This window comes from Gracilinanus agilis, chromosome 3, assembly GCF_016433145.1.
Source record: "Gracilinanus agilis isolate LMUSP501 chromosome 3, AgileGrace, whole genome shotgun sequence".
Lineage (NCBI taxonomy): Eukaryota > Metazoa > Chordata > Mammalia > Didelphimorphia > Didelphidae > Gracilinanus > Gracilinanus agilis.
Window position 1 is genome coordinate 188,946,490 of NC_058132.1, and position 144,179 is coordinate 189,090,668.

General features: G+C 35.9%; 4 protein-coding genes across 8 annotated transcripts in view; 3 read left to right on the forward strand and 1 right to left on the reverse strand.

Annotated features, from left to right (window-relative positions):
• Positions 1-11,615, forward strand: part of CUL5 (cullin 5) — a 104,645-nt gene extending 93,030 nt beyond the window's left edge. The window contains exons 15-20 of the mRNA XM_044669015.1: positions 2,242-2,365; positions 2,796-2,971; positions 3,090-3,251; positions 6,072-6,190; positions 9,200-9,323; positions 9,875-11,615. Of these exons, the coding sequence (XP_044524950.1) occupies positions 2,242-2,365; positions 2,796-2,971; positions 3,090-3,251; positions 6,072-6,190; positions 9,200-9,323; positions 9,875-10,069 (900 nt within the window). The 3' untranslated portion in view covers positions 10,070-11,615. The remainder of the gene's footprint in view (positions 1-2,241; positions 2,366-2,795; positions 2,972-3,089; positions 3,252-6,071; positions 6,191-9,199; positions 9,324-9,874) is intronic.
• A 17,830-nt stretch (positions 11,616-29,445) lies between these two features.
• Positions 29,446-64,474, forward strand: ACAT1 (acetyl-CoA acetyltransferase 1). 2 transcript variants are annotated; one of them, XM_044669118.1, is made up of 13 exons: positions 29,446-29,634; positions 37,726-37,773; positions 38,888-39,005; positions 42,125-42,220; positions 44,437-44,537; positions 48,942-49,085; positions 51,517-51,667; positions 52,786-52,881; positions 57,435-57,548; positions 58,081-58,145; positions 59,054-59,211; positions 62,384-62,391; positions 63,885-64,474. In XM_044669118.1, the coding sequence occupies exons 1-13, from the start codon at positions 29,563-29,565 to the stop codon at positions 64,016-64,018; spliced, it is 1,305 nt and encodes a 434-aa protein (XP_044525053.1). In that variant the 5' UTR covers positions 29,446-29,562; the 3' UTR covers positions 64,019-64,474. The 2 variants fall into 2 exon arrangements, with proteins under 2 accessions (XP_044525053.1, XP_044525052.1); XM_044669117.1 differs by lacking the exon at positions 62,384-62,391 and having other exon boundaries at positions 63,898-64,474.
• Positions 64,475-66,983: 2,509 nt separating this feature from the next.
• LOC123241474 (protein NPAT) lies at positions 66,984-111,569 on the reverse strand. Of its 2 annotated transcripts, none has more exons than XM_044669119.1 (18): positions 111,533-111,569; positions 105,222-105,340; positions 99,735-99,795; positions 95,517-95,589; positions 93,766-93,806; positions 92,131-92,352; positions 91,347-91,431; positions 84,760-84,847; positions 83,868-83,959; positions 83,700-83,787; positions 82,533-82,629; positions 81,437-81,562; positions 77,775-79,478; positions 77,386-77,501; positions 77,193-77,301; positions 69,705-69,761; positions 68,498-69,639; positions 66,984-67,396 (listed from the first exon to the last, which is right to left on the reverse strand). In XM_044669119.1, exons 1-18 carry the CDS (start codon positions 111,567-111,569, stop codon positions 67,319-67,321), a joined length of 4,335 nt encoding a protein of 1,444 aa, XP_044525054.1. In that variant the 3' UTR covers positions 66,984-67,318. The 2 variants fall into 2 exon arrangements, with proteins under 2 accessions (XP_044525054.1, XP_044525055.1); XM_044669120.1 differs by having other exon boundaries at positions 68,498-69,614; positions 69,701-69,761.
• Positions 111,570-115,502: 3,933 nt separating this feature from the next.
• Positions 115,503-144,179, forward strand: part of ATM (ATM serine/threonine kinase) — a 136,569-nt gene continuing 107,892 nt past the window's right edge. For all 3 annotated transcript variants that reach the window (XM_044669121.1, XM_044669122.1, XM_044669123.1), the window contains exons 1-14: positions 115,503-115,574; positions 115,661-115,773; positions 117,577-117,722; positions 118,807-118,971; positions 122,904-123,069; positions 129,737-129,975; positions 132,898-133,061; positions 133,584-133,753; positions 136,050-136,421; positions 136,988-137,182; positions 140,116-140,211; positions 140,423-140,648; positions 142,671-142,796; positions 144,014-144,139. In XM_044669121.1, coding sequence (XP_044525056.1) covers positions 115,503-115,574; positions 115,661-115,773; positions 117,577-117,722; positions 118,807-118,971; positions 122,904-123,069; positions 129,737-129,975; positions 132,898-133,061; positions 133,584-133,753; positions 136,050-136,421; positions 136,988-137,182; positions 140,116-140,211; positions 140,423-140,648; positions 142,671-142,796; positions 144,014-144,139 — 2,376 coding nt within the window. The remainder of the gene's footprint in view (positions 115,575-115,660; positions 115,774-117,576; positions 117,723-118,806; positions 118,972-122,903; positions 123,070-129,736; positions 129,976-132,897; positions 133,062-133,583; positions 133,754-136,049; positions 136,422-136,987; positions 137,183-140,115; positions 140,212-140,422; positions 140,649-142,670; positions 142,797-144,013; positions 144,140-144,179) is intronic.

The following is a 144,179-nucleotide window of genomic DNA, read 5'->3' on the forward strand; positions in this document are numbered from 1 at the left end:
GCTTAATAAATGCTTGTTGATTGATTGAGTCATTGATTAACTTCATACAGGCCAACAACAGGATCCCTTTCACCTTTGTGGGGTTTTTTGTTTCAAAGAAGAGTGAATGCTTAGAGCTGGGAATGTCCTTAGAAGTTATTAAGTACATCTCCCTTAGTTTACAGATCAGGAAATCAAGACTTAGAGAGGTCCAAGGCCATACATGCAATAAAAATGGTACTGCTGAAATTTGAATTTAGATTTCTGACTCCCAATTCCCAGTCTTCTACAATTTAATGCCTTATATTAAGAAAGTAAAAAATAAAGATCTTTGTGAATTGATATATAATAAAGTAAGCACCTTATTACAACAACATAAATGGAAAAATCACTAAAAAGAAGTTGAGTACTGAATAATTTTTTTAAATAATGAAGTTTCCAGAAAACAAAATGAAATATAATTGCCCCCAATCAAGAGACTACTAGGAGAGAATTGTTTTATGTATTGTTAGATGTAGTCACTGTACTGGTTATTTTTGCGTGATTGACTTTCTTTGTCACAAGGGAACATTCATTCATTTCTCAGAATTGCATTTTTGAGAACCTTCTAGTCCTCTTGGATAGAGAGTTTGAAATGACTGTTTATTGTTTTCTCCCATTTGAATGTTAGCTCTCTAAGAAAAGAACTATCTTGCTTTTCTCATTGTGTCACCAGTGTTTGTACATAGTAAGCACTTAAACTTTTTTTTCTTTTATTCATTCATTCATGAAAATAATATGAGGACAAAAATTAAAACATAAGTCTTTTAAAAATTGCATCAGCTTCTTAAAAATCATTATGATATAATTTGACCCATGTTTTAATATATTCATCTCTATTTCAATTCCACATACTATAAATTTAGTCTTTACTTATTCTCTAGGAATAAAATTTAGCATGTTTTGGTGTCCTAGCAAACTAGATAGAATTTTATTTTACGTAAGGCAGTTTTATAATTATAAAACTGCTTAATTATAATGATGTAAAAGTGAGAGTGAGCTTTGCTCTATCCTGGCAAAGGCAAACAGATTGTGTTATTCCCCCTTCAATTTCTCATGCCTTCTTTCTTTTTTCCTTTTTTTCTTGAATTTATTTTTTAAATTTGTAAAACCTTTATCTTCTGTCTTATTATTGTTACAGATAAAATTAATATAGATGGATATATTTAAAGATATTAGGGTTTTATTAACGGCCATATTGATAATTAAAAAGAACCACGTGCCTGCTAAGATCTAATTCAAATGTCCTGCCCATGCTTACCCTCTGGCTGCTTCCTAGGAAGGAGGAAGTACCAATCAAGTTCTCCCTATTTAAGCTTCTGTTACATTGGTTCACATCACCATGTAAGATAGGAAGCCTCTTGAATCATGGGAAATGTAGAGGTTTTTTTTGTTTTTTGTTTTTTGTTTTTAAACCCTTAACTTCTGTGTATTGGCTCCTTGGTAGAAGAGTGGTAAGGGTGGGCAATGGCCCAGGGTCACACAGCTGGGAAGTGTCTGAGGCTGGATTTGAACCTAGGACCTCCTGTCTCTAGGCCTGACTCTTAAGCTGCCCCTTGGGAAATGTAGTTTTCAAGTCCCCTAAATGTCCACAGGAAGTTTATATCATGGATCTCAATATTAAGACCCCCAAATTTCCAATATCACGTTATCATTCTAAGACAGAAGAGTGGCAAGGGCTAGGTGGTCAGCATTAAGTGACTTGCCCAGAGTGACAGCTAGGAAGTACACATGCCTTCTTGAAGCTTATCCATATAACCTTAGCTACTGAGGGGCATGTCTAGAGTTGGAAGGGTAAATTTTCTTGTAATTTTGACAAGTCTCAAGAAGTCAAACCTGCAAACATTTATTAAATACCTACCATGAGCCAGGAATTAAGCTAAGACTTGGATATATAAAGAAAGATCTTAAGTGCTATCTTCACTGTTTTTTTGTTTAAACAACAAAGTTTTAACAGTTTTTCAATTGCTATGTTCTAATGTTACTTTTCTTATAAGCATTGCATCTTCATAAAGCTTCAATTGTGGTATGTTAAAAATGGGCAAAAACGTATGGTTGCACTTAGGAGCATCCTAAATGTTGTGCAGAATATTGATATATTTATTTAAGACTTTAGTTATTGTGTTAACTAAAATTTTCAAATTTATGCCTCTTCCATAGAGCATTCAGCTTTAGCTGTAGTTTTAATTTATATTTTTAAAAATCTCTTTTCCGTTTCTGTAGGAAGTGGGCATGCCAGCAGATTATGTAAACAAGCTTGCTAGGATGTTCCAGGACATTAAAGTGTCAGAAGATTTGAACCAAGCTTTTAAGGAAATGCATAAGAATAATAAATTGGCTTTACCAGGTACTATTTTGTTATCTCCAGGGTTTTTTTTTTTAGTAGATACTAGTGACTTATAATGACTTAAAAATAAAGATTCAATTCAATTCAGCACACACTAATTAAACCCTAACTTTGGATAGCTTACTTTATATAACAGTTCATAGGACTTAATTATAATAAAAAATAAAAGGATAAATTAAAGGAATTATACATTATTTCAGATATATATCTCTCACTTTTTGAGGTTGTTATCATGGAAAACAATTCCTGTATACTTCAACACACGTATCTTTAAATCAGAAACAGAATATTGGACTTAGTGTTTACTCAATCTTACATTTTCTTGGTTGTAAAGTCCCTTGTTTTTATCAACAAAATACATCTAATTTTTATGACCATTACCATTTGGCTTTTACATATCATTTCATATTTTAAAATATCTTGCCTATAGCTGACTCAGTGAATATTAAAATTCTGAATGCTGGTGCCTGGTCCAGAAGCTCTGAAAAAGTATTTGTTTCCCTTCCCACTGAGCTAGAGGATTTGATCCCTGAAGTAGAAGAATTCTACAAAAAAAATCATAGTGGCAGAAAATTACATTGGCACCATCTCATGTCAAATGGGATTGTAAGTATATTTTTATCTGGATATTATTATGTAATATTTCTCTTCTGATACCAGTTTACTGACATATATATATAGTCATTACCAAGTAATTTTCGGCATTATTGTTTAATGTTTACAGATAACATTTAAGAATGAAGTTGGGCAGTATGACTTAGAAGTAACAACATTTCAGCTGGCTGTACTGTTTGCTTGGAACCAAAGACCAAGGGAAAAGATCAGCTTTGAAAATCTTAAGCTAGCAACTGAACTTCCAGATGCTGAACTTAGAAGAACTTTATGGGTATAGATTTTTCTTTATAACTTCTGAATTTATTTTTAAATTTTCTTTTTAGTTCAATAATATTTTTTCCCAATTAAATGTAAAAACAAGTTTTAATATTCATTTTCTAACATTTTGAGTTCCAAATTCTCTCCCTCCCTCCTTTTCATGCCCCTCCCTAAGATGCTGAGATGGTAAGCAGTTTGATAGAGGATATACTGATGTTACCATGCACAATATTTGTACAATATTCATAATGTTGTAGAAGAAAATGAATATAAAAAATGAGGAAAATCATATGCCTCAATCTGCATTTAGACTCTCATCAGTCTTTCTCTAGTGTTGGATAGCATTTTTCATCATGGGTCCTCTTGAGTTGTCTTGCTGATAATAGCTAGGTTATTTACAGTTGATCATCAGACATTATTGCTATTACCATATACAAAGCAAAGCTCACTTTGCTTTGCATGAGCTCATATAAGTGTTTCCAGATTTTTTTTGAAGTCATTCTGTTCACCATAATATTCCATTATAATTATTTGCCACAACTTGTTTCTCCATTCCCCATTTGATGGTCATTCCTCCAGTTCTTTGCCACCACAAAACCTCCCTCCTGCCCCTTTTGTTAAATATTCTTTGGGATATAGACCTATTCATAATACTGCTTTTTAGAAAAAAGCAATAATTAGTCTTTTGGTAATTCTTTAATAGATTTTTTAGAATGTCAAAAATGCTCATACTTTGACAAATGATAGTAGGTGATCTAATTACAACACAAGTCCTCAGAGAAATAAATCTGATGTGTTAGCTATATTAGCACTTCAGTGTCCCCTTATGATACCAAAAGAATTACGTTTTAATCTAGCAAATAAGGATATGCAGGTTCATAGCCCTTTGGGAGTCATTCCAAATTGCTCTCCAAAAATGGTTGGATCATTTGATTTAACTCCACCAACAGTGCATTAATGTCTCAATTTTCCCATGGTCCCCTCCAACATTTATTATTTTTCCTTTTTATCATATTAGGCAATCTGATAAGTATGAACTGGTACCTCAGAGTTGTTTTAATTTGAATTTCTCTTATCAAGAGGGACTTTGAGCATTTTCCCATATAACTATAGATAGCTTTTGATTTCTTCATCTGGAAACTGCATGTTCACATCCTTTGATAATTTATCAATGAAGGATTGACTTGTAGTAAAAAAGTGAGGCCTTTGGTCAGAGATTCTTGCTATAAATTTTTCCTCCTTTTTTCTGTTTTTATTCTAATCTTGGTTGCATTGGTTTTCTTTTGTATAAAACTTTTAATTTAATGTAATCAGTTATCCATTTTATATCTCATAATTCTATCTCATTTGGCCCTAAATTCTTCCCTTATCTGTTGATCAGACAGTTAAACTATTCGTGCTCCCCTAATTTTCTTATGGTATTCCCCTTTATTCCTAAATAACATAGCTTTTTTTACCTTATCTTGATATATGCTGACATGTTGATCTATACCTAGTTTTAGCCCTACTGTTTTCCAGTTTCCCCAGCAGTTTTTGTCAAATAGTGAGTTATTATCCCAAAAGCTTGGATCTTTGAGTTTATCAAACACTAGATTACTATGGTCATTTATTACTGTATATTGGGTGTTAGGCTAGATTCTTGACAAAGTAATTTCACTAGTATAGGATGTTCAATATTCCTCTTGGCTTCTAGCAATGAAACTGACACATTTTTCAATGTACAATCAAGGGTTTTCACATTTTTCTTTCTATTATTGTAATCCCAGCATTGCTTAATAGACAGTGTCAGCTTGAATTCAGGAAGACCTGAATTTAAATCTTTTTTTTTTTTAAACCCTTATCTTCTGTCTTGGAGCCAAGACTGTGTATTGGCTCCAAGGCAGAAGAGTAGTAAGGGCTAGGCAATGGGGGTCAAGTGACTTGCCCAGGGTCACACGGCTGGGAAGTGTCTAAGGCCAAATTTGAACCTAGGACCTCCCGTCTCTAGGCCTGACTCTCAATCCACTGAGCTACCCAGCTGCCCGGCTGGATTCATATGTTATATCTTTTACTAGCTATGTGACCATGGAAAAATCACTTGACACCTCTTTTTTCTACAGACAATATTCTATAGGATTTATATATTAAGCCAGAAACTCCATTCTGCATTGGTGAAAAGTTTCTGTACTGAGTGTGGGCACAAAAGGGCACACTGAAGTCACAGGTCCTTTGTTTTATCCATGTTTCATTTTGTATAAATCATATCACCTCTGTAATACACATAGAATATTTTCTAGATTCAGTGCTTCATAAATCATATTACCTCTGTAATACACATAGAATATTTTCTAGATTCAGTAAAATCAGTTCAGTACTAGAGCTGCAAACATTTTTCTCTTATTCCTTTTTTGAAGAACCACAATCTCTTACTGTTGTACATACCAGTAGACAAATTGAAGCCACAGATAAGTGTCTGGATTTGAAATAACTAAGAGAGAACTTATAAGTGTTCTGTGGTTAAGTGGAGGTAGAGAAGATAGAAGGATAAAAAAATTAGATGTTCCCAGGGAACATGCCCTCTCCATGCCTAGGGAAGATTCCCTCTCTCAGCTGGAATTACTTTCTCCAGCAATCATAAATAATCTTTATCCTCATTTCTACTTCATCTCCTATTATCATGTGTTTTCATGTTATGCACATAAGGTGGTAGACAGGTGACTTGTAAGCCCTACTGTTGAAAGATATACTCACCCTACAGAGATCAGATTTATTGAAGTAAGCAGCAAATAAATGATTGGATATTTATTTTTTAGCTACTTTTTACTAATGTGTTTTTTTTCTTTCTTCTGCATAGTCTCTTGTAGCTTTTCCAAAGCTCAAACGACAAGTTTTATTGTATGAACCACAAGTCGTCTCACCCAAAGACTTTACAGAAGGGACCCTCTTCTCAGTGAACCAGGAATTCAGTTTAATGTAAGACTTATGATTATTGGTCTAAAAGTAAAATCTTTCCTAGGATTGTTAGTGCTTTGTTTTCAGGATAAACTTAGAGGAATGTAAAACTCAGAACCTAACCATTTCATGATCTGGGGCCTACATCCCACTAGGAATATATCACATGACTAAGAACTTAGACTCTGACATTATATAATCCTACTATTTAGCTTTTGTTCCAAAAAAATGTCAGAAGTGGTGAAAGAAATAATCCTGGTGTTTGAGAATCTGTCAGAATCTAATATACTATGATAAAAGACTATATAGTACAAGCTGTTACTATTGTAATGTTTTACTTGTATTAATATGGTCTCTGGTCTGGAGGTCAGTAAGAGGTTTATAATTTACCTATTTTAAATTTATATAAATTTTACATTACATTCAAATGCTACTTGAAGCCATTATTATTTTTTCATTTCTATACTTTTAATCACTTTACTTGTCAATATAAATTATGTTAAATCATGTTACCAGTTACAAATATGGCTTTCTTGTTTTAGTAGATGGGGTTTTTGTTTGACATGTAGAAAAATTGCCTTCTATTAACTGCCCTCAGCTCCAAGCTTAGATCTCCAACTACAATACTTGACAGCTCTTCTTGGATGTGCCATAGGCATCCATTATATCCCCAAATCAAATTTATTGTCTTTCTGCTTTAACTTACCCTTCTCTCTTAAATCTTCATTTCTGTTAAGGATGCTAGCATTCTTTCAGTCTTCCAAGTTGGCAACTTAGGAGTCATCTTTGACCTTTCATTCTCATCCAACCATTACCCCATACCCAATTCCTTCTCTCTTGTTACACCAATGGCCTCCGAATTGATCTCCATATACCGTTTCCTCTATTCTGTAGCTTCCAAATTAATATTCCTAAAATGTAGGTTTCCTGTCAGAAAACTTTTGTGGCTACTAGTTACCTCTAAGATAAAACACAAATTCCATTTGGTATTTAAAGCTCTTTGTAATCAGACTTCAGCCTTTTTTCTGGGGGCATTGTACATAAATTTTAGGCACTTTATATTCTAGCCAAATTCTATAATTCACTGTTCCCCGTACGAGACAACCTCTCTCCTGACTCCAGACCTTGTATGGTCTATCCATCTGGAATGCTTTTCTCTTCCCTAATGCTATTTCTCATCAAAGAGAAGAGTACTGCATTTTTTAAGAGACATTCATTGATTTCTTCAGCGATTTGCCTGAACTCTAGTCATATTTTTCCTGTCTTTATTTTCACTGTAAACATATGGTATTCTGCCATAGCCAAGCTCTTTTCTGCCCCTGCCCAGGATACCTGCAGGGCAGGATTGTTTCATTTTTGTCCTTCTGGCCAGTTCCCTTGCATGCTGCTTGCCTCATAAATGCTTATTGATTGATGTAACTCTTTATAGGAAAATAGAACATTGCTAAGAGAATTTCTCTGCCCATACTTGTCTGTTTTTTGTTTTTTCCCTAGCAGAGTAGTTTAAAGTACAACTAGCAATTTGCATCTTTTTTAGGAAAGTAATATGGTATATTTTTGTTTCTAGACTTCTCCTCTTCCTGGTTTGCAACTTCTAGTTTTATAGAATGGCTAGGGAACCATAAGATTGTTTGACTTTTCCTTGATCAAACATCCAATAAGATCATAGATCTAGAACAAAAAGAGACCCCAAAGATCATATTAACCACCTCTTCATTTTATAGATGAGGAAACAAAAGACCCAGAAAGTTTGTATGATTTGCTCATTGCTAATAGGGTCACAGTTCTAGAACAAAAAGGATTTTCTTACCTGAACTCCGTTATTTTTAGTTCCTTGACTTACCCAAGGCCACCATGGTAGTAAGTAGAAAAGACTCAGGATTTCAGTGCAATTCTTATGACTCTTATTTCTGCTTATTTTTCATTGCCTGGGCTGATACTCTCTGTGTACACAAGGCAGGACTTCAGCTCCTCTTCCTGACTGGAAAGCCAGCTCTCTCTTCACTACATCATTTTTTCCTTTCACTTCTCATGGATATATTCAATGTCCAGATCAGGGGTCGGCAACGTATGGCTCTCAAGCCATAACTGGCTCTTTTGAGGGCCAGATGTGGCTCTTTCTGCAGGAGCTATAAAGTCAATTTTTTTTCAGGTGCTGTTACAGGAGTGTGCACTGTGAGCACCATACGGCTCTCACGAAATTACATTTTAAAAAATGTGGCGTTTATGGCTCTCACGGCTAAAAAGATTGCCGACCCCTGGTCCAGACCAATACCCAGTCTTTTATGATCTCACATATAATGATTAAAAGAGAAAATTCGCTAGTGACTAAAATTGATGGGCTTTGTTTTGGTTTTTTAGGGGAAGGAGGGAATGGAAGTAGTGTCATCATTACACATTTGCTCTGAGTATAACCTAGAGAATTTTTTTCTTATGTATTTACCTTTGCACTTGACATTTATTTAGTGACTCATTTTAACACAATATCTCAGGAAGACCATCTGGGAAATTCCAAGGAGCAGGAGAAAAGAGGGGTTTAGGATGAGAACACCTGAATTAAGTCCCAGCTGTGCTTACTATTTTTTATAACTTTGGACAAGTCACTTTGTACCTCATTTCCCCACCTATAAAGTGGGAGGAGGATTGGACTAAATGACTTGAGGTCCTTTCTGATTCCAAATCTTTGGCACTATCTACTCTGAACCTAAGAAAATTTGTAATATATGGCAAGAGATAAGATTTAGGTTCAAAATCCACTTAATAAAGAAATCCTTAGACAAGTTGTTGTGCCTGTTTGAACTTCAAGACTAGATCTCAGAGGTTCCTTCTGTTATATTATCACATTATGTAACATTATACTATTATATTAACAAATTCTATATTGCTACTTAATTTTTTAAATAGTTGAGTATTCCAGTCCCATTATGGAATTTTCTTCTGTTTCATATAGTTGTCATTGTTTATCTTTTTGAGACTTTCTCTTGTAAAATATCTACTTTTTTATTACTGTCTTTCATATGACCTTTACAGAAAAAATGCAAAAGTTCAGAAAAGGGGTAAGATTAACTTGATTGGGCGGTTGCAACTCACCACTGAAAGAATGAGAGAAGAGGAGAATGAAGGAATAGTTCAGCTAAGAATATTAAGAACCCAGGTATGTAATGTGAACAGAAATAACTAAATTTTGAAGTAACTTCAAAAGTATGATAGTCATCTTTGTCCACTTCTTGATTTTATAAAATAACTTTTGGTACATTATTTTCCTCAAAGCCTTAAGCTCCTTGCTGGTGAAAGTAAAGACCCAGAGCTAGAGAGCTGACAATGGGGAGTGTTGCCATAGTTAATGTTTTTCCCTTTCTACTAAAAATTCTAATAAATTGAGAAAGTCATGATGAATTCTTACTTCTTTGATTCCCAATTTAAAATCTATTTCTTATGGCCCTACATTGGTGACTTGTGATTGTGTGGATGACTTCAAGCTGTGTTCACTTCTAAGCTATGTAGTTAGAAAAAAGTTCTCCTGCATAAGCATCAGACTTTTTTAACTTATATCCCATAGGGATATATCTCATCCTAGATGATGAAATTTATAAAAACAAAAACTATTTGTTAATCAATTTTGTTTTACTTGAGAAGTTTCTGCTTTGCTTTTACTTATGTCAAAATACATTCTAATACTTAACTAAGCTATCATTCTGTTTTTAGGAGGCTATCATCCAAATAATGAAAATGAGAAAGAAAATTAGTAATGCTCAACTACAGACTGAACTAGTAGAAATATTGAAAAATATGTTCTTACCACAAAAGAAAATGATAAAAGAGCAAATCGAATGGCTTATAGAGCACAAATATATCAGAAGAGATGAGTCAGATATCAACACTTTCATATACATGGCATAACTTTGAAGACTATGGAAGATATGGAAAATCCAGATGGAGGTGTGCTTGGGCAGACAGTTGCAACAGTGTGTGCTGGAACTCATTTGGACTTTTATTACATAAATATCAAAATTCCTGCCTTACCTTACAAAAGGACTATGTTTTGCCAATTCATCAATTAGCATGATGGCACTCCCTTCATGTTGCACACTTTTAACAGCATGCTGTTTTGTGGGGAAACTTGCATTCATCAAGAGCCCATTGTGAGCTTTTAAAAATTGATTTCATTTATACCCACCAGGAAGATTACAGGTTCTTAGGAGTGGAAAGTGGGGGAGGTACTGGGGAAGGATTTTCTTTCTTTTTTTTCTTTTCTTCCTTTTACTTCCTTTTTTATTTAAAAGATAAACAGTACTTACTTGCACAAGGAATGGTCTTCAAATATTCATGCACTGAAGAACTGCTGGCTGTTTTGTTTTTTAAATGCAAGTAGGCCTAGAAATAGCACTTTCAGTTATTTGTGATCAACAGAGTAATGTACTGTCTACCTTTGGTGAACTGTTTTGTGTAATATTGGGGGAGACATACATCACAGTTGAAAAGATAACTCTTTGTTACAATATTCACTTGTTGGCTCAAACAGTGCTTCAGTATGTAGTAACTGGATCTTAACGATACACAGGTGATGTAAATGATTTCCATCTTTTAAATCTTGGCTTCCTTTAAGAGGGAGATCATCTCTTCCTTGTTTACTGTAATGTGGCATGGATATTTTTATATATTTGGCCAAGTAGTTTAACAAATAAATGAAATAGTTGCTTCATTTGTTTTAAAAAATATTGTTACACAGTTACTTTTCAAGGCCTGCAGTAGTAAAATGAACATATGTTAAATGTGTTTGGTGGTACATTTAAGATTTGTGATCCAAATATCTGCTACATATAATTAATATTTATGTTTCAGATATCTGATAAGTGCATTAAGAACAATACAAAAACTCCTACTTGGAATGTGGCACATTTACATGATTGATTTTTTTCTCATTTTTGTACTACTAACATTAAAAACAATACAAAAACTCCTACTTGGATGGGACACATATACATGATTGATTTTCTCATTTTTATACTACTAACATTTTGTGTTTTTACAGCCCAAAATACATTTCGGGGAAGGAAAGAATATGAGGAAGCTACTTTTTTAAGAGACCTATAAATCACCTGGAATTGGGAGATATGAGAAGTATCATCATAAGATGACCTATAAATGAATAAGCATAATTGATACAATCTTAGTATGAGCAGCAAACTTGCCAAATATATATAGGCTTACATGTGAACAATTAACATTTTTAAGATGTTCCAATGGCAACAATTACCTTGTTTTTTTCTGTCAGTCAATCCAAAGTAGTAACTTCATGGTTGCTGGTAACCTGGTTCCCAGAATAATAAAGTTCTTTGGACTTGGGGACATAAGTAATAATTTTAAAAAAAAAGAAAAGGGAAAAAAATTATTCCCCATTGGGAAAGAAAAGCTCAAGTTGGATTTTTATTCATTGAGGTGCAAGTTTCAATTTTTCTTGCAAATAATTATTTTATATACTGTGTGATGTAAAATATCAGAATTTTTCAGAAACAATATGATTTTGATGAAGAAAGTAGGAAATGAAATGCTGCGGCACTGAAAGGAGTATAGGATTCTGTAATTAGCAGCATGTATTCAAGAGCATTTTGTAGACTTAAATTCCCAACCCCCAAAATGTTATTGGAGGTTGCTACTATTAAGGAGAGAAAGCAAATAAAAAACTTAGATTAAGTTTTTGCTGGTTATATTCTTATGCTTGTTCTGAAGCTCATAGGAAATTGGAATTTTTTTGTTTAGAAAGTTAAAATGTTGCAGTTCACTTTTTAAGGTAGCTTGGAAGTGTCAAAAATGTTAGTTCATAAATGTTCAGAATTGAACTAAAATTAACGCATGTTATTTTCTAGTTATATAAAGGCTAACAATGGATGAAATTTGGAAAAATAAAATTTGTAATAATAATGGTGACTTTATGTGTAACAAAGCTTTTAATATTGGCACATTTACTTGTAATACAAGAATGCCAGAATAGGAAATAATTGGGTAAAATTGACATGCTACTTTGAAAGTTTAAGGTCTTTCTGCCATAATTGTCTTGAGCACTTTTTTTAGATTCCTAATCTTTCTGTCATTTAACTTAAGAATGAGAGCCATGATGTGTTGACCTGTGAGGCAAGCAAAATACAAAAGTGGGTAGCTCTAAGCCCATAGCAGACTTTTCTATTAAATTTTGTAAAATTTTGTTTCATAGCTAATTATGTCCTAATTATATTTTGCGCATCCAGACAGGAACAAATACTGTAGCATTGTAGTTATCTTCCATTTTCTGGTATATATACAAAATTAATAACCAATAAGTTATCGAACTACTTTTCAGTGTTTGTGGAAACCATTAGTTAACAAGGTGCCTATAACATTGTTCGGTTTTATTTAACTATGTTTTGACTACAAATTTGCTATGTTAAAAAAATGAAAAACTACACCAGCAGCTTGCTAAAGATACAGAATCACGTTTAGCATCCTTCATCAGGTCAGTTTCACCTATATGCACTTAAAAGCTAGTGTTATCCGGGCTAGGGGAGATACCTGAAGTAAAGTGTTATTTGTGAGAAGTTTTCACATAAAATGAAAGATGTTCTTCACTTGCAATATGGCAACAATGCACTTTTAAAAGCTTAATTTTAGCTTTGAATATTTATCTCCAAAGACCTAGCTTACACAGGTGCTGCATCTGGAAAGTAGAGACAACTGTTACCACATACACTGCCATAGTGAATGGATGTGAGACAAAATTGACCAAATAAAAACATGACAGATTGTAAATCACATTTCTAATAAGTTTCAATGAAAAACTATTACAGTTTTTTTCTGTTCCAATGATTTAATGAAGATCTTCATATAAATTCTCAAGTCTTCCATATTTTTCATTACACAGGTGGTCTCCCTCATTTTTGTTGACCCATATATCTCTTGCTTGTTTTGAGCATGAGTAAAATGTTCCAAAATGAACAACTGTTAGCTTTCTTGTTTTCACTTTAATATGTAAAATTTAGTATGATATGATAAAATTTAGAAACATGATCTGAATAGTCAGAAAACCTTTTACATTAGGGTGTTATTTTTCCTGTAAAGTGCAAATTCTAACAATTCAGTTTGGGCGAGAGATTTGCTAGTTTTACAGAAAGATTTACTATCTTAAACTGTGTTTTTCTATTTTCATGTAAATGACTGGGATGCTATCTTGTAAATTCTTCCAACATCTTGGTGAAATAAATAGTACATGAAAGCTTTCCTGTCATATACATTATATGTAGTCCGGAGTATTGAAAAAACTTGAGTTACTAGGTTGTAATCTATCTATGTATGGTATTTACAATATTGAATGTGTGCCACTACATACTGAGATAATAATGCTGTACAATTTTGAATGGTAGCAGTTTCCGTATGGCAGTTGGCTGAAATATTTTGATGTACTGCTTAATTTTTGAATTTTATTTTTTAAGTTGTATAATTTATTTTCTTGCGAAATAAAAAAAATGTAATACAAAAGACTTCCTCTTATCCAAGAAATTTTGGTGTCCTACTATGAAAGTTTTTAAACTTGAATAAAATCTCTTAAGCTAGGTTTGTTGTGTTATATATTAAATGGAACAAAAAATCCCCACAACCATCCTGTAAGAAGGAGAAATGTTGTGGCAATCAATTTATTCATGTTACATATTTTGTTTTAAAATGAGGTCCTGAAGTTAGAAAATAGAGTCTTAATACCGTTTCTCCACCATTCTTTAAAGTGACAGCAAATGGAACAGAGCAGAGTCTGCAATATGCCAGGGAGCTTGGCTTCAGTTTCAGAAAAAAATTATAGGGAAGATCATTAAAGAGATAGTTGGCAAATATCCAGAAAGCAAAAGTTCATTTATCTAGCATAGCTTCGAGAATAGGTCAAACCAGACTAACTTTGTTTCTTTTTTTGACAATATCACCAAACAAATAGATGAAAAAAATTGCTGTTAATATAGTTTGCTGAGATTTTTCCAAAGCTTAATATCAAATCTCATACTGCTCTTGTGGAGAAAATGGGGAGATCTGATTTAGAGTTTGGTACAGTCAGATGGATGCAGAATTATTTGAATGGACAAAGTCAAGAAGATATCAATAATTCAAGTGTTTTTGTGGTAGGAGGTCTTTCTGTGGAGTATCCTAGGTCTCTACACTTAGCCTAAGGCTGCTAAGATTTTAGTCAGTGATTTGAATAAAGGCATAAATGATATGCTTATCAAGTTTTCAAATGACAAACTAGGAGCAATGGCTAACACACTGAATGATAGTAAAGAACCAGAAGGACCCTGACAGGCTAAGGCAGTGATGGCAAACCTACAGCACAGGTGCCAAAGATGGCACACAGAGTGTTCTCTGTGGACATGAGCCTCTCCCCTCTCCCTTCTGCCCCCCCCCCATATTACTAGAAAGGCTTCTCCCCTCCCCCGATGCCTGAGGACATTTTTTCACATGCCCCACCCCTCTACCCCACAGCCCAATGGGAGTGCACAGGGGTTAGGGTGGGTGGCTCACAGGCTGCAAAGCTGGAGGGGAGCAGAGCACTCAGGCCACTCACAGAGGACATTCATCACTTCACCTGCCCCTCCACCCAGCAGCCCAATGGGACCACTTTCTCCCTCCCCCATGTGGGGTAAGGGGGGACGGGGTGTACCCAGCATGTGGGGAGGGGAGAAGGCCCAGCACTTCATCTCTAAAAGGTTCGCCATCACTGGGCTAGAGTATTGGGCTGAAAGAAGACAAAATTCAATAGGGATACATGTCAGATGTTATATTTTATTACAAAAAGTCAACTGCACGAATATCAGGTGGAGGACTGGTAGACAGCAATTGTTCTAAAGAAGGATCTTGCGGATTTGTTGGAATACAAGATCAAAAGGAATAAAGCTGTGTGATGTGGTCACCGCAAAAGCTAATGTGATTTTTGACTTCTTCGTTGTTGTTCAGTAATGTCCAGCGCTTGTTGGGCTTTTCTGGGCAAAGATCCTGTAGGGGTTTGCTGTTTTCTCCTCCTGTGGATTAAGGCAAACAGAGATGAAGGGACTTGCCCAAAGTCACAGGGCTAGTAAGTGTTGGAGGCCAGAGGAAGCTTCCTGATTGCAGAGCCAGGGCTCTATCCACTGAGCCACCTTGCTACTTCATTGGGCTTCTCCATTAGAGGGAGCATAATTTCCAGGGATAGGAAAGTGTCTCATTGTTCTACGCACTTGTCAGACCTCATCTGAAGTACTGCATTCAGTTTTGGTTGCTGTAATTTAAAAAGAATATTGGTAAGATGTTGAGGGGCCAGAGAAGCAATCAGTGTGATAAAAAAAAGGACTTTTGCCACATGAGGATCAGTTGAAGGAAAATGAGCAAATGTTCATTTTGGAAAAATGAGAATTCAGGGAGTATGAAATAGCTGTCTTCAAGAATTTGAAGCGTTGTCATGTGGAGGAGGATTAAGACTTATTCTTTTTGTTCTCAGAGGGCAGAACCCATGAGTAATGGATGGAAATTATAAAGAGGCAAATTTAAGTTCAATATCAGGGAAAATAGTAATAACTAAAACTGTAAAAGTGAAATTGTTTGCCCCGAGAAGTAGTGGGTTCTCTCTCCTTGGAAATCTTCAAGAAGGGGCCATATCACTACTTCTCCTCTCCAACCTTTAAATTCTTTGATTCTGTGAAATTAGGGGTCTATTGGTAGTGGCAAAAATGACTAATACATATAAATAAATTCATTTCCTACTGTTAACAAATGTCTTTTTTATTTTGTATATGACCCTACCAAGTCGTATATGCATACTAGGGCACTCCCAAAAGGTCATTAAATTCTTTATTTTATTTTTTAACCTTTACCTTCATCTTAGAATCAGTACTGTGTATTGCTTCCAAGTAAAAAAGTGTTAGGGCTAGGAGATTGGGGGTAAATGACTTGCCAGGATCACACAAATAAGAGGTATCAGACCAGATTTGAATCAAGGAACTTCCATCTCTGGGCCTGGCTCTCTATCTACTGAGCCATTTAGCTACCCCTATAATTAAATTCTTACTTTACAAGTAGAACTCAATAATAATACTGATAAGAAAGGACAGATTCTGCTCCAGGGAACACTAGATTACATCACCTCTTAAAAAGTTGCCATGGGAACTCTACTAAACCTTGGGGGAATTCTGATACCCATCTCTCCAAGTAGATAAACAATGAAGCAATAACAGTATTTTGGCAATAAGTACTGATTAAACTTGCAGATAAGAATTGACCAATTTTTTTTCCCTCTTAATACAATGGTATATCAGAGAATTTTGGCACTTTGTCAGTGGAGAAATTCATGAAAGAATTTGGTCATTTGAGGAAGTATTTAAAACCTCTATCAGTGCAAAAAGAATAGAGAAATTATGACCTAATCCTGATTATGTTCTCAGTGTATACATGGTACAGTCTGGAATGTCTTATAGAGGAATAGCTATATAGAGAGAGGAAAGTTTTTTTAACAGTTTGTAAGATAAGGACTAGGAAAAGGTTATCAATTAAATTTGGGTTTTGAAAGTCTTTGGAAGTAGGAAGACTTGACTACATCACCAAAGGAAAAGTTTAACCTTCATTAAGTATTTGATTGGTAAAGCATTGAACTATAAAAGTTAAAGTGTTGTATATCAGAGTAAACAATTTTTTCCCTGTGATTTGAGTACAGCTTCATCTATGGGAGATGTGTATACTGGTTGAGATATACATGTTGAGAAATTCTGAATCAGCTATGAATAATTCATGGTCTGGAAAACCACCTGGAAAGGGGCAGCTCAAAGACTGGCCAAATGGTTAAGGGCCACTTTATTATTTTTTTAAACCCTTAACTTCTGTGTATTGGCTCCTAGGTGGAAGAGTGGTAAGGGTGGGCAATGGGGGTCAAGTGACTTGCCCAGGGTCACACAGTTGGGAAGTGTCTGAGGCTGAACTTGAACCTAGGACCTCCAGTCTCTAGGCCTGACTCTCAATCCACTGAGTTACCCAGCTGCCCCTTAAGGGCCACTTTAGCACCAACCCACTCTCTTAAATTCAGTTGATCTTTGGAGCAATTCTAAAAAAATCTGGAATTCTCTAGGGTTCTTAGAATCAAAAACCAAAACAAGTTTGCCTGCCAGAGAATTTTAAGAAGACAGTTTTATGAGAAATATAAATTGACCTGTCATAAAATGTCCTTTGTCATCTTGATCTGTAGAGGTCAAAGTTAAGACACTTTTTTTTTTTTGGATTATATTGGGTTATGTTTGAGTAATGCAATGATTTTTCTCTTACTGTAGTATGTGAGAATCCATAAAATGTATCTTAAAGCACCTTGAAAAAAGTGTGATTATAGTTTGGGGATGTCTTTTTGGTTTAAATTTATTGTGTTATTCAGCCCTGCTTGTGATCTTGACAGTATGGCAAATTCTCATGCAGATGGGCAATTTCTTCCTATCTCATATTCTTGGGGAGTTCCTCGGGACCAGTGAGAGAGCTGAGAGATTTGTCCATGGTTACACAGCTACTATGAGTCAAAGGCGAGACGTAAAGCCAGCTTTTCTTGACTTGGAGAATATCTCTCTTGAGATTTGAGTTAACACATTTTTGGGCTGTGGCATCTCATTTTTCTTGTTTTAGCATTGTATTGGGGTCATTGGTATGAATGATGAAAAACAACACAAGGATGAAAGATAGCACAATGTAAGAAAATGGCATAAAGTCATCATGGATTGCTAGATGGTACCATTGGCTCGTCTTAGACTAGATCTCATTTTGCTCTTTGCTCTGGCTTTAGGATCTAGACTTTGTCATTTGTGTTCAGTGATTTGATGGTATTTCCACTTGGAATGATTAGAACTTAGCTTTCCTTTTTTGACTTAAATTTACACTGTTTCAACTAAATTAGCCTGTTAGGTCCTGAATTTAGCATACCACTTCTCCCCCCATGTCTTTTCACAGCCTCCTCCTACACATGATACATATTCCTTCTGGATTTCTCCTCCTTAGTATCCGTGGCTCCTCTCTGGGCCCTCTGACCTGTGCACTGTGACAAACCACAATTCCAGAGGGCTTATGATGAAACATTCCACCCACCTCCAGATAGATGATAGACTTTGTTCAGACTGAGACATTTTTTGTACATGGCCTGTGAGGGAATTTGTTTTTCTTGATTATACATATTTGCCACAGAGGCTTTGTTTTTCTTGCTTTCTCAATGAGGAAGAGGAGGGGGGAAACGATGGGAGGGGGAGGAGGTCAATCTTTATTTAAAAATAAAATTTAATTATATTTCTTAAATCGCTACCTTCCTTTAAGGGAAGTTCATTTACCACCTCCCTGGGAAGTCTCTCTTAATTTCCTTCCCCACTTCTACCATGGTTAGTGTTTACTCTCTTCTCAGATTATTTTCAATTTATTCTTTTGTATTCCCCTGAAGAATGTCTTGGAGGGCAGAAATTGACTTTCATTTGTTTGTAGCCTTACTCATATGCTTGTAAAGCTTATCAATGCTTGTAAAATTGAATAGGAAAAATTGACCACTTGTTATGTGAGATTCTGTGTAAGCAAAATTAACAGGACTTTGGTAACTGGTTGGATATGAGATGGAGGAGAAAGAAACATCAGGGACACTGATAAGGTAAAGCAAATTTGGGGGAAAAGAGAAATGGTTTTGCATAAGTTAAATTTGAGGGGATGGTAAGCTCCTCACAGAGGGATTCCTTAGGCAACTGGAGGTTTGGATCTAGAACCCAAAGGAGAAATTAGAACTAGAGATAAAGATTCTAATGTCATCTGCATGGATGTAGGAGTTGCAGCTAGGCAGGTGAATGATATTGCCAATGGACAGACATAGAGCAGAGGAGCAGGCCAAAGACAGAAACTAGTGGAGAAGTCCCATATTAACTATTTGATCCAAGGAGCTGGTGAAAAAGAAAAGTGAATATTGATATGAGGTGGAAAGCAGGACACTGATAAGTGAAAGCCAAGGGGGGAGTGAACATCATGTAGGAAGGAATAGTCTATTGCACAGAGGACTAGAAGAATAAATACTTAGGGAGGAAAAGGTTATTTGAATCTGTGAAGTTAATTTGAGAATTTCAGTAAAAGGGCCAGTGAAGAAGGAGGGAGTGAAAGAATGGGCCATGAGGGAATGGAGGCATCAAATATAAATAGCCTTTAGATGAAGTTTGGCGGTGAAAAGGGAGAAGCTTCAGGTGATGATTTGTTTTGGAATTATTGAGGCTGTAAGATATTTGCAGGTAGTTGACAAGAAGCCAATGAAGAAGGTTGAATTGAAAATGTGTGGGAGTGGGGTGGGGGGAGTCAAAATGGCAGAGTAAGAGGAAAGACTGCCTAGCTGCCCCACCAAGCTTTCACAAAAATCTAGAAAATACAGCACACCAAATTCTGACTGGAAATCCAAGGAAAAGGCGCCATGAGACATTTTCCCAGCCCAAATTGGCTTAGGGAGGCAGATTGACAGGCAAGCCCTGGGGACTGTCACCAGTTACATGTTTTATTTGGAGCATTCTAATGCCCAAGAATTAGGGAAAAGCTGACATTTCTCATTGAGAAAGCAAGAAAAACAAACATTGTAGCATCTACAAGAGATCCCATGGGTCTGAATTAGGGTGCCAGAACTGGTGCAATCTGGCAGCTCTGTCTTCCACCGCTCTGTTCTGGGGTCATAAAACCAAGGTGGACTGAGGAGGGGACCTGTATCTAGGCATGGTAAGAATTGTCACAGAGGTTGTGGTGTACTGATCCCTACCTAGAAGTTTAGAAGCAAACTAGTTCTGTGGCTCTGGTTCCAGGAGCAGAACAGGAATTCAGTTTTAGCCTCAAACCCAAGCTGAAGCCCATAAGTAAAATAACCAAGTTATCCTAATTGCCTATAGAGGCTCCTAGTGGGCTAGTAGTGATTAAGGTAAATAGCAGGCAACAGAACTAAACCTGGGTCAGGAACTTGCAGAATTCAGACCAGTAAGACTGAACAAATGTTACCCCAGTCCATATCACTTTGGGAGCGTTACAAGTTTTCAAGTCCCCAAAAAAATGTGCAATGCCTAACCTTAACAGAAAATCCAAAATCTAGAAGTAGGTCATAAGAATGAGTAAACAAAATAGAATTCAACCAAAAAGAGCTATTCTGGTGATGGGGAAGAAGAAAATGACTCTCGTAGAAAATATTTACAAACAAAGCCTCAAAAACAGGTTGGACACAAGTTCAACCAAAATTCCTAGAAAAGATAAATCAATTGTTAAAGTGATAAATGATTTAAAACAGCAAGTGAGAACAATAGAGGAAAAATGGGAAAATAAATGGGCTATGTAAGAAAGACTTGAATAAACAAGTAAGTTTGAAACAAGAGGTACAAAACCTTGCCCAAGCAACAGATTCCCTGAAAATAAGAATGTACCAAGAAATATTTAAACAAAATCAAGAGACTGGGAGGAAAAAAGTAAGCTATATTAAGGGGAAAAAAAACTCACCTAGAAAATAGATCTATAATAAAAAATAATAGAATAATTGGACTGAGTCTTGACCAAAAAAAGACTAGACAAAATATTTCAAGAAGTCATAAAAGTAGCTGTGTTGACCCTGGGCAAGTCACTTAACCCCCATTGCCTACCCCTGTAACAAATAAAATTAATATAGAAAGATAGATAGATACATAGATACATAGATACATAGATATAGATATATAGATATTAGGGTTTAAAAAATTTTTTAAAAAGAAGTCATAAAACTTTCTAGATCTCTTAGAACCAGAGGGCTAAATGGAAATAGAATCCATTGGCTACTTCATTTTTTAAAAAATCACCTCTAAATGAAAACTCCCAAGAATATTGCCAATATCCAAAACTTCCCAATTCAAGGGGGGAAAATATTTCAGGAAGCCAGAAAGGAAGAATTCAAGCAACAAAGAGGTAGAGTCAAGATCACATATAGTATATAGTAGCCACTACTATAAAGGAGCAGAAAGTTTGGAATATATTCCAGAAGGCAAAAAAACTAGGTTTAAAACTAAGAATAATTTAACCATTGCATGTATACTGGGGAGTAGGGCTAGAGGAGGGGGTGGTGGAAGGTGGAAATGAACCCTTAATAAAAATAAAGATTTCTAAACATTTCTGATGAAAAGACCAGAACTGAATACAAAATTGGACATACAAACAAATGTCAGGAGAAGTACAGCAATTTGAGAGTATTTATGAGGGATTAAACAAGATTAAACTCTTTGCATCCTTATATTGGAAAGATGATACATGTATTCCCTTAGGTATCTAACATTATCATGCATAATAAAAGAAGTCTAATTTGAGGGCCTTGAGAGTTTTGTTATGTTTTAATGATTATTTAAAAAAGGATGGAAAGGTGGGAACACACTGGGAGAGGGAGAAGAGACAGGAAGAATGGAGGAAATTATCTCACATAAATTAGGTACATAAGTAGAAGTCAGGAGGAGGGAATGAGGAAAAGTGTAATATACTTGAACCTCATTTACAACACTTGGGTACAGAAATACATTTTATTTAATCAGGAAATGAGGGAAACTAGGGGTTTGGGGAAATAAGAGAAAGGGTAGAATAAGGGATGGATTAGTTAGAAACAAAACAAATTCTTAGAATTCATGGTAGAGCATCAAGGTGGTTCAGGGGATGGTACACTGGGTTTAGAATCAGGAAGACTAATTTTCCTGAATTCTAATCCAGCCACAGACACTTACTAGCTATGTGACCCTCAGCAAGCCACATAACCCTGTCTGCCTTAATTTCTTGGGGCAGATAGGTAGCTCATTGGATGGAGAAACAGGCCTTGAGACAGGAGGTTCTGGGTTCAAATATGGCCTCAGACACTTCCTAGCTGGATGACCCTGGACAAATCATTTAACCCCATTTACCTAGCCCTAACTACTCTTCTGCATTGGAACTATACTTAGGATTGATTCCAAAATAAAAGGTAAAGGTTAAGAAAAAGTTTTATGGGAAACATATGAGAGAATAGGATGGAAGGAGATGCACGATTAACAATCAGAACTCTGAATATGAATGGAATAAACTCACCCACAAAAGAGAAAAGAATAGCCAAGTGGATTAAAAAATCACAATCCAGCAATGTGGCTTAAAGGAACACAAATGAAATAGACACACAGTTAAAATAAGGTGGAGCAGAATCCATTATGCTTTTGCTAAAGTAAAAAAGAGACAAGTAACAATCATCTCAAAGCAACAGCAAAAATAGTGCCTACTTGAAAGAGATAAAAAGAGAAACTACATTTTGCTGAAAGGTACCATTGACAATAATCATTACCACACATATACATCAAATGGCATAGCATTTAAATTCTTAAAGAAAAAATCAACTGAGTTATAGAGAGAAATAGTAAAATTATAATAGTGTGGTATCTTAATGACCTCTCTCAAAATTAAATAATTCTAACTCCCCCAAAAAGCACCTGAATAGAATTTTTTTAAATTTAATTCTTTAAACCCTTACTTTCTGTCTGTATATTGGTTCCAAGGCAGAAGAGTGGTAAAGGGCTAGGTAATGGGTATTAAGTAACTTGCCCAGGATCACAAAGATAGGAAGTGTTTGAAGCCAGATTTGAACCTAGGAGTTACTACCTCTAGGTCTGGCTCTCCATATACTGAGCCACCTAGGTGCTTTGCCTCCCCTCTTACCCCCAATAGAATTTTAGAAAGGTTAGATATGGTAGATCTCTGAAGACTATTTGGGAATAGAATGGACTATGTTTCTTAACATAGCACCTTCACAAAAATCGATCATGTATTGGGGCATAAAAGCACAAATGCAGAAAAGCCGAATGTTAAGTACATCTTTTATAGACCATAATGCATTCATAAAGAAAAAACCAGACTTAAACAGAGAGTTTGCTGTCCAAACACAGAACTCAAGAGAATCACCATAAGGTAATTAAGAGAGTGGGGCAGAGAATCTTTTCTTTAAGGGAACCAATAAGTTCAATCAATTTGTATCCCTAGAAGAAAAGAAAATATTGGCAAATATTAAAAATTGTTATTATCAACAGGGTAACTAGAAGAAATTTACTTAGAGGAAACAGTGACAAACTGTATAGGATGAAATGTCAATGTATGTATGTATAAATATATACAAAACTAGAGGGGGAAAAGGAGATAATATTAAGAAAAATGGAAAAACAAACAAAATGGAGTAAATTTATATTCCATAAAGAAGTGTGTGGGGCAAACAGGGGAAAATATCAATACAGTGGAAGGGTAAAGAGGTTGGAGAGAGGAAATATTTAATACTTAATCATTGAAATCAACTTAAAGAGGGAAGAACAATCAGATCCACTGGGGGAGAGAACTGATTCTTGCCCTATAGAGAAGTAGAAGGGTAACAAAATGACTGGTGGGGAAGAAAGCAACACTAGGGGGGGGGGGGGGGGGAATAGCTTAAAAAGACACTAAAGAAGAATAAGAGGGGAATACAAAGGGAGAGGGGAGAAAGGGAAATACAATAAAGGAGGGGATTAGAGGAACTGATTAAAAACAAAACACTGGAATAGAAGGAAATAGTGAAAGAAGAAAGGGCAGGACAAGGAGAGAGAATCAAAATGTTTGGGAATACACAGTTAATAATTATAACTCTGAATGTGAATGGGATGAACTAGCCCATAAAACGGAAGCAAAGAGAGTGGATTATAAACCAAAATCCTACCATATGTTGTCTACAAGAAACACACATGAGACAGGCAGACATACATAGAGTAAAATGAAAGGCTGGAGCAAAATCTATTGGGCTTCAACTGGAAAAAAAGAAGGCAGGAGTTGCAATCATGATTTCTGACAGAGCCAAAGTAAAAATAGATCTGGTTAAAAGAGATAGGGAAGGTAATTACATCCTAATAAAAGGCAGTATAAACAATGAAGAAATATCAGTACTCAACATGTATGCATCAAATGGCAAACAAATGGAAAAGAGTAGAAATAATAAATGTAACCTTTTCAGATCATAATGCAATAAAAATAGTTATTAGCAAGAATACATGAAGAGGTAAACCAAAAACTAATTGGAAATTAAATAATATGATTCTCCAAAATAAGTTAATGAAAGAACAAATCATAGAAACAATTAATAATTTTATTGAAGACAATGACAATGATAAGACTTCTTACCAAAACCTATGGGATGCAGCCAAAGCAGTTCTAAGGGGAAAATTTATATCACTGTGTGCATATATTAACAAATTAGGGAGGGCAGAGGTTAATGAATTGGGCATGCAACTTAAAAAACTAGAAAATGAACAAATTAAAAATCCCCAGATGAAAACTAAATTATGGACCATAATGCAATAAAAATTATATTCAATAAAGTTTTTGAAGCAATGATCCAAAATCAAAACTTAATCTGAAAGAATGAGTGGGTCAAAGAACATGCCTTAAAAACAATATTTTCATTAAAGGTAATGACAACAATGTGAGATAACATATCCCAAATCTGGGAATTTGGCCAAAACATTGCTTGGGAAAAAATATATGTCTCTCAATGTTTTCATCAATAAAGAGAGAAAGCAGGTCAATGAACTGAGTGTGCAACTAAAAACACTAGAAAATCAACAAAGAAAAAAATCTGAACTAAAGAAGTTGAAATCTCAAAAATCAAAGGAGAAATCACCAAAACTGGAAGGAAAAAAACTTAATGAATCAATCAATAAAACCAGCAGCTATTTGGGAATGTGGGTGGGGAAATAAAATAGACCATTAGCTAACTTGATTTTTTTAAAATGAGAACAAAATTACTAGTATTAAAATGAAAAAAGGTAAATTCACATTCAATATAGAAGAAATATAAAAAATTTTGACCTATCTTACCCAGCTATATGCCAACAAAAAAGAAAATCTAAATTAAATGGATGAATACTTACAAATTGTCCACTTTAAGTGAATAGGAAATACAGTTTTTAAATAATGCTATTTTTGAAAAATAAATTGAACAAGCTTAAAATAAACTCCCAAATAAAAGAAACCTCAATCCAGATGAATTTATAACTGATTTCTGTCAGAAAAAAAATTCTGTCAAAGAACAATTAATTCTCACACTATATAAAGTATATAAACTGTCAGAAAAAAATATGAAAAGAAGGAATCCTACCATATTCCTTTTATAATACAAATATGGTCTTGATGTTTAAATCAGGGACAGTCAAAACAGAAAACTGTGCCCAATATTCCTAATATATATTGATGTAAATTTTTTTTGAATAAAATGCAAGAAAAATACAACCCCCCCCCCAAAAAAAAATAGAGCACAAAGATTACACACTATGAGCAGTCTAGATTTATATCAAGAATGCAGGTGTGGTTCAATATTAGGAAGATTGTAAACATTACTGATCATATTAGTTTTTTAAAAAGTAAATAACCATATGATTTTATCAATCATGGTAAAAAACTTTTGACAAAATGCAACATTTATTCCTATTAAAACACTACAGAGGGGGCAGCTGGGTAGCTCAGTGGAGTGAGAGTCAGGCCTAGAGACAGAAGGTCCTAGGTTCAAACCCGGCCTCAGCCACTTTCCAGCTGTGTGACCCTGGGCAAATCACTTGACCCCCATTGCCCACCCTTACCAATCTTCCACCTATGAGACAATACACCGAAGTACAAGGGTTTAAAAAAAAAAACACTACAGAGATGACAATAAATTGAACTTGACTGAAAATTATAACTAGTATTTATTAAAAATCAAGCTTCTGGGGGCAGCTGGATGACTCAGTGGATTGAGAGCCAGGCCTAGAAACAGGAGGTCTTAGGTTCAAATCTGGCCTCAGACACTTCCTAGCTCTGTGACTCTGGGCAAGTCACTTAACCCCCATTGCCTAGCCCTGTAACAAATCACTCATATCTTATACTAAAATTCCTAAGAAACCCTAAATCTAACTGCCTTCTTGGGCAAGATCTTCTTGCCTGAAAAAGCAGGCTTATCTACACTACTATATTCCCTAACTATCTACCTAAGCTAATCAACGAACATTAATCACTAACACCTCCTTAAAGTAGTTCTCCTTCCTCAACTGAAAATAGTGAAACTGCCTGTCACAAAGACAGGCATAGACACAGACACAGACAGACTCCTACACCCTCAAAGTTCTGAGGAGAAAAAGCCTAACTTTCAACACATCTCTTCCTTATAAATTCTGCTCTTAAAGAGACAGAGAGAGATTAAGAAAACTCCTTTTAACAGTATAGATCAGTGGTTCCCAAACTTTTTTGGCCTACCATCCCCTTTCCAGAAAAAAATATTACTTAGCCCCCTGGAAATTATTTTTTTTTAAATTTTAATAGCAATTAATAGGAAAGATAAATGCAACTGTGGACATCGCCACTCCCCTGGTTTGCTGCAGCACCCACCAGGGGGCAGTAGCGCCCACTTTGGGAATCACTGGTATAGAATAACATCTCACATCGTATGGCAAGATAAATTCCAAATAGGTTGAAGATTTAGCTATAAAGGGTGATATCATAAGCAAATAAGAGGAACATAGAAGAAATTACTTGTCACATCTATAGAGAGAACTCATAACTAAAGAAGATATAGGCTCATAGGAGGTAAACTGAACAATTTTAATTATTATATAAGATTAAAAAGTCTTTGAACAAACAAAACCAAATAGCCATACTTAGAAGAGAAACAGAAAATAGGCAGAAGAAAGAATTTTTATAGTCAATTTCTCTGTTAAAGGTCTTATTTCCAGTTAGAGCCTGATTTAGATTTATAAGAATTAGTCATTATCCAATTGTTTAATAGTCAAAGGATATGAAGAGACAGTAAGAAATCCAAGCTATTAACTGCCCATATGAAAAAAAAGTTTTAAATCAGTGGTGTCAAATACAAATAGAAAAGGAAACTTGCCACTGTATATTAATTAAAGCCAAAAGTAACATAATCTGTTATATTTTTATTTATTTTGTTTAACATTTCCACTTTACATTTCACTGGGGTTATATAATAAAACTCACGTTCAATACCTCTGGTCTAAGTCACTAGATAAACGTAAATTAAAACAACTCTGAGGGGAGCAGCTGGGTAGCTCAGTGGATTGAGAGCCAGACCTAGAGATGGGAGGTCCTAGGTTCAAATCTGGTCTCAGACACTTCCCAGCTGTGTGACCCTGGGCAAGTCTCTTGACCCCCATTGCCTACCCTTACCACTCTTCTGCCTTGGAGCCAATACACAGTATTGACTCCAAGACCGAAGGTAAGGGTTTAAAAAAAAAAAAAAACAACTCTGAGGTACAACCTCATCCCTTCAAATTGGTTAAGATGGCATAAAAGGAAAATGATAAAATGCAGGATAAAAGCTGTGAGAAAACAAGTGTTTTACTAGACAGTGGGTAGAACTATGATCTGGTTCAGCCATTCTGTAAAACTATTTGGAACTATTCCTAAAAAGATATTAAACTACCATTGTTTTTAATTGTCTTATGAATAGTCTGAAGATTATCTGGCAAGATAAAGTACCAGGTACTGAGTGTGCATGTACCCTTTAGTTTATTAAAGCTACTACTAGGTCTTTACACATAAAAAGATTAAATAGACAAAACCCATTTGAACAAAAATATTTAGAGTAACTCTTTTCACAGTGACAAAAAATGGGAAACTGAGGCTGCCCATCAATTGTGGAATGGCTGATCAAGTTAAGGGAGCTGATTGACTCAGAATATCTATCTGATAGTTGTTGATGAGCAGATTCACAGGGACTGCATGGAAGGGGGACCTTTGGGTATAGTTAATTAGTGGGTAATCTGGACTCTTCCCCTACCTGGATTAGATGAAGTTTGCTAAACATTATCAATAGCACTTATTTCTTACCTAAAGCTATCAGTCAGTACCTGGTATGTAGGAACTTCCCAATATGATCAGTGATCAATCAGGGAGTCACTTCTGTCAGAGAAGGAGCCTGACTAGCCAAGCAATAGACCAGTACCCATACTTTGCATTTCTGTATGGTCATTTATTAGAATTAGAATTCCTAAATCTTTTTTTTAATTGTCTTTTCTATATTGTTATCAATATATGTAAGTTGTGCTTTTGGTTGTGTTCATTTCACTCTGCATTATTTCATAATAGTTTCCCCAGGTTTCTCTGGAAGGATCTCCCCCATCATTTCTTAGAGTATAATATTCCATCATATTATATATACCAGAACTTGTTCAGTTATTCTTCATTTAATGGGCAGTCCCTCAATTTCCAATTTTCTGTCATTACAAAAAGAGCTATGAATGTTTTTATACACTTTTAGAGTTTATTTTGTTTAGGACAAATCCCCCCTTTAAACTACCCTCCCTCTAATTCTCCCCTTCTTCCCCCTTCTCTGCTTTCTCTCCTGGTTTCCCCTTGTGAACATTTTCATTTTCATTTTTCATTCTTTTCGTTCTTTTTCTTTTCTCTTTTTCATTCTTGCTTTCTTCTTTCTTGTGTGTTTGTATTCTTCCCTCCCTAAAATGACAGTTTGGGGCTGGTTCACTTCTAAGGTCCCTCTCAGTTTTAAGTTCTCTGAAATCAGAGATGATTTGTTTCGGGGCAGTAATTTTGATGTCCGGTTGGTTCAGTCCTGTCTACTCTTCTTGTCATTAGGTAGGTTTTTTTGTCATTTCCTTCTCCAGCTCATTTTACAGATGAGAAAACTGAGGCCCACCAGAGTTAAGTGCCTTGCCTTGGGTCACACAGCTGGAAGCATCTGAGATCAGATTTCTTCCTGATTTTAGGCCCAGCATTTTTTATCCACTATTCCACCTAGCTGCCGTTCTTGGCAATAATAGTGGTAAGCATGCCTTATTCCCACTTGTTTAAACTAAACTCGATTCGCCCGAGAATGTCAGAATTCACATAAATACTTTTGGAATAGAATGGAATAGAGGACACTTGAGAAGGTGACCTTAGGGACCCGCAGCCCAGGGCCTCTTCCCGGCACCGGCCTCTGAGAGCCTCCAAGGGGAGTCTGTTCCTCTGAGTGCCGAAAGGACCCGTCTATTCTCTCCTCGGTGAAACGAATAAATGTCTTAGTTTAGGGACACTCTGGGGTTTGCCTCATCCAGCCCGGGAAACGCAAGTCCCGGCTGGCCTCACTTCCGAGTCTGGACCGCGCCCTAAGCATAGAGCCGGTTTCTCCTTCCTCCGGGTTCAGTTTTCTGGCTCTTAGCCAACGTCGTCTCGCTGCATCGGGAGCCACGATCCTATTGGTGGGGGCGAGGGGTGGGGCTGGCCATCAGCGTGGAGCGAAGGAGACGGCTCCGGGCGCTCTACAGTGTGCGTGTGACTTCGGGGTCCTTCACGTCAGTCTGTCTACCTCCGCTGGAGCCGCACGGCATCTCCGCGAGCACCCGCATTAGTTGTGGTACATGGCGACGCTGGCCTCTCTCTTGGGCCGCGGGGCTCCCTCGGCTGGTCTGCCCCTCCGGAAGTTGCTGCGGGTGAGGAGCTCGGGAGACCTGAGTCAGGCGGTAACCGTTACCCTGCAGGGAGAGCGGGCCAGGCCTCGGCAGCTGGAGCACGGGTTGGAGGTGTTCCCGCGCCCCCCTGTCCCTGGGCCGACCCTTGGTGGCCGGAGTCTCCGGGAGAAGAACGAGCTCTCGGGTCGGGGGTGAACGTTAAGACCTTTGACAGGACTTCCCTTTGGGCTTGGTTCTGTGCTAAGCATTGGGGGGTACAATGACAGGCTTCAACCCTTCAGCCCCCCAAAATACCCCAGCCCCTTCCTCCTAACGCAACTCCTGTAGTCAAGTAAGACAAGGCAATAAAGCACTTACTGAGTGCTTACTGTAGAGCTAGCAGCATGTAAATGACTGGTTATTTACAAGGCACTTGGCAGATGGAAGGTACATGTTATGGGAGAGGAAAGCATTGGCAAGAGGAGACTCAGAAAGGCGTCCTTAAGAAAGTGGGCTTGGAGCCAGGTCAGGTACACTCAAGCAAAGGGGAGGGGAGCAGAGAGGTGGGAGCGTGGTGGTGGAGAAATGCGATTTAATTTTCCACTTGGCCTGTGCCTTAACCTCCACATACCAGCTCCAGCTGTGAAGGTCACCTCCCTCTATTTCTCGAAGGATCCTCTTAAGTAGCCCGCACCGTCTTAATGGACTACCTTAATGGAATCCACTAGAATATTTTACAAAATTAGACATTGTCAGTATCGAAGAGCCCCAGAATAAAACTGCTGACTTTATATATATAAAAGGTTTTTTGCCCATTTAGTTTGTAAAGTTTAGGGATCAGTTGAAGAATTTCATGGGTTTCCAGTTTTGTTTCTTATTTTTAATATGGTACTTTTTAGTTGAGTAAAGAGATGTCAGTTGGTGAGAAGATTGAAGGAAATGATGCCCTCTTTGGGGGCAGTGAAGCTCCTGACAAAGATATTTGAAAGAAATATATGTATAATATGTCCTACCCCTGATTGATTCTTTCAGTAATTGTTAATTGAGTACAGACTGGGCAGAGCATTGTGTGATATACAGGTTTATGAAATGCAATATCTTTCTTCAAAGGGCATCTAACATTTTAAGGGAGAATAAGATGTACTGAATATCTGTAGTACAGAATAGAATTTTAGCTTGGTATAGCAGGTTGAAAAGTAGTGGTCTTTTTAGGCTTGCTACTTTCATTTTCCTTCTATTTAAAATGAAGGTATTGAATTAGTTGGTTATTGTAAAAGCACTTAGCAGAGTGCCTGACCCATAATAGGTGCTATATAAATGCTTATTCCTTTTCCTTCTCCTTAACTCTGACATTCTGTGATAATGTGAAATAAAAGACACAACTGATGAAAGCCCTTTGGGAGGTAAGAACAAGGAAAGGGCATTTTTGCATTGACATATAGTATTGGGAGGGAATCAAAAGAAGTTTTACTGGTGAACCTTATGTATCGACCCAAAAGAATCCAGCTATTTGAGGGCCTAGACTTTGTCTCTAACATCTAGCATAGTACTTGGCACGTAATAGGCATTTAATAAATAAAAACTTGTTGGATTGAATTGACCCTTAAGAAAAGTATTTCAGTAGGAGCTGGGAGAGGAGAAGTGAAATATATGGAAGCATAAAAGTACTGTACATGATATGTTACAGTAATTTCAGATAGGTAGTTTGCACATGAGACTACCTGGAGTATGGAGAAAGAAGTATATAAAGGTCAACTATAGATTTGGAGTCTTTAGACCCAGGCTGAGGAGTTTGATTTCTTTTTTGGTAATCATTCGAGGAGGTTGATGGTGGAAAAAGGTAAATTTCTAAATAGGAAGTGGTAAGAATGGTAGATTTTGGAAATCAGTCTTGTAAAATATGACCTATAGAGGTGTTTTTCTAACAAGATGTCTCCCATCCATAAATCTAAGTCATTCAAGATTTATTGACTCTCATCATCAACATTAGGTGAGGCATAAAACAGGCAGATGTATGCTCCCGAGAGTTGTGTGCCAATGTCATAGAGGCATTATGTACCAGTCTTAAGTGAGAGATTCTCATTGGAAGGTAATATCTTTCATTATTCCATTATTATCTATAATTACTGGGAAATTGTTGGCCAGCTAGTCCATGCAGGAAAAACCATATGGATGAAAAATAGTTACTGCTCAGATTGCTAGGTAATTGGATGGATTTCAATTCGTATAGTGTAGACAGTACATATGGGCAAGTTGAACTCAGCAGGCATTCTAATAGATTGCCATCAAAAAATTGTAAACATCTTTTATTGACCTCAAACTTCTCCAAGAAACAAAGGCCTGCTTTTTCTCATTGTGTGTGTGTTTAAACCATATAAAAATATGTTGGTAGTATTGTTATACCAGTGAGATAAAGAGCACAGTAATTTCTGAAGAACTGAAAATAACTGTCATAAAGAAGGAAATAGGAGAGGCCCAAGATGGGCATAAGGAACTTTGATGAATAGGAGTAAAGGATGTCATCAAGAAAAATATGATAGGAGTGGCTAGATGGCTCAATGGATAGAAAGCCGGATCTGGAGTCAGGAGGATCTGTGTTCAAACATGGCCTCAGACACTTCCTAGCAGTGTGACCCTGGGCAAGTCACTTAACCCCAACTGTCTAGACCTTACCATTCCTCTGGAGGCCTTGGAATCAGTACATGATAGTGATTTTAAGAAGGTAAGGATTAAAGAAAATTGTTTTAAAGAAAAATGTAATAGAAACCTGAAACTGAATTTGAACTCAGGTCTTGCTTCCTAGTTCACTGTGCCATAGTAGACTCACTATTTGAAGTCAACATGCTGTTTCTTGCCTCTGCATTTATATAAATGGACCTCTTTGCCAAGAATGCTGTCTGTCAAAATACCTTTATGGCTTCCAGGCCCAGCTCAGTTGCCACTCCTGTGAAGAGTTTTCTTATTTCTTGATTCTCCTTTCCTCCCCACTTCCCTTATATTTCTTTGCTGAAAGCATTCCTTTTCATCTTAAATTTTCCTGTAACCATTTTAGATCCCTATTTTGTCCTAATACACTACATGTCATGTTTATTTGTGTATTTGTTAACCTCTACCTTCTATCTTAGAATCATTACTGTATGCCAAGGTAGAAGGTTAGTAACAGCTAGGCAATGGGGGTTAAGTGATTTTCCCAGGATCCTAAAACTAGGAAGTGTCTGAAGTTAGATTTGAACCCAGGATCTCCCATCTCTATGCTTGGCTCTCAATCCACTGAGCCATCTAGTTGCCCCCTTTGTATATGTTTTTTCTCTCTTGAGAAAACATGTGTCTTAAAGGTAGGAACTCTTAAACTTGCACAATATCTTGCCCATTTTTTGGTTTGGTTTGGTTTTTTGGTGAGAGGAGTAAAGTCATACAGTCATGATTTCATTAGTACAAGGAAAATCTAAGTATGGAAACTTTCCTTATGAAGCCAACTATGTACTAACTTCAGTTATACTTTTGAATGACAATCCACTGACTGTTAACCTCAACATTTTTTGGATTCTTAGTCTAGAGTTATGCTCACCCTCTACCTTTCGACGGAAAAGATACTTTTTTCCTCCTAGAACCAGTGCATCTATAATAGCACTTGCCTTGTTGATGATGGAAGGGGAAGAAATAATGTAGATCAGTGATGGTGAACCTATCACATGGGCGCCAAAAAGAGCATGCAGAGCTCTCTCTGTGGGCACACCTGCAATCATCTGCCAGAGTTCATTACTGGAAAGCTGGAGGGACTCTGGGGTGGAGCTATTCCCCTCCCCCTCTCCATTCCCCTGAGGACATTCTTCACTTCCCCTGTCCCCCTGCCCAGCAGCCAATGGGAGTGCTTCTTCCCTCCCCTGTCTGGGGGGAAGAGGAGGGGCCATGGACAAGGGTGGGGAGGCAGAGTGTCCCACTCAATCTCAGGGGTGGGGGTGGAGGTAGAGTGGGGTGTGGCACTCAGTCTTGGGTGGGGCACTTTGTCTAGTGCGTAGGGTGGGGGTGGGGCCCATCCCTTTGCCTCTAAAAGGTTCCCCAGCACTGGTATAGCTCATAGTCACCCTTTTAGAAACTTGTGAACAGAACTGTGACTTGAGAGAAGTAGGTAGATTAGCACAGGATAGAAAACATGCAGGAAGATGTTGGTGGTCTTTATTGAGGAATGCTAGTATTTTTCAAAATGCACACTTATAGTGAAAGATAATTCTGTTTTCAGTTGCATGTAGATATTTATTTTGGGATAAATCACTTTATCAGAGACTTTATGTCTTTACTATTGATAATAATGAATACTAAATGGCGGGGAAGGAACTTTTAGTTAGAATAAGTAACTTTATATTGAAATTCTTGCAATTACAATTAAGAGAGGAAAAATATTATAGGGATTTGCATCTTAAATGAAGAATATCATTTGTAGAAATTATCAGAAAATATAATTTGCAGATGAGATACTATATTTGAAACAACCAACTGCCTCAAACAATATTAATGGAAACAATAAATAGATCTAGCAAGATCACAGGATAAAAAACCAGCCCACAAAAATAATTTGCATTCTCATTTACTAACAATAAATGTCAAAATGTAATTTAAAAAAAAGGCAATATGTTTCAGACATTTCAAACCACCATCACCACTATCATCATTATGGTCTTGATGACTATCCCTGCCCTGACCTGGATTGGAGACAGCCCAAGATCCTGAACCAAAGGGCCTCTAGAGTAGCAAGCAGTGCTTCCCGCTCAGTGGCAGCAGTCATTGTCCTAGAAAGCCATCCTCATGGAGATGCAGCCTGGCATTTGTTCCAGAAATGCTAGACATAGCTACTGAAAGACCAAGAAGTAAACGCTGTTACCAAGTCCTTGACTCTGTTAAAATATTTCACCATCAGAAATTGATATGGTTTTATTATTGGAAATAACATTAAAGAAGAGGCATTAACATCTCCTCTGTGGCTGCCTTCTAAGGACCTTGGGACTTTTTGATCTGTCTTACCCCTGAATCCATGTGTTTTCTCTCCTATGAAAACATTCTTTTGAGTTCCTTGAGAGCTATTTGTTTCTTTCATATACTTAGACAAATTGGGAGAAGAGAAGCAGGCAGGATGCTCTTAATTCTCTATTTTCACATTCAGACCCTCCCTCTGACCCCCTGTTTCCTCAGTCTTGATTATATTTTTCTACTCTTAGCTTATATTTTGCTTGCCATTTATTGATAAACTCAGAGAAAGTATGTTCTGTTCTCCCTTCCTCCTCATCCTTCCTATTTTTTCTTTTTTAACCCTTTCGTTTTCATCTTAGAATCAATACTATACATTGTTTTGGCTCTAAGGAAGAAGAGCCATAGTGGCAAGGCTATGGGTGTTTGAGGTTTTCCAGGAGCTCCCATCATTTACATAAGACATCTGTGATTGGAATGCATTTTCTCTTCTTTCTCTGACTAAATGCTCTTCCTTCTGGGCTAGATTCCCCCTTCCCTTTAAAATTTACTTATCTGTGAACTGGGAGATAATAATAGCACCATCTCCCAGGGTTGTGAGGATAAAATGAGATACTATTTGTCAGGCATTCAGCATGGTGCCTGGCACTGTGGGTACTATAAAAATGTAAACTATTATGATGATGGTGATTGATTCCTTCCTTCCAGGAGAATGAGAGCTACTTTAGGGCAGAAACTGTTTGGTTTTTTGTTTTTGTTGAATTAAACTAGGCAAATTAGTGTGAGAATACAAACTTGGATATTGGTGGTAGGACTGAAGCAGATGGAGGGCAGAATTGGACTTGATCCTGATTCTGCTACTACATTCCTATATGACTTTGGCCCCCTTTCTGAGCTGAAGTTCCTGTGTAAAATGAGGAGGTTGGATTAGACCGTATTTAAATGTACTTCACACTCTGAATCTGTGATCCAATGAAATTCCTTTCTTGAATTTATGGAGCTGGTTAGGTTCTGTAGAAGTAGATCACTTTATCTTAAGGTGCTTCATAGCATTTTGTGAATCTCCCTATATGCTTGTACTTCAGTTTATATAAATACTTTAGTAGTTTGGTAACAGTGAAAATGGGAATGAACATGTATACACACATTTTTTTAAGGAAGAGAGAGGGGCATTGTTTTCTTCTTTAATGAATTTATTATTACTCTCTTCACAGTCACTTTCTAATAAAGACTCAAAGAACCCTCCTTACAAAGTATATTACCTGAAAAAAGTTATCATTTGCTTACAGAAAGTAGGAATATGTCCTTTAATTTTGACAATATAAAATTTAAGTTAGCTGTATTTAATTGGCAAAGGTCTTTCTTACTTTTTGTTGACTTTGTTTATATAGTTTTCATTGTACATATTCTATTCTATTTTCTTCATGCCATCATTTTTAATACTCAGTCATTTTGGATTTCTCTGAAAATTTGTAATTCCTTATGGTGTGGTAATATTGCATTATATTTGTATTAAATAATTGATTTTGGCATTCGCTGTTATATGTTCATTTTGTTTATACCTTTTGTTATTAATTATTAAGTAATGCTACTAGGAATATTTTTTGGACATAGGTGGTTTTTCTTGCTGTCAGTAACTTTCTTGGGATGCAGTCCTAACACAGGAGTTTCTGAACCAATTGTGAACTGTTAAGTAATTCTTTTCTAATGTAATTCTAAATCATTTCCAGAATAGTCGAACAGCTCCAATAACAGTGAATTTATGTGCCAATTGCATAATTTAGAAATCTGCTATAGATTTAGAGCTAGAAGAGATCTGAAAGGTCTTCCTGTCCAAATTCCTCATTTTACAAATAAAAAAAGTGAAATTATTTACCCATAGTCACAAAAGGAAATAAGTAGCAGAGTCAGGATTTAAACCTATGTTCTCTAACTACAGTTCCACTGCTCTTTGCACTGCTTCAGTATTGGAAGTGATTCAAGTTCCAATAGTTCTTGAGTGGTAAAGCTGAGAAGCAAATACCTTTTCTATTATACCATGCTAAGGCTATGCTTATGTTAGATATTTTGTTAGATTTTCCAACTCAGAGTCTTAGGTAGTAGACACTCAATATTTTTTTTTCAATTAAGCATTTATTAAGCATCTACTCTGTGCCTGGTACTGTGCTAGTGACTGGAATACCAAGATGAAAATAAAATAATCCTTTTTTTTTTTTTTTTAACCCTTACCTTCCGTCTCAGAGTCAATATTGTGTATTGGCTCCAAGGCAGAAGAGTGGTAAGGATAGGCAATGGGGGTCAAGTGACTTGCCCAGGGTCACACAGCTGAGAAATGTCTGAAGTCAGATTTGAACCTAGGACCTCCCGTCTCTAGGCCTGGCTCTCAGTCTACCCAGTTGCCCCCATAATCCTTGTTTTTAAGGAATTTAAATTCTATTAGAAGAAAAAATACTTACATCTATAAGTATATATATATATAAATGAAATATCAAAAAATAAGTAGTTTGAGAGGAAAAGGCACTACTGGCAGCTCAGCTAAATTGGGTTACTCTGCTATGATTTTCTTTTCTTTAAAGAGGGAACAAAATTGAATGTAAAATTATATGTAAAGAAAAAATTTGCTTTGTCAAAAAAAGAGCTACATTTTTTAGATTCAGATTTTGTTGGTAGCTATTCTTGAAAACAGAGTAGAATGACGGGGAAATAATCAATTATTTCTCTTTGCCCATCTGAAAATAGTTGTTCTTTATTTAGTAATTAGATGAATTGGTAGGCTATTTTTGTAATATAGAATCATTTAGACCAGTGATGGGCAAACTTTTTAAAGAGGGGGCCAAAGGAAAGGAAATGCTCGTCTGTCAATCTGTTTCTAAGGCAACTCTTTCGAAATTCCATTGAATTGTATCCTCATTGTATTCGTCAGATTAGGAATAATGCCACATCTGGCCTGCTGGCTGTAGTTTGCCCATTACTGATCTAGACATACTTAATATATTCTAAAAGTACATTTCAACTAAATAAATGTGCTTTTGTCTAGTTTAAATAAAACATATAAAATATTTCAGGATAATAAACTTTAAAATTAAACTTGCAGCCAGGCAAATTTCTATGACAGAATGATTTGGCATTTGACTTTTTTGTATAATATTTATAAACATATTTCTATTACAGGAATTTAAATATGTGTATAGGAGCTATGCATCAAAGCCCACTTTGAATGTAAGTACAACAATTTATATTTTTTGACATCTAGATTTAAAATGTTAAAATACATGTATTTCAGCATCATTAATATAGCAAGTTATTTTTCTGATCACCCCATATGTGTGTTTTGAGGAAAATCTTTGAATTCTTACTGCAGTAGGAAATAAAATATTCAATCCAGTCTTCTTTATGATACCACCTGAGCAGAGCAGCATAGCAGAATATTCTGCTTTGAACCAATGGCATTTGTTCCTGTCAGATTTTCTTTTTTTTTCTTTTTCTTTTCTTTTTCTTTTTCAAAACCAGATTTTCTTATAGGGAATTCTCTTTCTTTTGCCCTTGTGCTACCACATGACTGTAGCTATCCAGGTTTCAGGCACAACTTTGGTCATGGAAATTTCAGAGAATTATGACAAAGGTGTTGTAAGGAAAGCCTTATATTGTAAAGGGTGATATTAAGAATTGTTTTTTTATCATTTTAAATTATTTTAAATTATGTTTAATTATTTTTAACATGTTGTTTTATATGTGATTTGGCAGGGTATTTTTACCTTGTTTCTGAAGAAACTCAATAAAATTTTTTTGCCAACAGAGTAAGTCTTCACTTAATAGGAATTGTCCAGGAGTTGAATAGAAGAGTTTGGAGTTAAGCAGAAGAAGAGTACCCTTGTGTCTGTCACAAGGAGAATATATTGGTTGCCTAGTCTTAAGCACTTACAAGCATTCCTGTAGTATTAGGGTATCCTATGAAGTGGAGGTATTTATTTTGCAATTAAAAAAGGACAAAGTAACCCTTTCTGAATTTTTATTTACTTTCCGAGTTCAAATTTACTTTACTGATTACCAGTACATAACTGAATGCAGAAGAAAATTGTCATGTGGGTAAAATAGTGGATATATGTCTATTAAATGTGATATTCCATATTTGTCTTAAGTTCTTATGGCACTTGGTGGCCAGGAAATTTTTTGATATGCAAGTATTGATCTGATTTATCTCTGATGACAGACACTTTAAGATGTCTTAAAAATCTTTCTTCCTTAAGTATATTTGTGTATGTAAAGTTAATTTATAAAATGATTTAGGGGTATTGTTTATGTAAATGATTTTTACTAAATTCTGTCATCCTAGGAAGTGGTCATAGTAAGCGCAACAAGGACACCTATTGGATCTTTTCTAGGATGCCTTTCCACACTTCCAGCTACTAAACTTGGTTCCATAGCCATTCAAGGAGCCATTAAAAAAGCTGGTATGTAACTACTTAGGGTTTGGGGGAGATCCTGGTATACTTCAGTTTCATAGCTAGGTGGTATATAGATGGTGCACTGTGCATGAAGGAAGGCAGTAGTAAGGAATTCAAATCTACACTAGCTGTGTGACCCTGGGTAAATCACTTAATTGTTCTCTGCATCAGTTTCCTTAATTGTAAAATGGGGATAATAATAGTACCTACCTCATAGGATTATTGTGAGGGAACAAATGAAATCATATATGCAAAGTGCTTAACACAATGCATGGTTACATAATAGGTTCTGAATAAATACTTGTTTGCTTCCTTTCCTCCCCTCCCTTCCCTCAAATATTATTGAGTACATGATGGGTATATAATGCTCCGCCAGGTACTATTAGGAAAAAAAAGTAATGAAATTCAGTCTGTCTCTCCATGATTAAATACATACACAGAAAATGTTAAATAACAAGACAATATATGTTAAATCTTTCATGATATTGTTATAACAGGGACTAGAAATAAGAGTTCAGTTAGATAGGAAAGGATCTAGAGGCTGACCAGGTCTGTTTTGTGGATGTCACTGAGGTAAAGGAAGGAACAAATAAGTGTAGATAGGTAGCAAGGAGCATAAACCTGGGCTAAGAAGCTGAGGAACAAGGACCAAAATCTATGGACAACTGGATTGAAGCAGTGATTTTCTGAACAAAGTACTAACGTCAGGAATATAGCTTCAAAATGAGGTTTCCTTATATTCTTTGTCCCCAAAGGTAGAACTAATTTCAGATGCTGGACAGTCATGGGCCTCCAGTAGAAAATCAGTGGTACCACTAGACTAGAATGGAGGATTGAGGCATCATAGGGTCATATAGATCTAGAGCTGGAAGAGTCCTCAGAGAACAGTGGGTCCATTCCCCTCACTTGACTGACAAAACTGACCTAAAGTGGTCAAGTTGTTTAACAAAAAGTTATACAGGTAGCAATTATTAGGGATGGGATTTGAATCTAGGTCCTCTTACTCTAGAGTGATTTATTTTTCTACTAGAATTGAGAGCAAGACAGTAATTGATCCTTATACCTATTAAGTACCACATAAATTTAGAGGAAGAGGTGATTGATGAGGGAATGCTTCCTTGGAAAAAGTGGAACTTGAACTAGACTTGGAAGGATAGTAGAGTTTGGACAGGCAAAGAGAATGGATAGAGTATTTTTAAGTTGGGAACACAATATGAATAAGAGCTTGGAAAAAAGAAGAATTATTTTGTGTTTTGGGTATCTGGAATTGGAGATAAAGGCAAAAAGATTGATTGAGGCCCGATTAATTTTCAGCTTTGAGTACCAGTTTGAGGAATTTGGACCTTCTGCTGTTAATAAGAAGCCATTGAAGATGAAATTGGTGTTTCTATAAAATTACTATAGCAGTGGGGTGCAAAATTAATAGAAGAAGAAATTGACTAGAGATGGGAAACCAGTTAGGAAGACATTATAATAGTTGACATGTGAATTGAGGGCCTAGATTAGGGTGGGAGTGGTGGGAGTGAAAAGGTGATTTGTTCAAGAGGCATTTTGAAGAAAGAATGCACTCAATTTGGAGACTTACAGGGTGTTGGGAGAGGAGTGAGGGAGCAAAAAGAGAATGGAGAAGGAGGAAGATTATTTCAGGTTTTAAGCCCAAGGGACTAGAAGACTTTCAGAAGTACAACTTCCAGAAATAGAAAAATCATGGGAGAGAACAAGTTTTGGGAAGGAAATGGTATTTTGGTTTTAAATATTGAGTTTGATGGTATTGCTTGGCTTAAATGTATGTAACCCATAGTCAAGCATGACATAGAGTGCTGATTGTTTTGGCAAGACCTGATTTGTAAATCTAGCCTCTCACATTTAATTGCTTTATCCATGGACAAATCACTTAACATCTTTAAGTCTTAGGCAATTTAAGATTAAAGAGGCGAGATAATATCTAAAATGTATTTATTAAGTTATAAATAAGTTGTGATCTGCTTCAGTGGAGTAGTTCCCACATTGATAAAGTCACAAATCTTTGTCTGTTGGCTTGTGGGCTAATAGACATCTGAAAATAATTTAGTTGAAGCTGATTGTAGAGGTCAGGGCAAGAGATAGAGATTTAGGAAGATGTGAGGGTTACCACTATAAAAATATGAATTTTCTAAAGAAGCTAATGTAAAAAGTGAAAAAAGAGGTCAAGAGCCCAAATCTTGGGTATTATCCACATCTAACAAGGTAGAAAGATAAAAAAGAAATAGAGGAACAGAAAAAAGCCAGGCAGAGATCTCATGGCCTGAACTAGAATAATGTAAAATCACAGGGGAATTTTAGAAAGTGAGGGATTTTTATCAACTTCACCATTCTTCTGTAGAGAGATCAAAGTGAATGGGTGAGTATACACTATGGGTGCATGTTTTTGCCAGAAAGTATTTTATAGTTAGGCACTGAATTAGATAGATCCTTTTGGCAGTATCTCTTTTGCGTTTAAATGATAAAATTAGGTCATAGAGGTAAATTTACACTTTTCAGTTCTAAATGTGTTTAAGACCTTGCTGTGAGCAAAGCACAATTGATCATTTTTATGGGTAGATAGTACTTTTGAAAAATAGTGAAACAATAAGAAGTTTAAATTGAGTAAGCCTCTTTTATTTATTTTTTATGAACATGTAATAGCCTACTTTGTTGGGGACAAAACCTGAAAATGAGTAAATGAAAAATAGTACCTAGAATAAATAGTGCTAGTATCCCTTCCACATTATGGATGCATGTGGCATCCCTATAATCTGGAAAATCTGAGAAAATTTTTTTGGCTCTCCCTTCATACTAGGTAAGAAGTCTGAATTTTTTTATTTTTCTTTTATGGGATGTTTATAATACCGTATTATAAAATTTGGGTTTAGAATTCAGTCATATGCTAATTTATGCATTTTAAGTTTCTCTCCTTTTTTTCTGTGTTGTCTGAAGCTTCCCCACTGCTGCCCCCCCCCCCCACCAGTTCCCATTTAATTCTTATGCTGACCTGAAGTATGTCAAAACAGCAATGGGGAAAGTTGAGATGTAGACAGGATACTTGTACTTCTTTATGTGATATGGTAATTATTTATTGAATTAATTGCCAGTTGTTTTGCTTTAAGGGATACCAAAGGAGGAAGTCAAAGAAGCATACATGGGCAATGTTATTCAGGGGGGTGAAGGACAAGCACCAACCAGGCAGGCTGTACTTGGAGCAGGTATGATTACTTTTTTGGTTATTTTTTTCCTAAACTTTCCTAGGTTTGTTGTTTTTTTTTTCCTGAGAAGGCAATTGATAAAGTGGATAGAGAGCTATCCTCAGAGACAAGAAGGACCCATGTTGAAGGGCCATAGCTGCTACATACTTTTTGTGAGATCCTGTACATTTAGGACCAATCCTGCAACTTCTGGAACAGTGATTGGTCTTCACTGGTAAAGGAAATTTCTTAAAATAGGAAAATCATGGTCTGATTTTTTAATTTTTTAAATATTTTAATTTATTTTAAACTTTTTTCCAATTACATGTAGAAGCAATTTTTGACAATCATTTTCTGTTATTTTACAATTCAGATTCTCTCTTTCCCCTCTCCCCTGCCTCCCAAGGCAGTAAATAGTCTGATACAGGTTATGCCAATACTCTCATGCAATACATATTTCCATATTCCTCATGCTGTGATAGAAGACATATCACACATACAGTAAAAAACTCATGAAGAAAATAAAATGGAAGATCTACAGTCAGACTACAACAGTTCCTTCTTTGTGGGTATCTTGGAAACTTGCTTTGCTGAAAATAGTTTAGTCCTTCACAGTTGATCAATGTACACTTTCTGTTACTGTATAAAGGGTGCTCCGGGTGCTCCTTACTTAACTTTGCATCAGTTCATATAAATCCAGATTTTTAACTCTTCCTATTCATCATTTTTTATGGCATGCAGTAGTTAAGAAGCTGTTAGTAGCTTTAGTAGCTTTTTTACATCAAAGTAATGATAGTAAAGAGAGGGGAAATGTAGGAAAGAGATAGAGAGCTGATTTCACTGTTTGTTGTTTGATGGATTGAAGCTCACCACCAACAGGGGTTCCTTCAGGTTCCAAGCTGAAGCCTGAAGAGCATGAAAGACAGAGAGCAGTCTCTGGGACTCAGCTTATAAGTAGTTTTCTCCACCCACTAGCTCTCCCTCGTCACATCTCAGGAACCAGTCATAGTTCCTTAATTTGCCTGGCCCCACCCAGGGATGCAGTGCCTGTGGAATCAGTTTCCCATCTCATTGGTTTCAACTTCCTTTTGCTGAGGGTTAGTCTGTACTTGCACATCTCAATGATAAATGATCTCCAGGTTCCTGATTGATTACATAAAACAAAGCAATGTAATGGGGAGGGGAACTCCCTTCCCACAGACACAACAGTATTCATTACAACCATATAACTATATATCACAACTTATTCAACCCATTTGATGGATACCCACTGAGTTTACAATTCTTTGAAACAATAGAAAGAGCTGCTAAAAATATTTTTGTACAGGTAGGTCCTTTTCTATTTTCTCTGATCTTTTTGGTACATGGACCCAGTAGTAATATTGATGGATCAAAGAGTGTGCATAGTTTTATGTCCCTTTGGGTGTGGTTGCCATTGTTTTCCAGAATGGTTGTATTAGTTCACAGCTCCGCTAACAGTGTATCAGTTTCCCAATTTTCTCATATCCCCTTCAACATTTATAATTTTTCTTTTTGGTCATAATAATCAATCTGATCTGTGTGAGGTAGTATCTGAGTTGTTTTAATTTGTATTTTTCTAATCAGTAGTGATTTGGAGCATATTTTCATGACTATAGATAGTTTAAATTTCTTCATTTGAGAACTGCTTGTTTGTATCCTTTGACAGTTTATTAGTTGAGGAATTCTTTGCCTTCTTATAAATTTCACAAGAAAATCATGTCTGATTTTTTAAAAGCTTTTACATTTAGAAGACCTTAGATTTTCAATAGTGCAAGCTGTTGTTTATATGGTTATTTGTGATATAAATTTATTAACTATTTAAAAAACATGGAATGTTATTAGTGAAGTAGTATGGTAAAATGAAAAAGAAAAGAATATGGAACTAGGAATGAAAGAATCCTGCTTTCAGTCCTGTATCTACCATAAGTTTTCTGTGTGACCATAGGCTATAATTCAGGCTCACTGGGCTTCATTTTCTTTATAGCTATAATGAGGAGTTTGGATTAGATATTTTTAGTAGGTGGGATTTGATCAGGAATAGCCTGCTCCATTAATTCACAACTAAAATTGCATGCTGGCATGAAAATTGTTCATGTATACTGAAGACATTTTTCAGGAAGTACAGCTTTATTGCACCTACATAATTAATAGTGCTATTTAGTTGGGGAAAAGTATCTGCGTGATTTGGGAGAATGACTTAAATATCTTTGTTCTAGGTTTACCCATCTCTATTCCATGCACCACTGTCAACAAAGTTTGTGCTTCAGGAATGAAATCCATTATGATGGCATCTCAGAATTTAATGTGTGGCCATCAGGTAAGACAGGTGCTTGTTTTTTTAATTTTATTTCATAATTAAAATAGCAGAGGCAGCATGCCAGAGAGGATACAGAATTGGCATTAAAGTCAGACCTCAGGGTAAGCTTTGTCTGTAATGGCTTATGTGACTAAGCCTTTACACTTAGCCTCTTGCTGCACCAGACAACTCCATTGACTTTACACTGAAGAGTAGTGTCCTATGTGCCCTCACCTGGGAATTCAGTATACCAATGCAATCACAAATTGAGACAAAAAAAATTATTTGTCAAAAGACACAGACAATGTAAAACACTTATAAACAAATATTTTTGTCAAGACTGAACAAGTTCTCCAGTAGAGAGGTCCCTTGGCTTCCTGGGTGGGGCTTTTTCTACCACAATTAGAGCCTTGCCTAGGCTTAGTCAGCATGTGTTAGGCAGGACCTGAATCTGGGTCTACTTGGGTTCAAGGCCAGTTCTAGCTATGATGCTAAAGTTGCTTCTGTACATTGAGTATAATGAAGTCTTCTTTTCTTTGTGTAACTGATTAATTATCTATGATTTGGGGAATGTTGTGCTAGTTTTTTTTAAACCCTACCTTCTGTTAGTATCAATTCTAAGACAGAGTGGCAGGGGTTAGGCAATTGGGGTTAAGTTAAGTGCCCAGGGTTATACAACTAGAAAGTGTCTGAGGTTAGATTTGGACCTAGGTTCTCCTGACTCCAAGCTTGGCTCCCGATCCACTGTGCTACCTAGCTTCCCCCAGGTAGTTTTTTTATTAGGTAGATAGTTATTATATAATTTTATTATATACTTGATTTTTCAAATTCTCCAAGTACTTTCAGCTCTTTTACTTAATGTGTGTCTGATAGTGTAACCTAGGATTCAGGGATGGAAATTTGTTTGAGAATTTCATGCTTTACTTTTTCCTTTCTTATTAGATGAAATTCTCTTTAAGTAAACATATATTTACTAGATGTCTTCTTTGTGCAAAAATACAAAGTTTAGATAAGTCGTAGCCATTGCTATGTTTTATTAGATCTTACCATCTCAAGGATGTGACACATTCACAAATAACTATTTTATTGGATCTATAATTTCTTTCTGCTAAGTGTAAATCATTCTAATGTGATACACAATCCTGGTACTTCTGCTCAAGACTTATAATTGTTTCTCCCATATAACTTCCACCAAAACTGGAAGTAAAATAGCATGCAATCAAAATATCTCTACCAGGGCTTGTTGAAGCAAGCTATTGACACGAAACAATGAAATAAAACAAGGGAAAAGGAACAGATATTTGTATGGATTATTATAATTTTCTACAGAAGTTTAATTAGTATAAATCATTTGAAACAACACAGAGACCAAAAAATCTTCAAAGCATTGAGGCCATCAAACATTGTATCTCCCTGCTAAGTGAAAAAATGTAGCAGCCAAAGGTAACACTGGTTAAGAATAAGAAGTCAATAAAACCTTTGACGAAAATTGTGGAAAATAATGAGCATTGGTACCTCATGAAACAGAAGTGAAAGAAATAGAAACAGGTTTACAGAAAGTTTGGTGAGAAGCTCAAACTGTGTCACTTGAGAATATTAAGAATAAAACTGGAAGGAAGCATGACAACAGACATGAGTGGACAAGATGAATGGATGGATGAATTAAAAAAAAACATTTATTAAGTAATTATAATATACTAAGCATTTTGCCAACTGCTGTGGATGCAAATATAGAAGCAAGACTGTCTATTTGTATAGTGAATTCTTCATCTGTGAGAGTGGAGCTATCACATTTAGACTTGATAATAGTCTTTTCTATGCAGTGTGAAAAAGTTGAAGCAGAACTAAAGAAAACAAATATAAGCAGCTAAATCAAACTCAATGAATACAGAGATTCATAGTACAGGTAATATAATTTTTTTTTAACCCTTGTACTTCGGTGTATTGTCTCATAGGTGGAAGAGTGGTAAGGGTGGGCAATGGGGGTCAAGTGACTTGCCCAGGGTCACACAGCTGGGAAGTGGCTGAGGCCAGGTTTGAACCTAGGACCTCCTGTCTCTAGGCCTGACTCTCACTCCACTGAGCTACCCAGCTGCCCCCAGGTAATATAATTTTGATCATGTTGAAAGATCAATTCTCAAGGTATCTAAAAGGAAATAGAAGATACTAGACACCTAGCAAAGATCGAAGGAAATATTTCACCCAAAAGTGTCAAGAAAATGTTACTGCTTATTCTCATATGCTTATGTTGCTATATTTAAAAAAATTTTTGTGAGAATAATCTTTATACATATGGAGGAAATCCTTGGAAATCCTTGATTAAGGAATAGGCATGCCTTCCCAAATAATATTCTATAGAATAGATCATGTCTTTACAGTCATGCATTGCGTATGATATAAGGAATATAATATGCCACTCTGCTTCTCACTTATTGAATATATTTTTAGTTGGTAGAGCTACCTTAAAGGCTGTCTTTCAACAAGGTGTCTTCCATGCATATGTTATAGGTCAAGATTCCTTGAGATATTCAAGGGCAGAGATAACTTTGTTCAACTCTTTGAGTATCAATGTCAGTAGAGTATCCAGAAATGATTGTGATGAAATAACAAATATTTTAAAATGGATAGCTGTATAAAAGTGAGCAGTTTAAATGGAAAAAAGCGTATATGAGAGGCAGCTTATTTGAGGAGACCCTTTACGGCTGTGTTTTTTTGCTCCTAGCCATATTTTGTTGTAATCAACAAATAACATATACTTTTGTCAATAGTGCGAATGAAGGTGTGGGCTCCTCTTAGGAAATAGCCTATACCCGTCCGTCAGTTGCAACCATTTCTTTGGGTAGTTTTAAAAAATTGTTTTCATGGGAAAACATCTGGGAGGTAGAACTTGTTTGTGTTTTGGTATGTGTCTACTATCAAAACAAAGTATCAAAAAATTTTTTAAGTCTGTGAAAATGTGCCTGTTCCTTTTTTGTTATTTTCATCATTTATATCTTTGATACATTTTCATAGACTTAAAAATATTAAAAATGGAGATTGTCTTTTATCTTTCTTCCTCTTACCTACCCTACTCCCCCCTCTAACCTTGAGAAAGCAAGAAAACAAAAACCTCTGCTACAAACATATGTAGTAGATAAGCAAAATAAATTTCTGGACTGGTCTTGTCCAAAAAATATGTCTCAGTCTGCGCTGAGTGCATTACTTTTCTTTCAGCAGGTAGGGTAGCATGTTTTATCACGAGTTATTTGACATCATGGCTAATCATTGTGTTGATCAGTTTCTAAGATTTTTATTCTTCTTTAAAATATTGTAGTTATTGTATACATTTTCCTCTTGGTTCTTCTACATCAGTTTATTTATTAATAGAATTCATTTCTAGGTGTCTCAGCTTTCCCTCCTCACCCTACATCATAAAAACTATCATCTGGCAAACAAATAGGACTTATAGGTAATGTCTTTCATGTTTTCACTAATCATTCATTTTCTGGAGTTGAACATTTACAAGTTATTCTTCAAATATTAAATCTGCAGCTGTATATAATACTCTCTTGGTTCTACTTGTTTCACAATTCATTGTCACATGTAGTTCTTTTCAGGCTTTTTTTACAGTTAATCTCCTCATCATTTCTTACATGCAGTATTATTCCATCACAATTATATACCATAATTTGTTCAGCTATTCCCTAATTTATGGATATCCCCTCAATTTTCAGTTCTTTGCCACTACAAAGATTGATGCTATAAATATCTTAGAACATATAGGTTCTTTTCCTTTTCCCTGATCTCCTTGGAAAATAGACCCCATGCTATATCAGTTTATACAGGTGTTTCCAGTTTTCTCTGAAACTCTCACCTTTATCAAAAACTGTGTGCATTTTTGAAGACAGCATTAAAAAATATAGAGCAAATCAAGTTAAAAACAAACATTTATTAGGAATTTGTCAAGAGAAGTTCTCTTTGGGGGCAGCTGGGTAGCTCAGTGGATTGAGAGCTAGGCCTAGAGATGGGAGGTTCTAGATTCAAATCTCACCTCAGACACTTTGCAGCTGTGTGACCCTGGGTAAGTCACTTAACCCCCATTGCCTAGCCCTTACTACTTTTCTGCCTCGGAACCAGTACATAGTATTGATTCCAAGACAGAAAGTAAGGGTTTTTTTTTTTTTAAAAAGAAAAGTACTCTTCTCTTTATGTGTTCTTTTTTGCATCCTGGATTCTTTTTCAGTCTAATTCTAATTTTAATAAGTTTGACATATATTTAATGGTAGTCACTTAAAAACAAATTGTTCTTACTGTTGTTAAAATGTATATATTTTGAAATTTTCAGTGTATTTTTAGCTTACTTAATCTAATTTGGATGTTTATGATTTTTCATAGCATTAAATTTGCACCTTTTGTTGCAGTTAATTCCATTTTTTTGTTGAATAGGATGTGATGGTTGCAGGTGGAATGGAGAGTATGTCCAATGTTCCATATGTAATGAACAGAGGAGCAACTCCTTATGGAGGAGTAAAACTTGAAGATTTAATTGTAAAAGATGGACTAACTGATGTCTACAATAAAATTCATATGGTAAATATTATCTCATTACTATTGTAAGAATTAATTTTTAATGGTTGACTAAAACAATTATAAATAATATGGTAGTCTCCAAATCAAAGTATTATTGCTCAAAAATTGAAATGACCTTTAATAGCTTTTATTCACAAAAGAGGTGGAAAGAGTGAAAGTAGAGAAATAAAAAAGCCATTAGCCTATCTAACTAAATATTGCTCTGGTACTTAACTCAGCCAGGACTTGTTGACCTTCAACTGGAATTAAACTCTCTCCAGAAGACAGGAAGGGAAAGCCAGCCATCCACTCTCCAAAGTTCCCTCCAAGAGGCAGGCCAAGACAGTGACTCGAGCTGAAGGTGATTCCTGAGTCCAACTTCTTGAACTGACCTTCTTCTTGAAGCTGACTTCCCTCTTAAAGTCCAACTCCTTCTTGAAACCTACTTCCTTCTTGGAGTAACTCTTCTAGCTCCAGAAATTCAGGGCCTTTTATAGTGGCTTCTTGTCTTCCAAATTATCTAGCATTGCCCAGGAGGCAGTGTTTGTCAGAACCAGTTTTTACCTTCTGGAGGGGTGAATACTCATCAATAGGGTTCACAGATTCCTGGCTGATTGAGTTTCTGAGGTTGTGAATTCTCTTAAGTGGTTTGCCAGCTCCTCCACCTAGTTCAAGCTTGTGTTGATTCAATCAAAAGGTGGACAAAGGAGAATTAATCCTGTCTTCACAATCTAGTGAGGAACTTAAATTAGGGTTAACTAAAGTGTTATTGCTAACTAGGCAAAGAGAATAAAGGATTCCCTTTCACAAGTGTAAACTCAAAGAGAATAAAGAATTCCTTTTTACAATATGTAGTATAAAAATGTAAATGATTTGTAGTAAGAATTTGCCTATTTCAAAAGATATGTGATAAATATTATTTTTAGAAATATTTTTCAGATAAATGTCAGAATCTTAGTTTAATGCTATTTTGTTGCACTATAAAGAACAGGTTTTCATACAAGTAGATTCAACAAAAATTTAGTTGTTGCAAAATTTTTACTGTATTGAATATTTGAAGTATTTAATTTGGTCAGTGCTATTCCAACCCATTGCCCATTTGAAAGTTTCTACTATATAATGATAAACAATAATAACAGCAACAATGGATAACATTTAAAGTATACTATTTGCCAGGCACTGTGCTGTGTTTTACAAATATTAACTTATTTGCTCTTTAAAATAGCTCTTTGAGGTAGGTGCTATTATTATTCCTATTATACTGGTGAAGAAAGAGGGAATCTGAGGTTAGAAGACTTGTCTAGGGTTATATAGCTTGTAAGTGTCTGAGGCTAGATTCAAACTTAGGTCTCCCTGGCTCAAGATCTGGTGTTCTATCTATTGTGCCGCACAGTTACCCCTCTTGGATACAGTCTGGGGATTTAGAAACTCTAATTGGATATAGTGGGTGAGAGATTGGAGAGATGAGGATTAGATTATTACCTGCTTGACTGGCTGGATAGTTGTATTCTTTATTGTAATAGAGAAATTTGATAGAGGGGAGCATTTTTGGGAAAGAGGTTAGGGCTGGTTAAGTAGATCTGAAAATCTTGTGCATAGAGATAAGTGAATACATCTGAGCTGATGAGATCATCAAGTAAAATAGGATAGAGCTAGAAGAGAAGAGGTCCCAGGACAGAGCCCTGGGGCACCCCCATGGCTATCCTGAGTGACCTGGTGCACATTCAGAGTGAGATGGAGCTTGGAACAATCAGATAGGCAGGAGGAGAACAGGAGAGAGCAGTGTCATAAAAATCTAGAGAGAAGAGAATATTAAGGAGAAGAGAGTGATCAACAGTGTCAAAGGCTGTGGAGAGATTGAGGAAATTCCATTGGATTTTGTTGATAATTTGTAGCTTTGCCGGGACCATTTTTTCAGTTGAATGGTGAGGTTGGAAGCTAGATTGTAAGTTAAGATAATGAGAAGAAAGGAAGTAGAGCAACCGATTCTAGATGGCCTTCTTACAAGTTTAGCTATGAAAGGGAGTAGGGATGTAGCACTTGAAGCTAGTGGGGTTCTATTAACTGCTGAAAAATATGGAATAGAATGGAATTATTTATATTTGTAGAGGTGTTTGCTTTGACAAGGAGAAGGAAAATGCTTTGTCTCCATATGAGTCAATGGTGAAGGACCAGAGAGTGGATCCCTTCTACAAACTTTCTGGGGCTGAGATGGTCTTTAGATCTTGCAGTATCCTAACATTTCATCATACTTTAACTGACATTAAAAATGTCTGGATTTGCTGAAATATTTTAAAATGAGCCATGAGGGATTAATATACATAGTTTAATTGGAAACGTTTTTTAGCAGCTAAGAATGTGAATTAATTATTGTTGTATATTAATCAAAGTTTTTACTAAAATCTTTGTTTCTTCCAAAGTATAACAATTGTAATACTTTAATTTTTATTAGGGTAACTGTGCTGAGAATACGGCCAAGAAACTTAACATTTCACGAGAAGAACAAGATGCGTATGCCATAAATTCTTACACTAGAAGTAAAGCAGCATGGGAAGCTGGAGTATTTACAGATGAAATTACTCCAGTTACAATTACACAAAAAGGTAGATACACAATGTTTCCAAATATGCATAGTTCACAGGAAATATGATAAGGTGCTAGACTTGAAGTTAAAAAGTACTAGGTTCAAATCCTACTTCTAACACTTAATAGTTTTATTGCTGTGGACAAGAAACTTCATCTCTCTCTGCCTCAGGCAAGTCATAGAGATGGGTTTTCATTGGTCTAAGACAGGGACTTCACAGTTTGGTGAAGTCTAGGGATCCTTCCAAGAATAAGGCTTTTAAAGGCATAAATACATAGAATCACCAAAGAAACCAGTTAAGAAGGTGTCATATTTTCCCCCCATCTAACTTCATAGGCCCCCTGAAATGTGTTCACAAGTGAACCTCAGGTTAAAACACCTTTGCCCTAAGATTTTTTTCTAAACCCTTGCCTTCCATCTTAAAACTAACACTATGTATTAGATGCTGAAGAACAGGAAGGATTAGGCAATGGGAGTTAAGTAACTTGCCCAAGGTCAGATAGCTAGGAAGTGCCTAAGGCCAAATTTGAGTTTAGGACCTTCTGTCCCTAGGCCTGGCTCTCAATCCACTAAGTCATCTACTTGCCCCCAGCTCCAAGACTTTTAAAAAATTCATCATTGTGATTGTATTGGTGAAGAGAATTCCCATACTGAAGAAATCTTAAAGACTTGTTTGGTTTACCTGTTACAACTTTTCTTTATAACGGGGTGAAATATTGATTTATTGGTATGTTTTGTTCATGTTTTCAGTTTTTAAAAAAAAGTATGCTTACCTTTAGTCTTATGCCAGTTGAAGATGTTTTCCTCTATGCCCAAAAAGCAATCACAAAGCCTACAGTTCAGAGATTCTATTAGATTCTTACTTACTTTAAGCCAGTCTTATATGATACACTGTACTTTTTTACTTAGAATCTAAGTTGAAATCAAATATAATTATGCTTCTTTTAAATTACTAAGTCCTTTAGTAGAACATTATCTTAGTATAATAGATCATATATAACAAATTTGATTTTAAGGTAGATAGGCTTAAAAGGAAACTTATTATAAAGTTGCTTATGGAACAAATTTCTGATCCAAACATTGTACATTAGTATATATTTATGGTTATTTTCTGAACTAATAATTTTTTTCTTTTAGGTAAACCAGAAACAGTGGTAAAAGAAGATGAAGAGTACAAACGTGTTGATTTTAGCAAAGTCCCAAAACTGAGGACGGTTTTCCAAAAAGAAAATGGTTAGTTTTAAGAAATGTAACATTTTATTTCATAAAAAGTCTTCTCTTTATTTCTGAAACAAATGTAACTGTACATAGTGGTGATCTTTCAAAATGATGGTATAAACAAGCACAAATATCTCAGTAGAACCATAGTCAAGTAATATGCAAAATTGCAAAAGGATGTGTTTTCTGACAGATCTCTGGCATAAGGGAGTCCCTTCTGAGAGGTGATCGGGTTCCTTAGTTGAGCCTTGTTTTCTATAACTGCATTCAGTGTCATTCTCTCCCAGTGTAGAGAAGTGCTATCACTTGTTTAAGCCCTTATATGGGTACCCAGTTTTATTTCTAAGGAAAGACCAATTGGTCAGGGGAAAACAATCCCTTAATGAATTCTCATGTTGAGAATAATACATAAAACAGTGAGAGTCAGTTCTGTGCAAAACTTTGTTTAAACACTGGGGAAGAGAGGGAAAGTGAGGGGAACAAGTGATCCCAGTATGCAACTCAGGCATACACTAACATAGAATGTAACTCACATAAAGGCAGTGCTGTGCTGGGGAACAAATGAAGCCTTTTAGCATCTAGCAAGGTGTCTTTTTTTTTTTTTTAACCCTTCCCTTCTGTCTTAGAATCAATACTGTGTATTAGTTCCAAAGCAGAAGAATGGTAAGGGCTAGACAATGGGGGTTAAATGACTTGCCTAGGGTCACACAGCTAGGAAGTGTCTGAGGTCAGATTTATCCCAGGACCTCTCGTTTCTAGGCCTGGCTCTCAATCCACTGAGCCACCCAGCTGCCTCTAGCAAGGTGTCTTGTACATTTTTGGTACTCAATAAATAACAGGTGAAAGAATGAATGCTCAGTCCTTAATCTTTTCTGAAAGATAATGAAAAAACTCTCCTTTTTCTCTCCTTAGAAAAGTGAGGGAATACTAGCTTTGAATGTTATATATACTGTCATATATGGTTGTTGTGTGTGTGAGTTGTATTTAGTAGTTTTTCTTTGATAGAAGGCAGTGGACTGTGGAGGGATAGAAGGGGGGGAAATGATACTATATCAAGATGTGATAATGTATGTGAAAAAGTTATCAACAAAACTGTTAAACAAAATATCAATAAAGCATAAAAGTCAATTGCAAAGACTCAAGCCCATAGTACTATAAGGATGGTAGCACAGTTGTTGGAGATAGAATAGATGGGAGGGAGAGGAGCAGGTTAGAAGAATGAGATATCTAAGTTTTGTGTCAGACATGATGATTTTGTATATTATTGCTGTTAGTTTGCTTTCTTTGAATAGGTACATGAATATTGATCATAAGATTTTTACCTTCCAGGAAACAAAAGTATGGTTGCAGAACCTAGAACCTCGCATCTTCTGGGCCTGGCTTTCAATCCAATGAGCCACCCAGTTGCCCCCCTACATCATCCTCTTAACATTTCTTAGACAGTGGTTTACCAAAATTCATAAGACAACTTAGAAACAGAATAATTGCATTTATAACATGGATTTAAAATGTGAAAAAAACCTTTTTGTTAGTCAAATGACATCAATTCAGTTGAATGTATCTCTGAATTATCTTATATAGAAAATAACTTCATTTATCTTAGCACTTTTGGTATTCTACACTGATTCCATTCAACACCAGTATAGAGTAATTTTGATCCAATTATACTTTTAATTATAGTTAAATTTTCAGTTTCTAAATATATTACCTTAATGTCAGATAATAAATATCTTTTCTACTAAGGCCTAGCTTATTTATAGAAGGTCAAAGATCACAATTATCCTAATAGAACATATCTTACTTAAAATGAGACACATCTCTCTTTCTCTCTCTTTCTCTTTCTCTTTTTCTTTTCCTTTCTCTCTCTCTTTCTCTCTCTCTCTTTCCCTTTTTCTTTCTCTCTCTCTCTCTCTCTCTAAATGGTATCATATAGAACCTCAGTTTTCTTTCCCAAGGGTCATTTACTGCCAACACTTCAAATTACAGGACTTGCTACTATTGCCAAAGCATTTAATGTGTCAGACTTATATTCTCACCTCACTTTTAGGATCCATAAGGATTTTCTGAAACACAGAGACTACAAATATAACCTTGTTTACATAGTAATGAAATTACAAATGTATATTCCTTATATAAGGACAAAAATATACTCTTCTAATAGTCCTTCAAGGGTAGAATTTTGGTATGCTATCAAATAAAATAATTCCATGCTGCAAATGTATTATTATAGTTTCCATTTGGTAAATGTCTAACTTGATGGAATACTGTCAAAACAGGCATTCCTCCAAAAAAAAAGTTTTTCATATCTTATCTCAACAAGATAAAAAACCTCCCTCAATCCTCTTTTCAAAACCCCAAACCCTTTACTTTCAAACCCTTCCTGCATGCAGTCAGTGAAATGGAATCCAACTTTATTTTACTTCCACCCATTAGATTATTTCTAAACCAAATGTACATAATGATGATCTTTCAAAACAGTGGTATAAACAAACACAAATCTCACTGGGATTAGATGGACAAGCAATATGCAAAAATGCAAAAGTATGTGTTTAAAATACACATAAACTTGGACCCTTCCCATCTTTAAGACCCTGAGCTTAATTACTTAATCCCAGTTGCTTCACCCTTTCTGCTCTTCTGCCTTGGAACCAATACTTAATATTAATTCTAAGACAGAAGGTAAGGTTTAAAAAAAAACAAAATAAAATACACATAAATGTTGAGTTTCTTAAGTATTATATGCCGACATTTGACTACATTGAAATGAATAATAAAAAGATGAGTTTTACCTGAGAGTACTTTCTGTTTGTAAATAATTTATTCTTTTGAAGTTTTTAACTTTTAAATATATTTTATAATTTAAAATTTGTTTTTAAAAGTTATTCTCAAAGTATTAGTCTGCCTTCAAACTCTAATTTATGAATGTCCATTAATAATGTGTTAACATGGAGTAGCTAGGTGGCTCAGGGGTTAGAGAGCCAGACCCTGGAGGTGGAAGGCCCTGGGTTCATTTTTGGCCTCAGACTTAGCTTTGTGACCTTGGGCAAGTCACTAATTCTAACTGCTTAGCCCTTACCCCTCTTCTGCCTTAGAAGCTATACATAGTATTGATTCCAAGACAGAAGATAAGGGTTTAAAAAAAATAATAATGTTTTAACATTTTTATGGTATCTGGTTTTGAAATATCTAATTTGAGGAAGAGGATTAATACTGTTTTTTGAATAACTATTTTGTAGCTATGGTTTGAGTAGCAGAAGATGAAATACTTTTATAGTAATTTAAACACTAGTTTGCTTTCTTTTTTTAATGCCATTTTGGAGTAATTCAGTGTCCAAGAATTTCTTCACTCTTATTTTTTTTATCTTGGCATCACATTGGATTGTCATGGAAGTAGGGATTCATACATTCTAAAATACCTCAAAATTGATCCTTTGACAACAGCATATTACTGTGACATGGGGAAAATTTAGTTTCTTGAGTTCAATTTCATTTCATTTGTCTCTAATATAGAGTTTTGGTGTTCCCTCCACTAATAGAGATAGTACCTCTTTTAATATACACTAGTACAGGGGTCGGCAACCTTTTTGGCTCTGAGAGCCATAAACGCCACATTTTTAAAAATGTAATTTCGTGAGAGCCGTACAGTGCTCACAGTGCGCTTCTGTAACAGAGCCTGAAAAAAAATTGACTTTATGGCTCCTGCAGAAAGAGCCATGTTCTGGCCTTCAAAAGAGCCAGATATGGCTTGAGAGCCATATGTTGCTGACCCCTGCCCTAGTAGATGCTCTTTTTTTTTTTTTTAAACCCTCAACTTCTGTGAATTGGCTCTTAGGTGGAAGAGTGGTAAGGGTAGGCAATGGGGATCAAGTGACTTGCCCAGGGTCACACAGCTGGGAAGTGTCTGAGGCCGGATCTGAACCTAGGACCTCTGGTCTCTAGGCCCAACTCAATCCACTGAGTTACCCAGTAACAAATATGTGTAGTCAAGCAAAGTTAAATCATCCCACATTGGTATACACAAAAATATATATGTTATTCTTCATCTTATATCCTTCAGCATTCTTTCAGGAGATGGGTCAGCATTACTTCATCAGTTCTTTGGCCATTGCATTGATCTGAGTTCTTGTCTTTCAAAGTTCTTTGTCTTTACAGTGTTGATATTATATAAAAAATGTTTTCGTGGTTCTGCATTAGTTCATACGCATTTTTCCCAGGTTTTTTTGCAACCATCCCTCTTATTTCTAATGAGTAGACAGTCCCCATGAGTTAATGTGACTAGAAAAATCATCTTGTGACTATATTTCTAGTCATGAATCTTTGAACTTAATCTTCTTATGATGGATATTCTATTGCTCAGCCTATAAACAAGAATTTTCTAGTTTAGTAGTACACTGGAGGTACCTATATTTCTGGTATAGCTTTTAAGAATCTAAAGTCACTTTCCATGCCTCAGTGAGGCATTAGAGTAGGACTTTAGAAGAGGAACTTGAGCCTCCCTTGCATTATTGACACTGTCATCGCAAGAGGTGATCTGTATTCTTTAACTCTGTGCTCACTGTCACTTCCAGGCACAGTGACAGCCGCCAATGCCAGCACACTGAATGATGGAGCAGCTGCTCTGGTTCTGATGACAGCAGATGCAGCCAAGAGGCTCAATGTTAAACCGCTCGCAAAAATTGTAGGTAAGAGACTTTATGAGTGTGTTATCTTCATCCAGAAAATGGTGGCAAGAAGTCATTACCTAAATCTTTATGGCCTCTGTAAAACTGGCCTGATTGTTAGTAATGGGTTGTGGTTGGAGCTAACATGTTATATTGAGTTCATTGAGGAAAGATCAGGATGGAATATAGATGTATTATTTTGGCACTTTTCTCAGCTACCTACTAGCTTTGCTTTTCTCTTCCAGTCCTCTTTCTCAGGAAAGCTATACAATTCCGTTCTGTCCATATCTGATATTTTCTCTTTCAGTCTCTAGGGGTTTTGTTCTCTTTTGCTTAAAGATGTGGATGGTTTAGGTTACATTTTGTACTCCATCTTCTTGATGTTTCAACTTTAAGCTTAAAATATTCAAAATCATAATTTTTCCATAATATCTTTTAACCCTGGTCATTTAATATTGCCTTAATATACATTTTGCCTCAATTCCAGTGGGAAAAATTATTTTCAATTAAAGAAGATGAAATATCTTTAAAACTTGATCTCTGACTTTTACAGCATTCGCAGATGCTGCTGTAGAACCTATTGATTTTCCAATTGCACCTGCTTATGCTGTACCAAAGGTAAGAATATGGGATAATGAATGCTACTAGAGTTAGAATAGTACTTAGGCTTTCAGTTATATTGTTATTTCAGGATATGATTTCTTTTTAAAAATACTTTTCCACTTTTGAAATTTTTTATTACTTGCTAAATTATGTGGCAGTGACCCGTTAAAATGTGTGTTCCTTCATTTGCCAAGTGCTTCCTTGTTTTGGCCATTTTATAATTTCACATATATATGAAATATATACATTACACATCCACATATATATATGACATACTTATTATACATGTTGTACACCTCAGTTTATTCATATGTAAAATTATAACCATTTTTTAATCCCTAGAAATTTTAAAGTTTAAAAAAAGCTGAATTTTGCCTTAAATTTTGATTACACCTTTTTTTTCCCTCTTACCTTTTGTCTTAGAATCAATACTACGTATTGGTTCAAAGGCAGAAAAGCAGTAAGGACTACGAAATGGAGGGTTAAGTGACTAGCCCAGGGTCACACAGTAGAAATTTTAAGAACTTTGAGTATGGCTTTGCCACAAGCTATGACTTTTATTTTGCCGTGTCTCTTGTTTTTTAAAATGTAAAATTGGGATAATTGCAAGTGTGTAGATTAAGTAAGGCAGTGTACTTGTAATTTCTTCATAAAATGTAAAATGCTACGTAAATAGGAGACATTATTTGCTTTATAAACTGTGATCTTTTATGTGTACAAATCTGATAATGTCATCCTGTATAAAATCTTCATCTCAGGTTCATTTCATTTCTCTCCTCTGGAGTGTAACACATTGCCTTTCAAAGTTGTTTCAGTAAAGACAAATTAAAGCAAAATGTTTATTAAAAAACCCAAAGTTCAAAATGAATGCATAAGTTAAGATCTTATGGCTTGCCAAATAATTTGAATTAATTTATTTTCAGATACTTAAAGATACAGGATTGAAAAAAGATGATATTACAATGTGGGAAGTAAATGAAGCTTTTAGTGTAGTTGTATTAGCAAATATTAAAATGTTGGAGGTTGATCCCAAAAAAGTGAACATCAATGGAGGAGCTGTTTCTTTGGGACACCCAATTGGGTAGGTAAAATCATTGCACTTTATTTTTCTATAATATTTGTTCTGTATAGTCTTGGCTAGTTTCATTATTCCAATGTTTCATGATATCCACCTGACAGATAAAACTGCCAAGATGATGAAATTTAGATAGATTTATATATCTCTGCTAGTGAGCTTGAGAGTATTTGCTACCAACAGTAATGACTGAATACTAAGGACTGTGTGCTTCCAGAAAAGTATGGAGGAATTTTACATTGAGTATAAAATGAATATATATATATATAAAATGAATAATGGTTGCTGTTGTGCCATTGCCAAATAATTGTTATGTATGTGCAAAGTACAGATTAATCATGAAAAAGGAAAGGTAAAAAGGCAAGGGACATCGCTTTATTGTCTTGGTTTTTATGGAAGATTAAATGTTTGGAAAAGGAAAAAACCCCAGAAGAAATGCTTCAAGCTACAAAAAATGATGCTGAAGAGTCAAAAGGGAATCCTGATCTAATTCAAATGGATAGAGAGCCATCTCTGAATTGAGAGTACTTGGGTTCTGTTAAGGGAGAAACCAGGGAAAGGTGCTTTAAACAGTAACCCTGCATTCCATTCAGAATGTCCATGACCTCCAGCTAAGGCTTTTCCTAGCCTGCTTACACACCTACTTTTAAACTTTTGCCTATTACAGTTCAGATCTGATCTTGGACACTTCCTAGTTGTGTGATCCTAGGCAAGTCATTTAACCCTCATTGCCTAGACCTTATCATTCTTCTGCCTTGGAACCTATATTTAATATATATTCTAAGACAGAAGATAGGGTTTTAAAAAAAAATTAAAGGTTGGGAGAATTTTGTCCTAAACTTAATATAACAAATTGGTCATAAATTTATCCTAGCATAGACTACAAAGGAGGTAGAAAAAAAGGACCACTGAGCGCTTAGAGCTAAGTATTAGTTATGTAGTACGAGAGTTGTATCCCCTGCCAGAAGGGATGGATCTGGAACACCCGAGAAGCAGCTGCTTATACTTTCGGAAGCGATTATGTGTATCCAAAGGTTGCATCAGTGGAGAGGCCTTTCAGAAGGAGAAAAGGGAGAAGAGATGTCATGCTAGTTGGTGCCTTCCTGCTGAGGCATCAGTGGTTGTCCCATGCCAACAGTGGTGACATCTTCTCTCTTCCCAAACATGCATCCAGCATGTGACAGGGATCTTTGAACTTAAATACTGTTAAACAAGCTGCTTCTGGTGATTCATTTGAAGAGAAATGATACGAAGAAAGAACTTGGGAAGCATTGCTGGGGACCACAAAGTCATCAAATGAACAAACAGAACAAAGTTTGTTATGTATAAGGAAGGCACTGAGCTAGTTATCGGGGTTAACTCCTTTCAGAGGCCAGCTCCAAAGCCACCTCCTCCTACATGAGGCATTCCCTGCATCCTTTAGAACTCTGCCTTCTCAGTTTACTCCTCATTTGCTCATCTGTGTTGTATTTCCACTCTCTACCCCAGAATGTAAACTCTTCTAAACAACCAGAGGAGTTAGCTTATTTTGCTGTGCTTTTCTAGTTTTAACAAACTTTTTATTGGTTTCATCTCTTTACATCACCAAAATTTCCCTCAGTATCATTCCCCACCCACGCCAAGCAAGGCATTCTATTGTTCTATTTTTAAAGCCAGAAATAAATTAAAAAATCAGCATATGTGTGCAGTGTATGCTTGTAGACCTCCCACCTCTGCAAAAGGTGCAGTGGTAATATCTTCTCCTGTCTTTTTTCAAGTCATGTTTGTTCTTTATAATTTCGCAACATTCCTTTTGTTTTTTTTGGTGGTTCTTTTTTTACCTTGTGGTTAGTTTCTTGGCTCTGCTTACTTTCATTCTATATCAGTTCATGCAGCTCTTTCCCTTTCTCTATATTCGTTACATTTATAATTTCTTACTGCACAGCAATATTCTTCTTATGCAACACAATTTGTTAAACACTTCCCCAATTAATGAGCATCTACTTTTTCCTAATTCTTTGCTATTGAAAATGCTTCTATAGGTATTTTGTTGCCTATGGGGACTTTATTCTTTTCCATATGTCTTGGAGGTTTAAGTCTAGTACAGTTTCTGGGTCAAGAGATAGGTGCTTTTTAGGTTCCTATTTGCAAAATTCTAAAATGCTTAATGGTTGCACTAATTCACAGCTACCTCAACAATTTTGCGACTTGTAAATTTTTTTCCCTTTGAGCTAATCAATATGTCTGATTAGTCTATTAGAAGAAACACAGGGGCAGCTGGGTAGCTCAGTGGAGTGAGAGTCAGGCCTAGAGATGGGAGGTCCTAGGTTCAAAACCCGGCCTCAGCCACTTCCCAGCTGTGTGATCCTGGGCAAGTCACTTGACCCCCATTGCCTACCCTTACCAATCTTCCACCTATGAGACAATACACCGAAGTACAAGGGTTTAAAAAAAAAAAAAGAAGAAGAAACACATTGGTGGAGGCTTATGGTTTGCATGGATGATGACTCACAAAATGTCTTGAATCTGAAGTAGCTTTCTGGGGGTCTGTGAGTAAGGCAGCTGCAAATGTGACTAAGGTATGGTGAGAGGGATAGGAAGGAAAGCAAAAGAAAACAGTGATCCAGAAGCTAAGCAGGGGTCGCCAACCTTTTTGGCTATGAGAGCCATAAACGCTTACTGAAGGAGGATGGAGGTGGAAGGCACTAGAATCTGGGGCGGGGGCTGAAGGGCCCCCTGAGGCACATCCTGGGGTTCTGCCCAGACTAGCCGGTTGGGAAGTGGAGCCAGATATGGCTCAAGAGCCATGGACAAGAATCAATCAACAAACAAGCATGGAATACCTATTATGCACCAGGCATTGTGCTCAGTGTTGGGGAATCAGGCATAGAAGTGAAATAGTTTTACCTTCAAGTAATTTATATTTATATATGTAAAATTTATATTTTATAAATATATAAATTTATATAAGTATATATATAAAATTTATATTTTATAAATATATATAAATTTTTATTTAGTAGATGCACATATATAAGACTATATGGACTATATATATATATACGTATATATATATATATATATAATCAATGCAAAGTAGTTTATGGCATCATGAAGATTTTAAGCTCCTTAAGGGTAGGACTTGCTTTTTGCCCCTTTGCATCCCTAGCACTGGTCCTAGCACATAATAGCAGCTTAGTAAATGCTCATTGATTGATCAGAGTGGCATTTGAATGGAGTCTAGAAGGAAATCAGGGAAGCAGAAATGTGAAAGTATATTTTAAGTGGGAGACATAGTNTATATATATAAAATTTATATTTTATAAATATATATAAATTTTTATTTAGTAGATGCACATATATAAGACTATATGGACTATATATATATATGTACATATATATATATATATATATAATCAATGCAAAGTAGTTTATGGCATCATGAAGATTTTAAGCTCCTTAAGGGTAGGACTTGCTTTTTGCCCCTTTGCATCCCTAGCACTGGTCCTAGCACATAATAGCAGCTTAGTAAATGCTCATTGATTGATCAGAGTGGCATTTGAATGGAGTCTAGAAGGAAATCAGGGAAGCAGAAATGTGAAAGTATATTTTAAGTGGGAGACATAGTTGGGGCCAAGATGCAGAGATGATGGGTGTGGGGTTATCTAGAACAACAAGATCACCAGTGGGGCTGGATTATCAGGTACAATGATTGGAAAAGTAAGAATGAAGTTTCTGAGTGGCATAACACAAAGATGATCCAAAGCTATGAGGAATACTAAGACACTAGATGATAAAGTCAAGAAAGAAGGTTGGGCTGAACGCAGAATGATTAAATTTAGTAGAGGTTAAAACTGTTGAGGGAAGAGGAGGGATATATATGATAACTGTCTTCAGGGATGTCACATGGAAGGGGAGTTTTGAGTTGATCAGAGTCCTTGGCCCCAGAGAACAGAATCATAATTAATTTTAGGCATGATGCAAGGAAAATTTGACTAAACAGAATAACTAGTATGACTTAGAGAAGAGAACTTAAGAGGATGTGAAGGACTATTATGTAGAAAAAGAATTAGACTTGTTCTGTTTGGCTTCACAGAGAGCTGGAGACAGGAGCAGTATGTAGAAATTGAAGAGGCTGAGTGAGGATTTAATGAGGAAAAAGTTTTAGAAGATAGAGAATTTCCTTTTATTTTTGATTCTTTCATCTTTGGATGAAGGGCCAAAAGATTACCCATCCTCCACACCCACACCATAGAGAGGATTCTTATTTAGATATGGGGAGGGGTTAGATGGTCTCTGAGGATTTGTATAATTTGGGATTTTTAAGGGCAAAGCATTTCTGGTAATAGGCAGTCTGATGATGGCATGGGTTTTGGTTTGTTGACAAAATATTTAACATAAAAAAAGGACAAGTCACCCTTACTGTTGGAAAAATGGAATTCGTTTCCTCTATACTTAGAAATTCGTTTCTTACATACAACACATTCTTAAGATTCAGCTTCTCTCTCCTTTTTGGATAACAAAAAATATTAAGAGTTACTTATCCAGATGTATGGACACTTAGCTATCACTTCGCCAAAATGGCTTTTGTGGTTCAGAAAATTCAAAAGTATATGAATTATGAGCGTTAATATACAGAATCAAAATTAAATCTTTGTACTTTAGAAATGTAATTTTGTACATGAATGAAAACTTTTCCCTTTTTAATTCTAGGATGTCTGGAGCAAGAATTGTTGTTCATATGGTCCATGCCTTGAAGCAAGGAGAGTATGGTCTTGCAGGAATTTGCAATGGAGGAGGTGGTGCTTCTGCAATACTAATCCAGAAGTTGTAGAATAATGGAACAAGTACCCTCATATGTATATGTTACTGGAAGCGATTGACCAATTAATAGTGTTAAAAGTATGGATGCTAAAGCTTATACAAATCACTTAAACTTTTCTGATGATTATTTTTTTATATTCTAACTTTTAGAAATTTGAAATAAATCACAAAGCCTTTTTTAAAAATTGTATAGTACAAATAAATTTTCTTGTCATCAGATTTGATCATCCAAGCCATTTTTAGCATAAAAGGGTGTCTTGTCTCTAAAGGCTTTTCAGTTTCCAGTAAGATGATCTTGGGCATGATTATTCAGCTGAAAAGCACTGAATTTCAAAATGGATTTTCAGAATTCTTCAGTGCCACAATGGCAGGAGCATGTATGAGTGCCTTCCAAAAAACTCTTGACTTTCTTTTTGGTAAAATAGTTGTGAACTGAACTTTTATTAAAGCTCTGAATTTTTCACTATGTTCCATGTGAAGTGACATCTGTGGTCAAGCAATTAATATAATTATTAGTCTTCATTGTCAGTCTGACTGATGGGGGCTCGACCCAAGAGACAAATGAGACCCAAATAGGGTGATACAGCAAGGTTTATTTGGGGGCAATTAAAAGGGGCCCATCACCAAAAGTATTAGTGAAAGGATAGGGGGGTGGAAGGTGAGACAGCAAGGGGTGAGCCACCTTGCCAAGAGAGTTGGTGAGGCAGACCCATCTGAATGGGGGGAAATATAATAGAGTTCTTCTATAGGTTTGGGGAAGGAAGTGGGTGTTGGGAAACTTGGATTACCTCCATTGGCTGTCTCTGGGGAAGGTGAGCTACTTGGTTTAACTTCATTGGATGTCCCTGAGGGTGTGGGAAATCTGCGTATCTCAGGGTTGGGGTGTTAGGGGTGGCGGTGCTTCTCCGGCCTGATGCTCAGCCATGCAGGACAGGCAAAGGAATAAAGTCCTGATGTTCTGCCAGAGGTTGGAGTGGGGACCAAGTGGCCTTAACACTATTTAGTTTTTATATGCAGATATGAACATAGCTGTGTACATTTAAAACTCAGTAGGCGACAAGATTTAAGGGGCTCATCCTGTCTTCACACGTCATATATGTCAGCTGTACAGTCCCTATGCTCTAAGTGTGAGCTAAACCAGTCTTCCCCAAGCACCAGTTAGTGGAATATTGGCACTAACCCATTATATTTTTTAAAAATTGAATATCCTTGTCTAAAGATTAATTTCTTTTCCTTGCCTTCTTCCGAGATGATGACATTTAGAAAAACTAAGAATTTTTAGTAGTTACAAATATAGTTCTGATTTGTAAATAGCCCTCTGGATTCTACAACATTCAGGACTTTGCCAGTAAAAGAAGCTAGGAGGCAGAGTAAACACAGCACTACCTGGGCAAAAAGGTATTGTGTGAAATAGCACAAGAGGGGGTTCAGGATGGTTAGGAAGTTAGAACAGGAAGCATAATCTAGCACGTCCTAAAAGGATTAGTGCAATTTTAAGTTACTAAAACTTAAAACCTAATACTTTTGGGACACCATGTATTCTCAACTCTTCAGGCATTCTGTAAATTCTCCTTGCCAATTTGCTATATGCTTAAATCCAGGCCATGAGCTTTGCCTCCACGTAAAGTGTGCTACTTCCACATGGACCACTAAAAGCAGTAAATAAAAGCACGTGATCAGAAGAAATCAGGTGTCAATAAACAAGTCAAAATTTTTTGAAGTTAACCAAAATATTTATTTAAACCTAATGGTAATGCAGTATCAAGTAATAGAGCTTATATAAACAGTAACTGCATAATATTAGTTCCTTAGGAATCTTCATATTACCACTGCCACATCAAACATATTTTTTTTACAACACAAAAGTCTGAAGTAAAAGTTGAATATGACAAAGCAATTAGTGCCAGTGAAAAAACTGCAAATAGTTACCAGATAGAGAATGGATTTTTATGGCTCAGTAAAGAACATAGTTGAGAAAGCTGCATTAATGTCAATATTAGACAACCCTGTAGGGGGAAAAATCTACAAGTTTAAGTTGAACCACAATAGGAAGCACTTTAGAGAATGCACTTTACATCAGTCATATCCAGGCACAGTAGGTTAAATGCTTAATTAAGATTTTGTTCTCAGGTAAAGGCTTAAATTGACCCTTAAACTTGACAGGTTATATTACAAATGAGGAAGATAGCTCTCTAATGCTCTCTCTCTAGAACTAGGAAGGCATGGAGACAAGACATCATTGAAATGACTTGTGGATATCTACATACGTAGACACCTACCACTGAAACAGCTTAAGGAAAAAGAAAAAAAAATAGTAGTACAATAGTTATTTTTTATCTATAGATCTTAGAAAATATCTAAATGAATGTGATTCTCTAAGATAAATGCTAGGAAATAAATCTCAACACACAAGTTCTCAATATTGGATATAAGATTTAAATAAATGAGATTTGGCCACTAGATTGAAGACTTTTTCTGAATTAGTGCAATTTTTAAAAAGCCCCAGTATTTTGGGGGGGAGGGGAGGGAATATGTACATGTTTGGGAAATTTCAACTACAAAAAGCAAACTTTATATGGCTCAATAGTCTAACCATTTAAGGTTTTGTAAAAATCCCTACACACAACAGATCAAAACACTTATTAAATATCTTATAAAATTCTTCCTCTAACTTATAATAGACCAGAATGACACCCATAAGGGATATTTAAAGCTCTTGTTTCCCCCTGGTTTTTTTTAATTACCTAAAAAAATAATCAGGAATACAACCTTTACCGTGATAAAAAGGAAGGGTAGAGAAACACTTAAAAAAAAAATCCTATCAAACTTAACTTATTCTAAGGCCTTACCTTTAATTCGTTTAATGGCCAAGTCTTAGAAATGTTTTTAGACTGACTATAAACAATCACTTTTTTCAAAGAATTAAATGAAACTATTCTAAATGACAAATATTCTGTTGAATTAGGAATCGGCTGGTAATTAAAAAAAATCTGTCTGTCAGACAATTTAGTTAATTGAAATTCAATTTCAATACAATTCACATAGTATTTACAATATGTAATTGTAGCTGTACAGTTTTGCAGATTAATGGCTTTATACTTCTGCAAGTGCTTTTTCCAAAATAAAAATATACTAAATCAATTCTATTTACAAACTAGCAAGCTGCTTTAGAAACAGCATGATTTAACTATAAAGTGTAACTTCAGTGCACTGAAAGTGCAGTTCATGCTCTCAGATTCTGTCTTTTTCTTACTCATAGTAAAATGGGCACCAGTCTTAAAATGCTAATATTCTTAATAATTTAGAGGTCTTATTCATCATAATGCAAAGACAACAAAAACTTGTCCACATCCATTCCTGCAGGAAATGAATTAGGTAGCTTCTTTTTCTGTTGAGAGAAGAAAAACAATCCTATGTTAACATCAGATTCAAATAATCACAATTGGCTAATTTCAGCTTTCCTCTTAAGTGTTCTGTTTGCTTTTTCCAAATGTTAGAAAAATGCCAAATTATTTTCAATAGTTATATGAAAATAAATGCAAGTTTATAAAAGATTCCATATAGTAATAACTAAGGGTATATACATTTCTGAATTCTAATGAATTCATCCTAATAATAGCAATTATTGGTTACGTGACTTCTGAGGGCTCAGCTTACTTGACTATAAAATGGGGGTTAAGACTCCCCTAATTGCCTAATTACTTTAAAGAGCTATTGTGAGAAAAGTACTTTGTAAGAATTATGACAGCCACCACCATTCTCTGTTATTAGGAATGATTCTACGAGTATATAATCTAACTTTATTTAAAAAAATTTTTAAACCCTTACCTTCCATCTTAGAATCACTACTGTGTACTGAAGAGCACTAAGGGCTAGGCAATGCAGGTTAAGGGACTTGCCCAGGGTCACACAGCTAGGAAGTGTCTGAGGCTAGATTTGAACCTAGGAACTCCTGTCTCTAGACCTTGCTCTTAATTCACTGAGTCACCCAGCTGCCCCCTATAATCTAACCTTTTAAAAACTCAAGATAACAAAAAAACTTTTTTTGAAAAACTTCATCACAAAGCATTTTACAAGATAAAAGATGGTCACTGTTGCTTTCAGGAAAACCTACACATTGGAAATATCGTTTATGTGCCTCCTTTCTAGCATATCAAAAGGCTAAAAAATAATGTTTTGGATAAATGAATTTTGGTACTTGAGATAAAAATGGAACTTAATATGTATAAAGACAATTTATAGAGACGGCATAATAAGTTATCAAGTAGACAAATGCAGAAATGGATATAGAAATCAAAATAAGGTGCTAGAAAACTCAAGTCTCAAGCTCATTTCTACCTAGTTACTTATTTGATGGATGTAGATGGTATTGTGTGTAGTTACGTGCAATTATCCTTAAGACAATCAGCCACACAAGTGAGCAATGGGAATCTAATAGGAGCCTCAACGGAAATGAAGCAATGAACTTTTTAAAACTGTTCAGACTTGCCTTAATTTTCTTCTTTTTTACTGGCACTGTTGAATTTGGAAGATTTTTATTTGAAGAACGGGCAGTTCGGTCACGCTCATCTAAATCTTCTAGCTTCCTTTTTTTTGTGGTACTCCTTGAAGATCTAAATTGTTGGGTATTATCTTTGAGTGGTTTTGAAGTAGTCCTTGAGATAGCAGCCCGTGACAGAATCATTAAGGTATGGGCTGCCATGTTTACACTATTTTCACTCCCTGTTTCACTGGCAGGGCTACAAGCTGGTAAGTCTGGAGTGGCAGGAGGGACCATGCCTTTGGGAGTGCCATTCTCATCACTGTAACGCCTATTAGTGGGAGCCTGGATGTTGTCACAGGGTTCTTCTTTATGTTTCTCACCAGTTCCTGATCCCAGTGTCCGAGGCACAGGTAAATCCCCACTACTGGGGAGTCTATTTGTTGGGCCATGTAATTTTTCTACGCTGTGTTTGGTTAGAGGGCTGGCAGATTTAGTCTGTTCTCGTTTTGGCTCCTTTGAAGCTGTTCCTGTTGCAACAGTGTTTTTACTGTTTGAAGAGGGTCCCTGTTTTTTGGACAATTCTTGAACGGAGACAGCAGTTTTCTCATTCCAGAGAGGGCCATTCTGATGACCATTTGTCAGTTTGTTGGCTTCCTGATTCTTCTGCTTTTCCACATCCCTTTGTAGCTCATTCTCCTTATTAGCTGTTGCTTTATGAAAAGAATCAAGAGCCAGTCCAGCCAGTGAATTCTTTTTTTCAGGTTGGGTTTCTTTTACAGCTGTGTTTCTACTGCTGGTAGTTTCTGACTGTGATAAAATCTTAGGCCCAGAAGGTTTCTCTCTCTCTTTTTTGACATTAAAAGAGGATTTTACGACAGAGGAAGACACAGTAGGAGGGTCCATGGCAACAAAGGGAATTTCATTCCTTTCTTTGTTTTGAGTCAGTGTTTTGGTATTAGACCCTTGGGAGTTGACTCCAGGAGAAGTATCAAAGCAGAGCACACGCCTGTGACTTTCATGTGGTTTTCCAGTAGATGCTGTACTCTCTGTTGAATGGGGAACTGTGGTGTCTTCTAATTTCTTCCCAAGTTCAGCAGTTAGATTCTTTTCAGGAATTAGAGTTCTGTAAAAAAAGATGAAAAATATTTTTAAACAACAAAATGCTAATATTTAAATAGCCCCAAAGTAGAAGAAACCATTTATGCTCACCTGTGGGTATGAAAACCAACTGAATGGCTTAATGAATCCCCCAAGCTGGTTGTCAACTTTCCTGCAACTATTAAAATATACACAATTACAGATAGAAAACATCCTTTGGAGAAATTATACTCACTTGTGAGGGAAGAGATTCGAAATGTACAACTGAAATATTTTATGTACACCATATACAGAAAACTGTTTTTTCTGAAGAATCAGAAACACGTACATAAGAGTATTTGGAGAACAGAAAGTCTACTGATTAAAGAAATCTTTACTCACTAGCCTTCAAATCTCAAATTTACTTAAGAACAAGTCCAATGAGCCTGGGAAAGTTCTTTCATGATAAACTTGAATACATGATCACGTGAAAAATCAAATTATTCTGGGCAGTAGAGGTGTTTATTTTTTAAAAGTATGTGGTATTTAATCTTTTATTTTTTAAACCCTTACCTTCTATCTTAGAAATGATACAAGTATTAGTTCCAAGACAGAAGAATGGTAAGGGGTAGGCAACTGGAGTTAAGTGACTTGCTCAGGGTCACACTTGAACTCTGGACCTCCGGTGTTGGCTCTCTAAACACTAAGTCACCTAAGTGCCCACTGTATGTATTTAATCTTAAAAATACCCTGAGAATATTTGCTATAAAAAAACCAAAATGTACTGATTGAGAAAGTGAATCCTTATCATATGTTAACCTAGAAATCTATTCTCCTACCAGGCCTGCTTAGCAATATATAATGTAAAAGATATGTACTTAATAAATTTATATACATGAAGAAATTTTATTATTAACTTGTTAAGCATTAAAATAAATAAGGCGAAGGACATATTAAATGTGTTGTACAGTTTGGTTTCAGATACTGAACCCCATAAAGTATTCAGAGTATTAGATTCGAAGTGGGAGTTCAATATAAGCTTTCCCACTTATTTGTCAGCTGTATAATCTTGCCCAAGCCAATTAACCTCTCTAGGCCTTAGTTTCCTCATATATTAAAAATAAGTTGGACTAAATTATCTCGTAAGTCTTTTCCAGCTTGAAATCTATGATCCTATACTAGACTTCTTAGGATATGCTATGGTTGAAAGAAAGCTTGTAGAATGAGAAAATTCAGTTAAGTGAAGGGATGTAGAAATGCTGTGGGAAGAGTAATAGGGACCAGGAACTGGGACATTCATAAAGAAAAAAAACAAACACTGGTAATTACTTGTGGGAGAGAGAAAGGAGTGAAAACAGGAGAAATGAAAAAGGTAAAAATACATTAGATGTTGGGCACAAAGGAGAAAAAAATGACAAAGAAATAAATACGAATGCAACTGAGCTAATATCTATAGGTAGCTATGGAAACTTAAGCTAACAAAGTTCTAGAATGGAAGAACAAGGAGTTGTAAGCATTAAGAAAATAGTTGTCTTGGTTCTGTCAACTCCTAATGAGTACTTGCCCTCCATATAGGGGATTGTCTAACTGTGAGTTCACTTTCAATTTTTGGGACTAGTGTGTGTGTTCACTCTTGCACAGAGAACTATGTATTTACTAACCTAAGAATCTGGAGAGAAGTCCTATTTCTCACAGCTTCCTAGTAGTTAAATAAGCTATAGAAGATATGGAAGTACCAGTACTGGGATCTTCTCTATCCCATATGTGGCAAACTCACTTCTTGTTTCCTTATCTCTTTGATTCAGTTATCACTTGCTATTATGAAAATCCTTTTGGTACCATAGATTCTCATCCTCATTTACCTTAGTCTGTCCCTGTCCAGCCCAGATCCTCCCTTGCCTATTAGTTCTACTCCTCCTCTTCAGGAGGCATACTTTTTACCTAGTACAGGATTATTCTTTATATTTACATCTCTTGGTCTGGATTAAAACACTGTTGTTTAAGAAGCTGTCATTTATCTTTTCTTAAGAAGATCAGCAATTATTTTATGCCATCTTCAATCACTATCCTCATAAGGAGACGTTAATATATACGCGCTTGTTCCCTCTAGCATCCTGGCCTCCCAGTTCATCAACCTCAACACCCATGATGCATATATTCCCTCTCCTGTCTCTAAGGAGTCATAACTCACCATTACTAATAATTATGCTATCTTCATGGTCTCAAATTCTTCAATTTTTCTTCTACTCCCATTTTTTGATTTCTTCCGTTACTTTATTCTTCCTTTAATTCTCACTATGACCTCTAATCATTCCTTCCACTGAGGGGATGAGGATAGCAAGTAGGAACTGAGTGAACCATAGTGCCTTCCTATTGTGACTCAATTCTGGAGTTAGCTCAGTTCTCTATTAAGAGGTTAGTCCAACTTCGGTCTCATGAGAAAACTTTATTCAACTGTGAGAATTAGGAAAAAAACTTACTGTATTGTTTGAAAAAACAGTAAGTTTTTTTTCCTAATTCTCACAGTTTATGGTTGGGAAACTTGTGTTACTTCTACCTGCTATTTAGACCCTTGACTAAGGACCCAAGTTATGTTGACCAGAAACCTGGTCATATCCAAAGGCTGATGCAAGGAGTTTTCTCATAGTTGTGTAAATCTCAAGCAACCCATACATCTTAATTGACAACTGGCCTTCTACTGATCCATCAGTTATTGCTTCCATGTTTTTTTTTTTAATTGTATACAAACCCTTGGGGTTGAGGTTGTAGGACACCTCTTTTTTTGAATACAGGGAATTATATCACCTGTTTGCTCTACCAACCTGGAAAAGTCAGTTTTCGTCCAATTATAAATCAGTCTAATGTATTGTTTCCTCTTAATTAATTGGTCATGAGGGTTTTTACTGTATAGACATGTCTCCCTCTGTATTTGGGGTCTAGCCCCAAGCTGAGGGAGGAGTCTTGTTCCAATTTGTTAGGCAACTGGCACGCACTATTTAATGAAATAAAATGCTCTGAAGCTCAAACCTTTGTTTCCTCAATCATTTCATCTTTCACCCATCATACCACCATTTCTTGCCTTCCAGGCCACCACTTCATCATCCCTACTCTGATCTTACTGTCCATCTTTCACAATCTTCATCTTCTCAATTCTCATCTTCCTCAATTCCCTATTACTGCTGAGGGTATCATTATCCTTCCTATATCACTCAGGTTTAAAATCTAGGTAATAATCCTCAACTCCTCACTCTTAACCCCATGCCAGTCTATTGCCAAGTTCTGTCAATTTTATCCTCACAACACCTCCTAACTATTTATTCTTCTCTCCTCTGACACCAACATCACCCTAGTGTAGGCCCTTCATCAATTCAAGCTTTGGACAACTGCCCAGAGCTTTCTGTTTAGTCTTGCTGTCGGAAGAGTTCCCCAAAGAAGTCTACTTATCTTCTCTAAAGCACAGGGGCCGCCTCCTCCCATTTTCTCCCCAGCTCAAACCTGGCAACTATCACCTCCAGGATCAAATAGAAAATCTTTTATTTGGTGTTCAAAACCTTTCATGAACTAGTCTCTTTCCATCTCTCCAATCTTCTTATGCTTATCTATCCCTTGCCCTCCTTATCATCTTCCATACTTTTTCGATCCAGTGACACTGGTCTCTTTGCTGTTTCTCAAATAAGACACTCCATCTCTTGACAGTGCATTTTTCTGGCCATCCCTCATTTTCAGAAAGCTTTCCCTTCTAATTTGTGTGTCCTGGCTTCAAGTCTCAGATAAAATCTTTTTTAGAAGCTGGAATCCCCCTTAATGCTAGGATTTTCCCTCTGAGATTATCTCCAACTTCTCCTGTCAGGATCTTGTTTGTACATAGTACTGTTTGCATGTTGTCACCCCAGTTAGACTGTGAGGTCCTTGACTTTTTTTTTCTTTTCTTTGTAACCCTAGGGCTTAGATAACCTGGTGGTTGGCCAGTTCAACTATACTTCTGAATCCCTTGCCCCTGTGTCCAATTATTGCCCAAAACTCATCCTTATGGCTGGGTTGGGAGATGATGCCACTATTCTGTGTTCTCCCCTATGTTGCAAAAAAACAAAAACAAAAACACATTGCAAAAAGTTGCTAAAGAAAGGAGTACACTGAAAACACCATGAATTTGTTATCTAGTTACCGGGAAGCCATCAGGACCACACAGTAAACTTTTATTTTCCCCTTATTGACTCTAATCAAAGAGGAGGAATTCTGAATGTTCTCTCCTCAAGCCTTTTACACACTCTTTCCTTCCTTTTCTTTTCCTTTTGTCTCCTTACTTTATTGAGGAAACGGAAGTCATTTGCAGTGAGTTCTTCCTTACTCAACTGGAAAATTCTAGCACTCTCTCACCTTCTTTGTCCTTGTTTCTGAGAAATAATTAGCAATTTTTGCCAAAACCAGCCACTCTAATTTGCATATCAGATTACATTCCCTCTCACCTTCAATTTCTTCTTATCCAAGAGGCAGCTGGTGTTGCCACAGTGCACAGAACCTGGAGTCAAAAAGACCTGAGTTCAAATTTGGCTTTAGATACTAGCTATGTGACTCTGCATAAGTCACTTTATCTTGTTCTGCCTTCTGTAAAATGTGGATAATACTTGTCTCAGGGTTGTTGTGACAGTCAAGTTAAGTATTTGTGAAGGTCTTAGCACACTGTTTGGCACATAGGAGATTCTATTTAAGAACTCATGTTCTTCTCTACTCTTTCCTTTTTTTGATTGTCTCTACCGACATGTCCAGGTTTCAGCCATCCTTAATCATAGCCAAACTTTCACTGCAATTTTTGATACTATTGATATCCTCCTGGTTATTCTCTCTTCCGTTGGCTTTGGGATACTACTCTCTCTTCTTGTCTGATTACTACTTTTCACTTTCTTTTATTGGATCATCATTGACTTCTCTTCCACTAAATATAAATGTCCTGTCAAACTGTTCAGAGCCCTCTTCTCTTTCTTTTTACACTTCTATTTGATGACCACATCAGCTCTCATGGGTTCAACTATCACTTCTATGCAGATAACTTCTATATAACCAATAATTTATCTCTTGAATTCCAGGCTTACATGGCCAACTGCTGGATATCTCTACCTAGATGTCCACCAACATCTCATGCTTCACATGTCCAACACAAGTCACCATCTCTCCCCACCCCCCCAACCCTCTTTAACCTATTCCTTTTCTAAACTTTCCTATATCTGCTGAAGAAACTAGTCATTCTCAACTCTTTTCACTACCTTATCCCCATTTTCCCTATTCAACCAATGTGCCAAGTTTTAATCTGTTCTAACTCCACAATACCTTTCATGCCCATCTCCTTTTAATTCAGAAAAATGAAAAATCTGACTTCAGGTGAATAAAGTAATAAGATGGTTTTGGAATACAGTCATTACCCTAGTTCAGGCTCTTGTCACCTCGCTTAGTTTCTTTCCTATCCAATCTATACTTCACAGAGCTGCCAAAATCATCATAAAGCATAGATATGACCATGTCATCCTGTCATCCCTCTACTAAAATGCCTTCAGTGGCTCTCTTGCCTATAGGAAAAAATATATACTTTTAAGCAGGGCACTTAAAGCCTTTCATATCTTGGCTCCCACTTATCTTTACATGATTGTTTTACATTCATCCTTTCAAACATTCTACATTTAAGCCAAGCCAGCACAGTAGCCATTCTCATTCTATCTCCCCCATTACACACCTTTTTATAAACTATGACTCACGCTTGGAATTTACTCTCTTTCCCCTTGTCTGCTGGAATACTTGGTTTCCTTCAAGACTTAGCCCAGGAAATACCTCTTAAAAACTAAACAAAAACCCTTACCCTCTGTCTTACAGTCAATACTATGTATTGGTTCCAAGGCAGAAGAGCAGTAAGGGCTGGGCAATGGGAGTTAAGTGACTTGCCCAGGTTCACACAGCTAGGAAGTGTCTGAGGCCAGATTTGAACCCAAGAACCTCTTGTCTCTGGGCCTAGCTTTCAATCCACCAAGTTACTTAGCTGCCTCCAGGAAGCCTTTCTTGATCCCCCCACATTGTTAGTGCCTTCTTATTCCTCAGATTACCTTGTATTTACTTATATGTGAATATGCTGGTTCCCATTTGTAGAACTTAAGCTTGTTAGGAGCAAGGAATATTTTGCTTTTGTCTTTGTATACCCAACACCTAGCACAGTGCCTTGTACATAAGAGATGCTTAATAAATGCTTAATGAATTAAATTAAAATAGTCACTGGGGGCTAATGGGTTCAACATGAACAATTTATACTAAATAATGCAGATTACAGGGATCAACCTTGATAGGTCCTGTTCAATATTTTTGTCTATCACCTGGAATGATCAGAGATGGAACAATTCTGGGCTATAGATGACAAAATTGGGAGGGATAGGTGACAGACAAAAAAAAATCACAAAGTCAAATTTAAAAAGAAAACAGCTGGTCAAAGTATAAGATGGAGGAGACTTAGCTTAATAGCTATTCTTTTTTTTTTTTTTTTTTTAATTTTAAACCCTTAACTTCTGTGCATTGACTTATAGGTGGAAGATTGGTAAGGGTAGGCAACGGGGGTCAAGTGACCCGCCCAGGGTCACACAGCTGGGAAGCATCCAAGGCCAGATCCGAACCCAGGACCTTCCGTCCCCAGGCCCGGCTCCCAATCCACTGAGCCACCCAGCTGCCCCCTTAATAGCTATTCTTATAAATCAAAAGGTGGTAGGATTTCATAATCTGCATTTTAAAAATAAGTCACTGGTAAGATAAATTGAATATATCTTGGAGGCTACTTAAAAGACAAGGTATTTAGAAAGTTCTTTATATGAGAGATGTTTGAAGGAATTTGGGATGTCTGTCCTGGCAATTTGGTGATTTTTTTTTCTTCTCCTAATTTGAAGAAGTGTGCATTTGGAATTTAACAATCATCAAATACCTACTTTGTCCAAAGCACTGTAGTAGGTGTTAGGAAAGACAATGAATTTAGATAGGTACTAAAGGGTTTTGAGAAGGGTGCTATGACTGTCGTAGGAAGATTAGTCTGCAAAATGAAAGATGAGTTGAGAGTACTGTAAAGAGCAGTGGCAAGAAGACTCATTAGAAAGCTAGAGAAACAATCCAGGTGAACGGTAATAAAGGATTGTATTAGGGAAGGAGTGATGGGAGATGAAAAGAGGAAATTGAAGGTAAAAAATTATTGAAGTGGAATTGACAAGAATTAGTAACAAGTTGGAAATGAGTTAAGGAAAGCAAGTCAAATAACATCAAGATATTCAACATGGAAGTCTGGATGGTCAGTTGTGAACACGACCACTTTAATACATGAAAAGACAAAAAGGTATCAGATATTTAGAACCAATAGCTTTGAGCTATTGGGAGATTTAGATAAGAGTTTTGTAATAGCACAATTATTAAAAATGCAATGGATTGCTTTCTGAGGTAAGAGCTCCTAGAACTAGAAGTAATCAGGAGAAGATTAGATGATCTCTAAGTGTCTCTTTCTACTAGAAGATTCAAGAGAGATCCTTGGCAGAAAAAAATCAGAGTTGTAGCAAACAAGGAAACACAAGGAATATAAAGCTGGCATTATTTAGCCCACTTTAAAATGTACCTGTATTAGGCTTGTTCCTTGTTCCCTGGACCTTTTGAGATTTTGGAGGAATAGGGAGCTTAGGAACACTTCTGTTGCAGACAGGTGCTGCTAAAGGCATATGTAGGACCTGGATGGGAAAAAACTTCACATTAAAGAATGCTTGCAATGTTTCATCACTTCATTTTTAGCTCATATCAACCAGAAATGTTACCTGTCTGGGAGGAGCTGGAAAAGCATTTCCATTTTGTCCTACTACTGATACAGGAATCATTCCCACCATTCCCTGGAGCACAGGCTGAACTGGAGAGGCAATTATAATGGCAGATCCTAAAATTAAAAATAATTCAGTTTTTTACTCATAATAATCTTAATTACTACTCTGCAATCTGTTCTATAAAGCTGTACTTTCTTCCCTCATATTTTTCTCTTGGAAACAACCTAGAATAAATCTTAACTTAAAGATAATGGCAAGAATGCTAAGTGGAGAAGAGGTGCAAAATTTATATATCTATTTTATTCCTAATTAACTCCATGTTCCCACCCAAGAACAAAAACTGATTCCATTCCAGACAGATACTACCAAAATATTCTTAGAATTACCTTGTGAAAAGTTAGGTGATACTGCCTGGTTCACAGCAAACACACTGTTTGACCTTGGGGGCGTCTGTAACTGCTGTGGTGGTGGCGGCTGAGCAGCTATGGGTGTAGAATTGTTAGGCAACACTACAACATTAGACTGAGTTACAGCTGTTCCCAAGGCTGTTGGATCAGTCACACAGGTAGCTATCAGGATATTATTGGAATTGCCAAAAGTTGTGCTTGTTGCTGGCATCAGCTGTATAAAACCTCCATCCTGAGAAACACTTGGTGTGACAGCTGTTGAAAAGGCACCGCAGTCATCATTCTGTATGTTGTTTGTTACAGAGTCTTTTGATTTGAGCACTAAAAGGTTTTGTTCTACCAAGGTTGAGTCCCCTACTTTTTCGGCAGATAAAACAGTATTTGAAGTTTCTTCTGAAGTCAAACATTTAACTAATCCTAAGTTTTTGACTGGTGATTTTGCTGGAGAAGATAAGATCACAGTTGGCAAATTTTCTCCAGTGATGCTGGAAACAGCATTGTTTAGCTCTGTATCTGTTGAGACAAATGGGTCATCACTGATGATAATTTTGAGTGATACAATACTCGATGGATCTACTTCTGTTGAGGGATCTCTAGAATGTTCATATTCACTAGTACTTTGAGGTTCAGTACTGATCTCTCCCATTGAAGAACATAGGGATTCTGAAGGAATAGAATGATTATATTCTGTAGGATTACTCTCAGTGGGCATCATTTCAATTTCTCTACATTCAACACTTTTGCTAGGGGACAGAAAACCAGCACTCTCAACTTCTTTTACAGAGGATGAGGGCTCTTGTGATTCTAGTGCTGTTTCCTCTGAGTTAGAAGACTCTGATGGTAAACCTTTATTTTCTAAATGATGTGGGTCCACAAAAGACTGACTATTAGATTGCTTGCTAGAAGTGACAGATTCTTGAAGAGGGCCCTCTATTTTATGTTGATCAGACAAATTTAAACCTGAACTGTGAACAGAAACAGGTAAGACCTTACTTTGGTCTGAAGAATCACTTTGGCATTCAGAAGGCTGATGTGATGCAATGGGCAAAATATCATTTGTTTCAATTTTATTTTGTTGAATTTCACTACAATCTGGTGACTTGGAGCTATGAAAAATAGTTTTAAGTTTTAGAGAATCACTGGGACTTCCACAAGGCTGGGTATTTTGAGATGATTTTCCAGTTAATGGAATACTTGGTAAAAAGTGGTTTGAATTTTTTCCATGGTTTGTTAAGTTTATGTTGTTTTCTGCTACTCCATCAAGGGAAGAAAATGGAGCCAGAGGCATATCAGATTGATCAGGATGTAGGTCAGGTGTGTTTGGGATATTAGACATTGAAGAGTCTTTTTCAATTTCCAAAGCCATTTCATTTTCATTGGACAGCTGATCTGTGTACAATTCTGTACACTGCTCATTGCATTCAGGACCAGAATTTCCTCTTTGGTTAAAGTCATTCAAATTAGGCACAGATTCAAAGGTGATTTCAAGGTTACACCTCTGTTCAGGAACAACACATGAGGATGCTTTAAATGTTTCTTTCTGTAGGGTAGAACCTATTGGGGCACACTGTTCTTGAGTTTCTTGTTTCTTAAGATGATCATCACCATTGCCATCCTTCAAGGCACATGATGCTTCTTCAGTTTGATAGTCTGTACAAAATGTAGGCTCTACTGAGGGATCATCTGCAAAACAATAGGTTGGCTTTAGAGAGTCACAAGGTAAGGAGATTCAGATGCTGTCTTCTCTATATGCATTACTTAATGAAGTGATTAACTTTGTCCTACCAGTGTTAGCTCTGAGAAAACTTTTTTGTTCTGAAAACTTTTATGAATAATTTTCTACTTTGCCAATAATAATTCTAACTTTATTGATGAACACAGAAAATCTGTTACACATTTGTCAGAGAAACAGAATAGTAACATATAATATTTATTATGTGGGAAATATTAGCTCTAATCACATACAATATGCATAAGTATAAGTTTATGCTACCAGGCAAATTACCCTTTACTTGGCATCAGTTAGGTTTCCTGAAGCATAAAATAGTATATTATTTAGCTTTGTTTTTAAAGTTATAAAAAAAAAACTTTATTGGCCAAGAAAATCTTTAAGTGCCCTTGAGTAGCTTGCTGCTACTTACTTGCTTGTTACTTATTCCAACATTTTTCTTTTTCACACCATACTTCCTCCTTTCTTATCTCTTCTGTCCAATGTTTTAATTTTCTCCAGTCATTCTATTCTTTTATACTGAACTTTTCTATATCTCTTTTTTCCCTTCTTCTCACCTGTACCTTTCTAACTACTAGCAGCTGAAGCTTCACATATCACTTAAAACTCTGAATACTATGGGGGGCGAGGGGTGGGTGGGGAAGTGACAATTTCTATGATCATCAAGTATTTATTAAACATCTAACTTATATGGTTTTATACAATGAAAATTGTGGATATGGTCTCTGTCTTCTAGAAGAATAACACCGATATGCACAAACATGAAAAGAATACATAGTAAGAATTTTAAAAAATCAGAACATATGAATAGGGCATATTTATCTTATACTATTATATGCACTATAGTTAAGGGCATATTAAGGTCTAGAAAGCAAAACTAAAACATTGGGGGGAAAGAACCAGAGTGAATTTCATATCTAGGACACCAACAAGGTCAAGAGCAGTAGGTGTTTTCTCTGATCTGAGATGTTCGAAAGGAAATAGGAAATAAGATGAGTAGTCTGAATAAGGGAGGTAGGGAATATAACAAAGATAGATTGATATATCAGGGAAGAAATTTACCAGGCTTACTAAAGTATAGTGGAAAGAGCAAAAAGAGTGATTCACAAAATGGGTTCTAGTTGTGGTTTTCTGATTAATGAGCTGTGTGACCCTGAGCAAGTTATTTCATCTAGCTCTGACCCCCAGTTCTCCAACTGGAAAGATGAGATAATTTCTAGCTCTAAAATTCTATGATATGACAAGCAGACTAAGAGACTATAAATGGTGTGCTGAGATAAAGGTATGGGCTCAAATATAGATGAATTCAAGAGAAACAAAACAGATTGTGGTATTCTGACAAGAAGTTTTGAAGAAAAAAGAATCTGAATTTAATCTATAAAAATCTGTTAAGTCATTATAAGTTTTTATGAAGGGTGGTGTCATTATCAAAACAGAAGATTTTTCTGTGGTGTTGATAAACTAGAAAGGAGGAAATATTGGATGTATGGGTTCTAAGAGTAGAGAATTTGACTCAATTTAAACAATATTTGTTATACCCTTATTAGGGGGAAGGTACTGTTCCTAAACTGAGTTTGGTAATATAGCTAGAAAAACAGGATTGATTATGGGAAGTATCATTAAGAGAAGTAATAGTGAAAAGTAATCTAATTAATATTCAACAAAAATTCAAGAAACTAGTCATTTCAGAAAGGAAAAGCTATCTTGAGAAGTAAAAATTCAGAAAGAATCAAAACATTTCATGCTCAAAATAGTTATTATAGAATGGCAAAGAAAGCATCACAGGGAGCCCAAACCCAATCATTTACACTGCCGTTGGTACATAAACTTCTACATTAAATAACATATAAAGTAGTGATTTTAGAAATTGAGAAATAAAATATGAATTGAGAATACTAGTAAAGATACTTACTGGATTCTTCAGTTCCAAAAGTGTTTCCAACTGCTAGATTAGTTTCTTCTACTAGAACATTCTGATTGGCTTCCAAATGCTGACCAGAAATGCCTTGTGATACACTCTTATTATTCTTTGTTTTACCTTTTTAAAATAGGAAAAAATTATACAGAATTCTTTTTAAATACACAAATGTAAGAAAGGGACAGCAGACAGTTTTAGAAAAGAAACAAATTCAAACCTTAGTTGTATAAGATATTCTCTTATTGGATATGGTGCTTTTTAATAGTTTAGGGCAGTGATGGGCAAACTACTGCCCGGGCTAGATGTGGGACCCCTATGTTCCATCTGGCCAGTGAGGGACATTATTCTTAATCTGATGAATACGATGAGTAGGATACAATACAATGAAACTTCGAAAGAGTTGCCTTAGAAACAGACTGACAGATGAGCATTTCCTTTCCTTTGGCCCCCTCTTTAAAAAGTTTGCCCATCACTGATTTAGGGTAATTCACCTAAGTACATTTGTTTCTCCCAAAATGTCAAGCACTTTTTTGTTTTGTTTTGTTTTTTTTGTTTTAATTTTAAACCCTTAACTTCTGTGTATTGGCTCCTAGGTGGAAGAGTGGTAAGGGCGGACAATGGGGGTCAAGTGACTTGCCCAGGGTCACACAGCTGGGAAGTGGCTGAGGCCAGATTTGAACCTAGGACCTCCCGTCTCTAGGCCTGGCTCCCAATCCACTGAGCTACCCAGCTGCCCCAATGTCAAGCACTTTGAGGGAAAAGATAAAATATTTTGCCGTTTTTGTAGGAGTTGATTTTGCCAATAATTGAGCTGGGCAAATAGTAGGACTCTGGCAAGTTCTTGACAAGATTTTCTTCAATAGTTTAATAAGAAGTTTAAGGAGTTACAATGAACTTCCTTGTCTTAACTGAAGATTCTTCAGATTACAGATCATGATTGTAATGTACAGAGTTTGCTGAAATGGAAGGAAAAGCTTTATTCAGATGCTATGAGAAGAGAATATCGACTATTGATGTTTCCTGAAGAACTGGAAAAAAATCTTAATATTCCAAGCAAAGCAAAACAGATGAATTAACTGTGCCATCTCACCATAATCAAATAGATCAAAAAGGGCCTGAAATGCTGGGTCTGATTCTGTTTGCTCTAATATATCCTGTATAGCTTCTTCAGACATGTGGATTTCACTCTGCAAAAGAATTCAAAGTATAACAGTAACAAGTCAAATAAAAACAACAACACAGCAGCAAAGGACCAACCACTAGTTCTTGAAAAATGAATGCTTCAAAGAACATGTACTTTTTTTTTTTTTAACAACACCATGCTAAATCTTACCAAATATCAAACCACTATTAATCAAGGTAAGAAATGCTCTCAAATAAGATGCTAGCCTTTGAAAGACAAGTTTTAAAATAAAATCACAACTCTGACACAAATCTTAAAAAAAATTAATTTTAAGAGTCTAAAAGTGAGTATTTCCAAAGTTCCCAACAAATTGGTCTTAGCATTTACAGCATTTTAAAATATTTCCTACTAAATGTTATTCTCCAGAGAGGATGATCCTCTCAACTGGATAATATCTCATGTATGACACATATTTGGAAAATAAACATAGTCTCCTACTTTTCCCCAATGCTTTTATCATTGAGTTAATTTTAACTTCACTTTTATGTATTTATCTCTGTGCCCCTCCAACTAGATAAAGTTATTTAAGCGTCAGGGCAATGTTCTTCACAATGCCCAACTTGGTCTCTGGCATAAAATAGGTGTTAAAAATATATTTGTTATAAAGGAAGCAGAAAAGACTTCTCTGCCTGGAGAGAATATATGTTAAATTTAATGGACCAGGACTAAATCATGTGAGAATAAGAGGTGAGGATTTTTTTCTTAAACCCTTATTGCTTCTAAGGAAGAAGAATGATAAGCGCTAGGTAATGGGGGTTAAGTGACTTGCCCAGGGTCACATAGCTAGGAAATGTCTGGGGCCAGATTTGAATCTAGGACCTCCTGTCTCTAGGCTTGGCTCTCAATCCACTGAGCCACCCAGCTGCCTCTTTTTTTTTAGTTTTTTAAACTACATAAAAATTATTTTCAAGGTTGCCTTAAACAGCTAATCAATTTCTATTACTGAAACTATTGTTTCCCTTTTTGATAAGAAAACTAAAGAATCAGTCCTGAAGTAATAATGAAGATAAAATTAAAGTTCACAGACAGACACAGATACACATACTCCCCTCCCCCCCATCCTCCCATACATGCCTGAAGTCCTAGGATATCATCAATTGAAGTCTCTTGTTCAGTAGGATTGCTATCTGCTTGCTTGGGTACTTGAGCAATGTTACTATCACTGCAACACATAAGAAATATTTTAAGCATAGATTTTTAGATTGGGTAAGATATGGTTTAATATTTTGATATATGTCTCACCTAATCAAGAATTTGTTAATATTTTCTGCAAGTTTCTCTTGTAGAGATTTGTTGCTTAGTATTTTTTCTCTGGCATTTTCAATAACCATTTGCTGCAAAAGAAAATAATAGAAATTATTAAAAGGGTATAAAGGAAATTTTACAGTCACTTGAAGGCAACTAGACAACTCAACTCAGGAATCAAAATTAGGGTGAATTTCCTCCAAATGCATTTCATTTAGGGACCAGCAACCCCTCAACCTTTATTGTTATATAAGAGTTTCTTCTTCCTCTCAGTCACCTACTATTTTCTCACTGTCTCTCTTCCTATTATACTGTGTGGCACTTGGAGACTTCTGTTTTTAAAGAGATCAAATTTTCTCATACTGGATTTCAAAATAATGTATTGTGGAGAAGATATAATATGATGCAAATACTTATTTTAAATTTTAGTATTCAAGGTTGAAATGATAGATGTGTAGTCATTAAATAAGCTTTATAAGTGAATCTCTACAATATGAAAATAAAGTGCTGCTAAAATTACTTACTGCAGAACTTAATTCTATCATCATTGTTAATAGTTAAAAAAGGCATTATATTACATTATTAATCTAAGAACTTAGTGTTATCTTTTTTCACATTTCTGTCCAAATAGTAACAATGGTCATTTATAAAGTGTTTTAAAAAGACCTAAGTACATTAAAAAAGATTACTCAATCTCCTAATTAATCATAATAGCTGAAATGATTACCACAGAAACTAAGTCTTTAACCATAATCTTAGTAAAGAACAATAAATTTTCAATAATGTTTTTATTAATAGTGTATTTAATTACAATGTCTTCTACAAATATTATGTCGAGATTAAAAGGGGAGCTTAATAAATATAAAACTTTGGAATCAGGTTCACTTACTTTTTCTACTGTAAATGCATTTGGGTCCTGAAAATTTCGAATTGTGGTCTGAGGTCCAGAAAATGTGATGTTTTTCCTTTGAGATTCACTGAAACATATGGAAAAGACTTTGTTTTGAGTCTGGTATCACTCTTCTACAAACTTCAATAGAGCAAGTAATAATAACTTATTATTTCTAATATTACTATTATAAGGATGATATTAGAAAATAAGTCTTGTTATATTAGAGATAAGAGTAGAGAAGCTGGCTTGAGAAAGAATTGGAGTTTGAAGCAGAACTGAGACAGAGTATCAATTTCAAATGTTGACAGTTGTAATAGGTTTTTTTTCTGGAGAGTTGGTCTCTGGCAATTGGCAGAGTCACTCACAGAAACTCTCTCACTGTCTGAGGGAAAGACCTGAAAGAGTTTAGTGTTTTCTTTTTCCAACTTGGTTTTTGACTATCATTGTTTTTACAGATTGGTTTAACTCTGAGAAGACCAAAGAAAGACCTGCTCTTTGGTTTGGACTCTGAGCCTTAGCAGACTCAAGAGTCCTAACTTGATTCTTGTTGAGACTCAACCAGCTAGCCTTTGTTATTTTTATAACCTGGAGGCGAATTTAAAAATTATAAGGATAATTGTGTTAGTGTATTTAGAACAGTAAAAATTTGGGCTACTCAGATCAGGAAGGATTAGTGTAGCCTGTGAAAACAGGAGAAGCAGTTCCTTGCGGAACCAGGGAGTTTTATTTGGGTGGAGTCAGAATCCCTTAAGAGTTAGAAATCCTTTTTTATCCTTTTATATTTCAATAAATATTTTATTTTTTATAACAATAATCTCTTTAGCATCTTTGCGCCTGACCCTGAAGAGAAGTTCATTTATGAGCTTCACTTCACTTTATCACTGAAGATACTTTTGATTATACCTATCAAAAGTATCTAAACAGTTTTGAACCTTTATTTGCATAATTTTCACTTATTTATTTTTATAGTCTCCCATTTATTTTTACAGTTTGGCGAGTTACATAGGACAAAGAACCAGAAACTCTGATTCTAAGGGACCAACTGCCAACTTGGGCAGTTGGAACCATTATCACACACAGCAGGGAGTCTGTTGAAGCCGCTAGACCTGAGTTTTACTGTGAGCTGAACTCTAGGTGGCTCCAAAACCTATCTCCCAGTCAAACTGATTCAAAGACTTTGTGCTCTCAGAAAACCTGGTGAATTAGCTTCATAAAATCACCATGGGATTTTTTTCTGTTGGATATGGCTTCTCTCATTTTCACTACTGTACCAGAATATATGCAAAATTCACTTGTCTATGACTTTCTAATGCCATTACTCTCATTGTCACTCCTACAACTAATCTCTTATGTCCCTGTGCTAGTATTGTTTTTCATATGCTTTTACATGATGATTGAATCTTTGGCAGTCATTTTTAAACATTTAAAAGCAAGCTACTACAAAGAATGATCTAATGTTAAAAGTGAACTATCTAGAGATTAAACTAGACAGAATACAAACAATACGAGGAATTATTCAAGACTAAAGGGACAATGGCAGAAACTAAAAAACATGAAGGAACTAATTAGGGGATGTAACTAAATTAGAAATGGAAACTAAAGCATTAGAGAGTAAACTAGCTCATATGTTTCCTTTAAGGAAGGTACTCATAGTGTCCCCAGAGTGTGGTATACTGAATCTCATGTACCACAAAAGGTTTACACAAGCTGATATTGACAGTTTTAAGAAAAATATCCCAAAATATGAAGAAGATCCAATGGGAGTTGTAAATCAGCTCAAGTGCTTAATTAAGCTTTACAATTCTTCTTATTTGAACTTTGACATCCTTATGGATTGAATTATTGACAAAGTGGGAGAAATAGCAGATTATAGAGGACACTAAATAATAACCCCCTGAATTGCCCACTGGCCAACTGAGGATCCTGGATGGGAAGTTAACTCTGCTGCAGGGTACAGAGTCTTAACTACAGTCAGAGAAGCAACAACTGAAACTATGAGGCAAAGTTCCAGACATCTAGGAACCTGGTCTAAATTTGATCACCTAAAGCAGGAAGTGGGAGAGACTCCCTCCACTTTCCTTGATAGAATTATTGACTGTGTGGAAAAATGGATTGGGTTGGATATTTTAACAGACGAAAACGTAAATCACATTCGCAGGCAGTTAGTGAAAAATACATGCCCTGTGATCTGAAATTATTTTCGGAGTAACTGTCCAAATTGGTTTGATATGAATCTTGACTAAATTTGGAGACTTGCTAATTATGTTTTCCAAGATGAGAAAGATAGGCAATCAGAAGAGAAAAAATGATATAATTGATAACTTAACCAAAGAAGTCAGAGAACTTAAACAAAAACTTAAATCCAATGAGGTGCAAGAAAAAACAGCAGCTGTACTAAGAACTTATAGACAACCCAGAAATAACTACAACCCCAGACAATACAGACAAACCCCACAAGATGTTATCTTTGTGACAGACCTTGTCATCTCATGAGAGAGTGCAGATTTAGGGGACAATTCTTTGGACAAAACTTCAAGGGAAACCAAGGCAATAGTTTAATAGCTTTAATGGATTCAGGCAAAATGGATATAGAAATTATGGGTTCAACAACAGATTCAATAATGGATTTAATAATGCATTCCAGTATGGGAGACCAAACTACCCAAATTATTTTGATACTGGATGTTACCATAATTCACAACAAGCCCCAGACCTGAATTCCATGCAAGAATATATCAAAGCAGGGGATTGTCCAAAATATTCCCAAGTAGATGGTGAGAATCCCTAAAAACTATATATTCAAAAAGGTGCAACTTCATTATGAAGGTGTGCCACGGACTGTGCAGTTAAAGATTGTATATGGAAGAAGTATGGGCAATGAAATGAGAACTAATGAAAATGACACAGAGATTTTGAAAACATGGCAAATTAGTACAGGAGAAATCAATGAAGAATTAGAGAAGGAGGAACAGGAACAAGTGTTGAGTTTTCCTGATCCTAGTGTGTTAGCTCCTATAATACCTGTCCATTCTCCAAAAAATAGCACAGAACCTCAGGTAACCCTAAAAACAGGAACCCAAATTTACGATTGTCTCTTAGACATAGGTATTGCCAAATTTGTGTTGCAGAAATCCCCTGAAGAGTGCAAAGCAGTAGGTTCAATGGAAGTTGTGAGTGTGACGGGAAAACCACAAAGAGTAAAGAAATTAGAACCAAGAATGGTTTCATTTAGACCTCTAAGTGTAGAACACTCTTTTCTTCTTAATGTCAAATTCCCCAATGTATCTAGTGGGTAGGGATCTTCTTTGTAAATTGAGAACAACCATAGATATTTCTTTGAAACACCCAGAAGAATCCCTTAACTTTTCCCCCTGTATTACTCCTGGATACAGTAGAATCAGAGGGGGAAGGGAATAACATCTATCAGATATTAGATGATATTCCAAAAGGCTTATGGGCTACAGATTCTACAGATTTAGGTTTATTAAAATCAGCAACCCATTAAAGTGCTGAATAAAGGAGGTCCACCACCATGCAATCCACAGTACCCACTTAGAAAGAGGCCATTGATGGGATCACCCTGATAATAAATTCATTATTGCAGCAAGGCATAATTAATACCATGCATCTCTGAATATAACACCCCAATTTTACCAGTTAAAAAACCCAAGCTAGATGCTGAAAGATGATAATCTATCGATTTGTTCAAGATTTAAGAGCTGTGAATGATCATGTGGCAAAATCTTACCCAGATGTACTAAGTCCTACTACCATCATTTCACCTATCCCAAGTCATGCAAAATATTTTACCGTGGTTGATTTATGTTCCTTTTTTTTTTCCCTCAATACCTATATATGAAGACTCACAAAAGATATTAGCATTCACGTGGCAGGGAAATCAATATTCATGGTCCCATTTGCCACAGGGATTCTGTGAAAGTCCTTCATTGTTTTCTGAAATCTTAAAGACTTGAAAAACTATCCAGCTCATGGCAGTAAGCTATTTACTTTGTAGATGATCTACTTCTATCATTATCATATGTAAAAGAATGTCCACATGATAGTAAACATCTTCTGTGTGAGCTCTACAAGAGGGGACACAAAATATCAAAAGCTAAACTTCAATGGTGTCTTCCTCACATAGAATACTTAGGTTTTGCGTTGTCTAAGGCATCCAGAAGCATTTCCCAAAAGAGAGTAGCAGCATTCAAAAGCCAAGTGTCCCCAAGACCAAAAGGCAACTCAGAGTCATCTTAGGAACCACAGGTTTTTGCAGACAATGGATACCTAATTATGGTGAACTTACAAAACCACTTTTTGAAAAAAGGCACTGAGAAAGATCCACTGAAGCTAAAACAGGAGCATTTGCAAGCAATTGCAAAGTTAAAGAAGGCAATATTATGAGCTCCTGCTCTTGGTATTCCTAATTATTCTAAACCATTTTCACTCTATGTCCACGAGCAACAGGGAATAGCTTCAGGAGTTTTGACGCAGAGCTTAGGACCAAACCAACATCCTATTGCATATTATTCCAGTCAACTAGATCCCATAGTCATAGGAATAGCTCCATGCTTAAGAGGAGTGGCAGCAACTGCACTGCTTATTACCAAATCTGCAGAGTTACTGTTAGGCTGCCCACTGACAGTTTATTGTTCACATGAAGGTGAGGCACTTTTGTGAAAGTTCAGAACACAGGCATTTTGAGATTAATGCCTGTGACATTATGACATAGTGCTTTTGGGGAATGAACATAAAAAGATGCAACACCTTAAATTCAGCTACACTATAACCCAATTTACCAACACAATCATTGCATGATTGTGAAACTGTAGCAATTAATAGAAAGACCTTGTCTTAACAACCTTGATCTGATTTTATTCACAGATGGATCATCATAAATGCAGAATGGAATAAGATTTATAGGTGCTGCGGTAGTAAGTGAATTTGAGACCCTATGGTTTGCTTCACTACCTAGGAACCTAAGTGCTTAGGAAGCAGAATTGCTTTAAAACACACATGCGAGCTTGCAAAAGACAAATGTGCAAATATTTATACTGATTCCAAATATGCATTTGGAATTTGTCATGCTGTTGGTTCTCTCTGGCTTCAGAGAGGATTTTTAACATGTAGTGGGAAAAGAATCCCTCATGCAGAAATAATTTGAGAATTACTATCATCACTCCAACTGTCAAAGGAATTGGCAGCAATTCACTGCAAAGGGCATTCCTTAGGACAAGACTTAACTGCTAGACAAAATCATGAGGTGGATATGGCTGTATGATATGTGGCGCAAAATGCTCCAGCTTGCATTATGAATCTCTCTTGTTATATATACCATAGATTTAGAAAAAGCATATAGACAAAGAGGTTCAGAAGTAGGAGCAAAATTTTGGACCTATGTCTCATTATAGCTCTTTGTGTGTATGGCAAGAAAACACAAGCTCAGGCAGATCACTATATTTAATTGGGTTTTCAGAAAGGCTTTAAGATGACAGTATTTTGTTTTCTGAGGAACAGCCTAGTGGACTTCAGAGAAAGATCTATTAACTAGGTTGACCATAGGACAATGAATATTTTGGTCACATCATTTCTCAAACACCATCTCCTAAGATATGAAAAGATTATTCACAGCAACAAAACCATAATATGTTGAAATAGGTTCTGTACCAGCAGAAATGGCAGTGTCAGAAAAGGGACTTAGCTATTCTAAAATATGCCTTTACCAAAGTGGGCTGTGAATCTCCAAAAGCCATTAGGAAAATCTGATGGCTTAGAAAATATGTCTGTTAAAGTATACATCACATAAAGCCAAAATCCATCCATTAAGTATGAAATGTGGCAAAAGAAAGTCCTTGTATAGTACATTCCACAAGTTACCTTTTTATTAATATCAAAACTTTCTAACTACTTCTAACAGGTAATGATATAAATCAGTGATTCCGAAAGAGGGCGCGACCACCCCCTGGTGGGTGCTGCAGTGATCCAGGGAGGTGGTGATGGCCACAGGTGCATTTATCTTTCCTATTAATTGCTATTAAAATTTTTAAAAAAAAATTTAATTTTCAGAGGGATAAGTAATATTTTTTCTGGAAAGGGGGCAGTAGGCCAAAAAAGTTTGGGAACCACTGATATAAATGACTGACCAATTCACTTACTTGCTTCAAACTACAACAAGAGATCTGGGAGAACTATTAACTCTTAATCTATGATCCCACACATTAGGTCAATCATTTTCACCTCATGAATATGCTTCTAGACTTCAATTAAAGCCTTATTTCTTAAGTTCTAGTAGGTCCTATCAAGCCCTAAGACTTTAAGTATAGGGCTGGTGAAACAATGTATGCCATTAATTAAATTTTGAGAGACTCATCAACAAAGAGATGTTAACCAGTGATTAATAATTTTTAAAAAATCTTACCTAGCCCTAAACAACCATGTGATTATTTAGCATTGTCTTCCAAATAAATAGCCCTGGGAACTTGACTCAGTCCTCCTACTATATTCAGAATATAATTATCTTGGCATAGTGTCTATTTTATGGTTAAAGGACTCTTATCTCAAAAAAGGAGAAAAATTAAAGTTACCTTTTTCGTCTTCCAGGAGACATTAAGCTAGAATGAATTTTCCTTTCTTGAGGTACGGGAACTACGATATGTAAAGAATCTGTAGCTAGAAAAAAATTACAAAGAGACTCATTCAATATTGTTGAAAGCCAATCAATAAATTGAATAATATAAAAATTTGAGCTTCACTGATGAATGACACAAAAGAAATATGAAGTATTATATTTGATGTTAACTTGAATATTAAGGGATTATCTTTTACTGCTGGAAACAAAGAAATGTAGGAAAGAATAATGTTTGGTAGTGGACAACACATTTTTATTAATTTTCTTCACTTCAAATTGGACTTGGGTTTTCTCTAAGCAGGGTTCTCTTTGACTGCAAATTCTGCTTCCCTCTCCTTTTCCCATACTCTATAAATAGCATAATTTTTTTCATTAAGGTAAGAACCAAATTAAAATAAAATATTTCACTTGCTTTAACTATCCAGCAAATTCATGATGTGTTTGTTATTTTGGATAGTGTGGATAGTTCACCTTTATAACTGATGCTACCTAATGGCACTCATTTATAGCTTCTATGCCCTACACGACTCTTTATGATGGGCACTGCCAAGATAGTTGTTTTATTTTTTTAAAAATACAGATCACTTTCAGTTCTATTTCCATATGAGAAAAACGATAAACTGGCTCCATGATAACCATCAAGAAGTAATTTTCAAAAATAATTTAAATATTTCTATGTATAAAATAATGATATCAGAGCTAACTAAATCAATGATAGAAAATAAAATATTGAAACTCACTGGTAATGTTGTCAGGAGGCTGTGAAACAAAAGCAGAATTTGTTCTAAATTGGGTTGTATTTTGGGTTGTCATTGGTCTGATGACTTGTGTAGCTGCCAAAGGAGTAGAAGTATATTGTCCCGTCTGATAAGGTAGAGATGAGAGTTCTGAAGTGATGGGAACTACCTGAGATGCAAGCTTTCGCTGTCGTTTCATCTCTGCAATTCCACTTCTTGTACGTGCTAAAAAGATGAACATTTAAAAAACATAAATGGTAGCTCACAAACAACAACCCTAAAACTGAATAAACAATGGCTTATGGAAATAGAAAAAATATATATTATCTGGCACACTGGTTCTGCAGTCAATGGAAAAAAAAGCACTTTTGTTTGTTTTATGTTGTAACATAGAAACAAAAGCAATTCTGCTCTGCCTCTAATTTGTGTAGTTTAGGTTTCTGCTATAATATTTTTCAAACAAACCTTTCTTATATTATGAAAATTCAATAATTCAAATTGTCCTAAATTTAAACAAAAAAAATCAATCAATCAAAAAAATCAGTAAACAATTATCTAGTATCTACTGTGTATACTGAACTGTATGTATTCAGTGTGGATGAGATGCAAAGTTCAGGCAATACTTTGCCTCAACCACAAAAGGTCTAATAGGGAGATGTGATACATACAAAGAACAACACAAAATATCACCTAATTTTATCAGAGATATCCAAGAGTGAAGAGATGAGTAATGACTATGGATATCAGTCAATGAAAAGAGTGTATTATATGAGTTTTGCTTTAAAGGATAGAGATCAATAGATAGAAAGGGAGGGGATTCTAGGCATATGGAAACATTCTGAGCCCAAAGGTACAGAGAGGTCACTGAGTGGATGGGAAATTACAAAGTTTTATTTTTGTTGTTGTTATTAGAGAAGAGTATAAAATAAAGCTGAAGTAGAAGAGAGAAGTACCTGCTCAAGGAGATCCCCGAGTGATAGGCAAAAGAGTTTCTACTTTACTCAATAGGCAAAGGGGAGAAGCCACTGAAGGAATTTAAACAAGAGTAACATGACTAGATCTATCCATAAAGAAAGTAAGTTTGGATTCAATGTCAAGGATAATTAGTTTAGGTATAATAGTAAATAACGGCTTGTACTAAGGTGTTAGCAGTGGGAACAGGGAGGAGTAGGTGGATCATGTTGGTAAAATTAATAAGATTTAGAAAACTTCTGATTTAAATAATAAAAAAACTTGCACTCAAACTACCAAAAAATAAAGAGCAATTCTGTATACACAGAAGAATACAAAAAGGTGAATTGTACACAAAGCCATGAATCTATATTTCATATTGCTTGCCTATTTAGAAACTTTTGATATGAAAGGAGAATGAAGAATTAAACCTCACTTCACTTACTATAAATATGGCAAGCAGGAAATAAATTTTAAAATATGTACATTTGTGTCTGTATATACATATTTAACATGCTAAGTGAAAAATATTTTATTCAAAATATTTAATCTATTTTCTTTAGATAATCTGACTTACTAGCCATGGATGGAAGGTCTGTTGTGAAAAGAATGACTACACAATCAGTCATAATTAAGAGTGCTCTGCTTAGCATTGGGTTGAACTTACTGTAAAAGCTGAATACGAACCTCTCTGATTAGCAGCAAACCCTGGGGAACTCTGCATGCTCCTACCAAATACAATGAAGTAGTTATCAAAAAATATTTAGCAAGTGTTCTATGTATACATGACATTTTGTTTTAGGTACATTTAAACTTGAAGTGAAGGTTTGGCCAAAAAGTGACTACATATGTCTCTCACACAGAGAAACTGCATACCTTGTGGAGCATGGAAATTTGGCAGAATGCACAAAATTAGCTTTAAATTTAAAAACCAAAGAAGAAAGGTAATGTGGAACTGGATCACTTATAGCTTAGATTTACTTTAGGACTTCTAAAACATGTCAGGGGTAAAATAAATATTTGAAAATAAATTCTTTCTGTTTCTATTCTTTGATGTTTTTGTAGGGGCATGGGTGAGGTATGTCAGGGGTTTGGGATGGAAAAATACTGGATATATGACTCTTTAGGGCTTAGTTTCATCTATATATATATTTGGGGGATTAGATTTGGGATACTGTACTATTGACTCTCACAGAACTTTTACAAGGAAAGTGCTTTATATATCTTAAAATTTTACAAAAATGTGGCTTATTAAGATAGGATGCTGCCCAAATGTATTCAGAAATTTTCATGATTTACAATTGAGATAAATATGTGCTAGCATCCACACATAAAAAACTAAATCCCTTTCCTTTTTTATCAAATGAATGAAAGCTGAAATGAAAAAACCCAAGGTGATCTTTATTTTGTAATACATAAAAGAGCAACCAGTTAGCAAATTCAACCTATCTTACCCTAAAGAAGTTTTAAATTTGGTGTGATCTGAAACATGCCATGCACTATAAAATCATATGTTATGTTTTGTTTAGTTAGAAGCCTCTATTATATATAATAGGAATATTTCTTTGGCTGAAAATGAATGATCCATTCAGTTTGGATATCAGTCAGACTTTAGAGTGCTCCCTATTCTTTATGACTTATGAACAAGTGGGTATTTTGGTTTCTGAAGCTGGGTACATAGCATAGAGGCCCCTAGCAGAGAATGTAGGTAGAATATGGATTCACATTTTAAAATTAGATGAAGGAAGTACCCATTTATAGTTCTAGGAATAGTCCAAGTATAAATATAAACAATCTTTACAGAAGGTTCCCTATTAGACTCTGTAGCCAAATAAGAAAGCATTGATCTGGAAGCTAATTTTGTAAGCACTGGCATCCTACTGAGTTTACTTAGGTCCAGTACTCTAGGAATATGGGACAGTAACTAGGTTTCATGACACATAAGCATCTTATTTACAAAATGACAGAATATCAAAGATACCCTGGAACATATGAAATACTTCTCCACAAAGGTGGTAAGGTGATGCTAAAATAAACCTATTTGTTAGGTCTCTCAATCCCCCATTCCTCCAGAGGAAAAAAAAAGGAAAGGTACCCTGGTATAGTAGATGATGGATGGGGAGTTAAAGAGATACTTTTGGCTACCACCTACCTAGGTCCAAGTGTAACTGTGTGAGTCTTTAACTCCTAATGCCTCGATTTCCTCATCTGTCAAAAGAGGGTGTTGTACTAGATCTAAGGTTTATTTTAGCTTTAAAGATTTTATTAAATTATAAAACCATATTTTTTAAAACAATGGTTCAATGAATCACCAAAATTAAATATTTCTAAGTATTAGAATATTAAATCCTCTCTTAGATCAATTTTATACAAGCTACAATGCATTAAGGATTAAGACCAAAACTTTTTACTTTTGAAAATGATCTTATGTTTATTACCTGATCTGAGAAAGGGTATGATCTAATTTCTTCCATAGAGATGACATCATTGCTGGGACATCATTTGTTGTTTCTAAAACATAACAGAAACATTCCTTAATTAGGCAGAAAACCCAATTTTCAGTTTGAATATAAACCCAAAGCTTTAAAATTAGTAAAGGAAATGTCTAATTTGGTAATATAATTCATGCTGAGAAGTAACTAAAAAAATTAAGCCGGCTTTAGGGATGATCACAATACTAAGGTGAGCTTAGTTTTATGACACACTTAAAGAGAATAGTTTTCTCCATTAAGCTGTAATATTTCCAAAATAAAAACTAGTAAAATTCTCAGCTCATAAAATAATTGTCTTAATTTTATTGGATGCTTAATATTGTAGTTTAACTTTTTTTTGAGGGGAGGCAAAGAAAGCAAAATAAAACAAGTTCTATTTAATGTATTTGAACACTGCTTTTGTGTTTAGAACCTGAAACCTGTCACCTCCCTCCAACCCCTCGAATTGCATAAATATTACACAAACACCAAAGCAGTCACAATTTAGTAGACATAATCTTAACATATTAAACAATTTTCTTATGAGGTTTATTAATGATAATTATTCACTATGAATTCATATGAAACTGAATAAATGAACTTTCTAGCCATTCCTTTGTAATAAAATAAATGAACTAGTATTAACTCTATTACAACAGTTTTATTAATGACTGTCCCAGGCATTATCTATTTTAAAAGATGGTTTGTGTTTTTCTTTTTTGTCCAGATTAGCAAATCATCCTTATAGTCTCTGAGAGTTGTTTGGAACTCAGAGGTTCTGACCATGACCATACAGCTAGTAGGGGCTACGGATAGCACTCCAACTGAGGTCTTTCGAACTCCAAGGTCAGTCCTCTAAGGGTTGTACTATGTTGATTCTCATAATCCCTTGTTCAGATTAGTGAGCAATAAGAACATGATTATATGTGTAAGCTTGGGGAGAAATTCAACAGCTTCAGCTTTAAAATTCCAACCAGGAATAGGAAGTCAAAGGAAGTTTACAAAAAGTACCACTTTAACTTTGCTCTTAATATAAAGCTAAAGAGAACTATACAACACAAAACTGTGGCCAAAAACCTTGAGAGTCAAGGCTAAATTAGAGGAGTAAATCTAATTTCTGTTTCTAATAGCAATTATACTTCAAATATTCCCATAAAGGTGGCATAGGATACTGAAAAAAATGGAATATTAAATAAGCTTTTTAAAAGGAGAGTTACATATAGTATTTTACAGCCTTATACCCCTAAATCCCCAGACCAAACTAATTCATGTTTGATCACTATTTTTTAAAATATGTTCTTGTAGCTCTTACTGATAAAGCAGTCAGGAAAACATGGGTTCAAGTCCTGAGATTGACATACTAGTTGTGTGATCATGTGCAAGCTGCCTAAACTGCTAGTACTCAAGAAAATTTTCCTAGATATTGTCAGGTGAAATGGAAATAGGGATATTTAACTTGGAGAGACGACTTGGAGAAAGAAGGTGTAAAGAGGCAGGTTTGGGTCTGATATTAGGAAAAACTTCCTTGTGGCTCTTCAGTCTTAGAAGTGATAGCAAGACAAAAGGTAAATGTTAAAAAAAAATTATAGCTATCCCAAGTAAAATTAACTGCCTTGAGATGGAATATAGTTTTCGTTGCCTAGAGAAGGGGATCCTTAACCTGGGATTCGTGAACTCTTAAAAAAAATTTTTTTGATGACTGTTTCAATACGATTGCTTATAATTCTATGTATTTCTTTTATTTATTTAAAAACATAACAGCTTATACATAGGCTTCACCAGATTGCCAAAAGATTCCATGACAAAAAGGCTAAGAGTCCCTAGACTAGCTATGATAACTTGGTCATGTGCAGAGAGTATTCTTCACCTATAAATTGGACTAGATGGCTTCTAATTCTTACATCCAATGATTTAGTGATCATAAGTTATAGAAGGGTTACTGGTATGCAATGGTGGAGGGAGTTTTCATGCAAAGACATCACAGGTACAATTTTTTCCCCTCAAGTAGTTAGGTTGGGAAATGGGTGGGTAGAATAATAGCTGCCATTTGTATAGCACTTTAAGGCTTGCAAAGCACTTTAAGGACAACATCTTGCTTGATTTGCACGACAATCATGTGAAGCAGGTGACATCATTTATCTCCATTTTCCAGATGATGAAACTGAAGTTACAAAGCAGTTAAATGACTTACCAAAGGTCACAAAGTTAAGTACCTAAGGCAGTAACTGAATTCAGGTTTTCCTTGATCTAAGTTTAGTGTCCTCTTCATTAAGTCCTCCTGTCTCTGTCTCTTTCATTTTTATAATGATCATTATATTAATTATAATATATTATTATATTAAAACCTTAAATTTTAGAATTTATTTTAATACACACTTTAAATACAGAAAACAAACAAAAATAACAAATATTTCTAATATAAATATATTAAAATTTAAATATTAAATATATTAATTATAATAATTATAATTTATGGGCATTTAAAAGAAAGAGGGATATACTTATGATTTCATTGGTATAAGAAACTCCAGATATGACACTGCTTAAATTCATGCAAGCTGCCACTTATTCTGCAACAATAGGATCTTTAAGAAGTTCTTGGAGCCCTGATTTGGTGATTTGTCCTGGGTCACACAGCCTATCAGAGAAAGGCCTTGAATAATTCCTGGAATGCCCTGGTTTCTGGGTGTGTTCTCCTCTTGCAGGAACTTAAAACCAAGAGAATCAGAAATATCAGAACTTCTTTCCTTAAGTTAGCTTAAATCCCACAGTTTACTGCAGGATATAAATGAATATTTATGGATACTGATTAATGTAAAGCCCAGAATTTATATTTTTGGGAGCAGGGGCCCAAATCTTGTTGAACTCTTTATTTCTTGTGGGACCTGGAGGTCACTTTCCCTTTATAAGTTTCTGGATGAGCTTTTCTGTCTGTAGCATGGGTTTCAGACTTGAACAGAAATGAGAGCCACTAAATTGTATCTAAATATATCATGTTAAAATTACTTATGTATTATTGTGTTTTTATTATTTTGTTAGACACGTCCCAATCACATTTAATCTGCCTCAGGCTGTACATGGGAGCACTTGTTTGGGACATGTGTTTGACACTTCAGATTTAAAGCAGTGATGGGCAAACTACAGCCCATGGGCCAGATTGGGGGGTGGGGGCCTGAAATGCTCTATCTGCCAGAGAGACATTATTCCTAATCTGACGAATACAACAAGTAAGATACAATACAAGGAAACTTCGAAAGAGTTGTCTTAGAAACAGACTGACAGATGAGCATTTCCTTTCCTTTGGCCCCCTCTTTAAAAAGTTTGCCCATCACTGATTTAGAGCATTAACTAGAAATGAAAGCAGTTCTCTTATAGAAGTATTTGGAATGCAAGAATTTTTGAACAGAAATCTCTCCCTTACTTCCCACCTGGCTGACTTATAGAGAAATCAGTGGATCAAAATATAGAAACAAACTAAAATTTTTCTGCTTTAAAATTAAAAAAAATTCTTAAAAAAAATTCAGTGAGAGCAAAAAAAAATTCAATGTATGATTTACTCTAAAAGAGAAATTAAATCAATTTGTAGTTGACTTATGGGCAAAAACATCATGCAGAAATTTTATAAAAAACCCCTCTCTATAATTTATCAAAACAAATTAATGTTTTAAATGCAAAAAAACACCTTTTATAAAAAACCCAATTTATGATTTCATTCATATTGGGAACTTCCAAGAAGGAATTTCCTCTGTCAATGCAGATAGCAACATGTGCAATTTATAATTTTTTTTTAACCCTTGTACTTCGGTGTATTGTCTCATAGGTGGAAGATTGGTAAGGGTGGGCAATGGGGGTCAAGTGACTTGCCCAGGGTCACACAGCTGGGAAGTGGCTGAGGCCGGGTTTGAACCTAGGACCTCCTGTCTCTAGGCCTGACTCTCACTCCACTGAGCTACCCAGCTGCCCCTGCAATTTATAATTTTAAAAAATTGTCTGGGGCACTGAAAGGTTAAAATAATTGCCCAGTCACATGGCAGCAACTTGGCTTGGGTCTTCCTGACCCCAAGGCTAGTTCTCTACCCATTGTGCCAGGCTAGATAAATGACTTTTAATAATACAACAGCCTTGCCACCCCCCCAAAACAAACACAAAAGAAACTAAACTTTTTTGTTCATTCAAAATTCCTACCTTTTGCTTTCATAGCTACATATTCATTCAAAATTGTAGTCAAATTTTTTCCAAATAAAGACTGTAAAGAAAAAAAGAGACCAAGTTATTACCATAATGATGACATGGCAGCATCTTTCATACTGGAACACTCACCCAGACTTTTTGTATTAAAATGTAGGAATGCTGGCCAGTTTTCGTTTTCTTAAAACAAAAATAAATAAGGGACAAGGAATAACCATATCCAACTGAATTTAAAGAGGAGGGTTAAGAGCCATTTTCTAACCAGAGTCTGAGGAGCCTTGGTATAGACCTGAGAAATAAGATTTCTGCAGGGAAGTAGAGATCTGGACAAAACAATTACTTAAAAGCAATACTGACCCTTTGCCCATTAACTCTGGCTATTTAAAATTTGCCTACAACTACATCCGGAGCAACTAAAGGAGAGAATAGGAGGAGCGAGTATAACTTGCACAACTTACCTCAAAAGTCTGTTGTAAAACCTTAAAAGACTATATAAATGTAAAGCACTATACCATATCTACCAGGCATAAACATTTTTCTAACAACCTTCTTAAAAAATTCAAATTTATTCTTTATTCTTCACTGATTCATACAAATTCTCCCAGGTTTCTCTAAAACCATCCCATTTATCATTTCCTACAATACAACAGCAACACCATATATATCACTCTAATAAATCATTCCCCAAATGACAAGCACCTCAAGTTTAGAGTTCCTAGATCAAAAAAAGCAGTAGCAGACTGCTATTGGATTTTTACCCTTCAAATGAAAACCACCCCATAGCTTTGGGAAAATATATTTTCCTAAAACAGATAGGTAGTGTTTTGGATAGAGTGCTGGGCCTAGAAGCAAGAACACCCAAGTTCAAATCTGGCCTCAAACACTATGTGATACCAAGCAAGTCACTTCTGTTTACCTCAGTTTCTTTAATTGTGAAATGGAGAAAATAATAGCAACTACACCTCACAAGGTTATGTGACAATCAAATGATATTAATATTTGTAAAGAATAAAGCACAATGCCTGGCATATAGTAGGTGCCATGTAAATGTAGGCTATTATTATTAATGGCACTTAGATTTTAAGACATAGAAGAAACTGTAGTTTATTTAATCTAGGTTTTTGACCAATCACAAATTATCTTCCCTGCTCCAAATATCCCATGCAAGTAGAAAGGTAATAAAGTAAAAAAAGAGCACAGGCTCTGGAGTCAGAGGACCTGGATTAAAATCTCACACTGGATGATTACTACCAGTATAGTAATGATGACTTTAAACAAGTCACTCAAACTTTCCCGGACTGTCTATTTCCTTATTTAAAACATGAATGGGTTGTACTAGATGGTCTCTGAGATCCCTGTCAGCTCTTTGTAAAATGTAAAATGTTAAGAAATATTTCTCTAATCTAAAAATAACCAAATCCTCTTTAGGTCCTGTTTGAAGGTGGATCTGGATCTCATAAAAAAAAAAAAACCCTTTTTTAAAGAAATGGATTAAATGGTAGTATGTAAAATTTAGAAGACTACTTCTTGTCTTGTTTAGATTATTGCCCCCCCCCCCATACTAAATTACTGGACTGTTGACCTGTCTAAGGGGGCAAATGTGGGGCTAAGGCAAAATATTATCCATGGAGAAAAAGAATTAAGCTGTTAATTGAACAGGGAAGAGGCTCTTTGGTTTCCTCTAGGACAGTAATGGTGGACTTTTTAAAGATCGAGTGCTGTGCCCTGCTCCCTGGACTGAGTACCATACACCGCTTTATCCTGGAAAGGGGAGGGAGAAAGCGCTCCCTTTGAAGTGAGGAATGTCCTCAGGAGCATAGAGAAGGGGTGGGGGAATAGCTCCGCTTGAGTCCTTCTCGCTTTCTAGTAATGAACTCTGGTGGACAACTGCAGGCATGCCCATAGAGAGGGTTCTGTGTGCCCTTTTAAGCATGCATGCCATAGGCTCGCCATCACTGCTTTAGGAGGAGTTGTTCTTTAGATTTAGAAGACAGCCAATGATAGCATGATGTATGACATCTTGACTTATTCATGATTGGATTTAAGTGAGGTAGAGTCACACAAAGTTGTCAGCCTCATTCTCTCTTCCATAGACATCTAAATCCAGTGTCAAGACAAAGGTCAACAGCCTGGGATGCAATGGATGACCGTGGTATTTTGAATGTCTGACCAGGTTCTAAGCACTCCACAATGCTTGTTTCTGATGTGTGCTTATCTGTTCATTCTTCCAGAAGTCTTCACATGCTTGGGGTGGACATGCCCCTAGGCCACCAATAAGTTTAAAGACTGTCAGTTACCTTCAATTTGGTTTAGCACTTCTGGGGAAATTGTTTTACTAAGGTTAGCAGCTGTATGTGCTACAGCTTCTCAGAGCCACAGCTGAGAGTTGGGTGATAGGTAGACACCAAGAGTGAGTGAGTAACCCTGAAGAAGGCTCAGCAAATCCCCACACTAGAGGTGCTAATGCTCTCTGGAGCATCCCATATTATCCTCCTCTGGGAGGCAATAAAGAAATAAAGTTGAAAAGATTATGACCTTTTCTTGATTCTTAAGTCACTCCACTGGAGCCCAACTGCTACTAGGATTAGATATAAAATTCTTTGTTTGGCATTCAAAGTTTTTTATAAACTATTCCTCCCACTTCCTCTACCTTTCCAGTCTTTTTACACCTTCCCCTTTTCCTAATTCCAACTATTCTTTGATAATGTAGCACTGGTTTTCTTATTATTCCAGAACAAAAAATACTCAATCTCTCACTCTGGGCATTTTCCCTAGCTTCTTTCTGTGATATTTAGATTAAATCTACACTGCCCATCTTTAGATTTAATCACCAAAGTTGAAAACATCTCTAATTTTGGGAGGTCTATAACCTACATGAGCGTAGTAGAGGGATAGCTTCAGGTGTTTTAACTCAAACTTTGGGACCTTATCAGCATCCAATTGCTTATTATTCAGCCCATCTGGACCCAGTAGCTGCAGGAGCACCACCATGTCTTAGAGGCATAGCTGCCACAGCTCTATTAGTAACAAAAACTGATGATCTAGTATTGGGATGCCCATTAACAATTATGTGCCCACATGAAGTAGAAGCATTGTTGCTAAGACATAGAACACAGGCATTTTCTGATCAGAGAATTACAAGGTATGAAATAACCTTACTAAATAATGAAAATATTCCTTTAAAACGTTGTACAACTCTTAATTCTGCCACCTTGCTTCCTGATTTACCAGTCTCAGGAGAACCATTACACAATTGTGAAACACTAGTGTCTATGGCTGAAAAGCCTCAAGATAATCTCCTGAACACTCCTTCAGACAATCCAGATATAAGACTTATTTACTGATGGTTCTTCTTTTATGAGGGATGACATATGCTACACTGGAGCTGCTGTAGTAACAGAATTTGCCACTGTGTGGTCAGCTTCACTGCCCTCAAATCTAAGTGCTCAAGGCACAGAACTCTTAGCCCTAAAACATGCATGTATAATTGCCAAAGATAAAAAGGCAACAATTTATACAGATTCTAAATGTGCATTTGGAGTCTGCCATTCAGTGGGTATGTTATGGCTTCAGAGAGGATTTTTAACCTCAGCTGGAAATTCTATAGCTAATGCAAAAATTATTAATGAAGTTCTTTCTGCTCTCCAGCTACCCAAAGCCCTAGTTGTAGTTCACTGCTCTGCCCATACAGGTGGCAGTGACCCTGTCTCTAGGGGAAATGACCAGGCAGATACTGCTGCAAAACTAGTGGCCATAGAAGGGCCAGAATTAATTTTAACATTAACAATCACTGATGACTTAAATTTATCACCTTCCTAAAATGAAAAGGAAGTCCAAAAATGGAAGCAAAAATTTAAAGCAAAACTGATTAATGGAGTATGGGTGTCTTCTGAAGGAAAACCCCTGCTCCCTAGCAGTTTTTTTCAACAAATTTGCCAATCTATTCATAAAAATGATCATTTGGTACCCAGGGCATCGTGGACTCTGTTAAAAGAGAATGGATGGGGTGGACATGATTGAGGGTGTGGACTCGAAACTACCACACCAATGCAACTACCAACAATTTGGAAATAGGTCTTGATCAAGGACACATGACAAAACTAGTGGAAATGTGCGTCGGCCATGGCTGGGGAGAGTGCGGGGGGTGAAGGGGAAAGGAGGAGCATGAATCATGTAACCATGTTAAAAATGAATATTAATAAATGTTTAAAAAAAAAAGAGAGAATGGATAGCTACTGGCATAACTACTATAGCCTCTAAAGTGTGTGCAGCCTGCCCTACCTGTCAAGCATATAACCAACATGCCTTTCGTGGCAAAGCTTATGGCAGGTGTCCTGGTGACTTTGTGGTCTTTTTTGGCCACAGCAATCATGAACACGAAATGGACCACACTTCTATTTAGTGTTTTTTTCTACCTCTGAAATAAAGGTTAAAGAAGGGTGAATAGAAAGGGGGCAAAGGGTGCTAAAATCAGTTTCTTATATGTATAAACATTAACTTAGCTGCAGATCCTCTAAATAAGATTCTTGATCAATGACCAAGAAGCAGATGTATTAACCAAGGAAGAAAAAGTATCTGCAAATAACAACTATGAAAATAACTGCAGCTCATGTACTTAGCATTTGTTTCAGAAGATGAGAATGCAGAAAATTTTTACAAAGAGATGACCAAAACCTCCATTAAATCAACATACATTTTAACAGACAAAGCAGGATGAGGTAACAGACAGGAGACATGGGTTAAAGTCCTGCTTCTGAACTATGTTGGTTATGAGACTCTGGGTAAGTCACCTAACTTTCAGCATCCCTTGAAACTCGAAAAACTGCAAATTATAGGAAATTCCATAGAGTAATCAAGTCATGACCCAATGAAATATTGATCTGAAGGGGTAAGGAGAAATGAGAGGCCAAAGGCTTGTTAAGGATAACAAGTTTCCATTTGTAACAAAGGTCTTTCTTTTAATATTTTCCATTATGTATCTAGAATATCATGGTCTCTGAAGAATGAAAGCAAAGATTACCAAAATGCAAAGAGAAGACAGATGGTGGACATGAGAAAGCTGTGACATGTTATACATAAGGAATTATGTGAGAGAAACAATATGAAGGATGTTATCAGAAAAACTTATGGGGAAAAAAAGGCTTGTTGACCACATAAAAAAAGGAAGGTGTAATTAGTGGATAGCCTGCATGCTTCTATAGTAGCCACATAATGCCAACTTATGTGCCCCTAACCATATTAGATAGCATCCTAGTTTTTTGGGAGGTCATGGACAAGAGTAGAATAGGATAGCCAGGCATGGATGGATTGTAATGGTTATCAGTCGAGTGAGTACCCATAACCACCACTTGGAGTATTAGACTAAAGAGCAACCAAATTGCTTTCCCCAAACTGATGATTTGACTGAATGAGGAAATTTCAAGAAAAAGTTTACCCTATAAAGTGTTTTACTGTCAAATGAAGCCAAAAGATCAATTCACTCACCAACAAGCAGGCTGGAATAAAACCTTCATCTGTACAATGTTCTGCATATTCCTTTAAATTTGAACTTTCTAAAATGAAAGTTTGGCAGGTAGAAATGAGGTTTTCTTGTTGTAAATAGCCTAAATAGGAAAAAACCAAAACCAAGTTATACTCTATATAATCCGAAGTAATAAAATGAAGAAGCAATTTAATACTTTCAAGTTATATTATTTTCATTATATATAATAAAATTACAAAATTTACTAAAATCCCTAACAACATACACAGAAAATGGCAAGGTCCAGAAACTAGCAATTTCTCTGTGAAATATAACTATAAGCACTACTGAGTTTTCCTTTCTAAAATCAGCATAAATTTATTCAAGAAATATTTAAGTGCTTATTGTGTATAATAAATTTTACAGTAAGCTAGAAGAGATACAAAGTATACTCAAGACAGTCTTTATCACAATGGAACTCAAAATAAAACATGTAAAGAGCTTTGTGTAGTCTTGAAGAGAGAAAGTCAAGCTTATGAAGTGCATGAAAGAATCTTCCAGTATTTTATATTTAATTTATATTAAAGAACTATACCAATAACAGTTTCTCTCCTCTCATCCCAACTGAACAAGCATTTTTTTAAAATAAAAAGTTTCATTAAAGTATTTTTTTATGTCTGTCACTTTCATAGAACCCTCTTTTTGAACAAAAAAGTATAAAGGAAAACAAGTCAACATATTAATTATGCCTAATTCTGTACCTAACCTCTCATATGTTTACAAATTTGCTTATGGTTTTCATTAGTGTTTTATAAGTAAAACAACACAAATCTACATGATGAAATACTGACATTTTATTAATATTTACAAATGTGAAATTTGCACTGGCAGAGGGAGTTTCCTACAGTCAATTTAAATCAAGAATTTATTTACTGTATACCACTGCATCTTACTTAAGTGCTGAGGATACAAAAAAAAAATGTAGAAGATTTGGCCTTTGAGTTGTAGAGAATAGGAGGAGAGGGTGCTTAGGTCGAATGGCCTTAATTTTATCAGTTGATTAGGGAGGCTAGGGGAATTGTACTATGGAATTCTTGTTGAAGAAAAAGATTTGAATAGCTTCTATGGAAAAGAAGCTAGGGAATTAATTAGGGAGGAATATAATGACTATCTTTTAATGTTTGGTTAGTGGTTGGTTGAGATTGAATTTTTTTTTCAATTTTTAAAACTTCTTCTCTTCTGGCTTAGAATCATTGGTTCTAAGGTGGAAGAGCAGTAAATGCTAGGCAATTGGAGTTACGTGACTTGCCCAGGTTCCACAGAACTAGGCTGAGTTCATATTAGAACCCACAATCTCCCTTCTTCAAGCCTGGCTCTCTAGCCAATGAGCCACTCAGCTGCCCCTATAAATTTTTAATGTAAACAACATAGTTCCTAAACTTTCTCTAGCTGCATGTGATTAGGAGGTGAAGACATATATAGTTAGAACAACCTAGGGTTGAAGTTTAACAAGGAATAAATTGAATTAGGATGAGAAAGGAAGGTATTTTTGAGAACAGAGGACATAGTAAAGTTGAAATGACCAACTCCTAGGTTTAGGTTCGAGAGGGAAGAAAGTGAAGTCTGAACAAGGACAATGCCCTAAGGAAGTAAGAGTGGGAAGGGTGGCCTTTTTTTTTCTTTATTTTTTAAAATATTTTACTAATTACATATAGAAACAGTTTTCAGCATACACTTTCAGAAATCATAAAATTCAAATTGTCTCCCTCCCTTTATTTGACCCTGCTATTTCCAGTATTATTGTTCTATCTCTTAGGCCCTTTGTCAGTGCCTCCACTTTCACTCTCTTTACCCTTCTCAATCAGGCATCTTGACCACTGAAACTACTCTCTCCAAAGTTACAAAGTTATTAATGATCTCTGAGTTGCCAAATCCCCTGGCCTTTTTCTCCATCCTCATTCTGCTTGACCTCTCTGCAACCTTTGACACCATCAATCACTCTTTCTTTCTTGATACTCCATTCTCTCCAAGTTTTTGGAATATCACTATCTCCTGGTTCTCCTACATATCTCTCTGCTTTTTTTCTCTCCTTATTCTTACACACACTATTGCCAATGTAATTTTCCTTAAGCAAATTGGACTATGTTACTCCTCTAGTCAACTGATTCAAGTGGGTTTTTAGACTCTAGGATCAAATATAAAATTCTGTTTAGCTTTTAAAAAGCTATACAACCTGGCCCCAATTTGTCTTTCTAGTCTGAGTGGGTATTACTTCTCCTCCCATACTTTGCAACTCAGTCAAATCAACCTCTTCCTCATAAATCATACTCAATCTCTAGTCTCCCTGTCTTTCCACTGGCCATAACTTCAACACATTGCTTAGGTACCATAATCAGTCTGTGTATACAAACATACCCCAAAACACATAAACACAGAAATATACACACAATTTGACCTATTAGATTGCAAACTCATGGAGAGTAGGGATTATTAAGGATTGTTTCTTTGTCATCTCCAGTGCCTGTATACAGTGCTTGGCACTTAATAGACAAAAATACTATATTCATATTTTTATTCTTTTTTCTTTAAATCCTTATCTGAATACTATGTATTGGTTCCAAGGCAGAAGAGTGGCTAAACAATGGGAGTTAAGTAACTTGCTGCATAGATCACATAGCTATGAAGTGTCTGAGGCTAGTTTTGGACCCAGGACGAAAACTTTGGATCTCTAAGCCTGGCTCTCAATCTGCTGAGCCACCTCTAGCTGCTCCTCATTTTTATTCATTTGTCCCTAGTTAACAAGGTTGTGAATGACTATACAATGGAAAGCTTCACAGTGAATGAAAACAGACTGCAACATATTCCCAATGAAGAAATGCACAGAAAGAGAAGCATAAAAAGTATTATTAGAGAACTGTTTGGTAAAAAGTAAAATGGCTCATTCACCAGGTAAGAAGTCCAGAGAGTTGATGGACAGCCTGCATGCTCCACTGGTACTCACAAACTATCAAAAGATCTAGCTAGGAATGGGCATGCATGTCTGCTACTGGGAAGGCTGAGGCTGGGAGATCATTGACTACAAGTGTTCAAGAGTTGTGAGCTGGAAAGTGCTAAGATGATCAGTTGTCCTCACTAAATACAATATCAATATGCTTCCTTTAGTGAACAAGATTGTCTAAAAAAGGGTGAATTGGCCCAGATTGGAAATAGGGAAGCTCAAAGCTATTGTGCTGATCTATAGTAGGATTGGATCTGTGAGAAGCTGCTGCACTTCCAGGCTGGGTAAGATCAGGAGATCAAGACCCCCCCCAAAAGAGAGATTTTGAAGGCTCTCAACATATTCGACAAATCATTAGATTTTAAGAGTTTCAGGGGACCTAAGCAGCCACTATTCTCACCTGTACCTAAAAAAGAATCCCTGATACAACATATCTAGCAAGTGGTCATCTGGTCTCTGCTTGAAGATGTCCAATGAAGGAGAACCCATTAGCTGTTGAGGCAAGCATAATCTACTTGAAGATAATTATAATTGTTAAAAAACCCTACCCACCCACCCCATGAAGTCTAAATATACCTCTTTATCAATCTCTGTCCATTGTTCCTATTTCTGCCATTTGGTTGCAAAAAGAATATGTCTAATCCCCCTTCCATAAGACTATCTTTCAAATATTTGAAGATATGTTTTAAACCAGTGATAGGCAAACTGCAGCCCCCTGAAAATTTCTATCTGACCCCACGACATTATTCTTAATCTGACGAATACAATGAGTAGGATACAATACTATGAAACTTCCAAAGAGTTGCCTTGGAAACAGACTGACAGATGAGCATTTCCTTTCCTTTGGCCCCCTCTTTAAAAAGTTTGCCCATTACTGTTCTAAACACACCTCCTAATTCACCTAGCCTGTTGAGGTCCTTAACTATCTTGGTCATCATCCTCTGGATACCCTCAAGTTTAATGATGCTCTTTCTAATCTCTGACACCTATAACTGAACACAGCACTCTAAATATGATATGATTAGGGAAAAGTAGAGTAGGGCTAATACCTCCTTATTCATGAAAACTACATATCTCAATGATGCTCCAAGGTCAAATTTACTTTTTTGGGTATCATATCATACTATGGATACATATTGAACTTACAGTACATTAAAATCTGCAGGACTTTTTTCAGGCTAAATTTGGTCTTATCATGTATGTTCCTTCTATCTTGTATTTGTGAAAGTAATTTTTTAAAACCCAAGTAAGAGTTTATTTATATTTAATCTCAATCTCATCTCATTAATTTGGCCAGGCATTTCAGTTTATCAAAACTTTTGGTCTTTACTCCTTTATCCAAAGTATTAGCTATCCCACCCAATTTTGTATTATCTGAAAATTTGATAAGAATGCCAAGAAGTGTTCATTCAAATCACTGATAAAATCTGTTAGATGAACTTCTAAGCTGACATCAAATCATTAAAGTTTGCTCCCAGTATGGCCATTCTACCAGTTCTGAATCCACTTAACTGTACCACTGTATTTGCTACAATACTAACACCAATAGATATGATTCCTGCACCATTGTTAGGGATCTCTAAGAGATTATGGAGAAAAGGAAAGATGCCACAGGAATGGAGCACAAATTGTCACAATTAAAAAAAAAAAGGTTGTCTTCAAACTAAAGACCAGTGAGTTTCCACTCTGCAAAATTCAAAGAATTATTACAGATTGTTAGTGAACATTTAGAAAAGGAAAAGATTATCAACAGCTACCCTGAAGAGATGCCCTGTGGAGGATTTGTGGGATTAAGACAAGTTACATGGGATGAAAAAATGTAAGCAAGTTGTGATTTGCACTGTTGGAGAGAATATCCCTAGAAAATCACATACCTATAATATCTAAGAATGGATTACTTCAATTGGATTATCATATCACTTTCTCCTAAACCAGAATCACTGAATCTGAACTAAACAAAACTAGCTATACTCCAGAATCTTTATGTATGATGACAGAGTCCACAAGTGAAATATGCCATTGATATTTTTGTCAGTACAAGGCTTTGTTTGACCTACATATCAGCAGAAATATAACTTTAAAAGGTCTCTGGCACTTATGACTATATATAGGATTAGCATGCCAATATTAAAGTCTGATAAAGTTGGTCATTCAATAAACATTTTTAAAGCACCTAGCATTGTGTTAAACTTTGAAGATTAAAAAAAAAAAGAGTAAAAAAGCCAGTCCCTGCTTTGCAGGAGTTCATAATCTAATGGGGGAAGATTACGCAAATAACTATATACAAACAATCTATATACAGAATGAATTTTGGACATCATCAACAAAGAAGAGGGTACTAGAGTTTAGAGGGATCAGAAAAGGTTTCCTGTACAAGTAGGGATTTTAATTGGGTCTCAACGGAAGTCAGAAATTGAGGATGAGTAGGGAGAGAATTCCAGGCATGAGGAATAGTGAAAATGTCCGGAAAAGACTACCTTATCAATAACCCCATTCAATACTAGTTTAAAAGCAAATTTAGAAATATGTCAAGTCTGTGTCACAGGACCAGATTCTGAAAATGAATGCGGCTCAAGGCTTAGCAACACAACTGCCCTGCACTTTTAAAAGAATATAAAAACACAAAACACTTCCCAAACCCTGGAAACCGGAGTGGCCTACTCCACGACTACAACACAACAAGCTGGACAATGGAAGGAATTGAGTCACCCAAATGGAGGCATATCCAACTAGGGCTAGAAATGAATCCCAGATTTATATCATATCCTTGTCAGAGATCTGGAAGAATAACTGTGGTGGCTCTAAAATGTGGAGCAGTGCCTGACGGATCATCTGGATGGGTCAGCCCAACGATTCCCGAAGGGGGTCCCAAATCCGGCAGATCCAAAAGAAAGACGTTTAGAAATCCGCAGGCGGGTTCTCGGTAGGCGCTCTCCCAAGAGGCCCTCGCTGGTTCTCGCCCTGCTTTTAGGCCGCCCAGCCCCGGCTTACACGAATAGCAGGGCGCAGGCAAAGCAGAGCCATCTCCTCCCCCACGTCAGTCAGGGTCCTCCCGGGGGCCAAGCCCCAACTCTCCCGCCTTGACTCCCGTCAAGGGGAGCTTCTGTCTCCTCCGGGACTGCGGGAAAGGAGACGCGCTATTTGACCCAGTCGGCCTCGGGCTCCCTTGCCCCCAGGGCTGAAGAGAAACCGGTGGCCGGTTGGGTTCCGAGGCAGGGAGGCAGAGCCTCCGACCTCCCCCCACCCCCACCCTCATCTCACCCTCACCCCGCCCCCGGTTGAAAGGTAAACCAAAGATCCATAGACCACCTCGGCCGGTCCCAAGGCTCAACTCACCCAAGACTAGTCGGGCAACATCGGACGGTAACAGCATGATCAGGCCTCTAGAAGGACTCTGAGACCACCACCGCCCCCCACACCCCTGGCGCGTCTCAGGAACCTTCCGCGTAGCAACGCCGAGACTGCATCTCTCAGTTCCAGCGGCGGCGTCAGCTGCGGCACCGAACCCCGAGACAACTCGTCCCGCCCCCTGGTTCTCTTAGAGCCAATCGCTCTTAGGGAGAAAGAAAGGCGCGGAAACGCGCCCCGCCCTAACACTGAGTTAAAAGAGCATCATTTCCGCTTAGGGATAAGGTCGGGGGGCGGGAAAGGGAAAGGGGGGCGGTCATACGCCTGCGTAGTGCATCTTAATTGAAGACCTTGAAGGAGGATGGTTCCTCTATTAAACGATCATTCCCAATTAGCGAATTGCTGCCCAGGCGGGTGGGACAGGGAAAAGGAGGGGATTAGTGGTACGCCTGCGCAGAGGGAGTCACAGAAATTAAGATCTCCCTGGATTCTCCCGCCACGGACGGAGACTGCGCACTGATGTTGGGTTTGAACCCGGAAGCGAGAGTTGTTGCGCGGGCGTGGCGCTGGTTGGGTTCTCCGTGCTAGAGAGAAGAGGCTGGAAGGCTGAGGGTGGACCCAAGCGGCCTTCTTTCTGGAGGCTGCAGCCTTCGGATCCCTGCGGTAGGGGGCGAGGGAGAGCGCGTGCCGCATCTGTGGGGTTTGGGGATTCTGCTTAGGAATTCCGGGATTGGGGTCTCTCCCTTACCCAGGGCTTCTCCTGGCTACTCGCCTGGGGTCAGTGACCGAGGATACCCCGCTTTTCCTTTCTTGCTTTGACTCAGGGTCGAGGGAGGGGGTGGTTTAAATCTCCCTGGGAGGATTGGAAAGGGAGGCCAGAAACCCTCCCCCCACCTCCATTCCTCTCTATCACCAATCTATGGACCCAGCTGGCGAGCACTGGCGCTTCTAACCAGTCCTCCGGTTCCTCCTTACCTCGGATCCTTCTCCTTCTTGATTTTTGATGACTTCTTTTTGTCCCTCGTTTTCTTTATCCACTTATTCCCTTCAGGACAGAGCCTCCCTTATGATATAAGGGTAATCTTGTTCTTGGGGCTACCTGGCTAAAGCTAGATGACACGGGGTGGGGGGGATGACCAGTTATTTAAAATGTTGTCTTCCTCCTTCAGCGGTTATAAGGGCGGTGCGTGACTCCATGAATCTTTGAGAAATGTATTGATTAATAAATAAATTAATTTAAATGGTGAAGCAGAAGTATTCCAAACAATCCAACTTACCTTTTAATCTAGTTTCTGAAATGAAAAACATTACTGTCAGTGTCGCAATTCCAGGCACTTTAAGTAAGAATACCGTTAGATGAGAAAATGAAAACCTCAAGAGGTTAAGTGATTTGTCCAGGACTACACACAGCTAGCCAGTGGAAGCCAGGATTAATACTAATAATTAACGTTTATATAGCAGTTGCTGTGTGTGAGGTGCTTTACAATTAACCTCACAACAACCCTGGGAGGTAGGTGCTATTATTATCCCCTTTTTACAGATGAGGAAACTGAAGTAGAGTTAAGTGACTTGCCTAAGGTCACACAGCTAATAAGTGTCTGAGACTGGATTTGAATTCCAATCATCCCAACTAAAGGCCTAGCACTCTACTTTGCCGCCATTTGTCTGCCCTGATTGGAAGCCAGGTCCGTGTGCCTAGAGTAACATTATCTTTTTTATACCAAGCTTTCTAGAATTTTAAACTAAAATGTTTCTCCCCTTCATTCTAGAAAATTATCTTCTTCTGTGTTCCTTAGTTTATTAATGTAAAGTATAAATTATATCTGTTTTATGTATCCCATAGAATTGTTGATGCAGCTAAGATATGTGAAAACATTTTCAAGACCTTATTGCACAATGCTGCTCTCTTTGCCATCTCTTCCTCTTTTCCTCCCTCATTCTGCCTGTATCTCTCCCTTTTTTTTCCTATCTCTATATTTCTGTGTGTAGTAATATTATAAGTGGAAATTGCTTATTTTGCCAGAGTTCTGTTTTAATATGCTTAATGAGTTAAATTGTGTGAATTTAGGTGAATTGTGTGCTGGTTCTGAAGTCTGGATACTTACTAGCTTTGTGATCCCAGGCAAGTCATTTAACCCTGTTTGCCTTAGTTCCTCATCTGTAAAATGACCTGAAGGAAATGGCAAGCTACTCCAGTATCTTTACCAAGAAAACCCAAATGAAGTCAGAAGTCAGGAAGAGTTAGGACTGAAATGACTATAATAGTTAACGAAAGAAAATAATTTTGGAATAACTTCTTTGTAACTAGGGAGGAATATAAGGATTGCCTTGCTGTGTAAGGGATTTAGTTTAGGTTGCATAGGATGAATTTGCTATCTATCCCAATGGGCATGATTGTAAGACATGCAATCTAACCCAATAAGTATGATTGTAAGACTCTCTGTACCTGCTTTCAGCAGTTGAGGATTAAGAGCTGTGGAGGCAGATAGTGGAAGTAATCCAGGTCTAGGATTTGTCAAGAGATCAGTGGAGACAGGAGTATATAGAGTTGAAATGACTAATAATTGAGATTAGAGAGAAAGGAAAGTGAAGTCAGAGCAGGAATACTGATATTTGTAAAAAGGGTAAAATTTATGGTTGGACTGAATATTTAATAGGATGGTCACCAAAATTTAATTAATTCCAAATTAATTTTTAGCAATTTATTTATAAAATAGAGGGAAAGAGTAAAAGTAGAGAAATGAAAAGAGGGCAGAGCAAGAGATTTAGCTTAAGGAGCTAGACTATGTGTTCAAGCCCTGTCTTACCTTGGCAGGTCTGCAGTAGCCCCAGCAGAAGGATCTAAGGGTCAGTTTACAAGGGTTTTGGCCAAGAGGCCTCCTCTTAGACAAGGGGCCCCTCTGGAGGCTAGTACCTCCAGGAAAAAGCCAAGGAAGGGAGTCAGCCTTTTTCACTCACCCACGTAGTAGTTCTAAGGGAAAGCAGTCCTTAGTCCTCAGCCAGAGCTCCTCCAGGGTCAAATTGAAGGCTCTTGCAATTTATAAAGACCATTCCTTTTGTCACTTCCTGTGATTTCCTCCCACTTTATGTGTACCAATTACAGCTAAAGTTTTGCTTAGGAGTTCCCAGGGAGCAGTCAGTTGATTCTGATTCGTCACCCACTTTCACACACATGGGTTACAGACCTCCTCCACTCAGGTGTAAGTGGGGTATATACGCTTCTGGTGATAAAATCTAAAAACAGACTGGGTAGAATTAATCCCATCTTCACATATTGAATGTTATGAATCCTGAATAGTAGAACATTATTGAAGGGGGTCAAGGATTGAAGACCTTCATAAGAGTGAAGAAAAAGTTTAATAGATATGAAGAATAGGGTGAAGAATAATTTGTAAGATATCACTTCCTAAAAAAATGCAAATTCCTTTAGGGCAGGAACCATTTCATCAAGATCTTTATATCTCTAGCAATAGGTGCCTGACACAGTGAAGATTTCATGAATGTTGTTAATTGATTTGTAATTCATTTTTATCATTGTTAAAAATGTTAAATGGCAGGAACTAAGAATTATGATACTTTAGTAGTTGTGCTTTTTCAATTTTGTAGTTTAGCTATTGATGATTGCTCTTTGAGTCAGGTGATTTAACATATTAACATCTTCACCTATCATTTAACCCATATCTTTCCATATTGCCCACAAGGAAGCATGAGGAACGTAGGCAAATCATTCAGCTTCCCAGAGATGCAGTTTCTTCAGAGGGATAATATCTTTGTACTACTTAACTAAGAGAAATTCTTTTTCTTGTGATTTCATTCTACTAGCAATGTGTAAGTCTTTTAGAAGCAACTAAACAGTAGACTCCTAGTTATTACATTTATACTTAATTTATGTTTTGGCTTATAGCATTACCTTATTTTTCCTTATAGATCCCTGTTGTGTGGATCAATAACTTGAAACATGAGCCTTGCACTTAATGATTTACTACTTTGCTGTCGTCAACTGGAAAATGACAGAGCTACAGAACGAAGGGTAGTAAATGGTATCAGTTTATACTGTTCTTATCTTAAACAGAGGTGTGTGGATGAATAAAAATTCCTTTTTAAATGTATTTTCAGAAAGAAGTTGAGAAATTTAAGCGTTTAATCCGAGATCCTGAAACAGTTCAACATTTGGATCGGCACTCTGATTCTAAACAAGGAAAATATTTGAACTGGGATGCTGTTTTTAGGTATTCTGTTGAATAAATGTTGTTCGTTCATTTTTAATCCATCATTTTTATATTTTAATGGTTACTGTTAATTTTCCTTTCATGCCTTAGATTTCTTTATATTGACATTTCCTAAGGGCGTAACACAATTTACACAAAAATAATATCTGAATAAATTTTAATTGGTTCAAAACATAATAAAATTATTATGTTTATGTGAAGAATGTATGCAGATTAAAAATTGGATTCACATTTTTTTTGGTCAACTGCTAAAGTTGTTAGGTTGAAATATTTTAAACATTTTATAGTTTGGTTACAAAATGCATTTAATTCAGGAAAGGGATGCTTATTTTAGGATTTTATGATTTCAAGTTACTGAGAGTGAAAGTAAGATAAAGTAGAGGTCTCATTATGACTCTTTAAGATTTTATAAATATGTATAAAATAAACCAGTAAAGCCCCAACATTATGATTAATTTAACCTTTGTCACTTTTTCTGTCACCCTGCCATTGCTGTTATAGAAATCAAAGAAATTGGACTGGACTCAATACCACTTTCTATTTTTATCTACCTCATGGACCACCAGGATCAAATAATTCATCACTTAGCAACCAACTTGTTGGTTTTGAAAATGCCCATACATAGTTTTTTTTTTTTAAACCCTTGTACTTCGGTGTATTGTCTCATAGATGGAAGAGTGGTAAAGGTGGGCAATGAGGGTCAAGTGACTTGCCCAGGGTCACACAGCTGGGAAGTGGCTGAGGCCGGGTTTGAACCTAGGACCTCCTGTCTCTAGGCCTGACTCTCACTCCACTGAGCTACCCAGCTGCCCCTGCCCATACATAGTTGATCTGGTACTTAGATAGGAAACACAGTTTATTCTTTAGACTTGGTAGAACTTGCCAGGGTTTTCATTCCTTTGAGAATCCAAGGTTAATTCCATGTTATAGTAAAGCATGGGAGTCATATTTTATTAAAATGTTTATTAAATTAATTTTCATATGTTATAGTATCTATGGTGCCATTTTGAGTATTATTTATTCAGGATTATAGAATAGGAAAGACATAGCTTTTTCCTTTTAGTTTAGGGTTAATTCAGATAAAATAAGCATAGTCAAAGGAGTTCAATATATATGATTCTCTTTTATATTGTTTTTATATATTGTATACTCTTCTGAAACTAGTATATATTCTTGAGGCAGGGAAGCCATCTTTGCAGGCTGTGAATATTGTTGCTTGCAGTATGGGAAAAATTAGAGTATTTCAGATATGGGTGATGGTATGGGAGAAGAGTGAGAAAAAAATGAAGTTGAATTAACTGCAAGAAACAAGTTAAATATTAATGACTAAAGTAATTGAAGCTGACCTGTAATAGAAATGAAAATAGAAGAATTGATTAGTAATATGAATTATAATAGTTTAGCATTTGTATAGTGCTTTAAGGTTTGAAGAGCCCTTTGTGTGTTTTCTCACTTGATCCTCACAGAAGCTTTGTAAAGTAGGTGTTTTTGTTGTCTCTGTTTTATAGATTAGGAAACTGAGGCAGACAGATTAGACAACTCCAGGATCACATAGATATTAAGATACCTAAGGCAAGATTTGAACTCAGGCTTTGAACTCTTCTTGACTCAAGTCTAGCATTCTTGGTTTACTGGAGACTGGTAGGATATCGCAGAAGAGAGCAGACTTACTTAGTTAATCTAGAGGGGATATGAGTCAAAGTTAGAAACTTAAAAGAATTTTTTTTTTAGTTGCATGGACTCTTTAAAGATGTTAAAAGTAATTCCTGCAGATCATTTACAAAATATTTTATTTTCTTGAAGGTTTCTGCAAAAATACATACAGAAAGAAACAGAATGCCTACGAACAGCAAAACCAAATGTATCAGCTTCAACACAAGCCTCCAGACACAAAAAGATGCAAGAAATTAGCAGCTTGGTTAAATACTTCATCAAATGTGCAAATAAAAGTAAGGGACATATATAATTGTTGATAGATTGCCTAATGGTTAATTGCTATAGTTGACTTAGTTTGAACATGGCAAAGAAAAACCTGAGGGGTGAGTCCTTTTACAAACATATAACTATGATTTGTATTATGATTTTGAGTATTAAATTTTTTGTTTTTCAGTTTTTTGATATTGTTTTTCAAATAGAGCAGGGTGAACTGGTTATGCAATTATTTTGTTCACCTGAGTAACTGGTGATCTCCAATCTCCTCTTGGAGTACAGCACAGTTTTTTGTATGTACCAGAGATTTAATAAGTGCTTCTTGAGGCTTGCATATATCCAACAGTTATGAGAATTAAAATTAAATTGTTTTTAAAATGCTTTGAAATCTCAACAATTGCTCTTCATTCCAGTTAAGTACATTAGAGTAAAAAGTATAAATTATAGGAGAATGTAATGCAAATGAAGTTTTATTGTTAATCCACTTTGATAAAAACAATATATTATATAAAGAAGTTCTTTTATGATTAGATAGCATTTTCTTGTATTTAAAATATTTATATGCAGATGAATGCTGAGTATTTAATAATGATAACAGCTAGTATTTATATAAGGCTTTAAAGATTGGATGGTTCTTTACATATGTTATCTAATTTGATCTTATAGCATCTTGGGATCTAGGTGATATTATTACCTACATTTTGCAGATAAGGAAACTGAGGCACAGAGAAGTTAAGTGACTTGTCTAAGGTTACTCAACTAGTAAATGTTTGAGGCAGGATTCAAAGTCAAGTGTTTTTTGCACTATGCCTATTATATTTTCTTTTCAGGCTAAGTATTCTCTCTGTAAGCTTGGTTGCACTATTAAACTTAGTTATTAAATCCCTTATTTATAGATCATTTTCAACTCATCCCAGGAATAGTTATTATACATTTTGAATTATTTGAGCTAGAACTTAATAAATGCTTGTTACCAATTCCTTCATTAGGATTTTAGTCAAAGGAACTAAAAAATAGGATCCTCTAAATTGCTATATATAATATTACTAATTTATTTCATCAAGAGTCATATTTAGTTGCTGATATTCTGCCTTTCTTTATCAGGAGCCCCCAGGTTAAAATGCCAAGAGCTTCTAAATTATGTCATGGACACAGTGAAGGATTCATCCAGTGGAGCTACTTATGGAGCTGATTATAGTAATATATTGCTTAAGGACATTCTTTCAGTGAGGAAATACTGGTGTGAAATATCTCAGCATCATTGGTCAGGTATGCTCCCTCTTTTATTTTTTTTATAAGTTTTTTGTTGTTGAAACACTTTGATAAAATAAGTAATATAGCAGTCAGGAAATTCTTTTTTTCTGAGTTGTCACATTTCTTATCTTTATTCTTTAATATCTTATATAATTGATTTAAAAAAATTTCATATGGGCTAAACGCTTCAGTATCTTTCTACACTCTTAGAATCATGTACCTGTAGTTTGAATTGCCCATTAGATTTTGACTTTTGGCTCTTTTTATCCATTTATGTCCAGTTAAGGGAAGAAAAGAAACAGTTGCCAATTTTTTGGTCAAATTAAACTTTTAGTGAACTACAGCTTCATAATTTAAATCATAAATATCAGAAATATGACATTCCTAAAATGTGCTTTTGTAATGAATGTGAAATTCTGTACTAAAAATAAGAGTAGTTAACTTTCAAGCTAGTCTGTCAAGAAATTCTGTAATTTCTCCTTGAAGTAGAAACTATCCTCATAGTGTTGTTATGCTTTCTGTACGACTAGCTCTTTTGCAGTGGAGAAAACATTGGTTTTAGAGACTGTAGACTTGGGTTTGATTCTTTCCTCCTCCATTTACTATCTGAATGGACTAATCATGTAACCTTTCTTGGCCTTAGGTTCTTCATTTTTCAAATAAAAGGTTGGATTAGATGTCCTTTAAGGATCTTTTTCACTTTCAGTCTCTGATTCTAGGCCTTACCAATAGTCTTTAAAATTTTGGTGGTTATGCTCATGTGGTATCAGCTTTTAGAGGCTTGGAAGTAATAGTGTTTCTTTTATCTCAGTTTCTACCTTTACTCTTTAGGAAATCTTTTTAGGTCTCAGGTTGTTACCTGCCTGTATCTTTCTTTTCTGACCTATCTCCCTCCATTTTTTCTTTTTTCTAATTATAGAAAAGATAAAGGAAAACTATGAAATCCTTATCTATTCTCCTTTCAAAACTTAATATTTTCCTTTGAAGCAGGATTAGAGCTTGCCTGTTTGTATATATCTTGGTACTTTTCAGCAAAGCCACTCTCTACCTACATTTCTCTATCTTCAATAAGGAATCTGTATTTTATAATTTCTTCTTCATCTACTAAACATTCCAAGTTAGTATAAAAACTAAACTTGGATTTTTCTTGCCCACTTTTGAATGGTTAAATTTCTTTAATTATTTGTTCTGTGGTTGCTATCTTAACTATATCAGCAAATAGTTCCTTATATGCAATTCTTTGATTCTATTACAGCTATTTTAACAGACTATTAAAATCATGTCTCTAAAAGGAGGCAGTGTACTGTGGTATAGAGAGTCAAAAAGGTGGCCCTGCAGCCTGCCAACAAACCAGGTTAAAATGTGGAAGTATTTAACAAAATAACTAAAAATATAAAAGCTAATGTTGATATATGGTTTCCCAAGTTATTATGTAGCTGCAAGGATCCTTATGGATAGTTGAGAGGTACCTGTTTCTATTTGAGTTTGGCACCACTGCTGTTGCAGATCTTAGCAGTGAGTTCTGGGTACTTACTACCCACTTTTCAAACCTAGGATCTAATTATAGGATTATAGATTTAAAGCTGGAAGGATCTTAAAGAGCATCTAAGGTATATTTCTCAGTTCATCGATGAGGAAATCAGGGCTCCAAGAAGTTAGTTTGCTTGCCCAAGGCTGCAAAATGTAAGTGGCACAGACAAGATTTCCTATTAGTTTTTTAATCCCTCTTTTTAAAATATCCAGATCTCTTTATTTCATTAGTGTAGGGAATTTTTAGTGAGGAAACTTACAAATACAGATCAGCCTTGTGCAATTTATAGGTTTGGAGGGTTGCTTGGAGCATTGAGAAATTAAGTGACTTGCCTGAAATCACACTGTCAATATTAATCTAGAGTGAACTTGAACTTAGTCTTCTTATCTCCAAGGTCACCTCTATTTTTGCTATGTTGATTCTCTAACATGATCTCAGGCAACATACTTCATTCTTCCTGACTTAGTTCCTTAATGTAGCAGGTGGGTATTCTATTACCTGCTTCCATTACTTTAATGGCATGACTGTTGTTGAAACAAATAATACATAAGAAAATAGTTTTCTCTCTTTTTTTTAAATCCTTACCTTCCATCTTGGAATCAATACTGTGTATTGGTTCCAAGGCAGAAGAGTGGTAAGGGCTAGGTGATGGGAGTCAAGTGACTTGTCCAGTGTCACATAACTAGGAAGTATCTGAGGTTAGACTTGAACCCAGAACCTCTGTCTCTGGACGTGACTCTCAACCCACTAGCTGCCCCTTCTCTTTTTTTTTTCTTTAACCCTTTTTAGAATCCATATGGCAGAAGAACAGTAAGGGCTAGGCAATTAGGGTTAAGTGACTTGACCAGGGGTGACCCAGCTAAAGTGAAATCTGAGGCCATATTTCAGCCCAGGTCCTTCTGACTCCAGGCTTGACAGTTTATCCACTATGCCTCTTAGGTACCTCTGAACATAGAATTCTGAGAAGAGAAAAATAAAAGTCCAGGCAGATGAATTTTCTGCTTTGTTTGCCATAAGAGATGACCTGTTATGTGCCTGAATATATTTATTTTCCCTTTGATGTATCAAACTTTGTGGGTTTCTTGGTCATTTATATTTAAAGAAGATTGGCTTTCTTTTTCTGATAACAAATACCTTTTTATTGATTTGTTTTTATATTACCTACCTTTCTCAGTGTATTCTCCCCTTTCTATGCCAGAGAGCTAGCTTTTATAACAAATAACAAAAAAAAATGTTCAGCAGAATTAATATATTAATAAAGTCTGACATATTGCAGGGTTCTGCACCCACAGTTCCCTCTTATTTACAAAGAACATGAAGATTTGAATGTCTTTTCTCTTAGGCCAAGCTTGGGCATTATAGTTGCATAGCATTTGGTTTTAATTGTTTTATTATTATAGTATATAGATTTTTTTGTTGCATTATATTATCTTCCTGCTTCATCTTATGTAATTTCATTTAAATCTTCCTATATGATTATATTTATCATATTCATCATTTCTTATTGAAGAAGAGGACATTTGAGTACTACAATTTATTTAGATATTCCTTAATCTTTGGGCATCTATTTTCTTTCCAGTTCCCTTTTGCAATTAAAAAATGCCCCCAAAACAGTGTTACTGTAAATTTTTTGGTTTCTGTGGGGTTTTTCTTTTTGTCATTGACTTCTTGCAATATGTGTCCAGAAGCAGGATCTCTAGTTCCTAGAACATGGACATTTAAATCACATTTGTACTATAAGTCCAAATTACTTTCCAAAATGATTGGACTCTACCATCAGTGCATTAGTATGCCTTTCTTTATATATTAGAAAACAAATGCCATTCAGCTTTTGGAAAAGATGTGTTCTTCTTGGTATCTGAAACCATATATCATTAAACCCCAACATTTTTTGTAGAAGTAGTGATCAACTCATGAAAACAATTTTTTTTGGTCATCTATATTCTTTTCAACCAACATATATTGTGTACTATGTCTAATTTTTTCAGTGAAATTTTAATAAGTATGTCAGATAGCATCATTATAGCGAATGCTTTAATTATAGTGTATACCTTAGAAAATTATTGGTATCTTATCTTTAGTATCTGTATTTTGAAAGTAGTAGAACATCTTGATTCATTTAAAACATTTAAAGTTCTGGGGGGCAGCTGGGTAGCTCAGTGGATTGAGAGCCAGGCCTAGAGACGGGAGGTCCTAGGTTCAAATCTGGCCTCAGACACTTCCCAGCTCTGTGACCTTGGGCAAGTCACTTGACCCCCATTGCCTACCCTTACCACTCTTCTGCCTTGGAGCCAATACATAGTATTGACTCCAAAACAGAAGGTAAGGGTTTAAAAAGCAAAACAAAACCATTTAAAGTTCTGATTTAAAAGAAATGCCTTATTTAGTTTTGTGACTAATTTTTTTTTTTTTTTAGAACTTCTGGCCCTGTATTGCACATTGTATCTCAAGCCATCTAAAGATATTAATAGAGTTTTAGTGGCTAGAATAATTCAAACTGTAACCAGAGGATGCTGTTCCCAGACGGATGAAGTAAATTTAAAGTTTTTTGATTTTTTTCCAAAGGCCATGCAGTGTGCAAGGTAATTGTGAGTAATTTTGGTACTGAAAGCTCTAAATATATTTACCATAAATGCAGATCTGACCATGTCACTCCCCTACTCAGTTTACTCTGTGCCTTCCTTTTACTCTAGATTCAAATACAAATTCCTCTTGGTAACCTTATTTAAAAGGCCTTCATTGCATTACTCCAACTTGTCTCTGAAACTTCTTTGGTCATTACTTCTCCTTCTCTACCCTGCAATCCAGTTGACCTGGCCTTCTCCTCACAGCTTCCCTTTTCCCTTTTCCAGTCTCTCTGCAATGACCCTAGCTGTTTGTCCTCTATCTGTAAATGTATTCACCCCCTTCTCATCTCTTCCATCCTTTAAGATGCATCCTAAGAACTACCATGAAGCATGAAACTTTTCCCAGGTCATTCTGTCTCAGGCTATCTTGTGATGAACTACTTTTTGTCTTTATTTCTATTGACTTTTATTACATTTATGCTATATATACTTATTGTTTCCCCATCAGGTCCTTTTGAGTATGGATTTTTTTATTTATTACATTTCTAACTATCCACATAGTACAATGTCTGTAGGTGCTTCATAACTGCCGGATCAATACTTGATTCTTTTTTTAAAACCCTTTCTTTATTAGTAACAATTCTAGGACAGAAGGGCAAACTAGACAAATGGAGTTATGTTACTTGTCCAGGGTCACATGACTAGGAAATATCTGAGGTTAGATTTGAACCCAGGACCTCCTGACTCCAGGACTGGTACTCTAACTACTGTTAAACTTAGTTGCTCCAGTAGCTTGATTCTTTTATTTATTATTTTTAGACACTTATCTTCTGTCTTAGAATTGATAACTAAGTATTTTCCAAGAGAGAGGTAAGGATTAGTCAGTTGAGTTAACTAGCCCAGGGTCACATAGCTAGGCAGTGTCTAAGGCCAAATTTAAACTCAGGATCTCCTGTCTTCAGGCTGTAACAAATAAAATTAATATAGAAGGATATATTTAAAAATATTAGAGTTTTATTGTAATCCATATTGATAATTAAGCCACGTGCCTGATAAGATCTAATTCAAATGCCCTGCCATGCTTTCCCCCTGGCTGCTTCTTGCCACCTGTATTTTGTAAGAGGAATCATGGGAAATGTAATTTTCAAGTCCCCTAAACGTCCACAAGACGTTTATATTATGGATCTCAATATTAAGACCCCCAAATTTTCAATATCACATTCCCCCCTGAAGAGCGGCGAGAGACTGGTCTCCTTGAATGCTCTTGTAAACATAACTAACTTTTAAATTACAGAAATTGTGGGATAAAAAGAAAAGAGGACAAAAACAATGATCCAATGGTTGCTAGCCACATTGACAAAGTGTGCCAATTAGGGCAGTCCCTTTTGGCATAAGAGTGTACATTCAAAACAAATGCATTCAACTCCCCATAGTTCAATCAACTGCACCCCAAAGTTCATTTGGATCTTCATGATCCAGTGAAGGTTCTTCAGGCATCTTCATGGTGCCTTCTCCAAACAGGTTCGTTATCTGGATTCTGGGGAGATGGCAAATTTCTTATCCTAAAATTACTCTCAAAGAATTTAAACTTTACATTATAGATTATAAAACTTACATTCCCTTTTGAGGAGAATTTTACATTCCCCCCTGAAATTACTCTCAAAAGAGTTAAAATTTTACATTATAGATTATAATACAAACATTATGTTTATAAAACTTAATTCCCCCCTCCCCCAGGAGAATCAATAACACATTCTTCCATGAAGAGGGTACCCCAGGTCAGCTAAGGATACATGGCTGAGTCACGGGTTTTTATGAAATCAATTGGCAAAAGAAATAAAAAAAATAAAATCCAAACAAAAGAGAAAAAATTAACTTGTGAATCAAATGTAAAATGTCAAAGTCTTATGTGCAAAAATTTAAGGAAGAATAAGCTTAGAACAGGTCCTTGAATCAAGGCCCAATTAAAGTGATTTAAGTAGTTTGTAATTACCCACTCAGGAGCCAGGACTACAGAAAATTGCCATTCTCTATATAAGAGAAATAACAGGACCAAATATGTGTGCAAGGGAAGTGTCTTTCCCTGGTTTGATTTGCCTGCACCTTTGGTGCTTGGCTAGGAATGAAGCTCTGGGAAAGTCTGGCCTCTAACATATGTCAGAAAAGCTGCAACCCCCAAACCTCAAACACTAGTTTGAGCCATTCAGTATTGGCATAGAACTTCCTCAATCCATGGTCTGCATGACCTTTTGCTCCTTGGCACTTTGTAGATTCTCAGTTGGTCTCCATGACCTTGTGGCTCTTTTGCTCCCTTCTCCTGGAATCAGACGGAGAGACATTAATCACAGTCCTATAATATTTACCAATAATTGGCAGGTTAACATAGTCTAAGGCTTTTTGGGTGTGCATTAATATTATAGCAAATGTATATTTATATTAAACTTATATTACTATAAAGTCAAAAAAGGATTAACATTGATTATATGTACTTTCAGTACAAAAATGAGAAAAAGGGAAAAATAAAAAAACTCAAATATTATATTGCACATAGAAGGGGGAAATGATAAAAGAATGTTTTAAAAATCAAAAATATGTAGCTTATAATTAGTGAAGGGTTTCTCACCTAAAAATGAGATCCATTTCCTTGAAAGCTTTTCTGTGAACTCTTGTGAGTGTAAATGACTTTTATAAAATAGCAGATTCATAATGCACATTCAAATAAAGTACCATAATTTCCAATAACACATTTAAAGACAATAGCAAACAAACCCATTATTATTATCACTTGCTATGATGTTTAAAAAATTGTATACTTGTCACAAATTCAACAGGTATAGTAAATCATTCAACCTTGGCTGAGATATTTTCTTAACAAACTCTATTACTGCCTCCATGGCAATTGTGGGACAGAGCCTCAAAAAGAAATCTGATAAAAAAAAAAACTTCTAGGTCTAAGTTATCCTCAGGAATTCTAGATCCTTCTGATGGGAGAGTAAGCCAAAACATCAAGCATATAGGAGCTCTCCTGGCTTCCTGTGTAATATACAAAAGCTTGGGCAGGAAACCTCCATTTGTTTCCTCTATCTCTTTAAGACAACATTATTTATAATAAATATATAAAACCTTATCATTCATACAGAAGGGTACTAGGCATCTAAAGTCAATTCTAAAGACCCTTTATAAAATTATAATTTAAACTCTCAAGGCATCATAGTCTTCAAGGTTGTATACAATTATCAAGATTGAATAAAAACTTAAGGCATGTGATCCTATAGTTGAAATGACAAATCCAGTATACATAAGGCTTACGGGCTTTTTACAGCTTAAAAAATATTTAAGATGTTCATAAATGGTACAGATAACAGAATTAGATTAATACAGGTAAACTTGAAAAAAGATTGAAACTTTAAAGAAATCAGGAAATACAATAATATAAGGAACAGATTACAAGCAATGCAGTCAAAAACCCTTTTAACCAATTCTAATAGATTTGTTCACTATTTGGGAGGTGCAATAAAATCATGAACAGAATTAATCTAGCAGCCAAAACTTCATTAGCTTAAATAATCCAGTGTAACAGAAAAATCAATGTAAAACAACAAAATTAAATCACAAAACAACAATCGGCAAAATACAATAAGATACAGAGGCTTTAAAAAAACAAAACAAAACCCATTTTGTCTGAGGTTTAAAATCCATCTCTGGTTCAATTTAAATTCTTTCTAACTGAACTCTGCACTGAGCACAATGTGGATGACTCCATAAGGGTATAGTTCAAAGTCTTGATCAGTCACAAATGGTCCACATGCTAATTCAGTCCCCTCCCCCAAAGCAGAAGAGCATGGAAGCCAATTTGGGGTAAGGACTGGAAAACCTGCAGGTGCATGGGTTGTGTGTGTGTGTGTGGGGGATGGACTAGGTCCGTTTTTAGAAGAACCACATGGAGGGCTCATGGGGGGGAGGAAGGTAGCTAGCTAGAGAAGCTTTCTTTAGGTTAAAAGTCATTAATGTCTATGAGGAAACACCCCATGGAAAGTCCAGGTGTGTGAAATGAGAAAGAAGGGAGTTTTTTCTTTATATACTTCCCAAATCTTAAGTAGTGGCAGCAGCAGTCTCAGGAGAGTTGGCTGGGATCAGCATCGACAGGCGGGAGGCAGCTCAGAGGAGGAGTCGGCGGCAGAGGCATCAGTAGCAGCAGGCAGGGCACTGGCAATTGGGGGTAAGGTCAGAAGCCAGAATTGGCTTCCCTGCCTACTAGGGTGGGTCAGGCTCAGCCAGATGGCAGTGTCCGAGGGAATTGGAAAGATAATGATGGGCAGGCAAAAATAAACTACTGCTATCAGCAAAAACAGCATTTGTGAGCAAAGACACTTTCCCATTCCCTTGAAAAGCCTCGTGGCTGAGGAGAACGGGGAGAAGAGAAAAAACAAAACCAAAAACTCCAAAACGGCAAGAGCAGGTCTATAGCTCTGGAGAGGATTCTAAATGCTCTCAGAGTTGCATGGCTTGGTAGGCTATCAGTAAAATTGAGAGTTACATTTCGAAAGTTGTTGCCATAACTGTTACATAAAATTAATATAGAAAGATATATTTAAAATATTAGGGTTTTATTGTAATCCATCTTGGTAATTAAGCCATGTGCCTGAGAAGATCTAATTCAAATGCCCTGCCATGCTTTCCCCCTGGCTACTTCCTAGGAAAGAGAGCATCCCAATCAAGTTCTGAGTCTTTATGCCTCTGTCTATGTAATCACACTTCCTGCCACCTAGTTCAAGTCCCCTAAATGTCCACAGGAAGTTTATATCATGGATCTCAATATTAAGTCCCCCAAATTTCCAATATCACAAGGCCTGGTTCTCTATCAAGCCATCCCAGTTGATCGATTCTTAACTTGGTCTTTTTTCCTCCCTTTGTTTCCCTCTACATATTTTGTGGTTTTGCCACAATGCTCTGGTTGCTGTCCTTTGCAAATTGCATCCATTTTCTTTCTTGTTGTCTTTGCATTTACTCTTCATTCCTAGAATATTCTCTTTTCTCACTTCTGTATCTTGGTATTCCTGACTTTTTGTAAATCTTAGCTCAGATTTCACCTTTTGAGAGAGGCCTTATCTCATTTCCTCCTAACTCTAAGTACTGTCCCCTCTGAGGTTACCTATCATTTATTCTTTGTATATCTATATATATTTAGTTTTTTACATGTTGTTTCCCCAATTTGTGAGCTCCTTGAGGCCAGTCATTATTTTTTATCTTTCTTTGTATGTGCAGTGCTTTGCACAATGCTTGGCACATGGGGAGCAATTAATAAATGCTTCTTGATTGGTTTAATTTATTTTTTTTTCCTTAAAAATTAATCCAGGTTAAGAAAGGTCTTTTTTTTTGTATTTGATAAATTAAAATGATGTCTTTTGATAATATGGACTCATCATAGCCTGAGAGTTCAAGTAAAGGGACTCTGGGATTTACTATAGACATTCTCAGTTAGGTTGTAATACTTAGCAGTAGAACTCCTGTGCTGATGAAATGCATTTCCCATGGAAGATGAGAATTTTTAGTAATTTGTAGTAATTAGTCAACCAAAAAAAAATTTTTTTTAGGTACCTGCCATGTCAGGTACTTTTCTAAAACTTGGGTTTATTAAGACAAAAGTGAGGTGGTTTCTGCCCTTGAAGGCTTCAAATCTAGCAAAGGGAGAAGGTATGTTTAGGTGTGGTTATATATAGACAGAATACCATCCCTGAAGACACAGCTAATTGTAGCAGTATGGCAAGAGCAGCTGTAGGGGTCTAGAAAAGCATCCTATAGAAGGTGGCACTTGAGTTTATTAAACAGGGAATGATATAGTTACACCTCTGCCTTGGGAAAATCACTTCATTGACTGTTGGTGGATAGGAATGGGCAAGATGAGTCACTTGACTAATTAGAAGGCTTTTGCTATCTAGGCCAGGGGAGAGATGATGATGGCCTCACCTAACACTTGTGGCTGTATTGGGTGGAGAGAAAGAAATGGATGTGATAGATAAGGTAAAAATAACTACTTCTGTCTCTCACAAATATTAGGTATGAGAGAGAGCCCACCTCTGTGCCTTTGTTTATGCCCTCTCCTTTCTGCCTATCTAAATGTTAAATATCCTTCTAGATATTACCCAGGTTCTCTCTCCTGCAACAAGACTGTAATCTTTTCCTTCATTGAATTATTAGCATTTATAGTGTGTTTCACACTATTTGGAAATTGATTTGTATATATGGGGTGAGAGTGAAGTTTCAAATGTAGATAACTGGAATAATGGAACTGAAGCAGAAGTCACAATATTTCTGCTTTAGTTTTTCCACCTAGAGGAGGCTACCAGCTCAGTGAGAGACACTGGACTCTACAAACAAGTGTAAGATATACAATTTGCTTTCAAGTAGCTTGTAATGTAGTTGGACAAATTAGACCAGTGTACCAAACAGTAAATAATAAAATACAGAATACTCAAGTTCAAATTAACGTGGAGGTAATGATAAGTGGAACAGGAACAAGGGTGATACTGGGCAAAAGTATTTGTTAGGAAAAAATTGACTTTTTGGAAATGGCATTTCCATTTTTGTGTAACTTTATAATTGTCTTCAAGTTAATTGTGTAAATAGCAAAAACTCTTAGTTTTTCCCTTGTATAATACTCTTCGGTTTCTTTTGTTGGCAGGCAGGAAAAGAGCTCTGCGGGCCTGAATCATATTCTGGCTGCCCTTAATATCTTTCTCAAGGTTTCTGCTGCAAATTTTCGTATGCGAGTTTGTAAATTAGGGGAAGAAATCCTTCCTACTTTGCTTTATATATGGTCTCAACAAAGACCAAATGATTCTTTGAAGGATGTGATTATTGAATTATTTCATCTGCAAGTTCGTGTTCATCACCCTAAAGGAGCCAAAACCCAAGAAAAAGGTACAAGAACACTTATTTATGTTGTTATTCTTTTTAATTGCTTACTCTTTAAAGTAGACCTAATTAGGTTAGACAATGACTTATACAATTTGTTGATAAAAATTGTTGCCAAGGTGAGCATACTTCAGAGGATTATATTACTAAGACTAATGCCTGTGCTAAAATGTGTCCCCATGGGGCAGCTGGGTAGCTCACTTGATTGAGAGCCAGGCCTAGAGACAGGGAGGTCCTAGATTCAAATCTGACCTCAGACACTTCCCAGCTGTGTGACCCTGGGCAAGTCACTTGGCCCCCATTGCCTACCCTTACCACTCTTCTGCCTTGGAGCCAATACACAGTATTGACTCCAAGACGGAAGGTAAGTGTTTTAGAAAAAAAAAAGTGTCCCCAGCTTCTTTATCTGATTGATATTTATTTATTAGTTGATTGATATTTCTGTTAGAATTAGAATGTTTCATTCTATATTTTATCAGCTAATTAATAGACATTAATAAATATCTGCTAAGTACTTAGCATAGTGCTAGTCATTATAAGGACTTAATAAGTAAAGGACACTCAATAAAATTCAGCTAGCACATGTGAAACAATGGAAGAATAAAAGACAATATGTAATTAAATACTGAATAGTGTATAACATATTATTCATGTTACTAATTCAGCGGAGGGGAAACAATTATAGACTTCTTGTAGGATGTAGAACCTGGGTAATATCTAGAAGGATATTTGGATAGGCAGAAAGGAGAGGGTATGAACAAAGTCATAGAAGTGGGCTTTTTCTCCGACTTAATATTTGTGGGAGGCAGAACTATTCTGTGGTAGCTTCATTTTTTTTTTTTAAACCCTTACCTTCCATCTTGGAGTCAATACTGTGCATTGGCTCCAAGGCAGAAGAGTGGTAAGGGTAGGCAATGGGGGTCAAGTGACTTGCCCAGGGTTGTAGCTTCATATTTTGAAGAAGTAGGAGTTTTAAAGTTGACTAAGTTGAGGGAAGAGGACTTTTAAAGCTGCACAAAGTAGTTGACAGTTCATGAGCAAAGGTGAGATATTAGATTCTTAAATGGGGGGCGGGGGTACTTGGCAAAATAGATGCTTTAAGTTTTATGTCTGACAATCTTAAGGAGTCTGGATTGTAGAGAAGATGGATTAAAGAGGGTAATCTTTGCAGTAACTGAGAGGTGAAATGAGGAGAGCCTGGATGGAAATAATTGGAATATTCTGATTTAAGAATTGATGGCAGAAACATGGTGATGGAGTAGCAGGAACTAATACCACAAACTACACTCCAAATTCTCCAAAAAATTTAGAAAAAATTCTAGACCTAATCTTGATGGGGAAAATTCCCAAAAAAGTCACTGACTTATTTTTCCAACCCAAGTTGTCACAGGGTGATTGACAGAGAAATCTGTGGTCCCAGAGAAAGAGAGCTCACCGAGAGCAGTTGAGTAGAACACTCCAGCTCTCAGAGACAGACTGGGCTCCAGGGCAAGGAGAAGGCTCTAGATGCATATCCTGTCACTGTAGTGGGAATAGCTGCCCTCTCCCAGCTTTATTGCTTTTACTCGGTTTTAGGTCACAAATCCAGAGTAGACTAAGGAGAGTATCAGGGTGGCCAAGGTGGTTACAGTTGTTGACCATTGTCAGTATACTGAGAGTATAGCAAACTCAGAAGCAAGTGGTTAATAGTGTGGTTCAGATCCCAAGAGTCTGAAGTCTGTAAAGGAATAACCCAAGTCATATTCTCAGACCAAAGCAGAGTGAGCCTGTGGAGCATGTATTTCTCATTCTGAATCTCAGCAGAGTTCTCCAGCCAGCTGACAAGGAACAGCAGTAGTCTACTGTTGTTTAGACTTATAACTAGTCCAGGAACCTATAAAACTAAGACCAAGAGGGCAGCAATCAGTTTGTCCTAGATCAGACTAGTTTGGGAGCTCTGGAAGCTTGCAAGTTCTCAGCCAGAGTTGACCTGAGGTCTTGAAATAACATAATCTTAAATGCCCCAAGAACACCTAGACATTCCTGATCTGCTCAGAGCCTGGCTCAACACCACAAATAAAAAATAAAAAACTTATTAAATGCTTGCTCTGAGCCAGATACCATGCTAAGTACTTTACAAATATTATCTCATTTGATATTCTCAAAAACTTGGGAGGTAAGTGCTGTTTTCCTCTCTATATAGTTAAGGAAATTGAGGCAGAATTGCCCAGAATTACATAACCAGTAAGTATCTGAGGTCATATTTGAATTAACATCTTCTTAACACCAAAGCTAGCGTTCTGTGCACTATGGTGTCGCCTACTTGCCACCTTCAGATATTAAACCTAAAGTCAGAAAAGAGTCTAGAAAAACGAACAAATGAAAAAAAAGAATCTTACCATAAAAATCTATTAAGCTGTTTTCTCAAGCCCAGGCAATTCTTAAATTTTTTTTTTAAGCCTAGGAAAACAGAATATTAGTGCTATTGATTCACTTCAGGTAAATAACCAGGTATTGAGCTCCTACAGTGTACCAGACACTATAGTAAATGCTGGGGATACAAAAGTCATGTTAGCAAAGGGAATTATTAGGGGGGAAAATTGATTGAGCTATTGGGGGAGAAAATGGACATACTGAAGTGACAGTAGTATATTCAGGTTTAGTTATTTGGAAATAGACAGCATTTATATATTTTTAAAGTATTTTCAGAGTGAATTACAAATATTATCTCATTCCCTCTTCACAACAATAGAAAAGGTAAGGTAGGAAATGGAGATATCAGAATCCCTTGTCTATCCTTCTCTATGAATATAGCAAAAATCTAAATAAGAATAGATAAACATATACATATATCCACTCACATATATATGTATGTGTAAGTTTTTTTAGTAGTTTGCAGTGGAAAATGGAACTAAGTAGATACTATATTTTATGTATTTTGGTAAATAGGAGCTTATGAATCAGCAAAATGGCAAAGTATCTTATATAACTTATATGATCTCCTGGTGAATGAGATAAGTCATATAGGAAGTAGAGGAAAATATTCTTCTGGATGTCGAAATATTGCTGTCAAGGAAAATTTGGTGGAATTAATGGCAGATGTTTGTCACCAGGTATAGTAGTATGTGCACACTCTCTCTTCCTCCCTCTTTCTCTTTGTCTCTCTGTCTATACATACATATATATACACACACATGTATATTAGAATAAAATACTAAAATACAGAGAAGCATAGCAGCTATTAAGAATTTTCTTGATTTTTGAAAATTAATCTTGGAACTTTTTTGCATTATCTATTAGGATCTATTTTTATTTTATCTATTTTATACACATTTTCTGTTAGTTAAATATTCTTTGGTAATTCTTCCCTTAACTGACTGTTCCTTAGATACTTTCCAGCATAGTTAAAGTATTGAAGTCAAACTCTTCCTTGTTTTTTCAAGATTAACATATATGTTTGAAGTATCAAAATTAAATGTTTATTCTTGGTTCATAGCTTCTGTTTTCCCTATATTTGAGAAGAGTTTGTGTATGTGTGTTTGTTTTTTTAACTTCACTTTATAGACTAGCTTTCTTTAAAAACTGATGGGAAGAAAAAGTCCATTCTCTTTTGTGTGACTTTTCATTTGAAACAGGTCTTCAGTGAAGATACCAGAGTCTTAGAGGTCTCTCAGTCTTATGCTACCACACCAAGAGATTTTTGTAGTGACAGTACACCAAGCAAAAGGAGAAAAATAGAATTGGGCTGGGAGGTAATTAAAGATTACCTTCAAAAGTCACAAAATGATTTTGACCTTGTGCCATGGTAAAGTACTTTAAAGTTTTTTTCTTGTTCACTATTTTCTTCTGTCCTTTGTTTATTATTATTAACACCCTTATTTTAAAGACTAACCTAATTTCTATAACACTGCTTTGAAATGTCAAAAGGATTGGAAAACTTATATGGAAACTTGTTATTACATTTAACTGGTAAAAAAATAAAATATTCTTATAATAAAAAATATTAAAAGGAGCAAATATGGTCAGGTTGTGAAGGAAAGCCATTTACTAGTTTATAATGTCCAAATTTTTATCTGTTACAAACTACTAGCTTTGCAAAGTAAATATAACCAACTGTTGAAAACAATGTTATTATATCTTTGGTTCTTAGAGGAGATCTTAGGTTATATGTGTAATTTTTTATAGTTAAGTTACTCTTTTAATCTTATTAATTATTTAACTAACTATAGTTATACATATATAATTAACTATAAAAGCTAACATTTATATGGCACCAACTATGTGGCTCTGTGCTAAGTGATTTTACAAAATCTTATTTGAGGATCACAACCACCCTGGGAGGTAGGTGCTATTATCCTCATTTTACAGGTGAGGGAAATGAGGCAAAACAGGTTAACTGACTTGTCTAATGTTAGTAAGTACCTAATTGTCTTTAAAAATTTTCTAATCTGGATTTTTGTATTCCTAACCATTATAATTAATGTATAGATGTCTGAGAGAATTTTGTACATGGGCAGAAAATCTCTTCCTCTTCAAGTCACTTTGGTTTTATTTATCTGTGTGTACATGGTATCATTTTTATGAAATTTAAACTCTGAGGGCAGGGACTATTGTATTTTTGCTGTTTTATCTTCAGCACCTAGTATAGTGCCTTCACATAATGGGCATTTAATAATTTTTTTTTCATTTAACTGAAAAGTATTTTCTTGTGATGCATGGAGAATGATACAAATGGAATAAGAAGATCTGGTTTCAAATCTCTCATTTCACATACAATAGCCATATGACCATGAACGAGACTTTAAACTACTTGGCCATGGATTCCTTTTCAGGATAATAGGGATAATATTGCTTTATTTGTAGGGATGATGTGACGCTCAAATGAGATATATTTAATAAATTTGTATCCATTAAGCATCCTTCATGTGCCAGGTGGTAGGATGAAAAAATGAAACAAACTGCCCATCCCTTAAAGAAGTTAACATTCAGCTTGCTGTAAAAACATGTACACAGATAAATCAACACAACCATATGCACATCAAATACAAAGTAATTTGGTAAGTAGGCATGTTAACAAGTGGGTAGATTCACAGAAGCAGGGATAAGGAAGGAGAATCTATGCCAGGCATGGGATGTAGCTTAGGTAAAAGAAGGGAAATGAAATGCCATGAACAGGATAGTAGAGGAAAGTCAATTTTGCTGAGACATAGAGGCCATAATAGGGAAGAATATGAAATATGTTTGGAAAGGTAGATTAGAGTCAGATTGTGAAAGACTTTAAATGTTAGCCAATTCAACAATTAATAGTTATTAAGTGCCTGTTGTGTGATAGCACCAAGCTGGATGTTGGGAATATAAAGACAGACAAAAATAGACTCATATTAAGAAAATACAATATATATACAAAGTAATACACAGTCATTTTGGGGAAAGGGCAAATGGGAAGGAGAGAAAAATCCTTAACTATGTGGAGGAGATAATGTGTTCAAAGTTTTTTATAACGTTAAATGATTATATAAATATCAATTATTAATCTTGTTGGCTATATTTCAGTTCTCCTTTATCCTATAGTTAGTGCCATGTTTTGAGTTAAAAGTGGTTTTTTTTTTTCTTAATGTCTAAGAGATAATAGTAATATTCCCAGCTACTTGCCAGTGATCCAGCAAGTGTATGGAAAGGAAAAAGTATTACTAGCCTCTAACCAAAGCATTGTAGAAGATGAAGGCTTTGAAACAAATTAACATTTCTTCTGTTTGAGTAATTGCAAGCATACCAAATCATTATCATTATGTAGATTTGATTATCTTTTTTTTTATTGTTAATTATAGTTGAATTTGGAGAGGCACTATGGCATGATGGAAAGAACATTGACCTTATAATAAAAAAATTTTTTTGGTTTGAATCTTATCTTTAACTAATTGAGTCTCTCTGTGCTTGTTTCCTCATCTATAAAATGAACATTTTAATACCTACTTGATAGGATTATTGTGCAGATTAAATGAAATACTTTCTGTGATTAAGTACTTTGTAAAATTTAAGATAATATATATATTTACTATTACTATGATTAAAAATTAATCATCTTGCCTTTTCTTTTTAAGGTTACAGATTGCAACACAGTTAATAGCCAAATATCCTGCAAGTCTTCCTAGTAGTGAACTTGCACCTTTATTGGTGATACTACACCAGCTCCTATCTCAGCAGCGACGAGGGGAACGTATTCCTTATGTGTTAAGGTGCCTCATCGAACTTGCATTGTGTCAAGGAAAGAAACTGGATCTGGAAAATTCACACAAGTCAGATCTCTTGAAACTCTGGAATAAAATTTGGTGTATTACCTTTCGTAGTATAAGTTCTGAACAAATACAAGCTGAAAACTTTGGTTTACTTGGTGCCATAATTCAAGGAAGTTTGGTTGAGGTTGACAGAGAACTTTGGAAGATATTTATAGGATCAGCTTGCAGACCTTCTTGGTAATAATAGTATGTTGTATTTCTGCTTTTAAACTTAGAATTGTCTTTGTGGATCTAATATACTTGTGATTTCACTTGAGCGTTTTCTCTTGAGGTTTTCTTTACTTCACAAGTTTTTGTAGTTTGACCATGAAAAGTCATTATAACCATAATAAATGTGATTTTGACTTTAACCAAGGTAAAGAGATAGTTGTAGTTGCAGAAGTGAAGAGTCAGTCTTTGAATTTCTTCTGGCTATTGAGTCCAATTTATAATTTGTTATTTATTTACTCAGACAGTAATTTCAATCTCCTATGCTATCTTGAACATAGATGCCATGAATAATTTTATTATTTCTCAAATTGTTTTCTTTCCCAAGTATTCATTTTATTATTTAAAAATAATTAAATAGAGAATTTATTTGTTTCCTTTGAGTTCATGATATACATTATCATGGATTTTGCAATTTAAGATAGTACAGAATTAAGGAATAACAAATTTAAGCAACGTGCTGAGGAATATATTTTTACTCCTTTGACAGATAATGATAGAATTTTCCTTAATAAAAATTGTTCTTTTTTTTTAAGTCCTGCAGTATGTTGTTTGTCATTAGCCTTGACCTCCTGCATAGTTCCAGAGATGTCAAAAGTACAAATGGATCAAAGTGTTTGTGAAACAAATCAAAGTTGCTCATTAAAAGAGTTAATTATGAAGTGGCTTCTGTTCTATCAGTTAGAAGATGATATGGAAGAAAGTACAGAGCTCCCTCCAGTTCTTTGCAGGTAATTTATCTTAAGAAGAAAGCTGTAGGGCAACTAGGTGACTCATTGGATAGAGAGCCAGGCCTGGAGATGGGAAGTTCTAGGTTCAAGTGTGACTTCAGACTTCCTAGCTCTGTGATCTTAGAGCAAGTTACTTCATTCCCGATTTCCTAGCTCTTACTGTTTTTCTGCCTTGGAACCAATTCTAGTATCCATTCTAAGATGAAAGCTAAAGGTTTTTTAAAAGAGAAAGCTGCTTTTCATTTTATTTTGACATTAATAGGCATTTTTTAAGCCTTTACCATCAATCAGCAATTTAAGGTGATTACTATGTGCTAGATGCTGGACATATAAAGACAAAATTGAAATAGTCTTTGCCCTCAAGGAGCTTATATTCTGTTGGGAGAGACAATATATTCATTAATAATAAGTATATTTAAAATAAACACAAGTTAAATTTTGAGGGAGAAAGCAACAAATAGCTGACGGGATAAGGAATAGCATCATGAAGATGGTGGCACCAGAGCAGAGTCTGGGAAAAAACAGCCATGGGCTTCTAAGAAGGGGTAATGAGGATGCAGTACAATTCAGGTGTGGGCATAGATTGGGATGAAAACCAGGGCAAACAAAGGTGCACAGATGGGAGATGAGGAGTTTGTGAAGAATAGTTTGGCTATCCCATAGAGCAGGGGTTCGGCAACGTATGGCTCTTTCTGCAGGAGCCATAAAGTCAATTTTTTTTCAGGCGCTGTTACAGAAGCGCACACTGTGAGCACTGTACGGCTCTCACGAAATTACATTTTAAAAAATGTGGCGTTTATGGCTCTCCCGGCGAAAATGGTTGCCAACCTTTAGATCATAGAGTTTAGGAAGTGAAGTAATGTATGATGAAGCTTGAAAAGTAAACTGAACCCAAATCATAAAGGACTTTAAAAGTCAAGTAGAAGAGCTTATATTTGATTTTAAAGGCAATAGAGAGTGAGGCGATCAGATCAGCACTTTAGAAACATCATATTTGCAAGCTCTATGGATGATGGTTTGGAGTAAAGAGAGACTTAAGGAAGCAAGTTAGCTTGCTGAAGTAATACTAGGTTAGAGGTGATGAGGGTTTGAACTCTAGGCTAGATGGTGGCTTTCAGAATAGATAAAAAGGGAATAGAGATGGTCCTGAGATAGGAACAATGAGATGTGGCAGCTGAGTGGATACATGGGGAGAAAGAGGGAGTAGACAAGATAGTGCCAAAGTTATAAACCTGGGTGACTGAGAGGATGTTGAAGTCTTCAGCAGAGATTGGGAAATTTGGAGGAGCAGTGAATTTTGGGGAAATTGGATTATTTGACTTTTAGACATGTTGAGAGCTTTTAGATGTCTCTAGGATATCAAATTTGGAAGATCTAATATACAAATGAAGATGTACCACTGGAGCTCTGGAGAGAGATTAGAGCTAGGTTTATACTGTATAGCAGGGGTCGGCAACATATGGCTCTTTCTGCAGGAGCCATAAAGTCAATTTTTTTCAGGTGCTGTTACAGGAGTACACACTGTACAGGAACGCACACTGTGAGCACTGTATGGCTCTCACGAAATTACATTTTAAAAAATGTGGCGTTTATGGCTCTCATGGCCAAAAAGGTTGCCGACCCCTGCTGTATAGGTTTAGAGTCATCTTCATTGAAGTGATATCTAAATTAATTAAATGATAATTACTATCCAGGAATAATGTTTGAAAGTTTTGTCTTGATCTTGAATATGTATTTATTTATTTAAAGTAGATACTATTTACTATGTTTTAAGATTGTATGAGGCAGTAGTGATTCTGAATTATAAATAAAACAGTCAAGGAGCTTACATTCTGTGGGGGAAATAATGTGCATACGGATGAATAAATACAAAATAATATGGTGAGAGTGTATTAATAACTAAGGGGAATCAGAATAGGTCCCCAAGTGGTGGCACTTGAGCTGAGCCTTGAAGGAAGCTAGAATTTTTAAGAGGTTCACTTGGCAGTTAAGTCTTTCCTTGAGTCTTTTCTTATAGGCATATCAAATTCACTATGCCCAGAATGCCATTCTCTCTTCTCTTCCTGACCTCAACCCTCTCCTGTTCTCAATTTTCATATATATTTTTGAGGATACCACCATCCTAGTCATCTAGATTCAGATTTTTGTAGTCATCCTCACTTCTTTACTCTCTCATCATCCATATTTAATCAGTAATTAGTCTTACAAAATTTACCTCCACAACATCCCTCATATCCTTACCCTCCTTCTCTTGACTTATGGTGCCATAATTTTAATTCACATCCTTATCATCACATTACCTCTGGTAATGATATCATAATTGGTTTATCTTCCTCACATCTTATTCCCAAAACTCAGGTCAGATCATATTCCCCGCTCCCCCTGCTCCTATTCAATAAACTTTGCTCCCTTGGTTCCCTATTGATTTGGGGCTAACATACAAATTCCTCTCTGCTTGGCATGTATAGATCCTTCACAGTGTGTATGGCCTTAGCCTATCATTCCAGGTTTATTATGCATTACTTCTCTTCAGAGACTTGATAGATGAACAAAACTGGCTTTCTAACTGTTCCTTTTATTTTGCACTTAACTTTTTATTTTTCATGCCTGGAACCTTTTCTGTCTCCTTTGCATACATAGAGACAGGATTTATTATTATTTTTTAAATCCTTTCCTACTGTCTTAGAATTCGTTCCAAGTATCAGTTCTAAGACAGAAGAGCAATAAAGACTAGGCAGTTGGGGTTAAGTTAAGTGACTTCCCTGGGATCACACAACTAGGAAGTGTCTTAAGTCAGATTTGAGTCCAGGCTTTTCCTTCTTTTGGCCTGGCACTTTATTCTTTGAACCACCTAACTCTCTTGGCAGGAATTATTTTAATGTAGTTGCTTAAATATATTTATTAAACTCTAGTGAAAAACTTCTTCTCCACAGTGATTTTCCTCATCTAGCCCTGCAATCAATTCTTGTGAGTCTCACCATGAAGCACTGTAAAGGGGCAATGGATTTTTTCCAGACTGTATCTGAGTGGTATGTAAATTTACAAATTTCTATGTTGCCTAGGACAGAATTCTAATGTAATATGAAATACCTCTTATTATATGTAAAATCATTTATGGATCACTTTCCAGCTGTGAAGATTTCCCTTGATATCAGGTGAAAGGAATCTATGACTTTAGTTTGAAAGCTCTGTTTGTTTAGGATGGTTTGACCATGAAACTAAGGCCTTATTTTCTTCCAGTGAGCAGCAGCAAAAAGGCAAAGTGGAGACCACATTCTTAGATGTAGAAGAGCTATATCTTCAGACAACTTTTGACCAAATGGATTTTTGTACCAATTTGATGGACAGTACCTCAGAAAAAATCCAAGCTAGTGGTAGACTTTCTGTCCATCAGGATCTAAAAGAAAAACTTGATCGCTATCTTCTGGGATTGTCTGAACGGCTTCTAAATAATTATTCTTCTGAGGTGAGATTTGAGAATAAAATTAAATCTATAACTTTGACCAATGATATTTTTTTCCATATTGAATTATGATATTTTTGAGTCCTGAGTAGGAAAGATTCACAAAGAGAAAATCAATGATATAAATAAAATGTTATCTTTAAAGGAAGGGAAATTCAGCTGTGGGAGAAAACAGGCCAGCAGCAAGTATTAAATTGCATTTGAGTTGTTCTAAGACTGTTCCACAGACTTAGAAATTCTTAGTTAGAAGTTATTTAAACCAACTGGTACTTGAATAAAGATTCCCCTTTGCAATATTAAAAGTGGTCATTCAGCCTCTGCTCTTAAGGCAACTTCTTTTACTCTAGGACAACTTCAGTTATCAGGATATTTTCCTTAATATCAGTGCAGAATTCATCTCTCTTCAATTTCTCTCCATTTTTCCTAATTATTCCCTTTTCCCTATCAGAACTGTTTTGGTCTTTGAAGACTAATAATAATAATAATAACCAACAATGATGTAGTTCTTAAAATTTTTCAGAACACTTTTACATAATGTTTGGTGTGTAAAGTCCATGAATTCAAGTAGTAAGTAGTCTTCTGGGGGGGAAAATGTGCAACCTTTTTTTATTATTGATTGTCAGAGTTGTATAATCAAAGTGATGTTTTATGAATATTAATGTGATAGCAGAAGGAATAAATGAATGAAAAAGCATTTTTTAAGAACATACTTGGGGGATAGCACATAGAGGAGGTTTTTACTATAAGTCAGGATTAAAGACCCTATATGGTCCTTAGGGTGCAGTGGTAAAGCAGATGTTAACACATCTTCTTTAATGTCATTTTTACTGATTAAAAAGCTATCCGTTCTTGATGATGAATCATCTGATAGTACTAGGGAGGAGATATTTGGACAACTACATTCTCCTCCCTCTGCCCCTTTCCAATTTAAGCCTGTATTTATTTTGGATATATCTACTTATATACATGGTATTATCCCCAATAAAATATAATCCCTGAGGTCAGGGATTGTTTCATTTTTGTGGCAATATCATCAGTGCTTAGCACAATGGCTGGAACATAGTAGGTACTTCATAACTGTTGATTAATAATGGCAAATCAAAAAAAGAAATCTGAGGGTCTTGGATGGGATAAGATGTTTTAAAAATGTAGTAAATTGAAAGGAAGGGGCTTCATGTTTTTTAGGAAAATTCTGAAACCAGATTGAAGAGATAATTTCTCATGTCTCTTCTTTATGACATAAAATCTGTATTAGAGAACAGAGAAAGAGCCAAAAGGAAGAATAAGAGGAAGTTACAGGAATAACAAGTCTGCTTTCTCATTCCTGCCATTGAGAAAAATGAGCTCAAAATTTTTGCGCTTGACCATTTTCATTTCTTTGTTATGTGATCCAGTTTCTAAATTCTGCTTCATTTTAATTAAAAGCAACTCATCAATGCTGCAGTAACTTTCCTGGAAGAGAACAGAATATTTGGAAATTGTTTTTTTCTTTCCACAATCATTTAAATGCCTATTGTGAACTAAGCATTAGGGAAGTTAATGGCCTCATTAAAATCAATCTTCTTTTCTTAGAGTTTTCAGGCTAACACAGAAATGTAATATGTGTATGTATATACCACAAATAGCTATAGTCAGATTAGAACTTGTTAGATTTTAAATGTTGTGTTCAAAGCCCAAGTCCTTAATGTCTTTGTGCTACTTGAGGAAAATTGTTATATGGAGCATTCAAATGGTGATAGCATTACCAATGTTTATCATATTTGTCTAGTGGAGTGTGTTTGTGTGTGTGTCTTTGTATCTTTGTCTTGATTAAACAAGTTAGGACCTAGGATGTTTAGATCAGGATTCCATTCAGCTATTTGGATTTTTTAAATTGTTCACAAAAATAAACCACTACTTTTAAATTTTTACTTATAGCTATAAAGTTAGTTCATTTAAAAGGTAGTCACAAATTTATTTAATATTCAGAACAATACCACATTAACAGAAATATACTTTGTATTTGTGCTTGTCGTTTATTTCAAGACTATACGGTCAGAAGCTCTTGTCCGATGTTCTAGTCTTTTGGTGGGTGTTCTTGGATGCTATTGTAATGCAGGGATATTATCTGAAGAAGATGCCTATACGTCAAAATTGTTCCAGAATGCCAAGGTAAGAAAATATAAGCTGAGATTTAAAAAAAAAAAACACTTTTTTTTAAACCCTTACTTTCCATCTTAAAATCAATACTGTGTATTGGTTCCAAGGCAGAAGAAGCTGAGACTTAAAAAAAAAAAACAAGACTCTTATCATCTGTCTAAGGCAAAAGAACAGTAAGGGCTAGGAGACTGGCATTCAAGTGACATAGCCAGGATTACATAGCTAGAAAGTGTCTGAGGCTAGACTTGAATCTAGTCTTTCCTATCTCTGAAACCTGACTTTCCGTCCACTAAGCCACTTAACTGGCCCAAGACTTTTTTTTTTTTTTTGACAGTTTTTTAATACCATTTATTTCATGGTCAATTGATTTATTTGATAGGAAGTTGACATAAGAAAAGTGCTTAGAATAATAACAATAATAGTGATACTAGCTAAGATTTATATAGCTTTTACTAGGTGCCTGACCCTTTTCTAAGTGCTATATAATTATTATCTCATTTAATCTTCATAACAACTGTGAAGAGATGCCTTTATTATCCCTATTTTATAGACGAGGAAACTGAAGCAAACAAAGGCTAAGGAATTTACACGTTATCACATAATTAGTTAAGAGTCTGTGTCTGAATTTGAATTCAAGTCTTCCTGACATTATGCCTGGTGATCTCCACACTTTGTCACCTATTTGCTCCTTATCTGCACAGTGAGGACTCAGTAGTCTGTTAAGGTCCTTCTACTTCTAAATTAGTGATCCTGTGATTCCACATGTGTGATTACATATTATGTTCTACTTATATGAAAATCTGTATAACCAAAATTATCTTAAGACTGGGCTAATTTGTACTGCTTAATTCATTTGTATAAACTTTGGGTGTGTGTATAACATGCGTTTTCTTTAATCTGTAGATTTGAAATTAATTACTTTAAATTTAATTAGAGATTACTATTTTTGTCCTTTGCCCAGTGAAGATTCTTTAATGAAGGCTTGCCTTTTTTTTCCTTGTTGTATATTCTTGTTTATTTATTAATAAAAAAAGTTTTATAGACTCCTTTTCCATAATGTTTTTCCTTCATGATTTTTAGTTCTGTGATAATTATCAAGTGCTTCCTTACTGCATTTTTATGAAAAAAATTCAGAGAGTTTAAAAAAGAGTGAAATTACTGCTTCTGCATTTTGCTTGAATTGTTTCTGATGTGTTTTGCTTTATTTCCTTTTTTGTTTTCTTCAATAGTCTCTGATGCAGTGTGCTGGAAAATGTATTACTTTGTTTAAAAGTAAGATAAATGAAGAATCTAAAATTTGTTCCTTAAGGACTATGATGTTGCTTTGTACCAACTACTTGTATAATTGCACAAAGGTGAGATTCCTTTTGGTTAGTGTAATTTCCTCAAGAATGT

Excerpts from the sequence above, each read along its gene's own strand:
- ACAT1 (XM_044669118.1), top strand. The coding sequence starts at position 29,563 with ATGGCGACGCTGGCCTCTCTCTTGGGCCGCGGGGCTCCCTCGGCTGGT. Across the intron at positions 29,635-37,725 it reads CCCTCCGGAAGTTGCTGCGG|GAATTTAAATATGTGTATAG; the intron begins GTGAGGAGCTCG and ends TTTCTATTACAG. Across the intron at positions 49,086-51,516 it reads TCTACAATAAAATTCATATG|GGTAACTGTGCTGAGAATAC; the intron begins GTAAATATTATC and ends AATTTTTATTAG.
- LOC123241474 (XM_044669119.1), bottom strand. The coding sequence starts at position 111,569 with ATGCTGTTACCGTCCGATGTTGCCCGACTAGTCTTGG. Across the intron at positions 95,590-99,734 it reads TGTAGCTATGAAAGCAAAAG|AAACAACAAATGATGTCCCA; the intron begins GTAGGAATTTTG and ends GTTATGTTTTAG. Across the intron at positions 84,848-91,346 it reads TCTCCTGGAAGACGAAAAAG|TGAATCTCAAAGGAAAAACA; the intron begins GTAACTTTAATT and ends CATATGTTTCAG.